The 127247-nt window shown below is 48.5% G+C and overlaps 1 protein-coding gene across 3 annotated transcripts; it reads left to right on the top strand.

The window, feature by feature from the left end:
- Positions 1-43197: 43197 nt before the first annotated feature.
- SMIM15 (small integral membrane protein 15) lies at positions 43198-110850 on the top strand. 3 transcript variants are annotated; one of them, XM_063962912.1, is made up of 2 exons: positions 43198-43310; positions 110177-110850. In XM_063962912.1, exon 2 carries the CDS (start codon positions 110195-110197, stop codon positions 110417-110419), a length of 225 nt encoding a protein of 74 aa, XP_063818982.1. In that variant the 5' UTR covers positions 43198-43310; positions 110177-110194; the 3' UTR covers positions 110420-110850. The 3 variants fall into 3 exon arrangements, with proteins under 3 accessions (XP_063818982.1, XP_063818972.1, XP_063818991.1); XM_063962902.1 differs by lacking the exon at positions 43198-43310 and adding an exon at positions 43333-43491; XM_063962921.1 differs by lacking the exon at positions 43198-43310 and adding an exon at positions 44064-44129.
- Positions 110851-127247: the final 16397 nt, after the last annotated feature.

Genomic DNA, 127247 nt, shown 5'->3' with positions numbered 1-127247 from the left:
GGGAGGTATCCATGCCTGACTCTCAAACTCTTTACGCTCCCTCCCTCTAGCCAAGCGTTGAGGAAGGGAAACATCCAGGCTCTAAAACCCTCTACCCATCGAGGAGGAGTCTCTAACTGAAGACTTTCCAGATGCAATTTAAGAAAGGTCAACAAAAAGAATAGCACCGGGTTGACCATACCCAGGCCTCCTTCCCTCCTCGATCTGTAGGTGATAGTCCTCTTAATCAGATTCAGCCTGTTTCCCCAGAGCATCTGGAAAAACAGAGCATAAATCTTGGTCCATCTAGACTCTGGCAAGAGGCACACGTAGCTGACATACAGAAAGACCGGAATCAGAAAGGTTTTGATCAAGTCAACCCTTTCCCTAAGAGACAGCTTCCATCTCTTCCATTGCTCTACCTTCCGGCCGGCCTCATCCAGTCTAAGATCCCAATTTCGAGTGGCATAATCGCCAGGGCCAAATCTGATGCCTAAAACTTTGATCTCCTGGCTCGCCTGGGGGAGGCCATCCTGAAGGTCAAACTCTTGACCCTCCTCCCCCATCCAGAAAACCTCACTCTGTTCCTGATTGACCAGGGAACCCAAAGCATCCGAGTATTCCTGGACAGACGACATCACAGCACTCACCTCAGATGGATCCGACAAGACAACTGTGACATCGTCCGCGTAAGCCACCACTTCCAGTGAAAAATTCTGGCTCAAACGGACTCCACTTACAATGCCGCCCTCCAGCCTTCTGATGAAGGGGTCGATTGCAAAGACATATAGGAGGGGGCTCAGAGGACAACCCTGCCTGACACCAGAATCCACCGTAAAAGCAGGGCCCACCCAACCATTTATCAGAGGGAGGCTCTCGGCTTGCCTATAGATAACTCACAGCCAATCAACCACCCTTACTGGGAGGCCATACCGTACTAGCAGAGCCCACAGGTACTCGTGGTTGACCCTATCAAAAGCCTTTGACTGATCCAGTGCCAACAAGTATTTTCCCCACCTCTCAGCACGGCACCGTTCCACAGCCTCCCGGATGCCAAGGACGGCACTAAAGGTGCTCCGGCCCTTCACAGTACAGTGCTGGGAGGGAGAAAGCAGAGACCCGGAAACTTCCATCAGTCTATTGAAGAGTACCTTTGCCAGAATCTTACGATCCGTATTAAGAAGGGCGATGGGGCGCCAATTCTCAATACGGGATGAATCCTTCCCCTTAGAAAGTAGGATAAGAGCAGACAATCTCATGGAAGGAGGGAGCAAACCCTCACCCAGGCTTTCATTAAAAACTTCCATAAGACGCGGGGCTAGGAGGTCACAAAAGATCTTATAAAACTCGGAGGTTAACCCATCCGGTCCTGGGGCCTTCTTCATAGACAGGGAGTCTATGGCCTTCCTAACCTCGTCCACCGTTATCAAATCCCCTAGGGAATCAAGAGAACTGCCAAAATTCTCAAGACCTGGAGTCTCCCTCAGAAACCGTTCCATCCTCTCTCTGATAAGCAGTTTCTCAGATAAAAGGTCGGAGTAAAAGGATCGCACAACTTCCAGAATGCCTTCCTTATCCTCACGAAGGACACCCCGGTCATCACACAACCCCCTCACCTCCTTACAGTTAACCGAGTTCCTACAGTTCTGGTAGGGATCAGGCGAGTGGTACTTACCATAATCCCTTTCCAGAACCAAGGACGCATACCGGTCATACTGATACTCTTTCATCTGGACCTTTACCCGGGAGATCTCCCCACTATCTCCCTGCTCAGAAATTAAGAAATCCAGTTTCTTTCTCAAGGCATGGTAGACATTCCTTTTTAACAAGTTTCTTTTGGCTACGAGGTTGCGGAAAAAGCTGCGAGCCCTCTTCTTGTATACCTCCCACCACTCAGACCTACTCCAACCTGCCTCCAAAAGTGACTCCTGAGATTGAAAGAAGTCCCTGAAAGACCGTCTAATCTCATCCTCCTTTAGAAGTTCAGAGTTCAGACGCCACAGGCCCCGACCCTTCTGAGGAGTTTCCGAGGCGTTCAAGGATGCACACAGGAAAACGTGATCGGAGAACTCTACTAACTTCAGCACCGGAGCCGAAGTTTTCGAACTCTCCTTAACGAAAAACCTATCTATCCTACTCCTACACCTACCTCTAAAATAAGTGAAACCCGTGAGGTCTGGGAAATGGCGAACATGCACATCCACCAGACCAGCCTGTCTAACCATACTAGCTAAAAAAAGGGAATCATAGCCCAGAGTAGTCTTTGAGCCTCCCCTATCTTTAGGCCTAAGGACGGTGTTAAAATCACCACCAAAGATTATCTGCCGGGCCGAAAAAAGATATGGCTTTATCTCCCTGAAAAGACACTTCCTATCCCATTTAGTCTGGGGACCATAGATGTTGATAAGCCTCAGGTCGTGCCCTCTCAGGTTGACATCCAAAACCATACATCTGCCTACTTGAATCTCAATAACCCGTTGGACAGTTATGATGCCGGTAAAAAGCACCGCCAACCCACCGTACGGCTCGGCCGCAAGAGACCAATAGGAGGGACCACGTCTCCACTCGGCTTTCGCTTTGTGGAGATCAGCGAGTCGACCTACCCTAGTCTCTTGCAAAAATAAAAAATCGACCTCAACCGTGTCGAAAAAATTATAAGCCATGTAACGAGCCCGTTCGGACATTATAGACGCCACATTAATGGTGGCAAATCTAATGGGCTGGGAAGCCATCCTTACAGGGTTATTGAAAGCAGGACCTCATCACTTCCTCTTCACTTGTCGGGGGGACACATCTTCCGACGATCCCCACCACTTCACACTGACTCCCGGAGGAACCACCTCGTCCTCTCCAAGAGTAACCTCCTCATCACTAACCTTACCGGGTGCAGCGGACAACCCCCCCCCCCCCCCATCTGGAGGCTCCGGGGCAGGACCCACCACAGGATTGGCCAATGGTATCTGACCCGGACCAGGCCCAGGGACACCCTCTTTAATCAAGGGCGATCCCTGTCCCAGAGATACAGGCCGATCCACAGGACCAATAATTTCCACAGGCTCCACCCCATCACCCACCTCAGGGCCTACCCGCGGAACTGGTTTTCGTACTTGGGAAACCATCTCCTCCTTCCCCTTACTAGTTACAGGCTGACCTACCACTGGCTCTACCCCCACCTTTCCAATATTTTCTCTGGGCCTGTTCTGATACGGGGATACACCAGCTGCCCTCCTCCTCTGTTTGAATTTTCTAGATCTTAGGACCAGGTCCCCTGATTCCTCCCTAAATACTTCCCCCTCCTCCCCCTCGTCGCTGGAAATAGCAAAGAATCGGTTGGTTATTACCACTCCACCACCATCTTTACCTTTTTTCTTTGCTTTCCCACCTTTGCCCTTCTCAACCAGTGTAAAGGGAGATTCCTCAGGTATGGCCAATGCATCTATCTGCACAGCACCCCCCACTGGGACCCCCGATGGACCTGCCACCTCCATGGGGGCCACAACAGGAGGCACCACCACAGTCTGCAACGGCACAACAGTCGGACCCAAAACCTCTCCCTCCACCCTCCTCACGACCTCAACCAACTCCTCATCCATGGCCATGTTATGGAAGGCTTCAGGGCATCTGCTGTATGGATGCCCTTCCATCCCACACAAGTTACAGGAGATGATATTACAATCCCGGGATATATGCCCTAGCTTGCCACACTTCGAACACTTCACCTCCGGGCAGTCCCGGCTAAAGTGCCTGAAATCTCCACACCTATGGCACGTCCGGGGCTGCCCGGGGTAGAAACATTGGATGCGGTCCCTCCCGATGTAAGCAGCAGAGGGTACATGGCCACCATTCGCCAGTTTGACTGTAGCTGACCATGCACCCCCCCACACGCCCATCGCCCCCGTGACCTTCACCACCGGGGAAATGATCTTCTCTACAAACCGCCTGATCCAGAAGTTCAGGTCCGCTTCGCTTAAAGACTCATTACGGACCAAAATAGTTATCTTGGTCCTTTCTTGTTTAGTAATGGCATAAGCTTTAAACTTAACCCAGGGCTCCTGTAACTTGGCTGTGCCCCACTTGGACCAAAAGGCCTGCAAACCGTTATAGGTGAAGAAGCTTAGGTCATACTCAGGGGTCCCAACAGGATGGATGCACGCAAATAAATAATCCGCGGAAAAACCTAAGGAAAACAAATCTTTCAAGAAGTCAGCCCTGCACGGAGGAGGGCCCTCCCCAAGCCATTTTAACTGCACCGCGTTGCGGCGCTTCACTGGCTGCCCAGCCGTCGGCCCCTGCTGAGGGAATCTCCTGGGCCCGCTTGCTACGCCAGCATATGATGCCGACCCTGGGACTACTGGGTTTGGTGGCACCTGTCTCCCCGAGACACCCTCCACCTCTCCATCCCCTCCTAAGGTCAGCCTGTGCTGCACAGCCTCCATGGCTGCCAGAGCGACCCCCACCCTTGCAGGAACAGCCAGCTTGTCACCGTATATTGACTCCACAACTTGCCTTTGACCTGGACTTAACTTGCTCCTGTCAAGGCTTGGGACACCCTGGGCTAGCACCGCCGGCTTGGCCACAAGCTCACCAACCCGAGAAACCAGGCCACCCAACACCTTCCCCACCTCTAAACCCTCACTCACAGCCCTATTCCCAGACCCTTCAGTGACTTTCTCCACAGCCACCTCGCCATCTGTCACCAAACCTACAGGACCAGGTTGCACCCCTAAATCCTCCGCACACCTTACACCTGCCACAGGAGACCCCGCCTCCCCCTCCAAATTACGGATGGAGGTATATAGGGGGTGCTCGACCTCAGCCAACACTGCAACTTCACCAGGCTTATTTGGAGGTAACTCCGCAGTTGATTCCACCTTAGCCTCTATAGCCACCGACTTAGACTGCCATTCCTCTAGTTCCGCTATTTTGGCACATAGCTCCCCCTCCAGGCTGGCCAACTCAGCGGACAGCACCAGTCTTTCCCGGCTATATGCCCGGTTCCTATTCTTCCTTTTAGCCGTAACTACCCTTTTGAGCCTGGCTATCTCACTTTCCAGGGTTGACAACACAGCATCCAGATCAGTACCCATAGGAGGGACCACCCCCACCTGAGCACCCTCCTGCCCTTCTGCCACCATAACTGCATCAATTGACACAGACGGCAGCAGTACGCTAATACAATTCTGCTGCTGCATATCCGCATCCTGCTCTACCCCATCTGACAACACCGACCCTCCCAACCGCTGCAAAACCACCTTCTCCTCCCCACTTGCAGCCACAGAAACCTCCATCTGCACATCTGGACCTTGCTGCATATATGAGTCCAGCACCACACTTTCCATCTCACCCTTTGCAGCTACAGACTGGGATTCCATTATATCCTGCCCAGCAGAAGATTCCAGCTCCGGGCTTTGCCCGCACCCCCTTGCTGCCATGCATTCTGATACTGACTCCCCCTCACTGGTTTTCAGCTCCGGGCTTTGCCCGCATCCCCTGATGCCTTATGATCTTTCCCTTTTATTACAAGCTCCGGCTCCCCCTCCCTGGACTTCAGCTCCGGGCTTTGCCCGCACCCCCCTCCCACCACACATACATTCCCCTGTTGTTTCGAGCTGGAGGACCGACTCCCAGCTAATTCGGGAGCCGAGCCTCCAGCCCCCCGTGACGTCACACGCTGCTGCCACTCCGGGACCCGCTCTCCTCCGTCCGCCGCCACCGCCAGCCGCTGATCAACGGCAACCGCCGGACCTCTTCCCGCAGCTGACAGCGACGGCCCTGCAATCACTTCACGCTGCACAGAGGCAGCCGGACAGTCCCTGCGCAGCAGCGCCGGGTCCCCGTCCTCCACTTCCGGTTGACGGAATCCACCGGCGGGCCGCAGCACTGAATCCAGCCGGCTCCCCTCTTCACACCCGGGCTGCAAGGAATCTTCAGCCTTCGCCCACTTCACCGGGCCTCCCGCCGCTGCCATACAGCCAGCTCCCCGCTGATCTTCCACCATAGACAGCACAGCCACTGCTCGTAGCTCCTCCACGCTGCACACAGGGACTGACTGCACGCCCAGCTCCACTACAGACACTCCAGGTAGGACAGGAGCTGATTGCTCCATTTTCTTTGCTTTCTCACCATCAGGCATTAATAAAGCACTACATTCCTCTGTATTTGTATTATGCTGCATTTCAGGTGTTTTAATGTGAGCACACAGTCCCCTGTTGTCTGCTGAGACTTGTAGTACAGGTGCAGCACACCCCATTAGGGAAACAGCAGAAGCATGTGGCCCCTCAGCAACCACTGGGTCTTTCAACTCCTCATGCTTCTTGGCCCCCCCAATCACATAGGGGACCAACACCACGCAGGGGTTCAGCTTGCTGGGTGTTATGAGTCTTCGGCCACTAGGTAACACAGGCCCAAACTCTCCTCCTGGGCCCCGAGCCCCTTCAGCTGCACCACTCTCCTCACCAGGGGATAAGGTCGCCCCTTGCTTGGCCTCAATTTTTGGGGGTACCCTGGCCGGGCCACCCCCTAAGGCTTTCCAATCCGCTCCACATCCATCCACCTCGACCCCCTGCCCGCCATGGCCCCCAGATGGATCAGGGGGAGGACCAGGGCCAGGCCCCGCAGGCAGGGGACTCTCCCGGGAGACAGCCCCAGGAGGCTCCATCATTGTGGGGAAGGCCCCACCAGGAAACACCGCAGGCTTCGGCCTTGTCTGGAAGTCAGAGAGCTCCACCAAACACAACTGCTTACCGCGGCTGCTGGCACCAGACTTGCCCGCCAATGGGTCCTCGTTAAAGGATTTAAAGTGTACTCATTCCAATTACAGGGCCTCGAAAGAGTCCTGTATTGTTATTTTTCGTCACTACCTCCCCGAGTCGGGAGTGGGTAATTTGCGCGCCTGCTGCCTTCCTTGGATGTGGTAGCCGTTTCTCAGGCTCCCTCTCCGGAATCGAACCCTGATTCCCCGTTACCCGTGGTCACCATGGTAGGCGCAGAAAGTACCATCGAAAGTTGATAGGGCAGACATCCGAATGCGTCGTCGCCGTCACGGGGACGTGCGATCGGCCCGAGGTTATCTAGAGTCGCCAGAGAGGCCGGGGGCGGCGGGAGGCCGGGGCCGACCCGCCGGGAACCCCCGGATTGGTCTTGGACTGATAAATGCACGCATCCCTGGGGGTCAGCGCTCGTCGGCATGTATTAGCTCTAGAATTACCACAGTTATCCAAGTAACGGGGTCGAGCGATCAAAGGAACCATAACTGATTTAATGAGCCATTCGCAGTTTCACTGTACCGGCCGTGTGTACTTACACGTGCATGGCTTAATCTTTGAGACAAGCATATGCTACTGGCAGGATCAACCAGGTAGCTCTCGGTATCGGCCGGCGCACGCCCGAACGTCGGGGGCCGCGGCGCGCGGCGTCTTGAAAGTGGCAGGTCCGCCGGACCGGGCTCCGTCCGCCGGCGCGGCGCGGCGGGGCGGACCGGGGCGGGTCTCGAGCCGAGCGGGCCCTCGGAAAAGGGCGACGGGAGGAGGAGGACGGCCGTCCCCGGTCGGGCCGATTGGGAAGCTCGGAGTCAGAGTGGACGGCGGGGCCAGGCCGTCCCGCGCCGTCGGGCGGACACCCCGGGGAGGGCGACGTCACCACGCTCGATTTCACCTGTTTTCGCCTCACCCAACAACCTGTTCGCTAGGAAACCGGTGCAAGCCGTCCTGGGGGGTGTTTTTTTTCACTGGGACGGCAGCAACTGCCCCCAGCCCCACCTCATCCCGATCTACACCTGACAGGTTTCATCTTGTCCCGGGAGGGTGAAAGGGTGTAAAGAGGTTCCATCTCGCGGGGCTCCATCGCCCTTCCAGGATGCCGCCGCCTGGCGCACGGGCGACCTCGGCTTCCTCCGGCTCCCTCCGAAAAGCGCCTCCCGCTCTCCCTGCGTCTCCTAGACGGTCTCCTGCCGGCCTCGCTCCGAGTCTGCGCTTCTCTCTCGCCCTGCCGCCAGACTCGGCTCCTTCTCCCGCGCTCTCTCTCTCTCTTTGGCTCTGACCTCCGCCCCGTCCGGCCCTCCCGTCCGCGGCGGGGGAGGCCCGGCGGGCAAACACTTCCGTGCGGCCGCCTCGCCGGAGCGGGGGCGGCACACAGGGCCCTCTCCTGGGGCTGCGAGGAGCGGCCGTCGGGGCTGGCCGCGTCCTCGGATCTCGATGCAACGCTCGTTCGGTTCCTGGGAAATCGTGTGCTCCGCCGGGGTCCGGGGGCGAGCGCCCTTCGCTGGGCAAGGGGGACGCTTCCCCGGCACCCCTGGCGGCGTCGGACGCCTGCGGGTGCCGGCGGACGGAGCAGACCGCGCCGCACGGAGCGCTCGGGCGGACGCCTGGGGACCGGACGCCCTCTCCGGGCGGAGGGGTTCCGGGCGCGCCGTGGGCAGAGGGAGGGTCGGGTTCGCCTGGAGCCGGCCGAGACCCCTGGGTTCCGGCCGAGCGATCGTCCCTCCCCGCCGGGGCGCGGGGTGCCACATCGATCGGGTTGAAGAAAGAAAAGAGTAATTTTCATTCGGTTCACTGTTTCCATACCGTAATCCATCCACCACCTGTAGATCTCGCTGAGGAGTTCTCTCGGACGTAGTGGGACAGGAGGCGCGCGCGACACTTTCGCGGTGCGCTCTGCAATTTTTCCCCGAGGCCTTGGAAGTGCCTCCCAGCCTGAGGAACACCAGTCCGCACTCATCAGCCAGACTTCCACAAATTGCAGTACCCGATTTGGCCCACTGGGGGGCGCTGCCTCCGGGGGAGAAGGAGACGTGCCCGGGCCGTACGTCGGGCTCCAACGGACGCCCGTCGCAGACCTTTTATAGGCCCCATCGGGGAGATGGTCCTGCCCATGCTGGTATCCGAGCTCCACGGCTATCCTGTCACAAGCTCTTTCGCCTGAGCTCCAAATATCATTCGGTTCACTGTTTCCATACCGTAATCCATCCACCACCTGTAAATCTCTCAGAGGAGTTCTCTCGGACGTAGTGGGACAGTAGGCGCGCGCGACACTTTCGCGGTGCGCTCTGCAATTTTTCCCCGAGGCCTTGGAAGTGCCTCCCAGCCTGAGGAACACCGGTCCGCACTCATCTGCCAGACTTCCACAAATTGCAGTACCCGATTTGGCCCACTGGGGGGTTCTGCCTCCGGGGGAGAAGGAGACGTGCCCGGGCCGTACGTCGGGCTCCAACAGACGCCCGTCGCGGACCCTTTATAGGCCTCATAGGTCCTGCCCATGCTGTTATACGAGCTCCACGGCTATCCTGTGACGAGCCCTTTCACCGGAGCTCCAAACGATTTTGCATTTTGGAACCCGGTTCCTGGAGCCCTGCCTGGGCAAAAACGGATGCAAGAAGGCCCTGTCCATGCCGATCTCTGAGCTCCGCGCATCTTCTGTCACGGGTCCTTTCGAAAAAGCTCCATGGAACCAGGCTTATCGGCCCCGGACAGAGTCCCGGCTCTCTCGCTCGCCTCGTTGGTACCTACTGATCCGGCGGAGGTGTGCTCCGGCGGGTAGCAACACGAGCGGCCGAGGGCGCGCTCGACCCAGGCTTCCCACTCTCCTCCCCGAACCCCTGGAAGCGCCGGCCAGCCACGGACGCCCCGGTCCACACTCATCCGCGACACTTCCATGCGGGAGGCCGACGCTCGCCGGCCGCGTCCCACGTCCCGCGGGGGCCCGGGGGGAGGCCCGACGCGTGCGGGGGGAGGCGGCGGGCGGCGGGGGCGCCCCCCGGTGGTCAGAGTTGGCTCGGACCACGCCGCTCGGGGGGGAACGGCGGCGCGCGACCCGCCCCGGCCCCCTTGGCCCAGCGGACGGGCAGGCGGCGCTCGGGCGCCCCCCCGGATCCCCGCAGCGGCGCCCCCGGTGGCCGCCTGACGCCACTGCGGGGGTGCAGATTCCGTGTGTCTTCTCGGATAAAAAAAACAAGGAACAATTCCCGTCGGGCGAAAGTAAGCGGGACGGAGGGCCCCGGGCCGCCAGGCCGCGTGCGCGGCACCCCCCGCTGGCCGGTTGAAGGAAAGAACGGAACAAGACTAAAAGAAAAAAAAAATGTCAAAAAAGCACTCGCCCCAAACAGATGAAAGGTACCCGGTCCGCCCGGATGAACCCTCCCCCCCCCCCCCCCCCGTGTCCCCGCCGCGGCACCACCCGCTGGCCAGCCGAGGGAATACACGATTGAGAGGGGAGAAGTGAAAAAAAAAGGCAAAAAAATCAAAAACACCCCACCCATTTGAATGCAAAGTCCCCGAGCGGCCAGGGGTGGCCGCCGGTCAGCGCGTGCGGCGCCCCCCGCTGGCCGGTTGAAGGAAAGAACGGAACGAGACTAAAAGAAAAAAAAATTTCAAAAAAGCACTCGCCCCAAACAGATGAAAGGTACCCGGTCCGCCCACATGAGCCCTCCCCTGTGTCCCCGCTGCGGCGCCCCCCGCTGGCCAGCCGAGGGAATACACGATTGAGAGAAGAAAAAAAAACAGGCAAAAGACAAAAACACCCCACCTATTTAAATGCAAAGTTCACGAGCGGCCGAGGGTGGCCGCCAGTCCGCGTGCGCTGCGCCCCCTGCTGGCCGCGTAAAAAAATAAAAATAAAATAATCCACCGTTGTGAATTTGCAATGTGTCCGGGCCGGCGGCGGCGGGGAGGCGTCTCCCCTCGTCGGCGCCCCCTGGTGGGGGGAAATAAAAAAAAAATATATAGGGGGGGAAAAAAGGGGGTAAAAGAATACCACAAAAACAATTCTAACAAATAAAAAATAAAAAAAAGCCAGGGAGAATGAACGGATGGATGGATGGATGGAAGAGAAGAACAGCCCGGGCTCTCGCCGGCTTCCGCAGCCCGGGCTCCATACATACAGATAGAAAATGAAATAATGGATGGATGGAAGAAAAGAACCAGCCCGGGCTCTCGCCGGCTTCCGCAGCCCGGGCACCCGCCGGCTTCCGCGGCCCGGGCTCCCTCCGGCTTCCGCGGCCCGGGCTCCGTACATACAGGCAGAAAATGAAATAACGGACGGATTGATGGAAGAGAAGAACCAGCCCGGGCTCTCGCCGGCATCCGCAGCCCGGGCTCCATACATACAGATAGAAAATGAAATAATGGATGGGTGGAAGAAAAGAACAGCCCGGGCTCTCGCCGGCTTCCGCAGCCTGGGCACCCGCCGGCTTCCGCGGCCCGGTCACCCGCCGGCTTCCGCGGCCCGGGCTCCCGCCGGCTTCCGAAGCTTGGGCTCTCGCCGGGTGAAGATCAGGCGAGAGGAGGGGTGTCCTCCGCTGGACGGGAAGCCCAGGCCGTGGAGCCGCCGGACGGACCGGGGGTTGACCCGGCCGGGACGAGGAGGCGAGGCCCGGACTCGATCCCCCCATCCGGACGGCCCGAGGCTTAAGCCCCGGGGAGGGAGGTTGCCTTCCGGCCCCTCCTCCCCTCCCGGTGGACCCGCCCCCGACTATTAAGCCCGGCCAGGGAGTCCACGTGGGCCCCCGGGCGGACCAGGGAAGGACCCCCCTTCCGCGCTCCGCCGCGCTCGGAGGCGCTGACGCGCCGGGCGGACGGGGTGCCTCCGGCCAAGTCCCCCGGCCGGGACTTGGCTGGAGATCGAGGGCGCCCGTTCCAAGTCCCCCGCCGGCGCGGAGCAAGCAGGCCGCCCTGCCCCCCCCCGGTGGCACCGCAGCACCGGAGATTATTCGGACACACACACACACACACACACACACATATATACACACACAGTGGTCGAAGTGGGCCGGTATGGTATACCGCCACTTCTTCCACTGACCTGGAAGTTTGTTTAAATGAAAAAGTGTCCAGCAGGAGGCGAGGTAAGTGGCCATCCTGCTGCACATGGTGCTCCCGTCCCTGCTCGGCGGCTGCGTAGAGCAATGGACTAGCTCACAGCCGCTCACCGCTGCCTGCCGCTCACAGCGCCCGCAACAAATGGCGGTCAGAGGGACGTCACCGCATCAAAGGCCTCCTTATCACCCTCCGCTGCCCATGGGTGCCTCCGCAGACCACAGTTAGAAAATGTTCCCCTGCTGTCACCCTCTCTCCGTCATTACTGTCCCTGCTGTCACTCTCTCTCTCCCTGCTGTCACTGTCGTCACTCTGTCTCTCCCTGTCGTCACTCTCTCTCTCTCCGTCGTCACTCTCTCTCTCCCTGTCGTCACTCTCTCTCTCTCCCTGTCGTCACTCTCTCTCTCTCCCTGTCGTCACTCTCTCTCTCTCCGTCGTCACTCTCTCTCTCCCTGTCGTCACTCTCTCTCTCCCTGTCGTCACTTTGTCTGTCCCTGTCCCTGAATTGTGGATCATACCATGTGCTATAATGTGAATTTTGGCTCATTCTGTGTGCTATGATGTGCATTTTGGCTCATACCGTGTGCTATGATGTGAATTTCGGCTCGTACCGTGTGCTAAAATGTGAATTTCAGCTCGTACCGTGTGCTATAATGTGAAAGGGGCACCAGTACTAGACAGTATAAGGGGTTCTACTACACTGGACATTAGAGATGAGCGCCGGAAATTTTTCGGGTTTTGTGTTTTGGTTTTGGGTTCGGTTCCGCGGCCGTGTTTTGGGTTCGACCGCGTTTTGGCAAAACCTCACCGAATTTTTTTTGTCGGATTCGGGTGTGTTTTGGATTCGGGTGTTTTTTTAAAAAAACCCTAAAAAACAGCTTAAATCATAGAATTTGGGGGTAATTTTGATCCCAAAGTATTATTAACCTCAAAAAACATAATTTACACTCATTTTCAGCCTATTCTGAACACATCACACCTCACAATATTATTTTTAGTCCTAAAATTTGCACCGAGGTCGCTGTGTGAGTAAGATAAGCGACCCTAGTGGCCGACACAAACACCGGGCCCATCTAGGAGTGGCACTGCAGTGTCACGCAGGATGGCCCTTCCAAAAAACCCTCCCCAAACAGCACATGACGCAAAGAAAAAAAGAGGCGCAATGAGGTAGCTGACTGTGTGAGTAAGATTAGCGACCCTAGTGGCCGACACAAACACCGGGCACATCTAGGAGTGGCAACTGCAGTGTCACGCAGGATGTCCCTTCCAAAAAACCCTCCCCAAACAGCACATGACGCAAAGAAAAAAAGAGGCGCAATGAGGTAGCTGTGTGAGTAAGATTAGTGACCCTAGTGGCCGACACAAACACCGGGCCCATCTAGGAGTGGCACTGCAGTGTCACGCAGGATGTCCCTTCCAAAAAACCCTCCCCAATCAGCACATGATGCAAAGAAAAAGAAAAGAAAAAAGAGGTGCAAGATGGAATTATCCTTGGGCCCTCCCACCCACCCTTATGTTGTATAAACAAAACAGGACATGCACACTTTAACCAACCCATCATTTCAGTGACAGGGTCTGCCACACGACTGTGACTGATATGACGGGTTGGTTTGGACCCCCCCCAAAAAAGAAGCAATTAATCTCTCCTTGCACAAACTGGCTCTACAGAGGCAAGATGTCCACCTCATCTTCACCCTCCGATATATCACCGTGTACATCCCCCTCCTCACAGATTATCAATTCGTCCCCACTGGAATCCACCATCTCAGCTCCCTGTGTACTTTGTGGAGGCAATTGCTGCTGGTCAATGTCTCCACGGAGGAATTGATTATAATTCATTTTAATGAACATCATCTTCTCCACATTTTCTGGATGTAACCTTACGCCGATTGCTGACAAGGTGAGCGGCGGCACTAAACACTCTTTCGGAGTACACACTTGTGGGAGGGCAACTTAGGTAGAATAAAGCCAGTTTGTGCAAGGGCCTCCAAATTGCCTCTTTTTCCTGCCAGTATAAGTACGGACTGTGTGACGTGCCTACTTGGATGCGGTCACTCATATAATCCTCCACCATTCTATCAATGTTGAGAGAATCATATGCAGTGACAGTAGACGACATGTCCGTAATCGTTGTCAGGTCCTTCAGTCCGGACCAGATGTCAGCATCAGCAGTCGCTCCAGACTGCCCTGCATCACCGCCAGCGGGTGGGCTCGGAATTCTGAGCCTTTTCCTCGCACCCCCAGTTGCGGGAGAATGTGAAGGAGGAGATGTTGACAGGTCGCGTTCCGCTTGACTTGACAATTTTGTCACCAGCAGGTCTTTCAACCCCAGCAGACCTGTGTCTGCCGGAAAGAGAGATCCAAGGTAGGCTTTAAATCTAGGATCGAGCACGGTGGCCAAAATGTAGTGCTCTGATTTCAACAGATTGACCACCCGTGAATCCTTGTTAAGCGAATTAAGGGCTGCATCCACAAGTCCCACATGCCTAGCGGAATCGCTCCGTGTTAGCTCCTTCTTCAATGCCTCCAGCTTCTTCTGCAAAAGCCTGATGAGGGGAATGACCTGACTCAGGCTGGCAGTGTCTGAACTGACTTCACGTGTGGCAAGTTCAAAGGGCATCAGAACCTTGCACAACGTTGAAATCATTCTCCACTGCACTTGAGACAGGTGCATTCCATCTCCTATATCGTGCTCAATTGTATAGGCTTGAATGGCCTTTTGCTGCTCCTCCAACCTCTGAAGCATATAGAGGGTTGAATTCCACCTCGTTACCACTTCTTGCTTCAGATGATGGCAGGGCAGGTTCAGTAGTTTTTGGTGGTGCTCCAGTCTTCTGTACGTGGTGCCTGTACGCCGAAAGTGTCCCGCAATTTTTCTGGCCACCGACAGCATCTCTTGCACGCCCCTGTCGTTTTTTAAAAAATTCTGCACCACCAAATTCAAGGTATGTGCAAAACATGGGACGTGCTGGAATTTGCCCATATTTAATGCACACACAATATTGCTGGCGTTGTCCGATGCCACAAATCCACAGGAGAGTCCAATTGGGGTAAGCCATTCCGCGATGATCTTCCTCAGTTGCCGTAAGAGGTTTTCAGCTGTGTGCGTATTCTGGAAAGCGGTGATACAAAGCGTAGCCTGCCTAGGAAAGAGTTGGCGTTTGCGAGATGCTGCTACTGGTGCCGCCGCTGCTGTTCTTGCGGCGGGAGTCCATACATCTACCCAGTGGGCTGTCACAGTCATATAGTCCTGACCCTGCCCTGCTCCACTTGTCCACATGTCCGTGGTTAAGTGGACATTGGGTACAACTGCATTTTTTAGGAGACTGGTGAGTCTTTTTCTGACGTCCGTGTACATTCTCGGTATCGCCTGCCTAGAGAAGTGGAACCTAGATGGTATTTGGTAACGGGGGCACACTGCCTCAATAAATTGTCTAGTTCCCTGTGAACTAACGGCGGATACCGGACGCACGTCTAACACCAACATAGTTGTCAAGGACTCAGTTATCCGCTTTGCAGTAGGATGACTGCTGTGATATTTCATCTTCCTCGCAAAGGACTGTTGAACAGTCAATTGCTTACTGGAAGTAGTACAAGTGGGCTTACGACTTCCCCTCTGGGATGACCATCGACTCCCAGCGGCAACAACAGCAGCGCCAGCAGCAGTAGGCGTTACACGCAAGGATGCATCGGAGGAATCCCAGGCAGGAGAGGACTCGTCAGACTTGCCAGTGACATGGCCTGCAGGACTATTGGCATTCCTGGGGAAGGAGGAAATTGACACTGAGGGAGTTGGTGGGGTGGTTTGCGTGAGCTTGGTTACAAGAGGAAGGGATTTACTGGTCAGTGGACTGCTTCCGCTGTCACCCAAAGTTTTTGAACTTGTCACTGACTTATTATGAATGCGCTGCAGGTGACGTATAAGGGAGGATGTTCCGAGGTGGTTAACGTCCTTACCCCTACTTATTACAGCTTGACAAAGGGAACACACGGCTTGACACCTGTTGTCCGCATTTCTGGTGAAATACCTCCACACCGAAGAGCTGATTTTTTTGGTATTTTCACCTGGCATGTCAACGGCCATATTCCTCCCACGGACAACAGGTGTCTCCCCGGGTGCCTGACTTAAACAAACCACCTCACCATCAGAATCCTCCTGGTCAATTTCCTCCCCAGCGCCAGCAACACCCATATCCTCCTCATCCTGGTGTACTTCAACACTGACATCTTCAATCTGACTATCAGGAACTGGACTGCGGGTGCTCCTTCCAGCACTTGCAGGGGGCATGCAAATAGTGGAAGGCGCATGCTCTTCACGTCCAGTGTTGGGAAGGTCAGGCATCGCAAACGACACAATTGGACTCTCCTTGTGGATTTGGGATTTCAAAGAACGCACAGTTCTTTGCGGTGCTTTTGCCAGCTTGAGTCTTTTCAGTTTTCTAGCGAGAGGCTGAGTGCTTCCATCCTCATGTGAAGCTGAACCACTAGCCATGAACATAGGCCAGGGCCTCAGCCGTTCCTTGCCACTCCGTGTGGTAAATGGCATATTGGCAAGTTTACGCTTCTCCTCCGACAATTTTATTTTAGGTTTTGGAGTCCTTTTTTTTCTGATATTTGGTGTTTTGGATTTGACATGCTCTGTACTATGACATTGGGCATCGGCCTTGGCAGACGACGTTGCTGGCATTTCATCGTCTCGGCCATGACTAGTGGCAGCAGCTTCAGCACGAGGTGGAAGTGGATCTTGATCTTTCCCTAATTTTGGAACCTCAACTTTTTTGTTCTCCATATTTTATAGGCAGAACTAAAAGGCACCTCAGGTAAACAATGGAGATGGATGGATTGGATACTAGTATACAATTATGGACGGACTGCCACGGTTAGGTGGTATAAAAAAACCACGGTTAGGTGGTATATATTATAATAATAATACAATTATGGATGGACGGACTGCCTGCCGACTGCCGACACAGAGGTAGCCACAGCCGTGAACTACCGCACTGTACACTGGTTGATAAAGAGATAGTAGTATACTCGTAACAACTAGTATGACACTATGACGACGGTATAAAGAATGAAAAAAAAACCACGGTTAGGTGGTATATATTATAATAATAATACAATTATGGATGGACGGACTGCCTGCCGACTGCCGACACAGAGGTAGCCACAGCCGTGAACTACCGCACTGTACACTGGTTGATAAAGAGATAGTAGTATACTCGTAACAACTAGTATGACACTATGACGACGGTATAAAGAATGAAAAAAAAACCACGGTTAGGTGGTATATATTATAATAATAATACAATTATGGATGGACGGACTGCCTGCCGACTGCCGACACAGAGGTAGCCACAGCCGTGAACTACCGCACTGTACACTGGTTGATAAAGAGATAGTAGTATACTCGTAACAACTAGTATGACACTATGACGACGGTATAAAGAATGAAAAAAAAACCACGGTTAGGTGGTATATATTATAATAATAATACAATTATGGATGGACGGACTGCCTGCCGACTGCCGACACAGAGGTAGCCACAGCCGTGAACTACCGCACTGTACACTGGTTGATAAAGAGATAGTAGTATACTCGTAACAACTAGTATGACACTATGACGACGGTATAAAGAATGCAAAAAAAAACCACAGTTAGGTGGTATATATTATAATAATAATACAATTATGGATGGACGGACTGCCTGCCGACTGCCGACACAGAGGTAGCCACAGCCGTGAACTACCGCACTGTACACTGGTTGATAAAGAGATAGTAGTATACTCGTAACAACTAGTATGACACTATGACGACGGTATAAAGAATGAAAAAAAAACCACGGTTAGGTGGTATATATTATAATAATAATACAATTATGGATGGACGGACTGCCTGCCGACTGCCGACACAGAGGTAGCCACAGCCGTGAACTACCGCACTGTACACTGGTTGATAAAGAGATAGTAGTATACTCGTAACAACTAGTATGACACTATGACGACGGTATAAAGAATGAAAAAAAAACCACGGTTAGGTGGTATATATTATAATAATAATACAATTATGGATGGACGGACTGCCTGCCGACTGCCGACACAGAGGTAGCCACAGCCGTGAACTACCGCACTGTACACTGGTTGATAAAGAGATAGTAGTATACTCGTAACAACTAGTATGACACTATGACGACGGTATAAAGAATGAAAAAAAAACCACGGTTAGGTGGTATATATTATAATAATAATACAATTATGGATGGACGGACTGCCTGCCGACTGCCGACACAGAGGTAGCCACAGCCGTGAACTACCGCACTGTACACTGGTTGATAAAGAGATAGTAGTATACTCGTAACAACTAGTATGACACTATGACGACGGTATAAAGAATGAAAAAAAAACCACGGTTAGGTGGTATATATTATAATAATAATACAATTATGGATGGACGGACTGCCTGCCGACTGCCGACACAGAGGTAGCCACAGCCGTGAACTACCGCACTGTACACTGGTTGATAAAGAGATAGTAGTATACTCGTAACAACTAGTATGACACTATGACGACGGTATAAAGAATGCAAAAAAAACCACAGTTAGGTGGTATATATTATAATAATAATACAATTATGGATGGACGGACTGCCTGCCGACTGCCGACACAGAGGTAGCCACAGCCGTGAACTACCGCACTGTACACTGGTTGATAAAGAGATAGTAGTATACTCGTAACAACTAGTATGACACTATGACGGTATAAAGAATGAAAAAAAAACCACGGTTAGGTGGTATATATTATAATAATAATACAATTATGGATGGACGGACTGCCTGCCGACTGCCGACACAGAGGTAGCCACAGCCGTGAACTACCGCACTGTACACTGGTTGATAAAGAGATAGTAGTATACTCGTAACAATTAGGATGACACTATGACGGTATAAAGAATGAAAAAAAAACCACGGTTAGGTGGTAGGTATATAATAATAAATAATACAATTCTGGTCGGACGGACTGCCTGCCGTGTGCCGACACAGAGGTAGCCACAGCCGTGAACTACCGCACTGTACACTGGTTGATAAAGAGATAGTAGTATACTCGTAACAATTAGGATGACACTATGACGGTATAAAGAATGAAAAAAAAACCACGGTTAGGTGGTAGGTATATAATAATAAATAATACAATTCTGGTCGGACGGACTGCCTGCCGTGTGCCGACACAGAGGTAGCCACAGCCGTGAACTACCGCACTGTACACTGGTTGATAAAGAGATAGTAGTATACTCGTAACAATTAGGATGACACTATGACGGTATAAAGAATGAAAAAAAAACCACGGTTAGGTGGTAGGTATATAATAATAAATAATACAATTCTGGTCGGACGGACTGCCTGCCGTGTGCCGACACAGAGGTAGCCACAGCCGTGAACTACCGCACTGTACTGTGTCTGCTGCTAATATAGACTGGTTGATATTTAAAGAGATATTAGTAGTATACAACAATACTATACTGGTGGTCAGGCACTGGTCACCACTCCTGCAGCAAAAGTGTGCACTGTTAATTAATATAATTGTACTCCTGGCTCCTGCTAACAACCTGCAGTGCTCCCCAGTCTCCCCCACAATTAATTATAAGCTTTTAATTTATACATTGATGACTGTGCAGCACACTGGGCTGAGCTGAGTGCACACAGACTGAGTCACACTGTGTGACTGACTGTGCTGTGTATCGTTTTTTTTTTCAGGCAGAGAACGGATATAGCAGAGAGAAGTGAACGGATATATTATATTAAATAAAAGTTAACTAGCAACTGCACTGGTCACTGACTGTGGTAAACTAACTCTGTCTGCGACTCTGCACAATCTCTCTCTATCTAATCTATCTATCTCTATTCTAATGGAGAGGACGCCAGACACGTCCTCTCCCTATCAATCTCAATGCACGAGTGAAAATGGCGGCGACGCGCGGCTCCTTATATAGAATCCGAGTCTCGCGATAGAATCCGAGCCTCGCGAGAATCCGACAGCGTCATGATGACGTTCGGGCGCGCTCGGGTTAACCGAGCAAGGCGGGAAGATCCGAGTCGCTCGGACCCGTGGAAAAAAAAGTGAAGTTCGTGCGGGTTCGGATTCAAAGAAACCGAACCCGCTCATCTCTACTGGACATGCCCCTTTTGAGTAACCACGCCCCTTTGGGTGACCACGCCTCTTTTATGGAGCCTTCGGTGCGCGCATAATTGCACCCTTGACTTTTCCATACCCCCACTTCAAAATTTCCACTCTGACCACTGTGTATATACACACACACACACACACACACACACACACACACACACACTATATTCATCACTGTTCACACCCCCATACCAGTAGCCACATCCCCCACCATGCTGGTCACACCCCTTGTGGCGGCACACAATAGGCCCTTCATAAATTTCAGCTCCAGGCCCATGAGGACCTTAATCTGGCACTGGTTCCCCGTCACCCTACCATCAGTCCTTCCAATGCAACCTCTCACCTGCCTCCTTCTCTTCGCCACTTGCAGACACTGATAAAAACATGTAATGTCTATGTGACCTTCAAGCCTTTTTCCTGTTGGTAGTAAAAACGTTGGATGGGAAAAACTTTCCCTTCCTCATTCTTCACTTTCCCTTCCTCTCGACCCCGCTTCATCATTGCTGTATGACCATATCATACAGCCCACCAAGAACCTTTGCAATAGATAGCACCTTTCCTTGTGTATGCATGCCTATTTCCCTATAGATTGTAAGCTTGCGAGCAGGGCCTTCCTACCTCCATGACTGTTTATTATTACCCAGTTTTGTTATATCAATGTTATTTCCATTTGTAAAGCGCAACGGAATTTGCTGCGCTATATAAGAAACTGTTAATAAATAATAAATAAATAAATAAAAAGCATATTAAGTCAAGTGTAAAATAAAATACAAGATTTATGAAAGATCCTTTTCATTTCCTCAAGAAAACGTAATGGCGTATTAGTATTGTATGAATAAAGGTGACTCAGTGCTTTAAAATCTTCTATCTGCTTTTGCTTAGGTCGCTGTACATCTGGTTGCCCTCTAGGTCAATTAGATGGATTTGAGTTGGATGAGTTTGAAATAGTTTGCCAAAACACAGGATGAAAGATCCATTCAAGTCATGCTGCCCGCAGTCTCCTACTTGTACTATCACACTAGACTGAGCATGATTAAAATGCTCTTGCTAACGTCCGTCCTTGAGCAAGTTACAGCAGATGTGCAGAGCAGCTAGCAATCAGCAGACTAGTGCCCTGATCAAGTGGAAGCAAACTTATTTCTGATGCTAAAAGAAAAATTGTGGATGATGCCTGTAGGAGACTTAGGGGTCTATTTACTAAGCTCTGGATGGAGATAAAGTCATTGGAAATAAAGTACCAGCCAATCGGCTCCTGTCATTTTTCAAACACAGCCTGTGACATGACAGTTAGGAGCCGATTGGCTGGTACTTTATCTCCATCCACTTTATCTCCATCCAAGGCTTCGTAGATAGACCTCTTTATGCTGAAATTCAGTACGGAACATCCAAATCATCACAGGTCACAAACTTAGTTAATAAAATTACAGCTGGCGCAGGAGTTTTACATAAGTACACTGCTTGCCTGGTTTATAAAGGGAGGCAGACAACTGACCGCATGTCGGGATCCAGGCGGTCAGGATACCGACGCCAGCTGAAATACCGGTGGTCCTGACTGCCGGCTGGTTACCCCTCTTGGGTGGTGGTCCACGCCACCACCCGGAAGGTAATAGAAACCTGTGGCGAGGGGACACGCTGCACTCGCTGCCGGGATCCCGGCTGTCGGTCTCCCGGCGTTGGTCTCCTGACCACTGGGATCTCGTACTGATCCCGTTTATAAATAGCAGGGGTTTTGTTAATGTTCCCTCTCTTGGGGCCCATTTTCAAAGTATATTTGCAGCTGTTTATGGGTTTTTTCGGGGTTAGCCACAAATATAAGGTATCTACTGAATGTATGCAGGAGGGACTACACCAGGTATCGGAGATACCTGCTGCGATCCCTCCATTGCCACCAGCAGCTGCAGACCCTATAGGTTTTTATGGGGGATGCGATGCTGCCACATTTACCAATATCCAGAATGGGAAGCATTAACGAAATTGGTCCCCGGGGCTACCGCCACGTGAAGATGGTGGTAACCCATTGTAGCCTATGGCTAGTCACTACACTTGTGGCAGGGCGGAAGGTTCCCCCGTTACCCTCCCCAGAAGTGGCCTCGGTGCAGCCACCCTCTGCACAGACCCCCCAGCAGCCGTCTGAGCACATTGCAAAGACCGGCTCCTTTCGGAGCCCCTGTCCCTGCAGGTGCTGGATGGTACATCCAGATGAAGAGATGGCATTTTGCAATGTGATCCTGGGTGGTAAGATGCCGCCCAGATCACATTCAATATGTGATAAATGTGCCCCGTAGTCTTCTTTACTGGGCAAAGGGCATCGCCAGCCAAGCTTCCTGTCTGAGACTGAGCTTATTTTAAGGACAGCAGGGTATATTTATTAAACCTTCTAAAGAGGCATATGGAAGTGTTGCCCATAGCAACTAATCAGATTTTATTATTTGTCTAATACATTATATAAAATAATAGCTACAATCTTATTAGTTACTATATGCAACACAACAACAACCTGTCCTCTTTTAGAAGGTTTGAAAAATGTCCCCCTCAGTTCCTTAGGTGCACTACTACAGGCTGTGTTATGCTGATTAAGGGGGAGATGTACTAAGCAGTGAAAAGAGTAGAGAAGTGAGCCAGTTGCCCATGGCAGCCAATCAGCATTGAAGTACCACTTATAATTTGAATACTATAAAATTATACAGAGCAGCTGATTGGTTGCCATGGGCAGCTTCTCCACTCCAGGCCTGGTCAGTACTTGGATGGGAGACCACCTGGGAATACTAGGTGCTGTGGGCAATTTTTCCAGGAGGCTATCACCTTATATTCAATACTTTGCAATCTATTCTCTGGCACCATTTTTTCAGTCTTCTTAAAAAAGACAATGGGGGTCATTCCGAGTTTATCGCTCGCTAGCTACTTTTTGCAGCCGTGCAAACACATATTCGCCGCCCACTGGGGAGTGTATTTTAGCTTTGCAAGTGTGCGAACTCCTGTGCAGCCGAGCACTACAAAAATAGTTTGTGCAGTTTCTGAGTAGGTCTGAACTTACTCAGCCGCTGCGATCACTTCAGCCTGTCCGGTCCCGGAATTGGTGTCAGACACCCACCCTGCAAACGCCTGCGTTTTCCAACCACTCCCTGAAAACGGTCAGTTGACACGCCTTCTTCCTGTCAATCTCCTTGCGATCAGCTGTGCGAAAGGATTCTTCGTTAAATCCAACCCCCAGCAACGATCCGCTTTGTACCCGTACAACGCGCCTGCGCATTGCGGTGCATACGCATGCGCAGTAGTGACCTGATCGCTGCGTTGCGAAAAATGGCAGCGTGCGATCAGGTTGGAATGACCCCCAATATCCCAATTGTTCTGTGATCATTTGGATATCCTTTTGATTTCTATATACAAGAAATCCTGAACACACGTTTTTGATATTTTCACCTTTACCCCATCTTGAACCTTATTTGCTAAAAAGGCAATCAAGATGTTTAAGATTAATCATGTTGTTTGTTATTAAGATTAATATTTTATCTATGAACTAAGTAAAGGTTAAGTTTAATATTAAATTCATACCTAACAATATTTTGTATTTTCTATTTATATAAGAGTGCTCCCAGAAAAAAGTTTTTTTGTCTTTCTCTTCTTCTAACTTTAATCTTTTGAATCCATACTGGTACCTAATAGGACTGGTAGTGATGATTTCCACAGCCTGGCAAAGGGGTATGGGGACATATTAGACAATCCATCGGAGGTCTGTAATCGTAACTCCTAAAGGTCTATACACACAGGGCGATATAGCTGAGCGATTTTGACTAGTCAAAATCGCTCAGACAATTAGTGTATATAGCTCTGTGTGTACACAGCCAGCAAGAGCAATGCACGTCCCCACCAGGTCGCTATCGCTGGGAAAAAATAAGATTTTACTCACCGGTAAATCTATTTCTCGTAGTCCGTAGTGGATGCTGGGACTCCGTAAGGACCATGGGGAATAGCGGCTCCGCAGGAGACTGGGCACAACTAAAGAAAGCTTTAGGACTACCTGGTGTGCACTGGCTCCTCCCACTATGACCCTCCTCCAGACCTCAGTTAGGATACTGTGCCCGGAAGAGCTGACACAATAAGGAAGGATTTTGAATCCCGGGTAAGACTCATACCAGCCACACCAATCACACCGTATAACTCGTGATACTATACCCAGTTAACAGTATGAAATATAACTGAGCCTCTCAACAGATGGCTCAACAATAACCCTTTAGTTAGGCAATAACTATATACAAGTATTGCAGACAATCCGCACTTGGGATGGGCACCCAGCATCCACTACGGACTACGAGAAATAGATTTACCAGTGAGTAAAATCTTATTTTCTCTGACGTCCTAAGTGGATGCTGGGACTCCGTAAGGACCATGGGGATTATACCAAAGCTCCCAAACGGGCGGGAGAGTGCGGATGACTCTGCAGCACCGAATGAGCAAACTCTAGGTCCTCCTCAGCCAGGGTATCAAACTTGTAGACTCTTGCAAAAGTGTTTGAACCCGACCAAGTAACAGCTCGGCAATTTTGTAAAGCCGAGACCCCTCGGGCAGCCGCCCAAGAAGAGCCCACCTTCCTCGTGGAATGGGCTTTTACAGATTTAGGGTGCGGCAGTCCAGCCGCAGAATGTGCAAGTTGAATCGTACTACAGATCCAGCGAGCAATAGTCTGCTTAAAAGCAGGAGCACCCAGCTTGTTGGGTGCATACAGGATAAATAGCGAGTCAGTTTTCCTGACTCCAGCCGTCCTGGAAACATATAGTTTTCAGGGCCCTGACTACGTCCAGTAACTTGGAATCCTCCAAGTCCCAAGTAGCCGCAGGCACCACAATAGGTTGGTTCACATGAAAAACTGATACCACCTTAGGAAGGAATTGGGACCGAGTCCTAAATTCCGCCCTATCCATATAAAAAAATTAGATAAGGGCTTTTGCATGATAAAGCCGCTAATTCTGATACACGCCTGGCCGACGCCAAGGCCAACAGCATGACCACTTTCCACGTGAGGTATTTTAGCTCCACGGATTTAAGTGGCTCAACCCAATGCGACTTCAGGAAATCCAACACCACGTTGAGATCCCACGGTGCCACTGGAGGCACAAACGGGGGTTGACTATGCAGCACTCCCTTAACAAAAGTCTGAACTTCAGGCAGTGAAGTCAGTTCTATTTTTGAAGAAAATCGATAGAGCCGAAATCTGGACCTTAATGGAACCCAATTTTAGGCCCATAGTCACCCCTGACTGTAGGAAGTGCAGAAATCGACTTAGCTGAAATTCCTCCGTTGGGGCCTTCCTGGCCTCACAGCACGCAACATATTTCCGCCATATGCGGTGATAATGGTTTGCGTTCACTTCTTTCCTAGCTTTAATTAGCGTAGGAATAACCCTGGGTATGAGAGGCAGAGAAGGGAACACATACACCGACTGGTACACCCACGGTGTTACCAGAGCGTCCACAGCTATCGCCCGAGGGTCCCTTGACCTGGCGCAATATCTTTGTAGCTTTTTGTTGAGGCGGGATGCCATCATGTCCACTTGTGGCCTTTCCCAACGGTGTACAATCATTTGGAAGACTTCTGGATGAAGTCCCCACTCTCCCGGGTGGAGGTCGTGTCTGCTGAGAAAGTCTGCTTCCCAGTTGTCCACTCCGGGAATGAACACTGCTGACAGTGCTAACACATGATTTTCCGCCCATCGGAGAATCCTTGTGGCTTCTGCCATCGCCATCCTGCTTCTTGTGCCGCCCTGTCGATTTACATGAGCGACCGCCGTGATGTTGTCTGACTGGATCAGCACCGGCCGGTGTTGAAGCAGGGGTCTAGCCTGACTTAAAGCATTGTAAATGGCCCTTAGTTCCAGAATATTTATGTGTAGGGAAGTCTCCTGACTTTTCCATAGTCCTTGGAAGTTTCTTCCCTGTGTGACTGCCCCCCAGGCTCGAAGGCTGGCATCCGTGGTCACCAGGACCCAGTCCTGTATGCCGAATCTGCGGCCCCCTAGAAGATGAGCACTCTGCAGCCACCACAACAGCGACACCCTGGCCCTTGGAGACAGGGTTATCCGCCGATGCATCTGAAGATGCGACCCGGACCACTTGTCCAACAGATCCCACTGGAAGATCCTTGCATGGGACCTGGCAATTGGAATTTCTTCGTAAGAAGCTACCATCTTTCCCAGGGCTCGCGTGCATTGATGCACCGACACCTGTATTTGTATTAGGAGGTCTATGTCTAGAGACGACAACTCCTTGGACTTCTCCTCCGGGAGAAACCCTTTTTTCCTGTTCTGTGTCCAGAACCATACCCAGGAACAGTAGACGCGTCGTAGGAACCAGCTGCGACTTTGGAATATTCAGAATCCAGCCGTGCTGTTGTAGCACTTCCCGAGATAGTGCTACTCTGACGAACAACTGCTCCCTGTACCTCGCCTTTATAAGGAGATCGTCCAAGTACGGGATAATTTTTTCGGCCATTACCTTGGTAAATACCCTCGGTGCCGGGGACAGACCAACGGCAACGTCTGGAATTGGTAATGACAATCCTGTACCACAATTTTGAGGTACTCCTGGTGAAGAGGGTAAATAGGGACATGCAGGTAAGCATCCTTGATGTCCAGTGATACCATAAAATTCTCCAGGCTTGCAATAATCGCCCTGAGCGATTCCATTTGAACTTGAACCTTCGTATATAAGTGTTCAAGGATTTCAATTTTAGAATGGGTCTCACCGTACCGTCTGGTTTCGGTACCACAACATTCTGGAATAGTAACCCCGGTCTTGTTGAAGGAGGAGTACCTTGATTTCACCTGCTGGAAGTACAGCTTGTGAATTGCCGCCAGTACTACCTCCCTTTCACCGAGGGCAGCAGGCAAGGCTGATGTGAGGTAACGGCGAGGGGGAGTCGCCTCGAACTCCAGCCTGTATCCCTGTGATACTACTTGCAGAACCTAGGGATCCACCTGTGGGCAAGCCCACTGGTCCCTGAAGTTCCCAAGACGCGCCCCCACCGCACCTGTCTCCACCTGTGGAGCCCCAGCGTCATGCGGTGGACTCAGAGGAAGCGGGGGAAGATTTTTGATCCTGGGAACTGGCTGTCTGGTGCAGCTTTTTCCTTCTTCCCTTGTCTCTGTGCAGAAAGGAAGCGCCTTTGACCCGCTTGCTTTTCTGAAGCCAAAAGGACTGTACCAGAAAATACGGTGCTTTCTTAGGCTGTGAGGAAACCTGAGGTAAAAAAATTTCTTCCCAGCTGCTGCTGTGGATACGAGGTCCCAGAGACCATCCCCAAACAATTCATCACCCTTATAAGGCAGAATCTCCATGTGCCTTTTAAAGGCAGCATCACCTGTCCACTGCCGGGTCTCTAATACCCTCCTGGCAGAATGGACATTGCATTAATTCTGGATGCCAGCCGGCAAATATCCCTCTGTGCATCCTACATATATAAGACGACGTCTTTAATATGCTCTATGTTAGCAAAATATTATCCCTGTCTAGGGTATTAATATTATCTGACAGGGTATCAGACCACGCTGCAGCAGCACTATTTATGCTGAGGCAAATGCAGGTCTCAGTATAGTACCTGAGTGTGTATATACAGACTTCAGGATAGCCTCCTGCTTTTTATCAGCAGGTTCCTTCAAAGTGGCTGTATCCCCAGACGGCAGTGCCACCTTTTTTGACAAACGTGTGAGCGCCTTATCCACCCTAGGGGATATCTCCCAACGTGACCAATCCTCTGGCGGGAAAGGGTACGCCAGCAGTAACTTTTTAGAAATTACCCGTTTCTTATCGGGGGGAACCCACGCTTCTTCACACACTTCATTCACTCATCTGATGGGGGAACAAAATACTGGCTGCTTTTACTCCCCAAACATAAAACCCCTTTTATGTGGTACTTGGGTTAATGTCAGAAATGTGTAACACATTTTTCATTGCCGAGATCATGCAACGGATGTTCCTAGTGGATTGTGTATATGTCTCACCTCGTCGACACTGGAGTCAGACTCCGTGTCGACATCTGTGTCTGCCATCTGAGGTAATGGGCGTTTTTTGAGCCCCTGATGGCCTTTGAGACGCCTGGGCAGGCGCGGGCTGAGAAGCCGGCTGTCCCACAGCTGTTACGTCATCCAGCCTTTTATGTAAGGAGTTGACATTGTCGGTTAATACCTTCCACCTATCCATCCACTCTGGTGTCGGCCCCACAGGGGGCGACATCCCATTTATCGGCCTCTGCTCCGCCTCCACGTAACCTTCCTCATCCAACATGTCGACACAGCCGTACCGACACACCGCACACACACAGGGAATGCTCTGACTGAGGACAGGACCCCACAAAGTCCTTTGGGGAGACAGAGAGAGAGTATGCCAGCACACACCAGAGCGCTATATAATGCAGGGATTAACACTATAACTGAGTGATTTTTCCCCCAATAGCTGCTTGTATACACATATTGCGCCTAAATTTAGTGCCCCCCCTCTCTTTTTAACCCTTTGAGCCTGAAAACTACAGGGGAGAGCTTGGGGAGCTGTCTTCCAGCTGCACTGTGAAGAAAAAATGGCGCCAGTGTGCTGAGGGAGATAGCCCCGCCCCTTTTTCGGCTGACTTTTCTCCCGCTTTTTTCATGGATTCTGGCAGGGGTAATTTATCACATATATAGCCCTGGGACTATATATTGTGATGATTTGCCAGCCAAGGTGTTTATATTGCCCTCAGGGCGCCCCCCCCCAGCGGCCTGCACCCATCAGTGACCGGAGTGTGAGGTGTGCATGAGGAGCAATGGCGCACAGCTGCAGTGCTGTGCGCTACCTTGTTGAAGACAGAAGTCTTCTGCCGCCGATTTTCCGGAACACTTCTTGCTTCTGGCTCTGTAAGGGGGCCGGCGGCGCGGCTCCGGGAACGAACACCAAGGTCGGTTCCTGCGGTCGATCCCTCTGGAGCTAATGGTGTCCAGTAGCCTAAGAAGCCCAAACTACCACCAGTTAGGTAGGTTCGCTTCTTCTTCCCTCGCTGCAGTGAGTCTGTTGCCAGCAGGTCTCACTGTAAAATAAAAAAACTAAAATATACTTTCTTTCTAGGAGCTCAGGAGAGCCCCTAGTGTGCATCCAGCTCAGCCGGGCACAAGATTCTAACTGAGGTCTGGAGGAGGGTCATAGTGGGAGGAGCCAGTGCACACCAGGTAGTCCTAAAGCTTTCTTTAGTTGTGCCCTGTCTCCTGCCGAGCCGCTATTCCCCATGGCCCTTTGCGGAGTCCCAGCATCCACTTAGGACGTCAGGGAAATAGACTGTGCAGGCAAGTCAGTTTTGACTAGGTCGCTATTAAAGTTAGTTAAAATCGCTCATTTTTTTGCCCCAGCGATAGCGATCTGATTCATTCTAGCCACTTCCCGCTGCCCATAGCTTAATTCCTGCTGCTCAAATCCTGTTCTCCTCTGCAAAGCTACTGGTCCGGGAGGTCAGGAGCGGGTGGAGATGCCGCTGTGAGGACAGAGGGCCGCCGTGCGCACGGGGGTGTGTGCGGCCGCTGAGTGTGTCCCAGCTGCCGAGTGTGTCCCTGCCACCGAGCACACGTGCAGTGCCACCATCATAAATTGTGGGGCCCGGGACTGACAAAATAGACAGGGCCCCTCCCTCTCAAAACAAGATTCTGCCGCACTGCTCCACCCTTATGTGATGTCATACATTTTGATGTTACATATAGGTAGAGTGTTGCGGACATGCAGGAACGGTTTACAGAGAGCCGATGTGCAGATAAGGCTTGTTTTAAGAAGTCCTCCCTGCGCATCAGACTGCTGTTGATTCACAGACTGATGCAGCTCTACAGTAATTGGTGGTAGGAGCCAGGGGTGGGCCCCCCTCTCCGTAAGGGCCCAGGATACCAGTCCCCTCAGACCCCCCCTGATGGCTGCCCTGCACATGTGTACCAGTTCCAGGGGACCAGGGTGTAGTGCAGTGTTCCTCCTGTCTTCTCTGGCCGTGATGCTGCACTGCAGCCTATCTGCTCCATCACCACTAGTCTGTCCCACCTCCTCTCCTGCCGGGAACGTGCTGCATATGCCCGACTAGTTGAGTCAGAGAAAAACCACTAACACCGCAAGAGAGACATCGATGGTTGGAAAATATCGACCATCGATGGTCTGCCAACCATCAATGTTTTTCTTGTGGTATTTGTGGTTTTACCATTCGATGGTGGCATTCCAATGTTTGTCACCATCAAATTGTATTGATTCAATGGCATTCCGATGGTTTACTGTTTCTTTTATTTCTGAGAGCTGCATTGTCCCTGGCTCTTTCCTGGTTGCTGTGGGTCGGCATCAGGGGCATCTTGGGTTCATTGGAGGTGGTCTCTGTAGCTCTATGTCTGACTCAGATGTGACTGCTCCGATCTGATCTGGCACGAAGTGTATAATGTGCTCTACCTGGCGCAAAGTGTATAATGTGCTCTACATGGCGAAAAGTGTATAATGTGCTCTACCTGGCGCAAAGTGTGTAAGTGCTCTACCTGGCGCAAAGTGTATAATGTGCTCTACCTGGCGCAAAGTGTATAATGTGCTTTACCTGGCGCAAAGTGTGTAATGTGCTCTACCTGGCGCAAAGTGTGTAAGTGCTCTACCTGGCGCAAAGTGTATAATGTGCTCTACCTGGCGCAAAGTGTATAATGTGCTCTACCTGGCGCAAAGTGTATAAAGTGCTTTACCTGGCACAAAGTGTATAATGTGCTTTACCTGGCGCAAACACTCCCCCACTCATCCCCCTATTTAAATAAGATGGTCAAAATCTCCCATAGCCCAAATTTCCCATAGCCAAAATCAAATCGCTGGTAAAGTTAGTCAAAATCTCCTACTGCCAGCTCAAGGGAAATCTCTCAGTCAAAATCTCTCATAGGCAAAATCTCTCCGTGTGTATGCACCTTATACACACTGGGAGTTTTTGCCCAGCGTGTATGCACAGCGATGATTGCTGTCATCGCTGGGCTGAAAAGCGCTCAGTGCTTTCCCCCCTGCCCAGCGATGTCAGCGGGGTTGAGCGGCTTTCCATAGCAGGACGCTATGGAAAGCCGCTCACCCCGCCGTTCATCTACTGGTTATACCAGTAGATGAACGGCGGCTGCCAGCGCTGAAGCAGGAGCGCGTATCAGCGCTCACCACTCATCGTTTGGGCATACACACCGGGCGGCTTTGAGCTGAAAGCAGCTCAACACACCAAAAGTGACCTGCTTTCAGCTCAAAATCACCAAGTGTGTATGGGCCTTTAAGATGCATGCCTAGTCTACACTTGTGAATCCACAAACCAGAAGCGAATGATAGATGATGAAGTCTGAAGACACTGGGGTTTATTTACTAATATTCCTTGGGGTACCTGTGAAAAAAATTATACTCACATAATCCAGTGAAGAATCCGACCTTTGAATAATCCACGTACTTGGCAAAAAAATAAAATGGAAACCCGACCACGCACTGAAAGGGGTCCCATGTTTACACATGGGACCCCTTTCCCCGACAGCCAGGACCCCCCCTGACTCCTGTCAAAGAGGGTCCCTTCAGTCAATCAGGGAGCGCCACGTCGTGGCACCCTCCTGATTGGCTGTGTGCTCCTGTAGTGTCTGTCAGGCAGCATACGGCACAGATACAATGTAGCGCCTATGCGCTCCATTGTAGCCAATGGTGGGAACTTTGCGGTCAGCGGTGAGGTTACTTTCGGTCAACCTCTGACCGCAAAGTTCCCATTGGCTACAATGGAGCGCATAGGCGCTACATTGTTTCTGTGCCGTGTGCTGCCTGACAGCCAATCAGGAGAGTGCCACGACGTGGCGCTTCCTGATTGGCTGAAGGGACCCTCTTTGACAGGAGTAAGGGGGGGTCCTGGCAGTCGGGGAAAGGGGTTCCATGTGTAAACATGGGACCCCTTTCAGTGCGTGGTCGGGTTTCCGTTTTATTTTTTTGCCAAGTACGTGGATTATTCAAAGGTCGGATTCTTCACTGGATTATGTGAGTATAATTTTTTTCACAGGTACCCCAAGGATTCTACATGGAGAAGAGGACCGAGCCTCGTGGGAACATAGGTAAGCATGTATGTATGTTGGTGTGCATGTATGTAATAAAGTTGTACTGTCACGGTGTGTGTCCTGTTTTTATTGGGGTATTTTTTTTAGTAGTAGTACTACAGGTACCAGCGGGCCCGGTTTTCCACCGCATGCTGGTACTTGTGGTTCTCCAAGTACCAGCTTGCGGGGGTGGCTTGCTGGGACTTGTAGTACTGCTACTAAAAACAATATTCACAATTTTTCACAAGGCTATCAGCCCCCCATCCGCCGCCCTTGGATGGGGGTGGACAGCCTCGGGCTTCACCCCTGGCCCTTGGGTGGCTGGAGGGGGGGGACCCCTTGATTGAAGGGGTCCCCACTCCTCCAGGGTACCCCGGCCAGGGGTGACTAGTTGGGTATGTAATGCCAGGGCCGCAGGGACCAGTATAAAAGTGTCCCCCGGCTGTGGCATTATGTACCTGGCTAGTGGAGCCCGGTGCTGGTTTTAAAAATACGGAGGACCCCTACGCTTTTTGTCCCCCGTATTTTTGGAACCAGGACCAGGCGCAGAGCCCAGTGCTGGTTGACTAAATATGGGGAAAGCCCTGTAATTTCCCCCCCCCATATTTTTCCAACCAGGACCGGCTCAAAGAGCCCGAGGCTGGTTATGCTTAGGAGGGGGGACCCCACGCAATTTTTTTTTTCAGTTTTTACACTAAACAGACCCTTTCCCATAGATAACCATGCACAGATCTCACTGATCCGTGCATGGTTATCCAAACTCGACTGGAAAAAGCAGGTCTATTTTTTTGCTGCTTTTTTTAACGAATCGAAAGAAAACAGACCCGCACTTGAGAACTCAGAAACTAACACCCAAATACGAATGAATAGTGAATGCCCATATTCTATGAAATAACAGCCGCGTTTGACCGATGGTCTATTCATTCGCATTTCGGAACGTTGTCATTCAAACCATTACGAATAGACCAGACACTGCCGAGATTGGTGCTTAGTGAATTCCCGGATTGGGACTTAGAAAAAAAAACACAAATCGGACAAACTCGAATTTTTAGTAAATACTGGCCACTGTCTTACATTCTACCTCTTAGGATTACCCACTCATTAAGTCAAACTTTTGTGTTTTTAGCATTATTGTTTGGTTTTAGTCTTTTACAGTATGTTTTAAATAAATTGTAAGAGTAGCTTCTCCGCAAAAGTGCACTGAGTAAAAATATTGGGACAAGATCCTATCACCACCATCAACAAGCTTGTGCAAAATACAAGTCCTTTTGCGGATAGGACATGGCAGAACTATTTCATGCAAAAAAAATAAATCAAAATAAAATATTGTTTATGCGCTGCTCCACAGAACTAGGCGCATTGGTGTGCCATATCAGCACTAAGCAAAAACAAGACTCTCTCCAACTCTCTGGTACAAATGTTCTTCTACAAGCAGATTTGCAATTGCATGTACTTTGGTGGAAACATAGGCACTCGTGCACAAATTGAGGCATGTGACGTCACCAGAGTGAATTCCCAGAGCTGGATTAACAACAGGGCAGCCCTGGGATCCCTCCATGTTCACTGGCTCACTTCTCTACACTTTTCACTGCTTCATGAATAGACTGACATAATAAATAGTCCCTTTTATGTAGTAACTATTGTAATGTGTGATAATAGGATTTTAATTACCTACCGGTAAATCTTTTTCTCGTAGTCCGTAGAGCAGGCATGTCCAAACTGTGGCCCTCCAGCTGTTGTGAAACTACATATCCCAGCATGCCCTGACACAGTTTTGCTGTCAGATAATGCTAAAGCTGTGTCAGGGCATGCTGGGATGTTTAGTTTCTCAACAGCTGGAGGGCCGCAGTTTGGACATGCCTGCCGTAGAGGATGCTGGGGTCCATATTAGTACCATGGGGTATAGACGGGTCCACCAGGAGCCATGGGCACTTTAAGAGTCTGAGAGTGTGGGCTGGCTCCTCCCTCTATGCCCCTCCTACCAGACTCAGTCTAGAAACTGTGCCCGAGGAGATGGACAACTTCGAGAGAAGGATTATACACAGATAGTGGCGAGATTCACACCAGCTCTCACATAAAAGGCAAACCTAGCTAACCAGCTTGAAAACTCAGCAACGGCAGAACAAAATTACTTAACCAAGTAACAAAAAACAGTACGCAACTAAGAACAAAGCAGTACTGAACAAAGTAACCACTGCAGAATCACGAAGCGATGGGCGGGCGCCCAGCATCCTCTACGGACTACGAGAAAAGGATTTACCAGTAGGTAATTAAAATCCTATTTTCTCTTACGTCCTTGAGGATGCTGAGGTCCATATTAGTACCATGGGGATGTACCAAAGCTCCCAGAACGGGAGGGAGAGCGCAGAGGTTCCAGCAGAACTGATTGACCAAACTTTAGGTCCTCAGTGGCCAAAGTATCGAACTTGTAGAACTTAGCAAAACGTGTTCAACCCAGACCAAAGTAGCCGCTCAGCAAAGCTGTAAAGCCGAAACACCCCGGGCAGCCGCCCAGGAAGAACCCACCTTACGAGTAGAATGGGCCTGAACAGATTTTGGACATGGCAATCCTGCCGTAGAATAAGCATGGTGGATAGTTACCCTGATCCAGCAAGAGATCGTCTGCTTAGAAGCAGGACACCCAATTTTCTTGGGATCATACAGGACAAACAGAGAGTCCGATTTTCTGTGACGAGCAGTCCGCTTCACATAGATTTTCAGAGCCCTTACAAAATCCAAGGACTTGGACGTAAGTAGCAACTGGCACCACAATAGGTTGGCTGATATGAAGAGCTGACACAACCTTTGGAAGAAACTGCTGACGCATCCGGAGCTCAGCTTTATCTTCATGGAAGATCAAGAAGGGGCTTTTACAAGACAAAGCCCCCAACTCTGACAAACGTCTAGCAGAAGCTAAGGCCAACAAAGTGACAGCCTTCCACGTGAGAAACTTGACCTCAACCTCCTGTAGAGGCTCGACCCAATCTGATTGGAGAAACTGTAGCACCACGTTAAGATCCCAGGGTGCCGTAGGCGGCACAAAGGGAGGCTGGATGTGCAGAACCCCTTTCAAGAAAGTCTGAACCTCAGGGAGGGAAGCCAATGGTTTCTGGAAGAAAATGGATAAAGCCGAAATCGGGACCTTCATGGATCCCAACTTCAGGCTCATATCCACACCTGCTTGAAGGAAGAGGAGAAACCATCCCAGTTGAAACTCCACCGTAGGAAACTTCTTGGATTCACACCAAGATACATACTTTTTCCAAATGCGATGGTAATGTTTAGACGTTACCCCTTTCCTAGCCTGTATCAGGGTAGGAATAACCTTGTTCTGAATGCCCTTCCGAGCTAATATCTGGCGTTAAACCTCCATGCCATCAAATGTAGCCGTGGTAAGTCTTGATAAGCGAACGGCCCCTGTTGTAGTAGGTTCTCCCGAAGAGGCCTCGGATCTTCCAGCAGTAGATCCAGGAGATCCACGTACCAAGCCCTTCTTGTCCAGTCCAGAGAAATGAGGATCACCTGAACTCTTGTTCTCTATATGAGCTTTAGAATCCTTGGAATGAGTGGAAGTGGAGGAAACACGTACACTGACCGGAACACCCACGGAGACACCAGGGCGTCCACCGCCACTGCTTGTGGGTCTCTTGACCTGGAACAGTACCTCCGAAGTTTCTAGTTGAGACGGGAGGCCATCCTGTCTATTTGAGGTACACTCCAAAGATTTGTCACCTCCGTGAACACCTCCGGATGGAGGCCCCACTCTTCTGGATGGATGGCGATCGCATCTGCTGAGGAAGTCCGCTTCCCAGTTGTCCACTCCCGGAATGAAGCTTGCTGACAACGCCAACGCGTGCCTTTCTGCCCAGAGGATGATTCTTGATACTTCTGACATTGCAGCTCTGCTCTTCGTTCCGCCCTGTCGGTTTATGTAGGCCATCGTCGTTACATTGTCCAATTGGAGTTCTACGATTTTGCTGAGGTGCGCTCCCTGGGTTACTCGGGGTAGTGTTCTTTGTCCCAAAACAAGGTAAAAGTTTCCTTCTACAGATAGCTTATTCAGCAATACTTCTTCATTCCAAGTAATATAAGCGATGTCCCCAGAAAGAAAAGAGAAAACTGTATATAGTGAAGTACCGTAGGGTTCAATTAGGTTCAAAGCTTAAAGTAGATGAAAATATGGTATGGTGTGGGATATAACACTCGAATCCACCTTAATGCAGCAGATCTACGTACCAGAAATAGTGGGGTGTTTCGACTGGCCACCCAAATGCGCTTGTAATAACACTCCTTTTGTTCCTGCAGGTTTTGGTAATATTTTTCTCCCAATCCTTCCCCTCTCCGTTTAGATATGGTGTGTCCGGAAATAGGAGGAGATAGCAATATATAGTGAAGTACTGCTTATTGTAAAGTGCAAAAATTGGTTTATTTTCAAAGTGCAATATAAAACACTTGGTATCTTAATAACAAAGTGCAAATTCACATAAGTATAAAAACTGAAATCCATCACAGATCAGTGGACCCACGTACCAGAGTTGGTGGGGTGTCACAATGGCCCACCCAAAAACGCTTCCAGAATTGCTCCCCGGGGTGTGCAGCAACAGACAGCATGTTTCCTCTGGCTTCTGCAGGTATCTCCAATCAGTCACCAACGCGTTTCTGCCCTATAGGGGCCTTTCTCAAGGTGAGAAAGGCCCCTATAGGGCAGAAACGCGTTGTGACACCCCACCAACACCATTGTGACACCCCACCAACTCTGGTACGTGGGTCCACTGATCTGTGGTGGATTTCAGTTTTTATACTTATGTGAATTTGCACTTTGTTATTAAGATACCAAGTGTTTTATATTGCACTTTGAAAATAAACCAATTTTTGCACTTTACAATAAGCAGTACTTCACTATATATTGCTATCTCCTCCTATTTCCGGACACACTATATCTAAACGGAGAGGGGAAGGATTGGGAGAAAAATATTACCAAAACCTGCAGGAACAAAAGGAGTGTTATTACAAGCGCATTTGGGTGGCCAGTCGAAACACCCCACTATTTCTGGTACGTAGATCTGCTGCATTAAGGTGGATTCGAGTGTTATATCCCACACCATACCATATTTTCATCTACTTTAAGCTTTGAACCTAATTGAACCCTACGGTAATTCACTATATACAGTTTTCTCTTTTCTTTCTGGGGACATCGCTTATATTACTTGGAATGAAGAAGTATTGCTGAATAAGCTATCTGTAGAAGGAAACTTTTACCTTGTTTTGGGACAAAGAACACTACCCCGAGTAACCCAGGAAGCGCACCTCAGCAAAATCGTAGAACTCCAATTGAACTTTTTTGGGAAACTGGTGACAATCCCAGCTGGGGGACTGCAGCACCTTTGAACTGAAGCGCCATCTGTACATTTTTGTTTACGGTCGTTACATTGTCCGACTGCACTTGAATGGCCCAATCTTGTAGAAGATGCGCTGCTTGTAGAAGACCGTTGTATACGGCCCTTAGTTCCAGAATGTTGATTGGAAGACTGGATTCTAGACCTGACCACCTTCCTTGGAAGATTTCCCCTTTGGTGACTGCGCCCCAACCTCTGAGACTTGCATCCATGGTTAGAAGGATCCAGTCCTGAATCCCAAAGCTGCGGCCATCTAGAAAGTGAGGCAGTTGTAGCCACCACAGGAGTGAAATCCTGGCTTTCGGCGACAGACGTATCCTCTGGTGCATGTGCAGATGAGATCCCGACCACTTGTCCAGGAGGTCCAGTTGGAAGGACCGTGCATGAAATCTTCCGTACTGAAGAGCCTTGTAGGAGGCAACCATCTTCCCCAGAAGGCGAATGCACTGATGAACCGATACCTGGGTAGGCTTCAAGACATCACGGACCATACTTTGGATCACCAACGCCTTTTCCACTGGTAGAAATACCCTCTGCACTTCCGTGTTGAGGATCATCCCCAGGAAAGACAATCTCCTTGTCGGCTCCAAATGTGATTTTGGAAGATTCAGGATCCATCCATGTTCCCTGAGCAGTCGAGTCGTGAAAGCAATGGACTGCAAAAACCTCTCCCTGGAAGATGCCTTTATCAGCAGATCGTCCAGATAAGGGATTATATTCACCCCCTGCCTGCGGAGGAGGATCATCATCTCTTGCCATTACCTTGGTGAACACCCTCGATGCTGTGGAGAGGCCGAACGGCAGTGCCTGGAACTGATAGGGACAGTCCAACAGCGCAAATGTGAGATAAGCCTGGTGTGGTGGCCAAATCGGAATGTGGAGGTATGCATCCTTGGTGTCCAAGGATACCAGAAACCCTCCCTCCTCCAGCCCTGAGATCACTGCTCTCAGAGACTCCATTTTGAACTTGAATTCCCTTAGATAAGTGTTTAGCGACTTCAGGTTCAAAATTGGCCTGACCGAACCATCAGGTTTCGGTACCACAAAGAGGTCTCAATAGTAACCCTGGTTTACCAGATGAGGTGGAACTGGAACAATTACATCTGCCCTTTCCAATTTGTGAATGGCTTCCTGAAGGATAGCCCTGTTTGACAGCAAAGCTGGCAGACATGATTTGAAGAACCTGTGGGGTGGGAGCTCTTGAAACTCCAGTTTGTACCCCTGGGACACAATATCCTGTACCCAGGGATCCAGACCGGTTGACACCCAGATGTGACAGAAACGTCGGAGCCTCGCTCCCACCTGCCCGTTCTCCAGGCAGGGAGGTCCACCATCATGCTGAGGATTTTGAGGACACAGAGGCAGGTTTCTGGTCTTGGGAACCTGCAGGTGCCGTTTTTTTGGATTTAGCTAGGCCACCCCTGAAGAAAGTGGTAGGAGTCTTGGACTTTTTACCTTTTGCAGACCGAAAGGACTTTCTTTCTAGACCTCTCAGACGACGAAGAAACCCTAGAAAAGGGTTTCTTCGTCGTCTGAGAGGCTGAGGGAAGAAAGATTGACTTACCAGTGGTTGCCGTGGAGATCCACTCATCCAATGCTTCCCCAAATAGAGCCTAACCTGTGAAGGGTAGGTTCTCCACACTTCTCCTGGATTCCACGTCTGCAGACCATTGGCATAGCCAGAGTCCCCTGAGTGCTGAGACAGCCATGGACGACGTCCTTGCAGTCAGATTACCCAGGTCCTTCATGGCCTCCACCATTAAACCCGCAGAATCCTGTATGTTACGTAAAAACAATTCAATGTCACTTCTATCCATAGAATCTAAGTCCTCTAGTAATGTGCCTGACCACTTTACTATGGCTTTAGAAATCCATGCACAGGCAATAGTGGGCCTTAACGCCACTCCTGAAGCAGTGTATATGGATTTGAGCGTAGTTTCAATCTTGTGGTCTGCCGGTTCTTTCAAAGCGGTAGACCCCGGGACAGGTAACACCACCTTTTTAGACAGTCTAGATACAGAAGCGTCTACTATAGGTGGGTTTTCCCACTTTTTCCTATCATCCTCAGGGAAAGGAAAAGCAACAAGAACCCTCTTTGGGATCTGGAATTTTTTCTCTGGATTTTTAAAATAATGCGTTTTATTCCTTAGACGCAGGGAAGGTCAGGGAGGCTTTCTTATTGTCCGTATAGTAAGTCTCCTCTACCTGTTGAGGTGGTTTGTCAGTAATATGTAACACATCCCTAATAGACTCAATCATGCACCCCTCTTGCCAGGGAAGCCTCACCCCCCCGCAAATCCGCAGCACCCTCTGCCGTGTCAGAGTTGGTGTCTGTGTGGACCTGCATAATCTAAGCAAGCGCTCGTTTCTTGGACAGACCAGGTGATTTTGAGGTAGTGGGGACAGAACCAGACAAAACCTCCACAGATTGTTTTAAAATCTGTGATTCAGTCTCATAATGTGCAATCCTAGTAGAAATCTGGGATATAATTCCCGTAATAGAAGGCACCCACTGGGGCTCGGATTCGGAAGACTGAGACAAAATATTACATTCCTGGGTACAAGGAATGGATTCCTCTGGAGAAGATACATATGCTGCCGCACAAGACACAGAGTCCCTGGACATGGCTATGTGATTATCAGCATACACACACACAGGAAAATGCCAGACAGTTTTCCCCAAGTTCCTTCAGAGAAACTTGAAATTACAGCCTCCCCCCCATTCTACAACTCCCTGGTACCGCACAGGATAGCTGGAGGCGTGTGGAGGGTCAGCGCTCCCTGTCAGTGTCTCTCAGTGATGAACTGCAGGAAGAAAATTGCGCTGGTGAGCTGCTGGGTCCGCTCTGAGAAGCTCCGCCCCCAAACATGGCTCGGCTTCCCGCACTTACAGGATTATACTGGCCTGAGGTCATTTATACTAGCAGCAGAACAACGTCCCTGATAGGTTTAGTGACCAGTTTTTTAGGGTATATGTGCTGGACCAGGGCGCCCCTCACAGCGCTGCACCATATGTACCGCCGAGCCTCCGGAGAGCAGGGTCAGTGCTGCGCTCCCACCCTGATGCCGCCATTCACCATGGACACCCGCTTGTTGGGTCACCGGGGACACACTCACAACCGCGATCTTCTGGCTCTGTTAGGGGGTGGCGGCATGCTGCGGGAGTGAGCGGTCACCCTCAGGAGCTTAATGTCCAGTCAGCGTAGATAGTGGCCATTAACCTCTGAGGGTTGGACACTACTCCCCCCGTAAGTCCCACGAAGCAGGGAGGCTGTTACCAGCAGCCTCCCTGTGCCTAACATCTTAAAAAAACAATAAAACCAGAAAAGCTCAAAGAGCTCCCCTAGCTGTGACTGGCTCCATCGGTCAAATTTTCTAAACAGAGTCTGGTAGGAGGGGCACAGTGGGAGGGGCCAACCCACACTATCAAAGTCTCAAAGTGCCCACACTATCAAAGTCTTAAAGTGCCCATGGCTCCTGGTGGACCCGTCTATACCCCATGGTACTAATATGGGCCCCAGCATCTTCTAGGACATAAGAGAAAGGTTGGTTCTATATCGGAGGGGCTGAAGGGACCTTGTGACGTATTGAGGGGAGGAGCTACGTCACCAGGGGGAGGAGCTACGGGCGAACAGGGTACCCGAAAAGTACCCTCGCGGGCTCTCTTCGCTCGCCACGCTTCGGGCACGGTGGCTCGCTCCGCTCCGCTCACCACCTAATTACTAGGGATGGACATCGATGGTCGATGTTTCCGAACCATCGATGTTTTCGTTTCGATGGTAGTGTTTTTAGCATTTAATGGTGGCCTCCCGATGTTTTTCACCATCGAATGATAGTCATTCGATGGTCTTCCGATGGTGGCTTGTTTTTTTCTAATTCCAAATAGCTATGCCTCCCCTTGCTGCTGTGTCTATCAGGGAAACTTCCTAAATCCGTTGGAGGCTGTCTGTTTCAGACATGAGCCTGCTCAGCCAGTCCCCTCACCCCCTCCCCTCTCTAGGCTGCTGCTAGGCAACAGGGCCCACTGCAAGCTCTGATTGGCTCTCACTGACTCAGAGAGCCAATCAGATCCCAGACCTTACCCTGCAGCAGCAGAAGCCACAGACACTCGGAGCTCAGGAGGATTCAGAGGAGACAGAGTGACCTCACTGATCTTTATATCACCCCAGCTGTACACCACCACTGATCAGGGGGAATAATTTAGGAGGGCTATGGACAAAGTCTTTGCTTGAGTATGTTTTGGACTGTGGGAAAAACCCAAGAGAAAACACAAAAACCATGGAAAGAACATACAAACTCCACACCATAATCATCGGAATTGGTCCCATGTGAGACAGCAAAGCAAACCGTGCACTGAGCAAGTTGCCATCCACATTATTGTAAGAAATTCCCAGCCGGTACGCCGTACCGCCGGGCCGTTCACAATACTGCATTCCGCTGGCTTCGTTCTGTTTGAGGGGAGGAGAGCGCAGCGCCTCTCCTGCCCCTCAATTCTCTTGGATGCCCAGTCTAACTCTCCATCGGTGGCGGCGCGGTCAATCTGAATAAGGCACCGGTTTACTAGCCAATCAGAGCTCATGGACCAGCAGCCGCGGCTCCTGATTGGCTGCCGGTCCGCGAGCTCTGATTGGCTAACGAACCGGCGCATCATTTCAGATTGACCCCGTCGCCGTTGTTGAGTGAGACCGGGCATCAAAGAGAATTGAGGGGCAAGAGAGACGCTATGCTGCGCTCTCCGCCCCTCACATAGAAGAAACAGAGCCAGCGGTAAGGGGTGGGGGGCAATGAGCGCACAGTGGGACAATGTATATCTGCCACAGGGGGGCATTGTATATCTGGCACTGTGGGGGAGTTGTATACCTGGCACAGTGGGGGCATTGTATATCTGACACAGTGGGGGCATTGTATATCTGGCACTGTGGGGGCAATGTATATCTGGCACTGTGGGGGCAATGTATATCTGACACAGTGGGGGCATTGCATATCTGGCACTGTGGGGGCATTGCATATCTGGCACTGTGGGGGCATTGCGTATCTGGCACTGTGGGGGCATTGCGTATCTGGCACTGTGGGGGCATTGCATATCTGGCACTGTGGGGGCATTGTATATCTGGCACAATGGGGGCAATGTATCTCTGGCACTGTGGGGGCATTGTATATCTGACACAGTGGGGGCATTGTATATCTGGCACTGTGTGGGCATTGCATATCTGGCACTGTGGGGGCATTGCATATCTGGCACAGTGGGGGCAATGTATCTCTGGCACTGTGGGGGCATTGTATATCTAGCACAGTGGGGGCATTGTATATTTGGCACTGAGGGGGCAATGTTACTTCATCATTGGGCATTGTGTATGTATATTATATATGTATATTATACACACAATGTCCAGTGATAAAGTAATATGTTGCTCAGAGTCTGGCCCTGCCCCCGATCCCAATTCCCACATTGTAAACAAAAATGCAGGCTTTTGCGCATGAACTAGTCATATAAATAGTTTTCGCCATCGAATACTTTTGATGTGATGGTTAGTAACCATTGCATCGAAAGTTTCAATGGTGGAGCATTGCCATCATATGATGTTTTACTTTCGATGTCCATCCCTACTAATTACTAAAGGTAATAGTTGGTGGCGTGGATAGTAGAGGAACTATCCCGCTGGCCTAGCTCCTCCCCCTTGCGTCGTAACTCCTCCCCCTTACGGAAAAGGTCCCTTAGCCCACTTGATTCTAGCATCTACCCACCACGGTTGGTCCCTTAGCCCACTTGATTTTAGCATCTACCCACCACTCATACCCCACAAGCAGCACGTGCATAGGAATTACAGCTGACGTCATGCCAGTAAGGGAAGAGGCGTCAAACCCGACGAAGCGCTTACACAATCTGACCAATCAGGTGAGGTATCTTATCCTACCCAACGAGCGGCAGCAGAGAGCGTCCAATCACGCTACCTCTTTCATGCTCACTCCAGGAAGTGCTTGTGAATGAGAGTTACTGGCAGGAAGAGAGTGGGTGAGCGTGCTGCGAGTTCCTACTTCCACCTGGCTGAGTGTGAGCAGCATCTATGAGCTGGCTGGTATGTACTCCCACACTGGCCGCCTTAATGGGCCACAGGGGCGTCAGAGTTGATGCCTGGATCTTATACGGCAGAGATGGGCAAAGGACTTATACTGCTGCTGTGAAGCTCCCGTCCCAGTTATCCTGGGAGGGGAGCACTGCTGCTTGCCAGTACAGGGGGTTTCATTATTATTCCTATTATTACATTCCACTGATGGGATTACTTTGTTGATACAGCACCGCTGTGTACAATGCATGTCTCACATCCCAGAGTGATGTTTAAATGGTATCAGTGTAAAAATGGACCGGTTTAAAACTAGCCCACAAAATATATTCATAGTCGTGCATTTTTTATTTTGAGATTATACATACTATAAAGACTGTGATGACTCACTGGCAGATTGTTGTTATCAACTTGTATATAATAAATTGCTTGGCCCCATTCTGTAGACTAGTTTTAATCAATTATTAAGACCGAAAAAGGGAATGACAGAAATAGCTTTTAAACTAGACATACCATACTATCTCTTTAAATGGGACGCTTAAGGATTACACAGGTTCTGTGGCTTGCTGACTTCAAGCATGAGTTTCACCTGGTTTTAATCAGCCACAGAACCTGTGTAATTCACGAGTGTCCCAGTATACAGGGATAGTATGGTAAGCCTATCTACAGTGGTCACCACTGGAATCTCTCACGAGCAGGGCCCTCTCCCCTCTTGTGCTTTTCCTTCCTTGATTTACACAGTCGTCTTCCTTCTGCCAACAACGGCACCAAACCTTTCGGCTCTGCTGTCATGCTGCTCATTTGGGCCTTATAACTGCTTATGTTTATAAACCTTGCCCATGTCCTGCAGTGTTTTGTACTGTAAAGGTGCATACACACGGAGAGATTTTGACTGAGAGATTTTGACTGAGAGATTTCCCTTGAACTGGCAGTAGGAGATTTTGACTAACTTTACTAGAGATTTTGTCTAACTATGCAAGAGATTTTGGCTATGGGAGATTTTGGCTATGGGAGATTTTGACTATCTCATTTAAATAAGGGGATGAGTGGGGGAGTGTCATATATAGGACGATTTTACAGGGTGGCCGGTATTTAAATAGCTAAAAGTTTTTTTAAAAAATTGCGTGGGGTACCTCCCCCTATGTATAACCAGCCTCGGGCTCTTTGAGCCAGTCCTGGTTGTTAAAATACAGAGGAAAAAATGAGTAGAGTTCCCCCATATTTAGACAACCAGCACCGGGCTCTGCGTCCGGTCCTGGTTTAAAAAATACGGGGGACAAAAGACATAGGGGTCCCCCGTATTTTTAAAACCAGCACCGGGCTCCACTAGCCAGGGAGATAATGCCACAGCGGGGGGACACTTTTATATTGGTCCCTGCGGCCGTGTCATTACCCCCCCAACTAGTCACCCCTGGCCGGGGGAAAACTGGAGGAGTGAGGACCCCTTAAATCAAGGGGTCCCCCCCTCCAGCCACCCAAGGGCCAGGGGTGAAGCCCGAGGCTGTCGTCGTGTGTCCCCCCCCCCCCCCCCCCCCCATCCGTGGGCGGTGGATGTGAGGCTGATAGCCTTTCAAAATGACCTAAAAAGAATATTGTCTTTTGCTGTGGAACTACAAGTCCCAGCAAGCCTCCCCCGCATGCTGGTACTTGGAAAACCACAAGTACCAGCATGCGGGGAAATAACGGACCCGCTGGTTCCTGTAGTTCCACAACAAAAGAAATACCCAAATTAAAACACAACGCACACACCGTGAAAGTAAAACTTTATTTAAACACACTTACACACTCACACATACTTACCTACATCCCACGCCGCCAATCACGTCCCCTTGTCCAGTAGAATCCAATAGGGGTACCTGTAAAAAAAAAAAAAAAAAAGCATCCCCTTTTTACACATTACGGCAGACAGCGTCCCCTTTTTACACATTACGGCAAACGGCGCACCCATTTTACACATTATGGCAGACAGCGCACCCATTTTACACATTACGGCAGACAGCGCACCCATTTTACACATTACGGCAGACAGCGTCGCCTTTTTACACATTACGGCAAACAGCGAACCCATTTTACACATTACGGCAGACAGCGCACCCATTTTACACATTACGGCAGACAGCGCACCCATTTTACACATTACGGCAGACAGCGCACCCATTTTACACATTACGGCAGACAGCGCACCCATTGTACACATTACGACAGCCAGCACTTCATACCCAGCCAATTCTACACACACACACACACACACACACACACACACACACACACACACACACACACACACACTTTAAACAACAGCTCTGCACATTCTGTCTAAAATATTCCCCCCACACGCAGCGGCTCCCAGCAGACTTGCCTGGCACCCCCTCACTGTGCAGCCACGGACCTGATACTAATGTGCGCCGCCCGCCCGGCTACAGGGACGCACCCGGCGCCATCTCCCACTGTGCAGCCATCTTTCCCCCACGGACCTGACACTAATGTGTGCCCCCCGCCCGGCTACAGGTACGCACCCGGGCCATCTTTCCCCCACGGACCTCACACTAAAATGTGCGCCGCCCGCCCGGCTACAGGGACCCTCCCCGGTGCTGACACTACAGAGCAGCATCTTCCCCCTCTCCCCACCTCCCGGACAGACTGGAGCCGTGTTCATACTTAACGTATTTAGGAGTGTCTGGAGCTCCGGAACGCTGCTGTGCTGCTGGCTCTTCCCTCGTCTCCGCGCACTGTGACTGAGGTAACTAAATGGGTGGCGGGGAGTGGCTATGCTTAATGAGATCACTATCGCTGGGAAAAATCGCTTGTGCAAACAAAATATGAGCGATTTTAACTAACTTTTACAGCGACATAGTCTAAATTGACTTGCTTGCACAGTCTATTTTTACCAGCGATAGCGACCTGGCGGGGACGCGCATCGCTATCGCTGCCTGTGTACACACGGAGCGATATGCACTTACTTTCTGAGCGATTTTGACTATATAGTCAAAATCGCTCTGCTGTATCGCTCCGTGTGTATGCACCTTAAGTCACTTTTTTTCTTCTTGTTGTGTTCCTAGTGCTCCTGTTTATGTACTTTGTAAGGTGATGCACACCACTTGTGACTCCATACAAAGGATTATATTTAAATATAATTATACACAAGTATTTTGGACCCATCAGTTGCTAGTTATTGACCAGGTGCTGCAGGGTTGTTTCATCTATTTCCCCTTCTTTCCCATCTCCCTCCCGCCTTTCTGCCTACCCCTTTTCCTCTGCCGTCTGTTTGTGTCACCTTTTTCCCTGTGTATCTCTCTCTCCCCCTTTCTCTTGTTTTCCCTTGTCTTTCTGAAACCTGCCCTTTTTTCTTCTCTTTCCTTCTTACACTCTCTGGGTGCCCCCGTGCTTCTGTCTTGAAGGGTATACTTATCACCAGCAGAAGGTTGCTGTCTACATTGTCCAGCGTATTTTTTCCAGATACATAGATTCAATTTACTATAATATGTATATAACACTAGTATATTTGACTCGGTATATGCTTGCTTACATCGGTCTGCCACCCACATCGTCCCATTCCCTTCCTCCTGCCGCTCCATTTTTACTCCTTCCCAGTGGGTCCGCCTATCCTCTCCCACTACGCTAGGACCTGTACCATTGCTCCCTGCTGGGGAGCCATTAGAGGAGTTGCACGTATGCGTTTGTGGGATTGTTTTATAGCTGTGTGTCTAAAAAATGGGAGTGCTTTCAGTCTCTGTAATGTTTTGTCCTTAATGGCAGCTACTACTTATACAATCCTCAAGTCGCATTTTCCAGAGATATATTACCTAAACAAAGAACAAGGGAGCGCACATAGTGAAGCATGTATCAATAGGACGCTGATATTAACACTTTTTTTTTTCTTGATATTTATGCTTATCTGATATCGTCCAGGTGCCTCACAAGTTTCTTTCCCAAATCGCTAACCTACTAATAGTGTGCAGTCTTGAAAATTATTGTTCCAGTAGTGCATTAACTTTATGCAAGTGACCTTTTATTAAAAAACACTAAAATATGTTCACAAGAAACAAAGTGAACAAGCTTATCTGATCAACAATAGCAGGTGCAAAAGTTCCTAGCAATATGGATCAGGACAATCCAAAATCATCAAATTCCAGGTTGCTGCAATCGATACTTATAATAAAGTTGTAATGGTTGTGTCTGTACATAGAATTTTTTTTGGGAGAAATGTACTCCTTGGGTCTAATAATGGAATTTCTAGTTAAACAATGTGGTCACAAACCATGTTGCGACCCAAATCTAGGAATAACTTAATTATAGCTTGTGCCAGCTGTTCTCCTAAGTGCTTTACAACAAATGTGTTGGTAACTGTCATACCTATTTAAGCAAAGTTGCTGTTATCTGTAGACCAGATAGCATACCCAAAGTTTATCACTAATGTGATAGCTATTTTCATGATTAATTTGAGCAATAGAGTAGGACCTGCAGTATAGTGGGATGGATATAGATATATATATATAAAATATATTCTCTCAAGGATGGACGTGGCACTCGCGGCATAGCAAACTAATATCACACACTAAATGTGGTTTGCAAACCACATTTAGTGTGTGATATTAGTTTGCTATGCCGCGAGTGCCACGTCCTTCCTTGCTGCACATACTTTAAAACGGGGGCACTGGCTAATGTGCAATCAGCTTTGTGGAGTGCCCTACCTGCATCCGGAGAAAAAAATAAATATATAATATTTATTTTTATTTGGCAGGAAAATCCAACTACAGATTAAACTATATATTAATCACTACTCAGGCAGCTTATCTTGACTCTTGAAGTTTTAGTATACATGTCAACCCAGTAGATAGCGCACCAGGATAAATACTACATATCATAGAATCACGGGTCATGTTACTTGCAACCTTTCGGTGTTACTGTAGATTAATAGCACGTACACACTATGCAATATCGCATACAATCCGGCTGATATCGTCCGGTTCGTTGCGATATTGTATAGTGTGTACGCATGATGCAGGATATGATGTGCGCTCCCGCAAATCGTCTCCTGCATTGCACGTCAGACCTGCGATATTGCTTACAGGGGTCATGCTGCGGAGTGCAGCATGGCCTCGCTCCTCCCCGCCAAAATACCCCCCGCCGCAGCCAACATCGGCAAGTGTGTATGCACTTGCCAATGTCGGATCCCATTGCGGACGACATTGCATGGTTTGCGATGTCGTCCTACTGTGTACGGAGCTTAAGTAGCAATGGATTTGTGATCTACAAGATAATATTTGTTTGACTAAGGTGAACTTTGACTGGACTGTGAGATTGATTGCTCCTTGAATTGGATTTTGTTGTTTACATAAGCAATAATCCACAGTTTTCTATAATTTTTTTTTTTTTATGTGTACTGTTGCAGGGACATATGCTCTGGGCAGGTGTAGATCTCAGGACCAGCTGCTTTTCCCATGGGATGCTGTATGTGGCTTGCTCACAAGTTATTAGCCCCAAGCAGAAGGAAAAACTGCAAATATTGTTTACAAAGACATTTTGTGATCAATAGGGTCAATTCTATTCAGCGACAGTTGAATAGCGCCGGGAGTTAGTTCTGGGCACTATTCAATACAGCGCCAAGTGACAACAATTGTCGGTAATTCTACTCTCACCCCCGGGGGATGAGAGAAGAAACCCAACAAAAGTGCTGCTGCGCAGCCGGCGCAAGGCTGATTCTGTCGGGAATCAACTCCCCGCCGCGATGGTAAGTTGGAGAATGCCCGTTCTCCCGACAAAACAACCTGTTAAGTCGGCGAGAACGGGCATTCGCCGACTTAACATGAGCTGAATTGAATAGCGACGGGAGCTAACTCGCTGCCAGCGTCAAACAATGAAATAGCTTGACGGGAGCTGCGGCTGCAATAAAAGAGTTGAATTCCCCCGTCAGAGAGGCATTACCTCGACACATGGCCATAATATGCATCTATTCAACGACAGTTGAATAGAATTGACCCCAATGTGTACAATAAAAACTATAAATCACAATATTGGATGCCACTACCGTCTTTATAAAATTAGTTCTGCTGAGCAGTAAAATACATTCACGCGAGCGAAGCCACGGGCAAACACTAGTAGTAAATTAAGTGGAAGGGTCAGAAAGTGACCATTTTGTAGCATCTATTTATGTAAACATTAAGGGCTTTATGTGTTTTTTTTTTTTAAATAAGTGGTTAAATACTGTAAATATGTGTGGATCAACTAAACGCTGGGCATGGCGTAAGTATACATGGAAGAAAAATTACAGGAGCACACCCTAGGCACGCACCAAGCACTGCTAATAATAGTAAACTCTGCAATTTAACATAGAGCTAAAATGAGGCCAACATATATGGGCCCACCCACAGCGTCCAGGTGACCTTATTATCAGGTGGGTCCCTAATATTAAGATGCATATTATGGCCATGTGTCGATGTAATGCCTCTCTGACGGGGGAATTCAACTCTTTTATTGCAGCCGCAGCTCCCGTCAAGCTATTTAATTGTTTGACGCTGGCAGCGAGTGCCATGGGCACCCATTATTTCTGCTCTCACCTTTTGGGTGCCCACACACAGCATGCCTAGTAGTTTGCACGAGTTTACTGCTGCATTTGAGCATGACATGTGCTATAAGTAATGGGCGCTCAGTAACTTGTGCCCAGTGGCACAAACAACTGAATATCGCCCTACATTTTAGATGGCAGCTGTAGGCGCAAGAAAACATTTGAAGCTTCAAGCAGATCGTGGCCCAACCTATGAAGATGCCAGCCCAAATCATTTAATTTGGGACCACCAACCTATGTGTGCTGTGGCACCCAGCTTGGGAACAACTTCAGTAAGGGCCCTTTGCTTGATATGTTCTAGTAAAATTTCACAGTGTGCTCCCAAACACCCATGTTCTTCTTGCCTTTTGTCGATAATTGTGCAGTAGGCTGAGGAATCAGCCCTATACCCTTTACAGTGGTACTTAAATTTAATATTTTAATTACAATTTTGCATGAATCTCTATGCAATCATATAGGTATTTAATATGAAAAAACCTCAAACATCTTTGGGGTGGTGGATTAGTATCCCAGTACCATTCATCTATGGGTTTGCGTGCCTCAAGATCTATACTGCTTACAAAAATACAACATTTAATGTAAATGTAGATAGTGATAAATAAAAAAAAAAAAAAAAAAGTTGGTTCCCGCTTGGACTGGCCAATAGCAATGTTCACTTCAAAGGCACACTTTCTTTTCATCTTGGAATCTAGTTTTAATATAGAAATGTTTTTAATGGGGTTGAGCACGCAGTAATCCATAATACAGGTGCTGGTGATGTTAATATTAACAACCACAAAAGTTAAATGAAAGCGAGCGTCTCTTCAGAATTTATAAAAAGGGATTACAGGATTAAAGAAATGAGGAGTCTTCATGTAATTAGAAAAGTAAGCTAATATTTTTGTATGACACGTTACGTTGTGTACGGAAAGAGATGGGACAGTATGCAGCGCACAGAGTCAGCAATGTGAAGTTATCTTTGGCAGTTGTTTCTTATCTTCATTGGCTCAGTCCTTCTAAACCAAACAGAAAATATTAGATTTTGTAGGAGACCGGGTTTAAGGCTGAGAGTGCATTAACCTTTTCTCCCAGGGCGGTTATTTAAAACATGTGCATCTTCTTGCTCCCATGGTCTGAATTGGTGATTTCTTTAATGGTGGATAATATTTCAGTATGCATAATACAAAAACTAATATAAGTTTGTGCCAGGTTCTGTGTATGAGAGGCACGTTTTTACCTTCTCCGCGTGGTTGGCCATGATGCGGTCATGTGACCGGCACACAGGATCCCGGCGGTCACCATGCCGACGCGGGATCCCGAGTGCTCAAACCCAACCTATTTGGCCAATCTCTGATCTATTATTCTACTAATGCAACACAATGGAATGGAATAACGATGACTAACTCATATAGGAAATGCTACACATGAGTATGCAAACATAAAGGAAAATCTACGCTATAGTCAAATGTCCCTTTACCTTAATTGTGGTGCTTTCTATTCTGTGCTGCTGGGGCCAATGGCAAAATGGGGGCCCCATAGAGGTAAACCCAATTTCTCTAACATCCTAAGTGGATGCTGGGGACTCCGTCAGGACCATGGGGATTAGCGGCTCCGCAGGAGACAGGGCACAAAAATAAAGCTTTAGGACTAGGTGGTGTGCACTGGCTCCTCCCCCTATGACCCTCCTCCAAGCCTCAGTTAGGTTTTTGTGCCCGTCCGAGCAGGGTGCAATCTAGGTGGCTCTCCTAAAGAGCTGCTTAGAAAAAGTTTTTAGGTTTTTTATTTTCAGTGAGTCCTGCTGGCAACAGGCTCACTGCATCGAGGGACTTAGGGGAGAGAATTTCAACTCACTTGCGTGCAGGATGGATTGGATTCTTAGGCTACTGGACACCATTAGCTCCAGAGGGTGTCGGAACACAGGTCTCACCCTGGGGTTCGTCCCGGAGCCGCGCCGCCGACCCCCCTTACAGATGCTGAAGATTGAAGGTCCGGAAACAGGCGGCAGAAGGCTCTTCAGTCTTCATGAAGGTAGCGCACAGCACTGCAGCTGTGCGCCATTGTTGTCACACACTTAACACCAAGCGGTCACGGAGGGTGCAGGGCGCTGCTGGGGGCGCCCTGGGCAGCAATATTTAATACCTTTATGGCAAAAGAATACATCACATATAGCCATTGAGGCTATATGTATGTATTTAACCCATGCCAGATATCTAAAACTCCGGGAGAAAAGCCCGCCGAAATAGGGGGCGGGGCTTATTCTCCTCAGCACACAGCGCCATTTTCCTGCTCCGCTCCGCTGTGAGGAAGGCTCCCAGGACTCTCCCCTGCACTGCACTATAGAAACAGGGTAAAACAGAGAGGGGGGGCATTTTTTGGCGATATTTTGATATATTTAAGCTGCTATAAGGAACAACACTTATATAAGGTTGTTCCCATATATATTATAGCGCTTGGGTGTGTGCTGGCAAACTCTCCCTCTGTCTCCCCAAAGGGCTAGTGGGGTCCTGTCTTCGATAAGAGCATTCCCTGTGTGTCTGCTGTGTGTCGGTACGTGTGTGTCGACATGTATGAGGACGATGTTGGTGTGGAGGCAGAGCAATTGCCGATAATGGTGATGTCACCCCCCAGGGAGTCGACACCGGAATGGATGGCTTTGTTTATGGAATTACGTGATAATGTCAGCACATTACAAAAATCAGTTGACGACATGAGACGGCCGGCAAACCAGTTAGTACCTGCCCAGGCGTCTCAGACACCGTCAGGGGCTGTAAAGCGCCCTTTACCTCAGTCGGTCGACCCAGACACAGACACTGAATCTAGTGTCGACGGTGATGAAACAAACGTATTTTCAAGTAGGGCCACACGTTATATGATCACGGCAATGAAGGAGGCTTTGCATATCTCTGATACTGCAAGTACCACAAAAAGGGGTATTATGTGGGGGGTGAAAAAACTACCTGTAGTTTTTCCTGAATCAGAGGAATTAAATGATGTATGTGATGAAGCGTGGGTTAACCCAGATAGAAAAATGCTAATTTCAAAAAAGTTATTAGCATTATACCCTTTCCCGCCAGAGGTTAGGGCGCGCTGGGAAACACCCCCTAGGGTGGATAAGGCGCTCACACGCTTATCAAAACAAGTGGCGTTACCGTCTCCTGATACGGCCGCCCTCAGGGATCCAGCTGATAGGAGACTGGAAACTACCCTAAAAAGTATATACACACATACTGGTGTTATACTGCGACCAGCCATCGCCTCAGCCTGGATGTGCAGTGCTGGGGTCGTCTGGTTGGATTCCCTGACTGAAAATATTGATACCCTGGATAGGGACAGTATTTTATTGACTATAGAGCAATTAAAGGATGCTTTCCTTTATATGCGAGATGCTCAGAGAGATATTTGCACTCTGGCATCGAGAGTAAATGCGATGTCCATATCTGCCAGAAGGAGTTTATGGACGCGACAGTGGTCAGGTGATGCGGATTCCAAACGACATATGGAAGTATTGCCGTATAAAGGGGAGGAATTATTTGGCGTCGGTCTATCGGATCTGGTGGCCACGGCAACTGCCGGAAAATCCACCTTTTTACCTCAGACCCCCTCCCAACAGAAAAAGACACCGTCTTTTCAGCCGCAGTCCTTTCGGTCCTATAAGAACAAGCGGACAAAAGGACAGTCATATCTGCCTCGGGGCAGAGGAAGGGGTAAGAGAGGGCAGCAAGCAGCCCCTGCCCAGGAACAGAAGCCCTCTCAGGGTTCTGCAAAGCCCTCAGCATGACGCTGGGGCCTTACAAGCGCACTCAGGAGCGGTGGGGGGTCGACTCAAGAATTTCAGCGCACAGTGGGCTTGCTCACAGGTGGACCCCTGGATCCTGCAGGTAGTATCTCAGGGTTACAGGTTGGAATTCGAGAAGTCTCCCCCTCGCAGGTTCCTAAAGTCTGCTTTGCCAACGTCTCCCTCAGACAGGGCGACGGTATTGGAAGCCATTCACAAGCTGTTTTCTCAGCAGGTGATAGTCAAGGTACCCCTCCTACAACAGGGAAAGGGGTATTACTCCACGCTATTTGTGGTACCGAAGCCGGACGGCTCGGTAAGACCTATTCTAAATCTGAAATCTTTGAACCTGTACATACAAAAATTCAAGTTCAAGATGGAGTCACTCAGAGCAGTGATAGCGAATCTGGAAGAAGGGGACTTTATGGTGTCCCTGGACATAAAGGATGCTTACCTGCATGTCCCAATTTGCCCTTCACATCAAGGGTACCTCAGGTTCGTGGTGCAAAACTGTCATTATCAGTTTCAGACGCTGCCGTTTGGATTGTCCACGGCACCTCGGGTCTTTACCAAGGTAATGGCCGAAATGATGATTCTTCTGCGAAGAAGAGGCGTATTAATTATCCCTTACTTGGACGATCTCCTGATAAGGGCAAGGTCCAGAGAACAGCTGGAGGACGGAGTAGCACTAACCCGACTAGTGCTGCAACAACACGGGTGGATTCTGAATTTTCCAAAATCTCAGTTGACCCCGACAACACGTCTGCTGTTCCTGGGAATGATTCTGGACACGGTTCAGAAAAAGGTGTTTCTTCCGGAGGAGAAAGCCAGGGAGTTATCCGAACTTGTCAGGAACCTCCTAAAACCAGGGAAAGTGTCTGTGCATCAATGCACAAGAGTCCTGGGAAAGATGGTGGCTTCTTACGAAGCGATTCCATTCGGCAGATTCCACGCACAAACTTTTCAGTGGGATCTGCTGGACAAATGGTCCGGATCACATCTGCAGATGCATCAGCGGATAACCTTAATCGCCACGGACAAGGGTATCTCTTCTGTGGTGGTTGCAGAGTGCTCATCTGTTAGAGGGCCGCAGATTCGGCATACAGGACTGGGTCCTGGTGACCACGGATGCCAGTCTGAGAGGCTGGGGAGCGGTCACACAGGGAAGAAACTTCCAGGGAGTATGGTCAAGCCTGGAGATGTCTCTTCACATAAATATACTGGAGCTAAGAGCGATTTACAATGCTCTAAGTCTGGCAAAACCCCTGCTTCAGGGTCAGCCGGTGTTGATCCAGTCGGACAACATCACGGCAGTCGCCCATGTAAACAGACAGGGCGGCACAAGAAGCAGGACAGCAATGGCAGAAGCTGCAAGGATTCTTCGCTGGGCGGAAGATCATGTGATAGCACTGTCAGCAGTATTCATTCCGGGAGTGGACAACTGGGAAGCAGACTTCCTCAGCAGACACGATCTACACCCGGGAGAGTGGGGACTTCATCCAGAAGTCTTCCACATGATTGTGAACCGTTGGGAAAAACCAATGGTGGATATGATGGCGTCCCGCCTCAACAAAAAACTGGACAGGTATTGCGCCAGGTCAAGAGACCCTCAGGCAATAGCTGTGGACGCTCTGGTAACACCGTGGGTGTTCCAGTCAGTGTATGTGTTCCCTCCTCTGCCTCTCATACCAAAAGTACTGAGAATTATACGGCAAAAGGGAGTAAGAACGATACTAGTGGCTCCGGATTGGCCAAGAAGAACTTGGTACCCGGAACTTCAAGAGATGCTCACGGAGGATCCGTGGCCTCTACCTCTAAGACGGGACCTGCTTCAACAGGGACCGTGTCTATTCCAAGACTTACCGTGGCTGCGTTTGACGGCATGGCGGTTGAACGCCGAATTCTAAGGGAAAAAGGCATTCCGGAAGAGGTCATTCCTACACTGGTAAAAGCCAGGAAGGAGGTGACTGCACAACATTATCACCGCATTTGGAGAAAATATGTTGCGTGGTGTGAGGCCAGGAAGGCCCCCACGGAGGAATTTCAACTGGGTCGATTCCTACATTTCCTGCAAACAGGATTGTCTATGGGCCTCAAATTGAAGTCCATTAAGGTTCAAATTTCGGCCCTGTCGATTTTCTTCCAGAAAGAATTGGCTTCAGTTCCTGAAGTCCAGACTTTTGTAAAAGGAGTACTACATATACAGCCCCCGGTTGTGCCCCCAGTGGCACCGTGGGATCTTAATGTAGTCTTGGATTTTCTCAAATCCCATTGGTTTGAGCCGCTCAAATCGGTGGAGTTGAAGTATCTTACATGGAAAGTAACCATGCTACTGGCCCTGGCTTCAGCCAGGAGAGTATCAGAATTGGCGGCTTTATCATATAAGAGCCCATATCTGATTTTCCATACGGACAGGGCAGAACTGCGGACGCGTCCTCATTTTCTGCCTAAGGTGGTGTCAGCGTTTCACCTGAACCAGCCTATTGTGGTGCCTGCGGCTACTAACGATTTGGAGGATTCCAAGTTGTTGGACGTGGTCCGGGCATTGAAAATATATATTTCAAGAACGGCGGGAGTCAGAAAGTCTGACTCACTGTTTATATTGTATGCACCCAACAAGATGGGTGCTCCTGCTTCTAAGCAGACGATTGCTCGTTGGATTTGTAGCACAATTCAACTTGCACATTCTGTGGCAGGCTTGCCACAACCTAAATCTGTCAAGGCCCATTCCACAAGGAAAGTGGGCTCATCCTGGGCGGCTGCCCGGGGGGTCTCGGCATTACAACTCTGCCGAGCTGCTACTTGGTCAGGGGCAAACACGTTTGCAAAATTCTACAAATTTGATACCCTGGCTGAGGAGGACCTTGAGTTCTCTCATTCGGTGCTGCAGAGTCATCCGCACTCTCCCGCCCGTTTGGGAGCTTTGGTATAATCCCCATGGTCCTGACGGAGTCCCCAGCATCCACTTAGGACGTTAGAGAAAATAAGAATTTACTTACCGATAATTCTATTTCTCATAGTCCGTAGTGGATGCTGGGCGCCCATCCCAAGTGCGGATTGTCTGCAATACTTGTACATAGTTATTGTTACAAACAAATTCGGGTTGTTATTGTTGTGAGCCGTCTGTTCAGAGGCTCCTACGTTTGTCATACTGTTAACTGGATTCAGATCACAAGTTATACGGTGTGATTGGTGTGGCTGGTATGAGTCTTACCCGGGATTCAATATCCTTCCTTATTGTGTACACTCGTCCGGGCACAGTATCCTAACTGAGGCTTGGAGGAGGGTCATAGGAGGAGGAGCCAGTACACACCACCTAATCCTAAAGCTTTATTTTTGTGCCCTGTCTCCTGCGGAGCCGCTATTCCCCATGGTCCTGACGGAGTCCCCAGCATCCACTACGGACTATGAGAAATAGAATTATCGGTAAGTAAATTCTTATTTTGCACTTTGCGCTACTTTGGTCGCCGCCTCCTGTCTCATTAATCGCTGTGCTTTGTGCTACTAGCACAGTGTTCCCAGCCTGATAGTGATCGATTGGCGGTGGGGCATTTAATGACAGCAGCTGGATGAACTGATATGAGGAGCATTGCTGAGAGCTCTGGTTGGACTTGTTTTTACTATAGACCTCAACAGGCTCATACTTCAGTGATATCACTAGTTCCTAGTAAGTGAATAGGCTCGATATTATCCTATTAAAATGTCTTCTCTGTGTGTAGGTGAAAGTCCAATTGGAGTCACTGGGCCTGGTTCAGAGTGGTAGCAAAATGAAAAAAGCAAGTAACTGCACCTAGATAACACTGCAGTGGGCAGATACAAAATATGTGTACAGAGAGTTAAGCTGGTACACACTGGCAGATATATCTGTAGTTCAATCCATCTGTAGATATATCTGCCGATGGTGGTTCATACACTAGAAAGATGCACCAATATATCTGCAAATCCCAATGCCGGAATCCCAACACTGATTGGAATGCTGGCATCCTGACACCCGTTAACCAGACCGATACACTGCCGGTCTACCAGGGAAGGGATGGTGGGGGAAGGTTAGGTTTAGGCTGCTGGATTTTAGTTGGGGTTAGGTTCAGGCACTGGAAGGGAGGGTTAGGGATAGGCTATGATGAGGGGGGTTAGGTTTAGGCTGTGGAGAGGGGGGGGGGGGGTGGCGTGTTGGTTTAGGCACAACCGGGAGGGTTAAGCTGCTTGGGTAGGTTCAGGGGGTGTGTATACCTAACTACCCCTGTCTGGCTTCTCATCATCGGGATGCCGCGGTCGGTACTCTGACTGCTGGCATCCCGCCAGCCGCCATTTCAATCCCAACCCATATTGGCCATCTGCTGTGCTATACAGCTGATGCACTATATCGGTAAAAGATGTTCAGACATATTGCTTGTATACACCTGCGGGTCAGCAAAAGATATATTGGGCGATCAAATGATTGGCCAATATATCTTGCAGTATGTAGACATGAGAGGGGCGTGTCCAAACTGAAATCTAAATTGCAGTGTAAAAATAAGGCTGACCAGCATGTGTGGGCTACATGCAGAAGCAGCTAGTATTTACCCTGTATGCAAAAGTAAAAATAAGATTTTACTCACCGGTAAATTTATTTCTCGTAGTCCGTAGTGGATGCTGGGGACTCCGTAAGGACCATGGGGAATAGCGGCTCCGCAGGAGACTGGGCACAGCTAAGAAAGATTTAGGACTACCTGGTGTGCACTGGCTCCTCCCACTATGACCCTCCTCCAGACTTCAGTAAGGATACTGTGCCCGGAAGAGCTGACACAATAAGGAAGGATTTTGAATCCTGGGTAAGACTCATACCAGCCACACCAATCACACCATATAACTCGTGATAATATACCCAGTTAACAGTATGAACTAACAGAGCCTCTCAAAAGATGGCTCAACAATAACCCTTTTAGTTAACAATAACTATATACAAGTATTGCAGACAGTCCGCACTTGGGACGGGCGCCCAGCATCCACTACGGACTACGAGAAATAGATTTACCGGTGAGTAAAATCTTATTTTCTCTGACGTCCTAGTGGATGCTGGGGACTCCGTAAGGACCATGGGGATTATACCAAAGCTCCCAAACGGGCGGGAGAGTGCGGATGACTCTGCAGCACCGAATGAGAGAACTCAAGGTCCTCCTCAGCCAGGGTATCAAATTTGTAGAATTTTGCAAACGTGTTTGCCCCTGACCAAGTAGCAGCTCGGCAAAGTTGTAAAGCCGAGACCCCTCGGGCAGCCGCCCAAGAAGAGCCCACTTTCCTCGTGGAATGGGCTTTTACAGATTTAGGCTGCGGCAGGCCAGCCACAGAATGCGCAAGCTGAATTGTGCTACAAATCCAGCGAGCAATAGTCTGCTTTGAAGCAGGAGCACCCAGCTTGTTGGGTGCATACAGGATAAATAGCGAGTCAGTCTTCCTGACTCCAGCCGTCCTGGAAACATAAATTTTCAAGGCCCTGACTACGTCCAGTAACTTGGAGTCCTCCAAGTCCCTAGTAGCCGCAGGCACCACAATAGGTTGGTTCAAGTGAAAAGCTGATACCACCTTAGGAAGAAACTGGGGACGAGTCCTCAATTCTGCCCTATCCATATGGAAAATCAAATAGGGGCTTTTACATGACAAAGCCGCCAATTCTGACACACGCCTTGCCGAAGCCAAGGCCAAAAGCATGACCACTTTCCACGTGAGATATTTTAAATCCACGGTTTTGAGTGGCTCAAACCAATGTGACTTTAGGAAACCCAACACCACGTTGAGGTGCCACTGGAGGCACAAAAGGAGGCTGAATATGCAGCACTCCCTTGACAAATGTCTGAACTTCAGGCAGTGAAGCCAGTTCTTTTTGGAAGAAAATCTACAGAGCCGAAATCTGGACCTTAATGGAACCCAGTTTTAGGCCCATAGTCACCCCTGACTGTAGGAAGTGCAGAAATCGACCTAGCTGGAATTCCTCCGTTGGGGCCTTCCTGGCCTCACACCACGCAACATATTTTCGCCATATGCGGTGATAATGTTGTACGGTTACATCTTTTCTAGCTTTAATGAGCGTAGGAATGACTTCCTCCGGAATACCCTTTTCTCTGACGTCCTAGTGGATGCTGGGGACTCCGTCAGGACCATGGGGAATAGCGGCTCCGCAGGAGACAGGGCACAAAATTTAAAAGTTTGACCACTAGGTGGTGTGTACTGGCTCCTCCCCCTATGACCCTCCTCCAAGCCTCAGTTAGGTTTTTGTGCCCGTCCGAGCAGGGTGCAATCTAGGTGGCTCTCATAAAGAGCTGCTTAGAGTAAAAGTTTTGATAGTTTTATTATTTTCAGTGAGTCCTGCTGGCAACAGGCTCACTGCAACGAGGGACCTAGGGGAGGAGAAGTGAACTCACCTGCGTGCAGGATGGATTTGCTTCTTAGGCTACTGGACACTAGCTCCAGAGGGACGATCACAGGTACAGCCTGGATGGGTCACCGGAGCCGCGCCGCCGACCCCCTTGCAGATGCCGAAGTAAGAAGAGGTCCAGAAACGGGCGGCTGAAGGCTTTTCAGTCTTCATGAGGTAGCGCACAGCACTGCAGCTGTGCGCCATTGCGCTCAGGCACACTTCACACCGGTGGTCACTGAGGGTGCAGGGCGCTGGGGGGGGGCGCCCTGGGCAGCAATGTTAATACCTTTCTGGCTAAAAAGAATACATCACATATAGTCCATGAGGCTATATGGATGTATTTCACCCCTGCCAGGTCTCAGAAAAACCGGGAGAAGAGCCCGCCGGAATAGGGGGCGGGGCCTATCTCCTCAGCACACAGCGCCATTTTCCTACACAGCTCCGCTGCTATGAAGGCTCCCAGGCTCTCCCCTGCACTGCACTACAGAAACAGGGTAAAAAACAGAGAGGGGGGGCATTTTTTGGCGATATTATATATATTTAAGCAGCTATAAGGAAACAACACTTATATAAGGTTGTTCCTATTGTAACACTGTAGGGGTGCAAGGTGCCTTTTCCTGGGGAATATGGCAGCCCGCAGCAGCTGAGGAACAACACAAGTCCAGTTTCTGGTACAACTGACCCCGGCCAGTTTTATTGAAACAGAAAATAAAACAAACCCCAAAATAAAAATACCTTGCCTGTCCGGCACTAACTAAACATAAGATGTTCCTAACTGTCACTAAACAAAACACAGAGTTCTTCAGTACATACTGTATAGCTTACTTGCATCAGAAAGCGTGTCTCTCACACACAGATCCTGCAGCCTTCCCAGGCAGTCTGCCCATACTAATCAGGTTAGAAGCACTATATCACTCTTACACAGCTGAAACCCTGATTAGCCCTCTGTGAGGCCAAAGACCCGAACTGGGCCCAATGTCTAGAACTCGCCTTATCTCTCTCTCAGAGCCTTTTCCCAGCTTTTACAGCAAACTGAAAAGGTTCAGACAAAACAAAAAGCATTTTTCCTAGAAGTTAACATTTTCTAAAACATGTAAGACAAGAACCTGGGACAAATATACCTGCCCTCAAACACTATCCCAGTGTTCTTGTCACACTATATAATTATAGCGCTTTGGTGTGTGCTGGCAAACTCTCCCTCTGTCTCCCCAAAGGGCTAGTGGGGTCCTGTCTTCTATCAGAGCATTCCCTGTGTGTCTGCTGTGTGTCGGTACGTGTGTGTCGACATGTATGAGGACGATGTTGGTGTGGAGGCGGAGCAATTGCCGGTAATGGTGATGTCACCCCCTAGGGAGTCGACACCGGAATGGATGGCTTTGTTTATGGAATTACGTGATAATGTCAGCACGCTGCAAAAGTCGGTTGACGACATGAGACGACCGGCAAACCAGTTAGTACCTGTACAGGCGTCTCAAACACCGTCAGGGGCTGTAAAACGCCCTTTGCCTCAGTCGGTCGACACAGACACGGACACCTAATCTAGTGTCGACGGTGAAGAAACGAACGTATTTTCCAGTAGGGCCACACGTTATATGATCACGGCAATGAAGGAGGCTTTGCATATCTCTGATACTGCAAGTACCACAAAAAGGGGTATTATGTGGGGTCTGAAAAAACTACCTGTAGTTTTTCCTGAATCAGAGGAATTGAATGACGTGTGTGATGAAGCGTGGGTTACCCCTGATAAAAAACTGCTAATTTCAAAGAAGTTATTGGCGTTATACCCTTTCCCGCCAGAGGTTAGGGCGCGCTGGGAAACACCCCCTAGGGTGGACAAGGCGCTCACACGTTTATCCAAACAAGTGGCGTTACCGTCTCCTGATACGGCCGCCCTCAAGGATCCAGCTGATAGGAGGCTGGAAAATACTCTAAAAAGTATATACACACATACTGGTGTTATACTGCGACCAGCAATCGCCTCAGCCTGGATGTGCAGTGCTGGGGTGGCTTGGTCGGATTCCCTGACTGAAAATATTGATACCCTGGATAGGGACAGTATTTTATTGAAAAGGCCTCAGCATGACGCTGGGACCTTACAAGCGGACTCAGGGGCGGTGGGGGGTCGCCTCAAGAATTTCAGCGCACAGTGGGCTCACTCGCAGGTGGACCCCTGGATCCTGCAGGTAGTATCTCAGGGTTACAGGTTGGAATTCGATAAGTCTCCCCCTCGCCGGTTCCTAAAATCTGCTTTGCCAACGTCTCCCTCAGACAGGGCGACGGTATTGGAAGCAATTCACAAGCTGTATTCTCAGCAGGTGATAATCAAGGTACCCCTTCTACAACAGGGAAAGGGGTATTACTCCACGCTATTTGTGGTACCGAAGCCGGACGGCTCGGTAAGACCTATTCTAAATCTGAAATCTCTGAACCTGTACATACAAAAATTCAAGTTCAAGATGGAGTCACTCAGAGCAGTGATAGCGAATCTGGAAGAAGGGGATTTTATGGTGTCCTTGGACATCAAGGATACTTACCTTCATGTCCCAATTTGCCCTTCACACCAAGGGTACCTCAGGTTCGTGGTACAAAACTGTCATTATCAGTTTCAGACGCTGCCGTTTGGATTGTCCACGGCACCCAGGGTCTTTACCAAGGTAATGGCCGAAATGATGATCCTTCTTCGAAGAGAAGGCGTATTAATTATCCCTTACTTGGACGATCTCCTGATAAGGGCAAGATCCAGAGAACAGCTGGAGGTCGGAGTAGCACTATCTCAAGTAGTGCTCCAACAGCACGGGTGGATTCTGAATTTTCCAAAATCCCAACTGATCCCGACGACACGTCTGCTGTTCCTAGGGATGATTCTGGACACTGTTCAGAAAAAGGTATTTCTTCCGGATGAGAAAGCCAGGGAGTTATCCGAACTCGTCAGGAACCTCCTAAAACCAGGGACAGTGTCTGTGCATCAATGCACAAGAGTCCTGGGAAAAATGGTGGCTTCTTACGAAGCGATTCCATTCGGCAGATTCCACGCACGAATTTTTCAGTGGGATCTGCTAGACAAATGGTCCGGTTCGCATCTGCAGATGCATCAGCGGATAAAATTGTCGACAAGGACAAGGGTCTCTCTGCTATGGTGGTTGCAGAGTGCTCATCTGTTAGAGGGCCGCAGATTCGGCATACAGAACTGGGTCCTAGTGACCACGGATGCCAGCCTGAGAGGCTGGGGAGCGGTCACACAAGGAAGAAACTTCCAGGGCGTGTGGTCAAGCCTGGAAACGTCTCTTCACATAAATATACTGGAACTAAGAGCAATCTACAATGCTCGAAGCCTGGCAAAACCTCTGCTTCAGGGTCAGCCGGTGTTGATCCAGTCGGACAACATCACGGCAGTCGCCCATGTAAACAGACAGGGCGGCACAAGAAGCAGGAGGGCAATGGCAGAAGCTGCAAGGATTCTTCGCAGGGCGGAAAATCATGTGATAGCACTGTCAGCAGTGTTCATCCCGGGAGTGGACAACTGGGAAGCAGACTTCCTCAGCAGACACGATCTTCACCCGGGAGAGTGGGGACTTCATCCAGAAGTCTTCCACATGATTGTAGTCCATTGGGAAAGACCAATGGTGGACATGATGGCGTCCCGCCTCAACAAAAAACTGGACAGGTATTGCGCCAGGTCAAGAGACCCTCAGGCAATAGCTGTGGACGCTCTGGTAACACCATGGGTGTACCAGTCAGTGTATGTGTTCCCTCCTCTGCCTCTCATACCCAAGGTACTGAGAATTATACGGCAAAGGGGAGTAAGAACGATACTAGTGGCTCCGGACTGGCCAAGAAGGACTTGGTACCCGGAACTTCAGGAGATGCTCACGGAAGATCCGTGGCCTCTACCTCTAAGAAGGGATCTGCTTCAGCAGGGACCGTGTCTATTCCAAGACTTACCGCGGCTGCGTTTGACGGCATGGCGATTGAACGCCGGATCCTAAGGGAAAAAGGCATTCCGGAAGAGGTCATCCCTACCCTGGTCAAAGCCAGGAAGGAGGTGACTGCACAACATTATCACCGCATTTGGAGAAAATATGTTGCATGGTGTGAGGCCAGGAAGGCCCCGACAGAGGAATTTCAACTGGGTCGATTCCTACATTTCCTGCAAACAGGATTATCTATGGGCCTCAAATTAGGGTCCATTAAGGTTCAAATTTCGGCCCTGTCGATTTTCTTCCAGAAAGAATTGGCTTCAGTTCCTGAAGTCCAGACTTTTGTAAAAGGAGTACTACATATACAGCCCCCGGTTGTGCCCCCAGTGGCACCGTGGGATCTCAATGTAGTTTTGGATTTTCTCAAATCCCATTGGTTTGAGCCACTCAAATCGGTAGATTTGAAATATCTTACATGGAAAGTAACCATGCTACTGGCCCTGGCTTCAGCCAGGAGAGTGTCGGAATTGGCGGCTTTATCGTATAAAAGCCCATATCTGATTTTCCATTCGGACAGGGCAGAATTGAGGACGCGTCCTCATTTTCTGCCTAAGGTGGTATCAGCGTTTCACCTGAACCAGCCTATTGTGGTGCCTGCGGCTACTAGCGATTTGGAGGATTCCAAGTTGCTGGACGTTGTCAGAGCATTGAAAATATATATTTCAAGGACGGCTGGAGTCAGAAAATCTGACTCGCTGTTTATACTGTATGCACCCAACAAGCTGGGTGCTCCTGCTTCTAAGCAGACGATTGCTCGTTGGATTTGTAGCACAATTCAACTGGCACATTCTGTGGCAGGCCTGCCACAGCCTAAATCTGTCAATGCCCACTCCACAAGGAAGGTGGGCTCATCTTGGGCGGCTGCCCGAGGGGTCTCGGCATTACAACTCTGCCGAGCAGCTACGTGGTCAGGGGAGAACACGTTTGTAAAATTCTACAAATTTGATACCCTGGCTAAGGAGGACCTGGAGTTCTCTCATTCGGTGCTGCAGAGTCATCCGCACTCTCCCGCCCGTTTGGGAGCTTTGGTATAATCCCCATGGTCCTGACGGAGTCCCCAGCATCCACTAGGACGTCAGAGAAAATAAGAATTTACTCACCGGTAATTCTATTTCTCGTAGTCCGTAGTGGATGCTGGGCGCCCATCCCAAGTGCGGATTGTCTGCAATACTTGTACATAGTTATTGTTACAAAAAAATCGGGTTGTTTATTGTTGTGAGCCATCTTTTCAGAGGCTCCTACGTTATCATACTGTTAACTGGGTTCAGATCACAAGTTGTACGGTGTGATTGGTGTGGCTGGTATGAGTCTTACCCGGGATTCAAAATCCTTCCTTATTGTGTACGCTCGTCCGGGCACAGTATCCTAACTGAGGCTTGGAGGAGGGTCATAGGGGGAGGAGCCAGTACACACCACCTAGTGGTCAAACTTTTAAATTTTGTGCCCTGTCTCCTGCGGAGCCGCTATTCCCCATGGTCCTGACGGAGTCCCCAGCATCCACTACGGACTACGAGAAATAGAATTACCGGTGAGTAAATTCTTATTTTCTTTTAGGATCCGGCGTTCAACCGCCATGCCGTCAAACGCAGCCGCGGTAAGTCTTGGAACAGACAGGGCCCCTGCAGCAGCAGGTCCTGTCTGAGCGGCAGAGGCCATGGGTCCTCTGAGATTAATTCTTGAAGTTCCGGGTACCAAGACCTTCTTGGCCAATCTAGAACAATGAGAATAGTTCTTACTCCTCTTTTCCTTATTATCCTCAGTACCTTGGGTATGAGAGGAAGAGGAGGGAACACATAAACCGACCGGTACACCCACGGTGTCACTAGAGCGTCCACAGCTATCGCCTGAGGGTCTCTTGACCTGGCGCAATATTTTTCTAGCTTTTTGTTTAAGCGGGACGCCATCATGTCCACCTGTGGCCTTTCCCAACGGTTTACAATCAGTTGGAAGACTTCTGGATGAAGTCCCCACTCTCCCGGTTGGAGGTCGTGCCTGTTGAGGAAGTCTGCTTCCCAGTTGTCCACTCCCGGAATGAACACTGCTGACAGTGCTAACACGTGAATTTTCCGCCCATCGGAGAATCCTTGTGGCTTCTGCCATTGCCGTCCTGCTTCTTGTGCCGCCCTGTCGATTTACTTGGGCGACTGCCGTGATGTTGTCTGACTGGATCAGAACCGGCTGGTTTTGAAGCAGGGGCTTTGCCTGACTTAGGGCATTGTAAATGGCCCTCAGTTCCAGAATGTTTGTGTAGGGAAGTCTCCTGACTTGACCAAAGTCCTTGGAAGTTTCTTCCCCGTGTGACTGCTCCCCAGCCCCGAAGGCTGGCATCCGTGGTCACCAGGACCCAGTCCTGTATGCCGAATCTGCGGCCCTCTCTGAGATGAGCACTCTGCAGCCACCACAGCAGAGACACCCTGGTCCTTGGAGACAGGGTTATCAACCGATGCATTTGAAGATGCGATCCGGACCATTGGTCCAACAGGTCCCACTGAAAGGTTCTGGCATGGAACCTGCCGAATGGAATTGCTTCGTAGGAAGCTACCATCTTTCCCAGGACTCGCGTGCAGTGATGCACCGACACCTGTTTTGGTTTCAGGAGGCCTCTGACTAGAGATGACAGCTCCTTGGCTTTCTCCTCTGGGAGAAACACTTTTTTTTCTGGACTGTGTCCAGAATCATCCCCAGGAACAGTAGACTTGTCGCCGTAACCAGCTGAGACTTTGGAATATTCAGAATCCAACCGTGCTGGTGTAGCACCTCCTGAGATAATGCTACGCCGACCAACAAATGCTCTCTGGTCCTCGCCCTTATCAGGAGTTCGTCCAAGTATGGGATAATTAAAACTCCCTTTTTCCGAAGGAGTATCATCATTTCGGCCATTACCTTGGTAAATACCCTCGGTGCCGTGGACAGGCCGAACGGCAACGTCTGGAATTGGTAATGACAATCCTGTACCACAAATCTGAGGTACTCCTGGTGAGGATGGTAAATGGGGACATGCAGGTAAGCATCCTTGATGTCCAGAGATACCATGTAATCCCCCTCTTCCAGGCTTGCAATAACCGCCCTGAGCGATTCCATCTTGAACTTGAATTTTCTTAAATATGTGTTCAAGGATTTCAAATTTTAAAATGGGTCTCACCGAACCGTCCGGTTTCGGTACCACAAACATTGTGAAATAGTAACCCCGTCCTTGTTGAAGTAGGGGCATCTTGACTATCACCTGCTGGGAATACAGCTTGTGAATTGCCTCTAACACAGCCTCCCTTTCTGAGGGAGTCGTTGGTAAGGCAGATTTGAGGAAACGGTGGGGGGGGGGGGGGGGATGTCTCGAATTCCAGCCTGTACCCCTGAGATACCACTTGAAGGATCCAGGGATCTACTTGTGAGCGAGCCCACTGATTGCTGAAGTTTTTGAGACTGGCCCCCACCGTACCTGGCTCCGCCTGTTGAGCCCCAGCGTCATGCGGCGGACTTAGCAGAAGAAGCGGGGGAGGACTTTTGTTCCTGGGAAGTGGCTGTATGCTGCAGCTTTTTTCCCCTACCTCTGGGCAGAAAGGACGCGCCTCTACCCCGTCTGCTCTTTTGGGGGCGAAAGGACTGTACCTGATAATACGGTGCTCTCTTTGGTTGTGAGGGGACATGTGGCAAAAATGCTGACTTCCCAGCAGTTGCTGTGGACACTAGGTCCGAAAGACCATCCCCGAACAACTCCTCACCCTTATAAGGCAAAACTTCCATGTGCCTTTTAGAATTTGCATCACCTGTCCACTGCCGGGTCCATAACCCTCTCCTGGCAGAAATGGACAGTGCACTTATTTTAGATGCCAGCCGGCAAATATCCCTCTGTGCATCTCTTATGTAGAAGACAGCGTCTTTAATATGCTCTACGTTTAGCAATATAGTGTCCCTGTCTAGGGTGTCAATGTTTTCTGACAGGGAGTCTGACCATGCAGCTGCAGCACTGCACATCCATGCTGAGGCAATAGCTGGTCTCAGTATAATACCAGTGTGTGTATATAAAGCTATCAGGAGAGCCTCCTGCTTTCTGTCAGCAGGTTCCTTTAGGGCGGCCGTATCCTGGGACGGCAGTGCCACCTTTTTAGATAAGCGCGTAAGTGCTTTATCCACCCTAGGGGGTGTTTCCCAACGTGACCTATCCTCTGGCGGGAAAGGGTACGCCATTAGTAATTTTTTTGAAATTACCAATTTTTTATCGGGGGAAGCCCACGCTAGTTCACACACCATTTAATTCTTCAGAAGGGGGAAAAACTACTGGTAGTTTTTTCTCCCCAAACATAATACCCTTTTTTGTGGTACCTGGGGTCACCTCAGAAATGTGTAAAACCTTTTTCATTGCCTCAATCATATAACGAGTGGCCCTATTGGACATTACATTAGTCTCATCGTCGTCGACACTGGTATCGGTATCCGTGTCGACATCTGTGTCTGCCATCTGAGAAGCGGGCGTTTTTAGAGCCCCTGATGACCTTTGAGACGTCTGGGCAGGCACGGGCTGAGAAGCCGGCTGCCCCGCATTTGGCATGTCGTCAAATTTTTTATGTAGGAGTCGACACTTTCGCGTAATTCCTTCCACAAGTCCATCCACTCCGGTGTCTGCCCCGCAGGGGGTGACAACACATTTATAGGCACCTGCTCCTCCTCCACATAAGTCTCCTCATCAAACATGTCGACACAGCCGTACCGACACACCGCACACACAGGGAATGCTCTGACAGAAGACAGGACCCCACAAAGCCCTTTGGGGAGACAGAGAGAGAGTATGCCAGCACACACCAGAGCGCTATATAATCCAGGGATTAACTAAATTATATCCCCTTATAGCTGCTATATGTATATTGCGCCTAAATTTAGTGCCCCCCCTCTCTTTTTTACCCTTTCTGTAGTGTAGACTGCAGGGGAGAGCCAGGGAGCTTCCTTCCAGCGGAGCTGTGAGGGAGAAATGGCGCCAGTGTACTGAGGGAGATAGCTCCGCCCCTTTTTCGGCTGACTTTTCTCCCGCTTTTTTCTGGATTCTGGCAGGGGTATTTATCACATATATAGCCTCTGGGGCTATATATTGTGATATATTTGCCAGCCAAGGTGTATTTATTGCTTCTCAGGGCGCCCACCCCCCCAGCGCCCTGCACCCTCAGTGACCGAAGTGTGTATGAGGAGCAATGGCGCACAGCTGCAGTGCTGTGCGCTTCCTTGGTGAAGACTGATGTCTTCTGCCGCTGATTTTCCGGATTCTTCTTGCTTCTGGCTCTGTAAGGGGGCCGGCGGCGCGGCTCCGGGACCGAACATCAATGGCCGGTTCCATGCGGTCGATCCCTCTGGAGCTAATGGTGTCCAGTAGCCTAAGAAGCCCAAGCTACCACCAGTTAGGTAGGTTCGCTTCTTCTCCCCTTAGTCCCTCGCTGCAGTGAGTCTGTTGCCAGCAGACCTCACTGTAAAATAAAAAACCTAAAATATACTTTCTCTCTAGGAGCTCAGGAGAGCCCCTAGTGTGCATCCAGCTCAGCCGGGCACAGAATTCTAACTGAAGTCTGGAGGAGGGTCATAGTGGGAGGAGCCAGTGCACACCAGGTAGTCCTAAATCTTTCTTAGCTGTGCCCAGTCTCCTGCGGAGCCGCTATTCCCCATGGTCCTTACGGAGTCCCCAGCATCCACTAGGACGTCAGAGAAATAAGCATTTGTGAAAGCGCTGCATAGTAAATGTAGGCCACAGTAGCGTTCTGCTATACATCTCAGTTTTGAAATTTTTACTGTTTATACTGTGCACATTTACTGGGATATCCACCAACCTGCAAATTAGGTGCACATTGACTTTATGTGGGTGCTCCCAAAGATGATGGAGACAGGTCTTTGAAGAGTAGTTGGCTGACACATACAAGGAAACATTGTAAGGTGTCCTGTATAGGACAGAATATGAGAGGGACAACTTGCATTTTGCATAGGCTGGGATAAGGGCTGTTGTCCAGGAGCAGATGGAAGGAGAAATGCACATAGCCCATATACGATTCGATGTGTAAGTGCTGAGTGTGGAAATGTTTGTGTATCAGCATGGTATGTCGTTTCTATGTAAAAGTCATTACATAGTAGTGAAGGAGGGATGATCTCTTATTAAGTCCGCTGTCTTGCCGCAATAACATTACACTGCGTGGGATCATGTTGTCTTGTATGAGGACAGAGCAGTATTTATGTTGGAAAAAGTCTCTGCTTACAGTAATCTAACTCCAGGCTGTGTTTTGGATAGACTCTGCAGATCTCCTAATGTTTCATTTATCATTATTCTAATTATTATTACTATTATTATTGTCGAGGATTGTCATTAACATCTGGCTTCTGCATGCCGTTCTTTTTACGGAAAGTTTCCTTTGTGCCTTTTTCCCATATTTGGATGGCAAACACTCTTCTTTCCTTTATGGTAATGCAGTCTCTATAGTTGTTCTTCATACTAAATAGGACTTCATCTGCCTGTCCCAATCACCTTTTTGTAGCTACCGCCATTTTTTTTTATACCCGTAATGACATATTGGGCCAGATTCAAATGCCCTCCCACTCCCGCGCGATCACGCCACCCGCAGTTATTCTAATGTTGCTGCCGATGGCTGCGAGAAGTTCATTTCAGCTCGCAAGCTGAAATGCGCGTAAAGAGACCCATTTGGGCACCCAAACGGGTATTTTCACGCTCGCACCCATGGCTTTACTCGGGTTTAAGTGCTTTGCGCGTCTAAACCCGAGTGTAATGTAATACCTTCCGGCTGGCTGTGCAGCACAACTAACCAGATGTTGCATGTGACCCACGGGAGCGCGCAATCACGGGTACACATTTGGCTATCAGCACTATTTGTCGTTCCGATACAGCAAATCATGCCGATCCAAGTGTGTACCCAGCCTTAGAGGTGTGAGGTTTCCGAGCCCCAATGTGGTAGTCGCTGTGCCAGTACAATAGTGTGATGGGTCTGTGTTTCAGTAGCATCATATTACTTCTCTTAGCACCCCTACTATTAGTGTCTGGGGAAACTTGCATTCATTTCTGAGGTGGCATTTACTACTTTCTACCCCTTCTCATCCTAGCCTGGATGCCCTATTTCTGCTTTCAGCACACATGATGTTACTAATATAAGATATGCCATCCATCAGTTCAGCAACTAAAGCTGCTCCTCATATCCCTGTCACCTGAGGATAGCGGTCACTTCTCGTGTTTCTTCTGCTAACCTGGCTGCTAGCCTGTGGGATCCCATTCCCTCTCTACTGCTCCAAACACATTCTGCCAATGGTATTACACGTACCTCCAGTTAAGTCTTTCTCCTGAACCCTTTCTCAGGTTGGACGTGGTGACCATGCCCTACTGCCACCAGCTCTCCTCTCCTGGCCCAATCTTCTCTCCTGTTCTGTTCTCCAGCACCATAATTAATCAGCTGTTCCTCTCTTGGCAGCCATCCATCCTTCTGTGGTTAGCATTTCACCTATGTGCAGATGGGTGCACGTTGTCATTCTGCTTCTTTTCTTGGCTAGTCCAGGCATTTTGATTTTAAGCAATCAAAACCTAATAGGGTAAGCAAAACATTGCATAAAACCCTATAAACCTCCCACCACTTTGCACCTTTCAGATGTTTTTAATTAAAACCCAAATATTAAGAGTTGGTTTTGTCATTTGCACTGAATTTTTTTCCCCTCTCTCTTACTCCGCCTGTACACGGACACCTGTCTGCCTCCCTCGTCCTATCCAACCATTGACTTCATAGCTTTTTAGTGTTCCCTCTGCCATCTGCTCCGGTTACTAGTTGTCTGAATGTGTGTGTGAGTTAGAGGAGCTTCCAGTTAGTGTCTGGCACATTATAAATCATTAGCTTTTGATGCTGACATTTGGGTAGATTAGGACCAGTACGATGTTTTGTGTGAAGTGACAAATACAATTTGAAATTGTTGACAATAGAACATGGATAAATGTGTTGTGTATACCACCTACTTTACAGAGTATTATTACTGGCATGGGATCTCCTGTTTCTTATTGTAGAGTTCTAACACTTACCACTTAGACATGAATAGCTATTTAATTAGGGGAAGTGGGGTGATCTCTTGTTACACCTGATGGCCCAGCTATAATCACTCAGTATGGAGCAGCAAATAGAAAAGCCCCTGCTACAACATACTGAGTGTTTGCTAGGTGTCACACCATTTTAGAAATACACGAAACCCAGGGCGCTAATTGAGTCACATGAATAATATCAACGTCTCCAGCAGCCGTTTATAATAAACCTCTGTGTAGGTTTATAAGTGTAGAAAACAAAAAGGCTTAAGCGATAATAAACGGCACATTGCGTAATGATATAACGCAGACTGGCTCCATAGATATACAAAGTATTTTCTCTTACGTCCTAGAGGATGCTGGGGTCCACCTTAGTACCATGGGGTATAGACTGGTCCACTAGGAGCCATGGGCACTTTAAGAGTTTAATAGTTTGGGCTGGCTCCTCCCTCTATGCCCCTCCTACCAGACCAAGTTTAGAAAATGTGCCCGGAGGAGCTGGTCACAGCTAGGGGAGCTCCTAGAGCAGGCATGTCCAAACTGCGACCCTCCAGCTGTTGTGAAACTACATATCCCAGCATGCCTTAACACAGTTTTGCTGTCAGAGAATACTAAAGCTGTGTCAGGGCATGCTGGGATGTGTAGTTTCTCAACAGCTGGAGGGCTGCAGTTTGGACATGCCTGTCCTAGAGCTTCTTTAGTTTTATTTCTCTGACGTCCTAAGTGGATGCTGGGACTCCGTAAGGACCATGGGGACTGGGCACAACTAAAAGAAAGCTTTAGACTAACTGGTGTGCACTGGCTCCTCCCACTATGACCCTCCTCCAGACTTCAGTTAGAATCTTGTGCCCGGCTGAGCTGGATGCACACTAGGGGCTCTCCTGAGCTCCTAGAAAGAAAGTATATTTTAGGTTTTTTATTTTACAGTGATATCTGCTGGCAACAGACTCACTGCAGCGAGGGACTAAGGGGAGAAGAAGCGAACCTACCTGACTGGAGATAGCTTGGGCTTCTTAGGCTACTGGACACCATTAGCTCCAGAGGAATCGAACACAGGACCCGACCTCGATCGTTCGGTCCCGGAGCCGCGCCGCCGGCCCCCTTACAGAGCCAGAAGCAAGAAGTGTTCCGGAAAATCGGCGGCAGAAGACTTCTGTCTTCAACAAGGTAGCGCACAGCACTGCAGCTGTGCGCCATTGCTCCTCATGCACACCTCACACTCCGGTCACTGATGGGTGCAGGGCGCTGGGGGGGGGGGCGCCCTGAGGGCAATATAATACACCTTGGCTGGCAAATCTACACCATATATAGTCAGGAAGGCTATATAGGTGTAAAAATACCCCTGCCAGAATTCCAGAAAAAGCGGGAGAAGTCTGACGGAAAAGGGGCGGGGCTATCTCCCTCAGCACACTGGCGCCATTTTTCCCTCACAGCTCCGCTGGAAGGACGCTCCCTGGCTCTCCCCTGCAGTGTCAAGCTACATAAGGGTAAAAAAGAGAGGGGGGGCACTAAATTTAGGCGCAGTATATGTAATATAAGCAGCTATAAGGGAAAAAACACTCATTAATAGTGGGATCCCTGTATTATATAGCGCTCTGGTGTGTGCTGGCATACTCTCTCTGTCTCCCCAAAGGGCTTTGTGGGGTCCTGTCCTCTGTCAGAGCATTCCCTGTGTGTATGCGGTGTGTCTGTACGGCTGTGTCGACATGTTTGATGAGGAGGCTTATGTGGAGGCGGAGCAGATGCCTATAAATGTGATGTCACCCCCTGCGGGGCCGACACCTGAGTGGATGGTTATGTGGAAGGAATTACGGGACAGTGTCGACTCCTTAAATAAAAGGTTTGACGACATACCAAATATGGGACAGCCGGCTTCTCAGCCTGTGCCTGCCCAGGCGTCTCAAAAGCCATCAGGGGCTCTAAAACGCCCGCTACCTCAGATGTCAGACACAGACGTCGACACGAATACTGACTCCAGTGTCGACGACGATGAGACTAATGTAACTTCCAATAGGGCCACACGTTACATGATTGAGGCAATGAAAAATGTGTTGCATATTTCTGATGTTACCCCAGGTACCACAAAAAAGGGTATTATGTTTGGAGAGAAAAAAATAAGAATTTACTCACCGGTAATTCTATTTCTCGTAGTCCGTAGTGGATGCTGGGGACTCCGTAAGGACCATGGGGAATAGACGGCTCCGCAGGAGACTGGGCACATCTAAAGAAAGATTTAGGACTATCTGGTGTGCACTGGCTCCTCCCCCTATGACCCTCCTCCAAGCCTCAGTTAGGACACAGTGTCCGGAAGAGCTGACACAATAAGGAAGGATTTTGAATCCCGGGTAAGACTCATACCAGCCACACCAATCACACCGTATAACTCGTGATAGGAACCCCGGTTAACAGTATGATAACAACGGAGCCTCTGAACAGATAGCTCGCAATAACAACCCGATTTGTGTAACAATAACTATTTACAAGTATTGCAGACAATCCGCACTTGGGATGGGCGCCCAGCATCCACTACGGACTACGAGAAATAGAATTACCGGTGAGTAAATTCTTTTCTCTGACGTCCTAGTGGATGCTGGGACTCCGTAAGGACCATGGGGAATAGCGGCTCCGCAGGAGACAGGGCACAAGAATAAAAGCTTTAGGATCAGGTGGTGTGCACTGGCTCCTCCCCCTATGACCCTCCTCCAAGCCTCAGTTAGATTTTTGTGCCCGAACGAGAAGGGTGCAGGCTAGGTGGCTCTCCTGAGCTGCTTAGAATAAAAGTATATTTTAGGTTTTTTATTTTCAGTGAGTCCTGCTGGCAACAGGTTCACTGCATCGTGGGACTAAGGGGAGAAGAAACGGACTCACCTGCGTGCAGAGTGGATCGGGTTTCTTAGGCTACTGGATATTAGCTCCAGAGGGACGATCACAGGTTCAGCCTGGATGGGTCCCGGAGCCGCGCCGCCGGCCCCCTTACAGAGCCAGAAGAGCGAAGAGGTCCGGTGAAATCGGCGGCAGAAGACGATCCTGTCTTCAGACTAAGGTAGCGCACAGCACCGCAGCTGTGCGCCATTGCTCTCAGCACACTTCACACTCCGGTCACTGAGGGTGCAGGGCGCTGGGGGGGAGCGCCCTGAGACGCAATATAACAGATAATACCTTAGGTTGGCTAAAGAATACATCACATATAGCTCTTGGGCTATATGGATGTATTTTAACCCCTGCCATTTTTTACAGAAAAAGCGGGAGATAAGGACGTTGTGAAGGGGCGGAGCCTATCTCCTCAGCACACAAGCGCCATTTTCCCTCACAGCTCCGCTGGAAGGACGGCTCCCTGACTCTCCCCTGCAGACTTGCTACTGAATCAGGGTAAAAAAGAGAAGGGGGGGCACTATTGGCAGCTAAAAACTATATAAACAGCAGCTATAAGGGAATAACACTTATATAAGGTTATCCCTGTGTGTATATATATATATATATATATATATATATATATATATAGCGCTTGGTGTGTGCTGGCAGACTCTCCCTCTGTCTCTCCAAAGGGCTTGTGGGGTCCTGTCCTCTATCAGAGCATTCCCGGTGTGTGTGCTGTGTGTCGGTACGTGTGTGTCGACATGTATGAGGAGGAAAATGATGTGGAGGCGGAGCAATTGCCTGGGTTAGTGATGTCACCTCCTAAGGAGTCGACACCTGACTGGATGATCGTATTTAAAGAATTAAGTGATAATGTCAGCACTTTGCAAAAAACGGTTGATGACATGAGACAGCCGGCAAATCAATTAGTGCCTGTCCAGGCTTCTCAGACACCGTCAGTGGCCCTAAAACGCCCGTTACCTCAGTGGGTCGACACAGACCCAGACACAGATACTGAGTCTAGTGTCGACGGTGAGGAGACAAACGTAATGTCCAGTAGGGCCACACGTTACATGATCACGGCAATGAAGGAAGCATTGAACATTTCTGACACTACAAGTACCACAAAGAAGGGTATTATGTGGGGTGTGAAAAAACTACCAATAGTTTTCCCTGAGTCAGATGAGTTAAATGAGGTGTGTGATAAAGCGTGGGTTTCCCCCGACAAAAAACTGCTAATTTCTAAAAAATTATTGGCACTATATCCTTTTCCGTTAGAGGTTAGGACACGTTGGGAAACACCCCCTAGGGTAGATAAGGCGCTCACACGTTTATCTAAACAAGTAGCGTTACCGTCTCCTGATACGGCCACCCTCAAAGAACCAGCAGATAGAAGGCTGGAAAATATTCTTAAAAGTATATACACACATACTGGTGTTATACTGCGACCAGCAATCGCTTCAGCCTGGATGTGCAGTGCTGGCGTCGCGTGGTCGGATTCCCTGACTGAAAATATTGATACCCTGGATAGGGACAATATACTGTTAACTATAGAGCATTTGAAGGATGCATTACTATATATGCGTGATGCACAGAGGGATATTTGCACCCTGGCATCAAGAGTAAGTGCTATGTCCATTTCTGCCAGAAGAGCGTTATGGACGCGACAGTGGTCAGGCGATGCGGATTCCAAACGACATATGGAAGTATTGCCGTATAAAGGGGAGGAGTTATTTGGGGCTGGTCTATCGGACCTGGTGGCCACGGCAACGGCTGGAAAATCCACCTTTTTACCCCAGGTCACTTCACATCAGCAGAAAAAGACACCGTCTTTTCAAACTCAGTCCTTTCGTTCCCATAAGTACAAGCGAGCTAAAGGCCATTCCTTCCTGCCCCGGGGCAGAGGAAGGGGAAAAAGACTGCACCATGCAGCCGCTTCCCAGGAGCAGAAGCCCTCCCCTGCTTCTGCCAAGTCTTCAGCATGACGCTGGGGCTTTACAAGCAGACTCAGACATGGTGGGGGCCCGTCTCAAGAATTTCAACGCGCAGTGGGCTCACTCGCAAGTGGACCCCTGGATTCTACAGGTGGTATCGCAGGGGTACAAACTGGAATTCGAGGCGTTTCCCCCTCGCCGGTTCCTGAAGTCTGCTCTACCAAAGTCTCCCTCCGACAGGGAGGCAGTTTTGGAAGCCATTCACAAGCTGTATTCCCAGCAGGTGATAATCAAGGTACCCCTCCTACAACAGGGAAAGGGGTATTATTCCACGCTGTTTGTGGTACCGAAGCCGGACGGCTCGGTGAGACCAATTTTAAATCTGAAATCCCTGAACACTTACATAAAGAGGTTCAAATTCAAGATGGAATCACTCAGAGCGGTGATAGCAAACCTGGAAGAAGGGGACTATTTGGTGTCTCTGGACATCAAGGATGCTTATCTCCACGTCCCAATCTACCCGTCTCACCAAGGGTACCTCAGGTTTGTAGTACAAAACTGTCATTATCAGTTTCAGACGCTGCCGTTTGGGTTGTCCACGGCACCTCGGGTCTTTACCAAGGTAATGGCCGAAATGATGATTCTTCTTCGAAGAAAAGGCATCTTAATTATCCCTTACTTGGACGATCTCCTGATAAGGGCAAGGTCCAGGGAACAGTTAGAAGTCGAAGTAGCACTATCTCAGGTAGTGTTACGTCAGCACGGGTGGATCCTAAATATTCCAAAATCGCAGCTGATTCCAACGACACGTCTACTGTTCCTAGGAATGATTCTGGACACAGTCCAGAAAAAGGTGTTTCTCCCGGAGGAGAAGGCCAGGGAGTTATCCGAGCTAGTCAGGAACCTCCTAAAACCAGGCCAGGTGTCAGTGCATCAGTGCACGAGGGTCCTGGGAAAAATGGTGGCTTCTTACGAAGCAATTCCATTCGGAAGATTCCATGCAAGAACGTTTCAGTGGGATCTACTGGACAAATGGTCCGGATCGCATCTTCAGATGCATCAGCGGATAACCCTGTCGACAAGGACAAGGGTGTCTCTTCTGTGGTGGCTGCAGAGTGCTCATCTACTAGAGGGCCGCAGATTTGGCATTCAGGATTGGGTCCTGGTGACCACGGACGCCAGCCTGAGAGGCTGGGGGGCAGTCACACAGGGAAAAAATTTCCAGGGCTTGTGGTCAAGCATGGAAACATCTCTTCATATAAACATTCTGGAACTAAGGGCCATTTACAATGCCCTAAGTCAAGCGAAACCCCTGCTTCAGGGTCAGGCGGTATTGATCCAATCGGACAACATCACGTCAGTCGCCCACGTAAACAGACAGGGCGGCACGAGAAGCAGGAGGGCAATGGCAGAAGCTGCAAGGATTCTTCGCTGGGCGGAAAATCATGTGATAGCTCTGTCAGCAGTGTTCATTCCGGGAGTGGACAACTGGGAAGCAGACTTCCTCAGCAGACACGACCTTCACCCGGGAGAGTGGGGACTTCACCCAGAAGTCTTCCACCTGATTGTAAACCGTTGGGAAAAACCAAAGGTGGACATGATGGCGTCACGTCTAAACAAAAACTAGACAGATATTGCGCCAGGTCAAGGGATTCTCAGGCAATAGCGGTGGACGCTCTGGTGACACCGTGGGTGTACCAGTCAGTGTATGTGTTCCCTCCTCTGCCTCTCATACCAAAAGTACTGAGAATCATAAGAAGGAGAGGAGTAAGAACAATACTCGTGGTTCCGGATTGGCCAAGAAGGACTTGGTACCCGGAACTTCAAGAGATGCTCACGGAAGACCCGTGGCCTCTACCTCTAAGAAAGGACCTGCTCCAGCAGGGGCCTTGTCTGTTCCAAGACTTACCGCGGCTGCGTTTGACGGCATGGCGGTTGAACGCCGGATCCTGAAGGAAAAAGGCATTCCAGATGAAGTCATCCCTACCCTGGTCAAAGCCAGGAAGGATGTAACCGCAAAACATTATCACCGCATTTGGCGAAAATATGTTGCGTGGCGTGAGGCCAAGAAGGCCCATACAGAGGAATTTCAACTGGGTCGTTTCCTCCATTTCCTGCAAACAGGACTGTCTATGGGCCTAAAATTAGGGTCCATTAAGGTTCAAATTTCGGCCCTGTCGATTTTCTTCCAAAAAGAACTGGCTTCAGTACCTGAAGTTCAGACATTTGTAAAAGGGGTACTGCATATACAACCTCCTTTTGTGCCTCCAGTGGCACCTTGGGATCTCAATGTTGTTTTGAGGTTCCTTAAGTCACATTGGTTTGAACCACTCACCACTGTGGACTTAAAATATCTCACATGGAAGGTGACGATGCTGTTAGCCCTGGCTTCAGCCAGGCGTGTGTCAGAATTGGCGGCTTTATCATATAAAAGCCCTTACTTAATTTTTCATTCTGACAGGGCAGAATTGAGGACTCGTCCTCAATTTCTCCCTAAGGTGGTTTCTGCTTTTCACATGAACCAACCTATTGTGGTGCCTGCGGCTACTAGGGACTTGGAGGACTCCAAGTTACTTGACGTTGTCAGGGCCCTGAAAATATGTTTCCAGGACGGCTGGAGTCAGAAAGTCTGACTCGCTGTTTATCCTGTATGCACCCAACAAGCTGGGTGCTCCTGCTTCTAAGCAGACTATTGCTCGTTGGATTTGTAGTACAATTCAGCTTGCACATTCTGTGGCAGGCCTGCCACAGCCAAAATCTGTAAAAGCCCATTCCACAAGGAAAGTGGGCTCATCTTGGGCGGCTGCCCGAGGGGTCTCGGCTTTACAACTTTGCCGAGCAGCTACTTGGTCAGGGGCAAACACGTTTGCTAAATTCTACAAATTTGATACCCTGGCTGAGGAGGACCTGGAGTTCTCTCATTCGGTGCTGCAGAGTCATCCGCACTCTCCCGCCCGTTTGGGAGCTTTGGTATAATCCCCATGGTCCTTACGGAGTCCCAGCATCCACTAGGACGTCAGAGAAAATAAGATTTTACTTACCGATAAATCTATTTCTCGTAGTCCGTAGTGGATGCTGGGCGCCCATCCCAAGTGCGGATTGTCTGCAATACTTGTACATAGTTATTGTTAACTAAATCGGGTTATTGTTGTTGTGAGCCATCTTTTCAGAGGCTCCTTCGTTGTTATCATACTGTTAACTGGGTTCAGATCACAAGTTGTACGGTGTGATTGGTGTGGCTGGTATGAGTCTTACCCGGGATTCAATATCCTTCCTTATTATGTACGCTCGTCCGGGCACAGTATCCTAACTGAGGCTTGGAGGAGGGTCATAGGGGGAGGAGCCAGTGCACACCACCTGATCCTAAAGCTTTTATTCTTGTGCCCTGTCTCCTGCGGAGCCGCTATTCCCCATGGTCCTTACGGAGTCCCAGCATCCACTACGGACTACGAGAAATAGATTTATCGGTAAGTAAAATCTTATTATTTTCTCTGACGTCCTAGTGGATGCTGGGGACTCCGTAAGGACCATGGGGATTATACCAAAGCTCCCAAACGGGCGGGAGAGTGTGGATGACTCTGCAACACCGAATGAGAGAACTCCAGGTCCTCCTCAGCCAGGGTATCAAATTTGTAGAATTTTGCAAACGTGTTTGCCCCTGACCAAGTAGCAGCTCGGCAAAGTTGTAAAGCCGAGACCCCTCGGGCAGCCGCCCAAGATGAGCCCACCTTCCTTGTGGAATGGGCTTTTATAGATTTAGGCTGCGGTAGTCCCACCGCAGAATGCGCCAGCTGAATAGTGCTACAAATCCAGCGTGCGATAGTCTGCTTAGAAGCAGGAGCACCCAGTTTGTTGGGTGCATACAGGATAAACAGCGAGTCAGTTTTCCTGACTCCAGCCGTCCTGGAAACATAAATTTTCAGGGCCCTGACTACGTCCAGTAACTTGGAATCCTCCAAGTTCCTAGTAGCCGCAGGCACCACAATAGGCTGGTTCAAGTGAAACGCTGATACCACCTTCGGGAGAAACTGAGGACGAGTCCTCAATTCTGCCCTATCCATATGGAAAATCAGATAAGGGCTTTTATATGACAAAGCCGCCAATTCTGACACACGCCTGGCCGAAGCCAGGGCCAACAGCATGACCACTTTCCACGTGAGATATTTCAAATCCACAGTCTTAAGTGGTTCAAACCAATGTGATTTCAGGAACTCCAAAACCACATTGAGATCCCAAGGTGCCACTGGGGGCACAAAAGGAGGCTGAATATGCAGAACTCCTTTGACAAAAGTCTGAACTTCAGGCAGTGAAGCCAGTTCTTTCTGGAAGAAAATCGACAGGGCCGAAATCTGGACCTTAATGGACCCCAATTTGAGGCCCAACGTCACCCCTGCTTGCAGGAAATGCAGGAATCGACCCAGTTGAAATTCCTCCGTTGGGGCCTTCCTGGCCTCACACCAAGCAACATATTTCCGCCAAATGCGGTGATAATGTTTTGCGGTGACATCCTTCCTGGCTTTGATCAGGGTAGGGATGACTTCCTCCGGAATGCCCTTTTCCTTCAGGATCCGGTGTTCAACCGCCATGCCGTCAAACGTAGCCGCGGTAAGTCTTGGAACAGACAGGGCCCCTGCTGCAGCAGGTCTTGTCTGAGCGGCAGAGGCCAAGGGTCCTCTGAAAGCATCTCTTGAAGTTCCGGGTACCAAGCTCTTCTTGGCCAGTCCGGAACCACGAGTATAGTTTTCACTCCTCGCCTTCGTATTATTCTCAGTACCTTGGGAATGAGAGGCAGAGGAGGAAACACATAAACCGACTGGTACACCCACGGTGTTACTAGAGTGTCCACAGCGATCGCCTGAGGGTCCCTTGACCTGGCGCAATATCTTTTTAGCTTTTTGTTGAGGCGGGACGCCATCATGTCCACCTGTGGTCTTTCCCAACGGTTTACCAGCATTTGGAAGACTTCTGGATGAAGTCCCCATTCTCCCGGGTGGAGGTCGTTCCGAATCTGCGGCCCTCTAGTAGATGAGCCCTCTGCAGCCACCACAGCAGCGACACCCTGGTCCTTGCCGACAGGGTTATCCGCTGTTGCATCTGGAGATGGGACCCGGACCATTTGTCCAACAGGTCCCACTGGAAAGTCCTTGCGTGGAACCTTCCGAATGGAATTGCTTCGTACGAAGCTACCATTTTTCCCAGGACTCGTGTGCATTGATGTACCGACACCTGTCCCGGTTTTAGGAGGTCTCTGACTAGAGATGACAACTCCTCGGCTTTTTCCACTGGAAGAAACACTTTTTTCTGGTCTGTGTCCAGAATCATTCCCAGGAACAGAAGACGTGTCGTCGGGACCAGCTGTGACTTTGGAATATTGAGAATCCAGCCGTGCTGTTGTAGCACTTCCCGAGAAAGTGCTACCCCCACTACCAACTGTTCCTTGGACCTCGCCTTTATCAGGAGATTGTCCAAGTACGGGATAATTAAAACTCCCTTCGAAGGAGTATCATCATTTCGGCCATTACCTTGGTAAAGACCCTCGGTGCCGTGGATAACCCAAACGGCAGCGTCTGGAACTGATAGTGACAGTCCTGTACCACAAATCTGAGGTACTCCTGGTGAGGAGGGTAAATGGGGACATGCAGGTAGGCATCCTTGATGTCCAGAGAGACCATGTAATCCCCCTCGTCCAGGCTCGCAATAACCGCCCTGAGCGATTCCATCTTGAACTTGAACTTTCTGATATACGTGTTCAAGGATTTTAAATTTAAGATGGGTCTCACCGAACCGTCCGGTTTCGGTACGACAAACATTGTGGAATAGTAACCCTTTCCTTGCTGAAGGAGGGGTACCTTGACAATCGCTTGCTGTGAATACAGTTTTTGGATAGCCACCAACACTGCCTCCCTGGCAGAGGGAGTTGCTGGTAAGGCAGATTTTAGAAAACGGCGGGGGGGGCGGGACGTCTCGAATTCCAGCCTGTACCCCTGAGATACTACTTGAAGAATCCAGGGATCCACCTGTGAGAGAGCCCACTGTGTGCTGAAATTTCTGAGAGGTGCCCCCACTGTACCCGGGTCCGCCTTTGAAGCCCCAGCGTCATGCTGTGGACTTACCTGACGCGGGGGAGGACTTTTGCTCTTGGGAACTGGCTGTATTCTGCAGCTTTTTCCCTCTACCTTTGCCTCTCGGCAGAAAGGATGCGCCTCGAGCCCTCTTGTGTTTATGGAGCCGAAAGGACTGTACTTGATAATACGGTGCTTTCTTTTGCTGTGGGGTAGCCTGTGGCAAAAATTTCGATTTCCCAGCCGTAGCTGTGGAAACGAGGTCTTAAAGACCATCCCCAAACAGTTCCACCCCCCTATAAGGCAAAACTTCCATGTGCCTTTTTGAATCGGCATCACCTGACCACGGCCGAGTCCATAACCCCCTTCTGGCGGCAATGGACATTGCGCTTTTATTTTTGATGCCAGCCGGCAAATATCCCTCTGTGCATCGCGCATGTATAAGACAGCGTCTTTTATATGCTCTACTGTCAGCAAAATATTGTCCCTATCCAGGATATCAATATTATCCGACAGGGAATCTGACCACGCAGCAGCAGCACTGCACATCCATGCTGATGCAATCGCTGGTCGCAATATATTGCCCGTGTGTGTATATATAGCTTTTAGGGTAGCCTCCTGCTTTCTATCAGCAGGATCCTTTAGGGCGGCCGTATTCTGAGACTGTAGTGCCACCTGTTTTGATAAACGTGTAAGCGCTTTATCTACCCTAGGGGATGTTTCCCAACGTGACCTATCCTCTGGCGGGAAAGGGTACGCTGCCAATAACCGTTTAGAAATTATCAATTTCTTATCGGGGGAAGTCCAGGCTTCCTCACACACCTCATTTAATTCCTCAGATGCAGGAAAAACTACTGGTAGTTTTTTCTCACCGAACATAATACCCTTTTTTGTGGTACCTGGGGTACTATCAGAAATGTGTAATACATTTTTCAATGCCTCAATCATGTAACGGGTGGACCTATTGGAGGGTACACTAGTCTCATCGTCGTCGACACTGGAGTCGGTATCCGTGTCGACATCTGTCTGCCATCTGAGGTAGCGGGCGTTTTAAAGCCCCTGATGACATTTGAGACGCTGGAACAGTCACAAGCTGAGTAGCCGGCTGTCCTATGTCGTCAAACCTTTTATGTAAGGAGCTGACACTGTCACGTAATTCCTTCCATAAGTCCATCCACACAGGTGTCGACCCCTCAGGGGGTGACAACAAATTTACAGGCATTTGCTCTGCCTCCACATCATTTTCCTCATCATACATGTCGACACAGCGGTACCGACACACAGCACGCACACAGGGAATGCTCTGACAGAGGACAGGACCTCACAAAGCCCTTTGGGGAGACAGAGGGTGGATAAAGCGCTCACACGCTTGTCAAAGAAGGTGGCACTACCGTCTCCGGATACGGCCGCCCTAAAGGAACCTGCTGATAGAAAGCAGGAGGCTATCCTGAAGTCTGTATATACACACACAGGTATTATACTGAGACCAGCTATTGCTTCAGCATGGATGTGCAGTGCTGCAGCTGCGTGGTCAGATTCCCTGTCTGAAAATATTGATACCCTAGACAGGGACACTATATTGCTAACCGTAGAGCATATTAAAGACGCGGTCTTATACATGAGAGATGCACAGAGGGATATTTGCCGGCTGGCATCTAAAATAAGTGCAATGTCCATTTCTGCCAGGAGAGGGTTATGGACTCGGCAGTGGACAGGTGATGCAGATTCTAAAAGGCACATGGAAGTTTTGCCTTATAAGGGTGAGGAGTTGTTCGGGGATGGTCTCTCGGACCTCGTTTCCACAGCAACAGCTGGGAAGTCTGCATTTTTACCCCATGTTCCCTCACAGCCAAAGAAAGCACCGTATTATCAGGTACAGTCCTTTCGGCCCCATAAGGGCAAGCGGGTTAGAGGCGCATCCTTTCTGCCCAGAGGCAGAGGTAGAGGGAAAAAGCTGCAGCATACAGCCAGTTCCCAGGAGCAAAAGTCCTCCCCCGCTTCCTCTAAGTCCACCTCATGACGCTGGGGCTCCACAGGCGGAGCCAGGTACGGTGGGGGCCCGTCTCAAAAATTTCAGCGATCAGTGGGCTCGCTCACGGGTGGATCCCTGGATCTTTCAAGTAGTATCTCAGGGGTACAAGCTGGAATTCGAGACGTCTTCCCGCCCGCCGTTTCCTCAAATCTGCCTTGCAAACAACTCCCTCAGGCAGGGAGGCAGTGATAGAGGCAATTCACAAGCTGTATTCCCAGCAGGTGATAGTAAAGGTGCCCCTACTTCAACAAGGACGGGGTTACTATTCCACAATGTTTGTGGTACCGAAACCGGACGGTTCGGTGAGACCCATTTTAAATTTGAAATCCTTGAACACACATATAAAAAAATTCAAGTTCAAGATGGAATCGCTCAGGGCGGTTATTGCAAGCCTGGACGAGGGGGATTACATGGTATCACTGGACATCAAGGATGCTTACCTGCATGTCCCCATTTACCATCCTCACCAGGAGTATCTCAGATTTGTGGTACAGGATTGTCATTACCAATTCCAGACGTTGCCGTTCGGTCTATCCACGGCTCCGAGGGTCTTTACCAAGGTAATGGCCGAAATGATGATACTCCTTCGGAAGAAGGGAGTTTTAATTATCCCGTACTTGGACGATCTCCTGATAAATGCGAGGTCCAAGGAGCAGTTGTTAGTCGGGGTAGCACTATCTCGGAAGGTGCTACAACAGCACGGCTGGATTCTAAATATTCCAAAGTCACAGCTGGTCCCTACGACACGTCTACTGTTCCTGGGGATGGTTCTGGACACAGAACAGAAAAAGTGTTTCTCCCGGAGGAGAAGGCCAAGGAGTTGTCATCTCTAGTCAGAGGCCTCCTAAAACCAAAACAGGTGTCGGTGCATCACTGCACGCGGATCCTGGGAAAGATGGTAGCTTCCTACGAAGCAATTCCATTCGGCAGGTTCCATGCAAGAACATTTCAGTGGGACCTGTTGGACAAGTGGTCCGGATCGCATCTTCAGATGCATCGGCTGATAACCCTGTCTCCAAGGACCAGGGTGTCTCTGCTGTGGTGGCTGCAAAGTGCTCATCTTCAAGAGGGCCGCAGATTCGGCATACAGGACTCGGTCCTGGTGACCACGGAGGCCAGCCTTCGAGGCTGGGGGGCAGTCACACAGGGAAGAAACTTCCAAGGACTATGGTCAAGTCAGGAGACTTCCCTACTCATAAATATTCTGGAACTGAGGGCCATTTACAATGCCCTAAGTCAGGCAAAACCCCCGCTTCAAAACCAGCCGGTACTGATCCAGTCAGACAACATCACGGCAGTCGCCCATGTAAACCGACAGGGCGGCACGAGAAGCAGGACGGCGATGGCAGAAGCCACAAGGATTCTCCGATGGGTGGAAAATCACGTGTTAGCACTGTCAGCAGTGTTCTTTCCGGGAGTGGACAACTGGGAAGCAGACTTCCTCAGCAGGCACGACCTCCACCCGGGAGAGTGGGGACTTCATCCAGAAGTCTTCCAACTGATTGTAAACCGTTGGGAAAGGCCACAGGTGGACATGATGGCATCCCGCCTAAACAAAAAGCTAGAAAGATATTGCGCCAGGTCAAGAGACCCGCAGGCGATAGCTGTGGACGCTCTAGTGACACCGTGGGTGTACCGGTCGGTTTATGTGTTCCCTCCTCTTCCTCTCATACCAAAGGTACTGAGGATAATAAGTAGAAGAGGAGTAAGAACTATACTCATTGTTCCGGATTGGCCAAGAAGAGCTTGGTACCCGGATCTTCAAGAAATTATCTCAGAGGACCCATGGCCTCTGCCGCTCAGACAGGACCTGCTGCAGCAGGGGCCCTGTCTGTTCCAAGACTTACCGCGGCTGCGTTTGACGGCATGGCGGTTGAACACCGGATCCTGAAGGAAAAGGGTATTCCGGAGGAAGTCATTCCTACGCTGATTAAAGCTAGTAAGGAAGTAACCGCGAACCATTATCACCGCATATGGCGAAAATATGTTGCGTGGTGTGAGGCCAGGAAGGCCCCAACGGAGGAATTTCAGCTGGGCCGTTTCCTGCACTTCTTACAGTCAGGGGTGACTATGGGCCTAAAATTGGGTTCCATTAAGGTCCAGATTTTGGCTCTATCGATTTTCTTCCAGAGAGAACTGGCTTCACTACCTGAAGTTCAGACTTTTGTTAAGGGAGTGCTGCATATTCAGCCCCCTTTTGTGCCTCCAGTGGCACCTTGGGATCTCAACGTGGTGTTGGATTTCCTAAAGTCACATTGGTTTGAGCCACTTAAAACCGTGGAATTGAGGTATGTCACGTGGAAAGTGGTCATGTTGTTGGCCTTGGCTTCGGCCAGGCGTGTATCAGAATTGGCGGCTTTGTCATGTAAAAGCCCTTATCTAATTTTCCATATGGATAGGGCAGAATTGAGGACTCGTCCCCAATTTCTCCCTAAGGTGGTATCAGCCTTTCATCTGAACCAGCCTATCGTGGTGCCTGCGGCTACTAAAGACTTGGAGGCTTCCAAGTTGTTGGACGTAGTCAGGGCCCTGAAAATTTATGTTTCCAGGACAGCTGGAGTCGGAAAGACTGACTCGCTAGTTATCCTGTATGCACCCAACAAGCTGGGTGCTCCTGCTTCAAAGCAGACTATTGCTCGCTGGATTTGTAGCACAATTCAGCTTGCGCATTCTGTGGCTGGCCTGCCGCATCCTAAATCGGTAAAAGCCCATTCCACAAGGAAAGTGAGCTCTTCTTGGGCGGCTGCCCGAGGGGTCTCGGCTTTACAACTTTGCCGAGCTGCTACTTGGTCAGGGGCAAACACGTTTGCAAAATTCTACAAATTTGATACCCTGGCTGAGGAGGACCTTGAGTTCTCTCATTCGGTGCTGCAGAGTCATCCGCACTCTCCCGCCCGTTTGGGAGCTTTGGTATAATCCCCATGGTCCTTACGGAGTCCCAGCATCCACTGAGGACGTCAGAGAAAATTAAGAATTTACTCACCGGTAATTCTATTTCTCGTAGTCCGTAGTGGATGCTGGGCGCCCATCCCAAGTGCGGATTGTCTGCAATACTTGTATATAGTTATTATTTAACTAAAGGGTTATTGTTGAGCCATCTGTTGAGAGGCTCAGTTGTTATCATACTGTTAACTGGGTATTGTATCACGAGTTATACGGTGTGATTGGTGTGGCTGGTATGAGTCTTACCCGGGATTCAAAATCCTTCCTTATTGTGTCAGCTCTTCCGGGCACAGTATCCTAACTGAAGTCTGGAGGAGGGTCATAGTGGGAGGAGCCAGTGCACACCAGTTAGTCTAAAGCTTTCTTTTAGTTGTGCCCAGTCTCCTGCGGAGCCGCTATTCCCCATGGTCCTTACGGAGTCCCAGCATCCACTACGGACTACGAGAAATAGAATTACCGGTGAGAAAATTCTTATTTTTTTCTAAGAGTAATTTAGGCACAGCCTGTTTCGTGGGACTTGGGGGGGGGGGTGTCCAACCCTGAAAGGTTAATGGCCACTATCTCTGCTGACAGGACACTGAGCTCCTGAGGGTGATTATTGTTAGCTGCCGCCACCCCTCAACTGAGCCAGAAGATTCCGGTGGTGAGTGTGTCACCGACGAGCCGGTGTGGATGGCGGCAACAGGATGGGAGCGCAGTACTGATACTGCGCTCTGGAAGGCTCAGCGGTACAGCAGGTGCGGTGCTATGAGGGGCGCCCTGGGCCAGCGCAACTACCCTTACACTCAGGCTATCAGGGACTCCGGTAAACGCTGCTAGCATAATACCTCCGGCTAGTATAACATTTCAAATAGTGCGGGAAGATGTGCTATGTTTGGGGGCGGAGCTTCTCCTTAGAGCGAACCCAGCAGCTCACCAGTGTTATTTTCTCCCTGCAGATCCAGCGACGCTGACAGGGAGCGCTGTCCCTTGACACGACTCTAGCTATCCTGTGCGGTACCAAGGGGTTGTAGAAGGGGGGAGGGACTGTAATTTTGCTGTGTAGTCTATTAAGGGTACACAGTCAGCGCCAGGCAGTTCTTGTATAAGGGCAATTCCATTTGTGACAGACACGACAAATGATTCACTGCAAGAATAATGATGATTCTTTTTTTCATTAATAAAATATCAGAAGTTCTGCAAACTATGCTAGTTATAAACTATAATCATTCAGTTAACTGTTAAAGTAACAGGGAAGTTTAATTCTGTAATTATCAGAATTATACAGGTACAAATATTGTGTGACAGACACAACACTGAACGGGAACACAAATTCAGGATGAGTGTAACTTCCTTCCAAATCTTCCAAAATATGAAACCTACAGTTCCATGACTTAACACTGAGAATGATAGAGTTGTTGGCTTGGTTGGGTAAAGAACATAAGAAATTTCAAGTATTTGTAAATATTTTATTAAACATTATTCATGTGACAGACACGACATAGGAATTGTGACAGACACGACATGTTCCAAAATAGTTGCAAAAACCATTTAAATCTGTCAATTAAACTACATCATTATCAAAGCTAACATCTTGAAAATGGTATCCGTTCACATGGTCGACCATGTTATGGTCGACAGTCATTAGGTCGACCACTATTGGTTGACATGGTCGACATGGACACATGGTCGACACGTGAAAATGGTCGACACATGAAAGGTCGACACATGAAAAGGTCGACATGAGTTTTTTTACTTTTTTCTTTTCTTTTGGGGAACTTTTCGATACTTTACGATCCACATGGACTACGATTGGAACGGTAATCTGCGCCGAGCGAAGCGGTAGCGGAGCGAAGGCACCATGCCCGAAGCATGGTGAGCGAAGCGAGCCATGCGAGCGGACGCGGTGCACTAATTGGGGTTCCCAGTCACTTTACGCAAAAAATGACACCCAAAAAAGTAAAAAAAAAAAACCCTCATGTCGACCTTTTCATGTGTCGACCATTTTCACGTGTCGACCATGTGTCCATGTCGACCATGTCAATGTCGACCAATAGTGGTCGACCATTCATACCGGAACCCTTGAAAATACAGTTTAAGCCTATTACCATTATTATCAGACTTATATTATTAGTTATCTCCAACATTATTTAATATAAGGACAATTACATACCTGTAAACAGTTGTTAAATAAGGCACAAAATCACCACAGCTTTTCAGACTGCCATCTTGAATAAACAATGCTGCCAACTTATGATTTATGAAAAACAGGTATTTATCATATTTGGTTTTACAATATATTAACTTCAGAGAATATACATTTTCACTACAAGATTAATTGTGGCCACTTTCAGGAAAAGATGTTCTGGTTGACATAATCATGGAATTACCCATAACTGTCTCTGGGGCGCTGTGTGTGCTGGCTCCAAACTGTCTCTCTCTGAAGGTACTTGGGGGAAACTGTGTCTGACATTTTCCTGTGTGTGTGTGTGTGTGTGTGTGTGTGTGTGTGTGTATGCAAATTCTCACATAACCATGTCCAGGGACTCTGTGTCTTATGCTGCAGAGGAGGTGTCTTCTCCAGAGGAATCCATTTCATGTACCCAGGAATGTAATATCATGTCTCAGGCTTCTGAATCTGAGCCACATTGGCTGGCTTCCATTAAGGGAATGTTATCTCCGATTTCTACTAGGGTAGCCCATACTGAGACTGAAACTCAGGTTTTATGGAAGTTTGGTCGGGTTCTGTTCCCTTTACTTCAAAATCCCCTAGCATATCACAAAGAAACGTGCACTTGCCCAGATTATGCAAGCCGACACGGATACCGACTTTGACACGGTAGACGGTGATGGGGTTGTGCTGAGGGAGGCGGCATCCCTTGCAAAGGGGGTGCAGCTCATGATTAAGGCCATTAGGGATGTGTTACACATTACTGACACACCACCTGAGAAGGTTGAGGAGGCTTTCTTCACAGACAATAAGAAACCCTCGCTAACCTTCCCTGCGTCTAAAGAATTAAACGCATTATTTGAAAAGTCCTGTCCCCAGACTGTCTAAAAAGGTGGTTTTACCTGTCCCTGGATCTACCGCGTTAAAAGAACTAACTTGATAGTAAGATTGACACTACGCTCAAATCCATATACACTGCTTCAGGAGTGGCGTTAAGGCCCACTATTGCCTGTGCATGGATTTCTAAAGCCATAGTAAAGTGGTCAGGCTCATTACTAGAGGACTTGGGTACGATGGATAGAAGTGACATTGAACTGTTTTTACGTAACATACCGGATCTGCAGGTTTCATGGTTGAGTACATGAAGGACCTGGGTACTCTGAATGTAAGGATATCTTCCATGGCTGTCTCAGCACGCAGGGGACTCTGGTTACGCCAGTTGTCGGCAGACGCGGAATCCAGAAGTGTGGAGAACTTACCCTTCACAGGTCAGGCTCTATTTGGGGATGCGTGGATTTCCACGGCAACCGCGGGTAAGTCGACTTTTCTTCCCTCAGCTGCTCCGTCTACGAAGAAATAGTTTTCTTCATCAACATCGCAGTCCTTTTGGACCGCTAAGACAAAAAAGTCCAAGCCTCCTACCACCTTCTTCAGAGGTGGTTGGGCAAAATTCAAGAAGCCTGCGCCTGCAGGTTCCCAGGACCAGAAGCCTGCTTCTAGTTCCTCAAAATCCTCAGCATGACTTGGGAGGGAGAGTTTCTGGTATCAAGGATGCGTACCTCCACATTCCGATTTGGCCACCGCATCAGGCTTATCTCAGATTTGCACTGTTAGACAGTCACTATCAGTTCCAGGCACTGCCATTCTGTCTTTCCACGGCACCGAGGGTGTTCACCATGATGATGGCAGAGATGATGGTTCTCCGCAGACAGGGAGTGAACATAATTCCATATCTGGATGATCTGATGATAAAGGCATCATCCAGGGAGAGAGAGAGCCGACGTGAGAAAAAGATTTTTACATTTATTAAAATTATCCCTACTTAATCTTTCCATGAAGATAGGGCTGAGCTCAGGACGCGTCAGCAGTTCCTTCCAAAGGTTGTGTTGGCTTTTCATATCAACCAGCCTATTGTGGTGCCAGTAGCTTCAGACTCTTCGATTACATCAAAGTCCTTGGGTGTTGTGAGGGCATTGAAGATCTATGTGAAGAGGACTGCTCGTCACAGGAAATTGGACTCTCTGTTTGTCCTTTATGAGCCCAAGAAAATTGGGTCTCCTGCTTCTAAGCAGACGATTTCTTGCTGGATCAGGTTCACTATTCAGCATGCATATTCTATGCCAAAATCTGTTAAGGCCCACTCTACTCGTGAGGTGGGATCTTCGTGGGCGGCTGACCGGGGGGTCTCGGCTTTACAACTTTGCAGAGTGGCTACTTGGTCAGGGTCGAACATGTTTGCTAAGTTCTACAAGTTCAATACAGCTCCAGTTAAGTCGGCGATGGCCCGCTCTCGCCGACTAAACAGGTTGAATTGTCGGAAGAACCGGCATTCTCCAACTTAACTCCCCGGCGCGAGGCTGATTCCCGACAGAATCAGCCTCGCGCCGGCCGCGAGGCAGCACTTTTGTCGGGTTTCTTCTCTCATGCCCCGGGGATGAGAGAAGAATTCCCGACAATTGCGGGTAACTAGCAGCTGAATTGAATAGCGTCAGGAGCTAATTCCCGGCGCTATTCATAAGTTGCCGAATTGAATCGACCCCAATCAGTTCTGCAGGAGCCTCCGCGCTCTCCCTCTCATACTGGGAGCTTTGGTACATCCCCATGGTACTAATGTGGACCCCAGCATCCTCTAGGACGTAAGAGAAAATAGGATTTTAATTACCTACCGGTAAAATCTCTTCTCGTAGTCCGTAGAGGATGCCGGGCGCTCGCCCAGCGCTTTGTTATCCTACAGTGGTTACTTGGTTCGGTACTGCTTTGTTCTTAGTTACGTACTGCTTTGTTACTTGGTTCAGTAATGTTATTCAGCTTTTGCTGAGTTTTCAAGCTAGTTAGCTTGGTTTGCCTTGTTTGTGTGAGCTTGTGTGAATCTCGCCACTGTCTGTGTAAAATCCTTCTCTCGAAGTTGTCCGTCTCCTCGGGCACAGTTTCTTGACTGGGTCTGGTAGGAGGGGCATAGAGGGAGGAGCCAGCCCACACTATTAAACTCTTAAAGTGCCCATTGCTCCTACTGAACCTGTCTATACCCCATGGTACTAATGTGGACCCCAGCATCCTCTACGGACTACGAGAAAAGGATTTAACTGTAGGTAATTAAAATCCTATTTCTCTTACGTCCTAGAGGATGCTGGGGACTCCGTAAGGACCATGGGGTATAGACGGGCTCCGCAGGAGACATGGGCACCTATAAAGAACTTTTAGTATGGGTGTGCACTGGCTCCTCCCTCTATGCACCTTCTCCAGACCTCAGTTAGATCTTGTGCCCAGAGGAGATAGGGTGTATTACAGGGAGCTCTCCTGAGTTTCTCTGTTTAAAGAATTTTGTTAGGTTTTTTATTTTCAGGGAGCACTGCTGGCAACAGGCTCCCTGCATCGTGGGACTGAGGAGAGAGAAGCAGACCTACTTAACTGATAGGCTCTGCTTCTTAGGCTACTAAACACCATTAGCTTCAGGGGGAGTCGGAACGCAGGTCTCACCCTGCTGTTCGTCCCAGAGCTGCGCCGCCGTCCTCCTCGCAGAGCCGGAAGATAGAAACCGGGTGAGTATGAGAAGAAAGAAGGCGGCAGAAGACTTATGATCTTCACAGAGGTAAGCCATTGCTCCCGGGACACATACACACAGCAGGCACAGATGGGTGCAGGGCGCAGGGGGGGCGCCCTGGGCAGCAATAAACCTCAGAACTGGCATATTGGGAGATATTAGGCTGCAGAGGCAGTAAATATGTGAACCCCCGCCATTTTTTGTAATTTCTAGCGGGACCGCTGGAGGGGGCGGAGCTTGTTCCTCAGCACTAACCAGCGCCATTTTCTCCACAGAGGCTGCAGAGACGCTGGCTCCCCGGACTCTCCCCTGCTGAATTCAGGACAGAGGGCTTAAAAAGAGGAGGGGGGGGGGCACAATTCTTGGCGCAGTGAGTTATATTATATCAAAAAGCGTTGTCTGGTATTTCTCCAGTGTCAGTGTGTGCTGGCATACTCTCCCTCTCTCTCTCCCTCTCCCTCTCCAAAGGGCCTTATTAGGGAATTGTCCCCTTATAGCTATATCCCGTTGTGTGTGGGGTGTCGGTACGTGCATGTCGGCATGTTTGAAGCGGAAGGCTCTTCCAAGGAGGAGGTGGAGCAGATGAGTGGTGAGTCCCCGTCATTGGTGCCGACTCAAGAGTGGATGGATATGTGGCATATGTTAAATGCAAGTGTGGCATCACTACATAAGAGACTGGACAAAGCAGAGTCCAGGGAGACAACGGGGGGTCAATCCACGGATTGGACCGACTCACAGGGCCCTTCAGGGTCTCAGAAACGTCCCAAATAGTGGACACAGATACCGACACAGAGTCTGACTCCAGTGTCGACTACGATGAAGCTAGATTGCACCCTAGGGTGACAAAAAGTATTCAGTGTATGATTATCGCAATAAAAGATGTTTTACATATCGCTGATGAACCCTCTGTTCCCGACACGAGGGTACACATGTTTAAGGGGAAGAAGCAAGTAGAAACCTTTCCCCCATCTCATGAACTTAACCAGTTATTTGAAAAAGCTTGGGAAACTCCAGATAAGAAACTGCAGATTCCCAAAAGGATTCTTATGGCGTACCCTTTCCCTACGCAGGACAGGGTACGTTGGGAGTCTTCTCCCACAGTGGACAAGGCTTTAACACGCTTGTCCAAAAAGGTGGCGCTGCCGTCTCCAGACACGGCAGCCCTCAAAGATCCTGCGGACCGCAGGCAGGAGACTACTTTAAAGTCTATGTATACACATACTGGTGCTTTGCTCAGGCCGGCAATTGCGTCGGCATGGGTATGTAGCGCAGTTGCAGCTTGGACAGATACCTTGTCAGCTGACCTTGATACCCTAGACAGGGATACCATTTTATTAACATTAGCCCATATTAAGGACGCAGTCTTATATATGAGGGATGCTCAGAGAGACATTGGACTGCTGGGTTCCAGAGCCAATGCCATGGCTATTTCTGCGAGGCGAGCCTTATGGACCCGTCAATGGACAGGTGATGCGGACTCGAAAAAGCATATGGAGGTTTTACCTTACAAGGGTGACGTGTTGTTTGGGGAGGGGCTCGCGGATCTGGTTTCCATAGCTACCGCGGGTAAATCTACCCCAACAGCAAAAGAAAACTCCACAGTATCAGATGCAGTCCTTTCGGTCGCATAAGCCCAGAAGAGGTCGGGGCTCCTCCTTCCTTGCCAGAGGTAAGGGCAGAGGAAAAAGAACACCTGTTTTGGCTAGTTCCCAGCAGCAGAAGTCCTCCCCGGCTTATGCAAAATCCACCGCATGACGCTGGGGCTCCCCTAAGGGAGTCCGCACCGGTGGGGGCGCGCCTTCGATTATTCAGCCAGGTCTGGGTTCGGTCAGACGTGGATCCTTGGGTGATGGAAATTATTTCCCAAGGCTACAGACTGGATTTCGAAGAGGTGCCCCCTCGCCGATTTTTCAAGTCGGCCTTACCAGCTTCTACCCAAGGGAGGGAAGTAGTGTAAGCTGCAATTCAAACGCTGTACCAGCAGCAAGTGATTGTCAAGGTCCCCCTGGCCCAACAGGGAAAAGGGTATTATTCGACCCTGTTTGTGGTTCCGAAGCTGGATGGTTCGGTCAGAGCCATTTTGAATCTAAAATCCCTGAACCTGTACATAAAAAAAATTCAAATTCAAGATGGAATCGCTCCGAGCTGTAATATCCAGCCTAGAAGGGGGGGATTTTATGGTTTCGCTAGACATAAAGGATGCTTACCTTCATGTCCCCATACATCCCTCTCATCAGGAGTACCTGAGATTCGCTGTACAGGACTGTCATTACCAGTTTCAGACGTTGCCGTTTGGGCTTTCCACGGCCCCAAGGATTTTCACCAAGGTGATAGCGGAAATGATGGTGCTCCTGCGCAAACAAGGAGTCACAATTATCCCATACTTGGACGATCTCCTGATAAAGGCGAGATCAAGAGATCAGTTGCTGAAGAACGTGGCGCTCTCCCTGAGAGTGCTCCAACAGCACGGTTGGATTCTAAATCTGCCAAAGTCTCAATTGGTTCCAACGACTCGACTATTGTTCCTAGGCATGATTCTGGACACGGAACGAGAGAAGGTTTTTCTCCCGTCGGAAAAAGCCCAGGATCTCCAGACCATGGTCAGAGACCTGTTAAAGCCAAAAAGAGTGTCAGTTCATCAATGCACTCGAGTTCTGGGAAAAATGGTGGCAGCCTACGAGGCCATCCCCTTCGGCAGGTTTCATGCAAGGACTTTTCAGTGGGACCTTCTGGACAAGTGGTCTGGGTCCCATCTACAAATACATCAGACGATAACACTGTCCCCCAGGGCCAGAGTATCTCTCATGTGGTGGCTGCACAGTGCTCACCTTCTAGAGGGTCGCAGGTTCGGCATTCAGGACTGGGTTCTGGTGACCACGGACGCGAGCCTCCGAGGGTGGGGAGCAGTCACACAAGAAAGAAACTTTCAGGGACTGTGATCAAGCCAGGAGGCTTGTCTGCACATCAACGTCCTGTAATTAAGAGCCATATACAACGGCCTACAACAAGCGGAGGCTCTTCTTCGCGACCTACCAGTTCTGATTCAATCAGACAATGTCACAGCAGTGGCTCATGTGAACCGCCAAGGCGGGACAAGGAGCAGAGTCGCGATGGCAGAGGCCACCAGGATTCTTTGCTGGGCGGAAAATCACGTACGCGCTCCGTCAGCTGTCTTTATTCCGGGAGTGGACAACTGGGAAGCAGACTTCCTCAGCAGACACGATCTCCATCCAGGGAGAGTGCGGACTTCATCAAGAAGTCTTTGCAGAGATAACAGGTCTCTGGGGAATTCCACAAATAGACATGATGGCGTCACGCCTCAACAAGAAGCTTCGGAGGTACTGTGCCAGGTCCAGGGACCCTCAGGCAGTAGCGGTAGACGCCCTGGAGACACCGTGGGTGTTTCAGTCGGTCTATGTGTTTCCTCCTCTTCCTCTCATCGCAAAAGTTTTGAGGATCATAAGTCAAAAAAAAGAGTACAGACAATACTCATTGTTCCAGACTGGCCTCGAAGGGCCTGGTACTCAGATCTTCAGGAAATGATCACAGAAGATCCTTGGCCCCTTCCTCTCAGGGAGGACCTGTTGCAGCAGGGGCCCTGCGTGTTCCAAGACTTACCGCGGTTGCGTTTGACGGCATGGCGGTTGAAAGCCGAATCCTAGCTGGGAAAGGTATTCCGGAGGAGGTCATACCTTCTCTGATAAAGGCTAGGAAGGAGGTGACGGCGAAACATTATCACCGTATCTGGCGGAAGTATGTCTCTTGGTGTGAAACCATGCTCCTACGGAAGATTTCCAACTGGGCCGTTTTCTCCACTTCCTACAGACAGGAGTGGATATGGGCCTGAAGTTAGGGCCGAAATCTATACTTTAATAGAGCCTATCTATATTCTTTCAGAAGGAATTGGCTTCTCTACCAGAAGTCCAGACTTTTGTAAAGGGAGTGCTGCACATCCAGCCTCCTTTTGTGCCCCCAGTGGCACCCTGGGACCTTAACGTGGTGTTACAGTTCCTTAAATCTCACTGGTTTGAGCCCCTTCAAACGGTTGAATTGAAATTTCTCACCTGGAAGGTGGTCATGATATTGGCCTTGGCATCTGCAAGGCGTGTGTCAGAATTGGCGGCCTTGTCTCACAAGAGCCCCTACTTGATTTTTCATGTGGATAGAGCGGAATTGAGGACTCTTCTTCAATTTCTGCCTAAGGTGGTGTCTTCATTTCATATGAATCAACCTATTGTGGTGCCTGTGGCTACGAGTGACTTGGAGGACTCCAAGTACTTGGATGTAGTCAGGGCCTTAAAAATTTATGTAGCTAGGACAGCTAGAGTGAGGAAAACAGAAGCCCTGTTTGTCCTGTATGCGGCCGACAAGTTTGGCGCTCCTGCTTCTAAGCAGACTATTGCTCGCTGGATCTGTAACACGATTCAGCAGGCTCATTCTACGGCTGGATTGCCGTTACCAAATTCGGTAAAGGCCCATTCCACTAGGAAGGTGGGCTTTTCTTGGGCGGCTGCTCGAGGCGTCTCGGCATTACAGTTTTGCCGAGCAGCTACTTGGTCGGGTTCAAACACTTTTACTAAATTCTACAAGTTTGATACCCTGGCTGACGAGGACCTCGCATTTGCTCAGTCGGTGCTGCAGAGTTATCCGCACTCTCCCGCCCGGTCTGGAGCTTTGGTATAAACCCCATGGTCCTTACGGAGTCCCCAGCATCCTCTAGGACGTAAGAGAAAATAAGATTTTAAACCTACCGGTAAATCTATTTCTCCTAGTCCGTAGAGGATGCTGGGCGCCCGTCCCAGTGCGGACTACCTCTGCAAGACTTGTATAGAGTTGTTGCTTACATAAGGGTTATGTTACAGTTGGAATCGGTCTTTGACTGATACTGTTTTTTGTTCATACTGTTAACTGGTTATGTGTACTCCAGGTTATATGGTATGATTGGTGTGGGCTGGTATGAATCTTGCCCTTAGGTTAACAAAATCCTTTCCTCATATTGCCCATCTCCTCTGGGCACAGTTCTCTAACTGAGGTCTGGAGGAGGGGCATAGAGGGAGGAGCCAGTGCACACCCATACTAAAAGTTCTTTATAGGTGCCCATGTCTCCTGCGGAGCCAGTCTATACCCCATGGTCCTTACGGAGTCCCCAGCATCCTCTACGGACTAGGAGAAAAAGATTTACCGGTAGGTTTAAAATCTTATTTTTCTCTTATGTCCTAGAGGATACTGGGGTATAGACGGGTCCACTAGGAGCCATGAGCACTTTAAGAATTTGATAGTGTGGGCTGGCTCCTCGGGCTATGCCCTTCCTACCAGACTCAGTTTAGAAAATTTGCCGGTTACGCTGAAGGAAGCTCCTGAAGAGTTTTCTGCATTTATTTTCTCTGTTTGTTGTTTTCAGGCAGGGCTGGTTGGCACCAGCGTGCCTGCTTCATGGGACTTAGGAAGTGGGGACGGCCCACCCTCTTGAAGGGTTAATGGTCCCGTTTCCCGCTGACAGGACACTGAGCTCCTGAGGGAACAAGTCGCAAACCACACCACGGTGAGCGTACATTTCCGCAGCACGCCGCCACCCCTAACAGAGCCAGAAGAATGAAGAGTGGTGAGTACTGAGCCGGTGTATCGGTTAGCGGGGCGCCAGACATTATGGTGGCACGAGGGTACGGAGACGCACGGCTTCTAAATGGGGCGGAATGCGTCTCCAGACACAGTACACAACTGTGTCTTAGTACACTGTACAGAGTACCCAGACTGGCAACACAGCCTTAAAATGGTTTCTCTCCATTTTAAGCACCAGATTCCTCAGCCAGTATAAAAAAAGCGAGAAGACTGCGCACCATTGAAGGGGCGGGGCTTCACTATGAGAGGATTCAGCAGCTCACCAGTGCCATTTTCCTTCTGCAGTGTACACAGACAGGACAGGGACGCGCAGCTCCTCCGGTGTGACTCCAGATTACCTCAGCGGAACCAGGGGGTCATAGCAGGGGGGGGTGAGCGACTATTAGTGTACTAAGTCCCCTATCAGGGTACTTAGTCTGTGACCCGGCTAAGCTTGGCATTAACGATAAGGGCGTGGTGGGGGCTGCCTCAAAACAACTGTCTCCCTGAAGGGCTGTTTGTGCGTTAATTGTGCTTAACCTTTTCCTGTGTGTGTGTGTGTGTGCTGTCACATTTACATTATGTCAGGCAAAGAGTGTGTTTCTTGTACAGCGGAGTGTTCCTCTTCACCAGGGGGGCTCACTACTGGGTACTCAGGGTTCACAAGCTAGCAGAGCTGAACCGGAGTGGGTTAATTCTCTCAAAGGAATGATTTCCACTCTTTCTACAAAATTGGCCCGCAATGAGAAATAGACGCAATACTTAAAACAAACTGTGGATGAGTTTATGAACAGAGACTCAGTCCCCTCCCATTTGTCTGCAAAAGCGATCTCTGGTCCAAATCATGCAATCTGACGCTGATGGGTCAGACTTGGAGGAGGGTGAGGTAGACTTGGAGGAGGGGGGGGGGGGTGGCTCTGTCACAAGGCTATCAGAGATGTTCTGCATATTCCTGATGAGGTGTCAGATGAGAGTGAGGAATCTTATTTTAATGTAAAGAAGAAGTCCTCAGTTACTTTTCCTGTGTCAAAGGAATATAATACCCTGTTTGAAGAACCATGGATTAATCCTGATAAGAAGTTTCAGATCCCTGAAAGGTTGCTCTTATCTTTTCCTTTTCCTCTGGAGGATAGGAAGACTTATTCAGCTTCTAAGTTACAGGCCTTTCGGACGGCCAAGTTCAAGGGCAAATCCAGAGGTGCTTTTAAGTCCTCCAGCGGCGCAAAAGGTAAACCATGCAAACCAGCAACTGCAGGTGCTTAGGAACAGAGCTCGGGCTCTCTTTCCTCAAAGACTTCAGCATGACGGTGGACCGCAATGCCTGGAAGGCTGTCAGGTGGGAGTCCGACTACAATTCTTTAGTCAGATCTGGTCAAATTCGTTCCAGGATCCATGGGTCATAGATCTTTTTTTCCATGACTACAGACTGGAGTTCCAAGAGCTCCCACCTCACAAATTCTTCAAATCAGGCTTGCCAGTTTCACAAGAGGCAAGTATAACTTTACAGCATGACATCCAAAAACTGGTACAGACTCTGGTCATTGTTCCAGTTCCACCTCATCTACGAAACAAGGGGTACTATTCCAACTTGTTCGTAGTACCGAAGCCGAACGGTTCCGTAAGACCGATTCTGAACCTCAAGTCTTTGAACCCGTACTTATGAGTGTTCAAATTCAAGATGGAGTCTCTGAGAGCGGTGATCTCGGGTCTGGAGGAGGGGGAATTCCTAGTGTCTCTGGATATCAAGGATGCGTTCCTTCACATTCTGATCTGGCCGCCTCATCAGGCTTATCTACGGTTTGCACTGCAGGACTGTCACTACAAGTTCTAGGCCCTGCCATTTGGTCTCTCCACAGTACCGAGGGTGTTCACCAAGGTGATGGCAGAGATGATGTTTCTACTCTGCAAACGGGGAGTGAACATAATTCCGTACCTGGACGATCTCCTGATAAATTCCTGGGTCGAAGTCCTGGGAATTTCAACCCCTGGTTGACCCCTTCACACAGTAAAAGGACCAGTGTTTTTCAGCGAATTACCGGGTAGAACTTCTTCACCCGGGAATTTGCCTTTCTGTGTGAAAGGGGTATTACTTAAATACTTGTAACAGCCACTGTCTCTTATAAATATAGGCCGATCAGTCGCCACAATGAAACTCCCAAGGCCCGGGGGATTGTCACCAAATGAGGGCAGGCTTCGTCTCCCAGTTTACACAGGTTGCGCTCTGTAAACTACAGACAGATGGCATGGAGTTGACCTCTGATCAAACGAGCTGCCATGGAGAGAAGCACTCTTGATGGTCAAGGCGACTGGAGGCAGTATAGTAAAGGTGCTGTTGGTAACCCAAAGCCACTGGGAACCATCAAGGCTGTTAATCTCTGCGGCTAACCTGAGGCACGTGGCCACAATTAGATCAGTACTTGAATGACGTAGGAAGACCAATGCGTTTAGTCACAAACAAGTGACTTTTTTTCAAAGGTCGCACCATTCTACATTATGTAAGTCCTGCTCTTATAAACAACTCCTTGATTCATCTTTCTGTATAGAGCAGAACATGAATAGATGCTGTGGTAATGCGTATTCATGTTGCGGCAGGGCGCATTTAGCAGGTTGACTTAAAAGAGCAGGGCGCATTTTATAATTTCAAATTGGGTAGGGTGCTGCACCTTGCTAAAATGGCCTGGCCTGAAGACGCTAAATGTGAACTAATGATTTACCAAATCACATAACCCAAACCCTGGTTCCTGTTCTTGAACAAAACATAGACTAGTAGGGATTGCTATTGTTACATTATTTGTACTTTTTATTACTTTGGGTTCAATTCCCCGACATCGATGCAATGGGGTGTGGTTCATCAAATCGACAATGTTTAGGTTGACCACTATAGGTCGACAGCCACTAGGTCGACATGTGCTAGGTCGACAGGTCTAAAGGTCGACATGACGATTTTTATTTTTTTTGGTGTCGTTTTCTTCGTAGAGTGACCGGGATCCCAAATTAGTGCACCGCGTCCCCTCGCATGGCTCGCTTCGCTCGCCATGCTTCGGGCATGGTGCCTTCGCTCCTCTACCGCTTCGCTCGGCACACTTTACCGTTCCAATCGTAGTCCACGTGGATCGTTAAGTATGAAAAAATTCAAAAAAAGAAAAAAAATTTGAAAAACTCATGTCGACCTTTAGACCTGTCGACCTAGCACATGTCGACCTAGAAACCCTGTCGACCTTCCATCCATGTCGACCTAGTGACTGTTGACCTATAGTGGTCGACCTAAACATTGTCGACCTAGACACTGTCGATCTTCAGACCGGATCCCGATGCAATGTGCTGTTCCTGAACAGCACATATGCCGGAATAGCAAGTTTTCACTAGCACCAAATAGTGGTGTATGGGAAAACCTGCAAAGTCAGCACTACAATGATTGGCTGAAATGTGAAGTGATGCCAGGCAGCACATCACAAAGAATTGAATTCCCCATTTGTGATTTACTATAAACACATAAGCAGGGGAATGCTACACTCTGATGGGTAATTTTACTAAGGTGGAAGTTCTTTTTTTAGAACTGGTGATGTTGCCCATAGCAACCAATCAGATTCTATCTATCTATCTATCTATCTATCTTCCTTCTAGAAGCAGCTAGATCAATGTTAAGTAGAATTGGAGTTCTAAAAAACTCCCACTGGATGTGCCAGTTACTCACTGCACCCTGTTTTTACTGATGCGTTAATGGGGTTATGTTGTAGAGCACAGCTAAAGCTCTCTGGGGCCAGACTTTTTGGGGTTCATTAATTAGTCTACTTATTTATACACCTATGAATATTCTGAACATTAATAATAAAAAAATAAAACTAAAATGGCCATTGGAGCTCAACAACTGTGTTACGGAGGAGGCAAAACTTTAATCCTAAAGAACTTGGTACGAGTAGTAACATTTATGAGAATGATGTCATGCTTAAGGGGGACCTTGTGTGTTGGTTATTCAGCAAAATGACCAAACCATATCTCTGACCAGTCTGACACCTGAGATAGAGGGCCCGATTCCACAAATTTGATAAGTAACACTTTCTCCAGCAGGGGCCACAGGTTATCCACAGGATATACATTGGGATATGAGGTAGCAATAGCAGATTGGCACCAAAGATCAAAGCTCTCGGCCTCCCTGAATGCAACGGGCCAGTCCCCTATATCCCCGCCTCCTGGCTCAGGCAATTCAGTTTTTTGTTTCGTGTGACAGGAGCCGGACCATGGTCAATGGGCTGCTGGTTTTTAGCAGCCATAAGCTTTTTATTTTTATAGTGTGTTTTTTATATATTTTTTTTGAGCGATCTTTCTAAAAAGTGTCTTATAAATATGTACCTTAGAGTTGCTCAACAACTCCCCACCGGGTCGTGACAACACTTACCCACGTGTACAGTGCTGTTTCGGCGGGCGTTTGTGTATGGTGTACTAGTAAGTCCAGCAGACGTTACCAGGCTGTGGCCGTAGCATAGGGAGAAGGTAAGGCATCTGTTCCGCTTAGCAGGGGAAACGCAAGCTACAGCCACACTGTTTCGGGATGGAGACAACCGAACAGTCGCTGACGCGTTTGCCACCTTGGGTGCATCAGCACTAGGCCTCGGATCATAGGCTCCAGGGGTAGTATGAGGCCGCGATCCCTGGAGTTGATGTCAGCAGTGGGGAGTAAGAAGCTCCCCTGGTCGCCCCTCCCCCCGGTTCATGACCAGTTTCCTCCGAGTTTCCCACCTTGAACTGATTTCCTGCTTCCGTCGGGAGATGCTGTGAATCTAAAAGGAGCCAGTCGCAGCATAGGTGGCTGGATGACTGGTGCTTCGGTGTTCACTTGGGTGTCTGTGTTCACTGTAGGTTCACGGGGCGGTTGTGTACACTAATAGTGTCTAGATCCACTCAGCGGTCACTAACGATTTGATCGATCCTGGAAGCGGGATGAAGTCTCCCTGTATCCCACTCTCATGAGCTGGGTGATACAGCACGAAGTCTCTATCTACCATTGAGTACGAATAGTTGGATAAGTGCTTGATGCATATGAGTCTAAACCAGAGGTTCCCAAACGCGGTCCTCAAGGCACACCAACAGTCCAGGGTTTAGGTATATCCATGGCTCAGCACAGATGGTTAAATCAAATTGACTAAGGTGCTAATTAAGTCACCTGTGGCCAAGCATGGATACATATAAAACCAGGACTGTTGGGGTGCCTTTAGGACCGCATTTGGGAACCTCTGGTCTAAACTATTGCTGCTGTTTCTCTTGCTGTGCAACTGAATACGTCTAAACTCTTGTATAAGGTAATGCAGTAATGTTTCTCCTACATACTTGAAATGTATCTGTAGTTGAATATGTGCTCATATTGCTTATCATACTAATGTATAACCTGTGACTGATTGCTAGTGTGATGGCTGACTTTACTATTTTCTGTCAGTCTCTGTGTATTCCGATCCTCAATGCAGGTGCAAAGCAGGGAGGGATCGGATTGTATGTCACTTTAACAAATTTTAAAGTGATTTTAGTCGCAAATTGTGTAGTTAACACTGTACAGGTATGTGATTTGTTTATCATGTCTAAGAAAGGCAAGGTGAGGAGCACTCTCCACAACAGCACCAACTCTCATTTCATGTTTGTCTTGCAAAGCTAGGTTAACCTCTCAGGATCTGGTTCAATGGATTATGTGCAAATTGTTTTTGTTTTTACCAAAACATCTTGAATAATCCAATGCAGGCTCAGGTTCAAGTGGAACCCCCATGGGCTACGTTTGCACAGACATTATCCAGTATAGCTGAGCGAATAATGCCAGCTCCTATACCAGGGATTGGTTACCCTATTAACCCTTACATGCAACATTCCACCTGGAGTTTATCGCATCCAGTACAGGAATCTGCAGCCAATCAACAAAAACAGGCTGTAAGGCCGATGGACATTAAATCACATAGACATGAAACAACCTCTTCACAGTCTACACACGTTTTAGATGAGGACTCATCGCACTCCGGGTCTGCATACAGAGATGAGGGTGAAGGTCTCGGCTCAGTGGACATACCTGAGCTAATTAGTGCTATGAAAGCCATTCTATTCAAAGAGGAAGCAGCAGAGCCTTTGTTAAAATCTAAGGCACCTGTGTTTAAACGTCCCTAAACAGTTAGGCCTGAATTTCCTGGGTCAGAACAGCTGACGGAGATTATGCTAGAGGCTTGGGTAACACCCAGTAAGAAGTCAAGAATTCCATAGAAATGGAATTCCCATTCTCCTCTTCTGGCTGGGGACTGTTTAAAAAGGGAGGTGGCTCCCAAAGTAGATACGCATGTCATTCGATTGGTGCGAAAATCTACATTACCTCTGCCTTCAACATCCTTAAATGATGTCACGGATAGGAAAATAGATGGTTTTCTTAAACCATTTTCTCCTTGTCTGGGGCAATCATAAGACCAGCCTGGATGGCAAAAGCAGTGGCAGCCTGGGCTGATGCACTGCAGGATGATCTTTCATTGGCATCTAGAGAGCAAAAATCCTATATTGCACATATGAAACAGGTGGCTATTTTTATGGAAGAAGCAGATTTGGCTATGGGTACAATTGCCTCTTAGGCATCCGCTTCAGCAGTAGCAGCTCGCACAGCGCTTTGGCTATGTACTGTACATGGAAAGCTGACTCAGAATCCGAGAAGGTTCTGGAGACTTTGCCTTTTACTGGAGATTTTCTTTTTGGTAAAAGATTAAACAGTATTTGGAGTCAAAAGAAAGTGAAGTTTCCTTCCACACACAAATCCAAGCCTAGATTTCCAGCTTTTTCGGCCCTTTTGAACTCAAGGAAAGGGTTATGGCAAACAGTCTCAATCTGACAAGTCTGGTAAGACTAAAAAGCATTGGGCTACCAGAGGGCCGGCTTCCAAGTCAGAAGATAAGCCATCAGCCTGATGGTGTGGGCCTCCACCTGCGGAACCCCAGGATGGGAGGCCGACTTCTTCATTTGGCACAGATCTGGCAGCAGTCCACCACAGATGCCTGGGCGCGAGAAGCGGTTTCTCACGGTTATGCGTTTGCTTTCAAGAAACATCCTCCTCAAAGGTTTCTTTGTACCAGACCATCTTCAGTGGAAACGAAGGCCAGGGCTTTGCAAGAGGCAGTTCAGAAGTTGCTTCAATCAGGAGTGATAATTCCAGTTCCTCCTGCACAACGAGGACAAGGTTTTTATTCGAACCTGTTTCTAGTCCCAGAAGCCGAATGGGTCATTCTGGCCCATTCTCAATCTCCAAAGTGCTGAACAAGTACATTTGGGTGCCTCTGTTTCATATAGAGACTTAACATTCCATTATTTTGGCCATGGAGCCAGAGGATTTTATGGTATCCCTGGATATCTAGGATGCTTACCTACATGTTCCTATAGCACTGTCCCATCAGTGCTATCTCAGGTTTGCTATCCTCCAGCAACATTTCCAGTTTCAGGCCCTACCATTTGGACTGGCCACAGCTCCCACAGTATTCACCAAAATTATAGTAGTAATGGCAGCTTATTTCTGTCAGCAGGGGATACGGATTTTTCCATACCTTGATTTATTAATCCTGGCACAATCTCATGAATTGCTTCAGTGTCATCTGCAACAGACAATGGGGTTCATTCCGAGTTGATCGCTCGCTGGCTAGTTTTAGCAGTTGTGCAAACGCTATGCCGCCGCCCACTGGGGAGTGTACTTTAGCTTGGCAGAAGTGTGAATGCATGTGCAGCCGAGCTCTGCAAAAACAGTTTGTGCAGTTTCTGAGTAGCTCTGAACCTACTCAGCGCTTGCGATCACTTCAGTCTATTCGTGTCCGGATTTGACGTCATACACCCACCCAGCCACGCCTGCGTTTTTTGCAAACCCTCCCTGAAAATGGTAATTTGACACCCAGAAACGCCCCTTTCTGTCAATCTTCTTGTGGCCGTCAGTGCGACTGAAAACTTCACTCGAACCTGTGCACAGCCACAACGGGTTTTATACCCATACGTCGCGCGTGCTCATTGTAGGGCATGTGCAGAAATGCCGATTTTTAGCCTGATCGCTGCGAACAACGGCAGCTAGCGATCAACTCGGAATGACCCCCAATAGCTTGTTTGCAGAGACACGGTTGGCTCATAAATTGGGCAAAGTCGTCCCTGATTCCGTCAAAACGGATGACTCACTTGGGGGCTGTGTTGGATTTGGGTCTTCAGAGAGTAATTGTATCTCTGAACAAAATATCCAAAATTTAGTCAAGGATTCTGGAGCTGCTACAGTCAAAGGGTATCCATTCACGCAGCAATGCGTGTGATGGGATGGATTGTGTCAACATTCGACATGGTGGAGTATGCTCAGTTCCACTCGAGGCCTCTGCAATGTTTGATCCTTTACAAGTGGAATGGTTTTAATCAGACAATAAAAACGCAGACTATGGTCCTTCCTCTGGAAGTAAGGAGGCCATTAGCCTGGTGGCTGCAGACATCCTATCTGGACAAAGGTAGACCCTTTTGGATATCAGATTAGGAAATTCTGACAACAGATGCCAGTCAGGGCTGGGGAGCAGTGTCAGTGCTTCCAAGGGTAGAGGACCAAGGAAGAAAGTTGCCTGCCAATAAATATATTGGAACTTCAGGCCATTTATATGGCAATTATTCAGGCAAAGGACATTCTTCAGGGGAAACCAGTTCAAATTCACTCCGACAATGCAACAGTAGTAGCGTACCTCAGTCATCGGGGAGGAATTCGCAGCCAAAATGCAATGAAGGAGGTTAGCCACACGTTAAGGTGGGCAGAACTTCATCATCCAGGCTTGTCCGCAGTGCTTATTCCAGGAGTCCTAAACTGGGAAGCGGATTTTCTCATTCGACACACCATTCATGAAAACTAATGGGCTTTGTACACAAGGTCTTCCAGATTCTGATAGACAAGTGGGGGTTACTGGAGATAGATCTCATGGCGTCCCGTCATAACAACAAAGTTCCCGCATACGGGTCAAGAACAAAGGATCCCAGAGTGACCTTTGTGGATGCCCTGTCAGTGAGATGGGACTTTCGATTGGCCTATGCGTTTCCACCGATCGCCCTGTTGCCCAGGGTGATGCGAAAAGTAAAACAAGGAAAGGGCGCCGTGATACTAAACTCCGGCTTGGCCCAGAAGACATTGGTACACAGATCTGCAGAGGCTGTCGATAGATGCTCCATTCCTACTCCCTCAACATCCAGATTTACGGTCACATTGTCCTTACTATTACAAGCACCTGTGTCGACTGTCTTTGACAGCGTGGCTCTTGAGACTTACATTATGAAGCCACAAGGATTCTCACAACATGTAATTCAAACAATGCTCAGAGCAAGGAAACCATCCTCCACTCCCATTTATCACCGAATAAGCCTATATTCAATCGTGCAGTGACCGGAAATTTGACCCTAGGTCTTTCAGAGTTTCAAGAGTCCTAGCATTCCTTCAGGCAGGAATGGACAAAGGTCTACAGGTGGCTTCCTCGAGAGTGCAGGTGTCAGCATTGACTGTATCGTTCCAAAAGAAAATTGCTAACTTACATGATGATCGCACTTCCAGGGAATGCTTCACATCCAACCTCCTTTTGTTCCTCCTGCAGTGCCTTGGGATTTAAGTTTAGTCCTAAAGGTGTTTAAAGTTGCTCCATTTGAACACTAAAGCAAGTTGCTCTTAAATGGCTGACAGATAAAGCTCTCTTTCTACTGAATATTGTTTCAGATTTAGGGGCATTATTATGTTGCCCTTTTCTGATTTTTTTTTTTCCATACAGATAGAGTGGTTCTTAGAACCAATTCTGGTTACCTTCTTCTATAGGGCACTGAAAATCTAAATTGCTATACATACCAGTATCCGGAGGTCTCGATAACCAACACGAACGCTCCAGCAGGTTGTAGTTGGAACTCTTCACCTTTCTTATGATCCCCCAGAGATGACTGCACGATAAAGGTTGAAAGCACCAGCAGCCGGGGAGGACATTCTGGGTGAAATAATCCATACATAGGAGTGGTGAGACCGCATTGCATAAATGTCTGGCCAGACACGCTTTTAGAGGGAACATTGGCTCACATTATTAACAGGCTGTGGCTATATAAATGGGACCGCGCATAAACCTACATTTTATGTGAGGAATAACTTTATTTCATCATTTTTTCACCAAAGTGAATGTTATATAGCCCCACAGAAAAGAACATTGTGTGTACTATTCAGCCTCAGTAAATATCGGATAAGTTACATTTTAACCATTACAATAGGTGTTGTTAAGAAATTCTAAGTGGATACAGAGTAACTTGTTATAATATATGTTACATCCAGTTCATATGTGAAGTAATCATTGTAAAGGTATATTGACCGGCCAGTGGTATAAATTGCATATATTATATATATATATATATATATATATATATATATATATATATATATATATATATATATATATTTTTTTTAATAAAAAGACCCTTATAAATTCTAATCCATATGCGCTGTAACACTAGTTTTTTTTGTTGCTTGTTTGATTTTTTTGAATCTAATAGGGGTGAGTAGTCCTATGTTACTGGCAGCATATTGATTGGAGTGACAGAGCGCTAGATTCAGTATTGGTTGTTTGATATAGGGCACTGGCCCATTGCATTCTGGGAGGGCCGGAAGCTTTGATCGTTGGTGGCAATCTGCTGTCGATACCTCATATACCAATGTTTATCCTGTGGATACTGTGGACTTAGGAGAAAGTTATCAACGATAAGTCTACCATTACTATTATTTTGCTTAATGATACCACAGGATCTGTGCTGACGTTCTGTGTATATATAAAAAGATATGCTTTAAACCATCAGTTAATTATGGTGTTTGTTTTCCCCCCTCAGTGACAAGTTATTGAAGACATGATTGATATAAAGGCCTGGGCCGAGTACGTAGTAGAATGGGCTGCCAAGGACCCATATGGTTTTCTAACGACTGTGATCCTGGCCCTCACTCCCCTGTTTATTGCAAGTGCTGTACTCTCGTGGAAATTGGCAAAAATGATTGAGGCCAAAGAACGGGAACAGAAAAAGAAGCAGAAACGACAGGAAAACATTGCAAAGGCTAAGAGAGCAAAGAAGGACTGAGCGAAGGAAAGTTAACTTCTAACTACTAAAGACGCTCTTTATATGCTTCATATTTTCTAAACATTCTAAAATGTTTGACCTAACTGGATATAATTATCAGTGCTTTAAACACTTGTCACTACAATGATATGTTCTTCTGTATACCGACTACTTGTGAATTGATTTTCTAGGTTTTTTTTTTTTTCATTAAATGTTTGATCATTTCAGAAGTCAGAATTAAGCTGTATGTGTAATGCTCAGCCATGGCCATTTTCTATATTTTGAACATGTAAGAGTTTTTTAAGCATGGGTAGCCATGGGCACCCCACTGTATGATCTTTTAAAATTAAATCAGTCCTGAAAAATGACAGTTGCTCATTGTCTGCTGTCATATGTCTATGCCAGTCCGTCCCATGTCACTGGCCGGATCAATAAATAAATGGTCTACTGTAGCATGGAGTTTTGGGTTTCTTTCTTCTTCTTCTTCTTCTTCTTATTATTATTATTATTATTATTATTATTATTATTATTATTTTTTTTTTTTAATTTAAGAAATTCATTGATCTTTGTTAAAGTAATTCCAAAACAAATGTGAAAATACAACTACATTTGAAGGTGCCATTTTTAAAAAGTGGAAGGGTTCTCATCTTGAAACCAATGTAAGGCTATTGCAGCATTGCTCAAAGTAAAGTTTCAGGACTATGGCCTTTGTCTATGTAAGTAGGTTCTTGTGGTTTACAGAAGGTACAGTCATTCTTGGTACGCTTAACATAGAGGAAAACACTGTTTTACCTGTGGTGGTTGTAGCAATACAGCCCACAATTTGAGTTTGGGTGTATGGTGGACTTGACTGTAGATCAAACTATAACGAGCATTTGTTTTGTGAAGGTGTAAAAATAAATCCCCCTCTAGACAATAACTCTTTGAGAAAGGCAGCAGTGCAGTTAGATCCTTGGTGAGATATTACAATGACAATAGAAGATGGTTGCCAGGTCTCTTCTTGTGTGCAGCAACTGTTTCTATTCGCGGTCCAAGCCTTATACAGCTCGTGCGATTAGGCAGTATTCTACAGCACTGCAGAATATCGGTTTTGGGAAAGCATTACTGATCTGCAGCAAAAGTGAGGACACAAGCTTGTAAGAAGAGATAACCTAGCTACAGCCCATTTAATTTTATTTAGAGCCTATTTTAATGAAACATTTCCAGCAGTTTGGGTAATTCAAACAAATATTGTATTAGTTGCTATGAGACACAGAACATTTGTGTATAGAACTATGCTTTTAAATATTAATTTGCCACCCTGTAAGTCTTATAGGGTCTTCTTATTTCCATAGTTAATGAAAGGTAAATCGTTTTTTATGTACTTAATACAATTACAAGGTTTGTCCATACAAGTATTTACTTTGATTTGCCGTTATGATGTGCTATGATTAAACTGCTCTGAATGTGTTTGATCAGGGCGGCTGTTTCTGCAGAGGTGCTCTTAGTATCTACGTGAAGTAAGAGTAGAGTAAGATATTACAGATCCATGTTCCCCCTGATTGTACTATGTTACATTATTCTGTTAGTTTGAAAAACTGTCCCCAACTTTAGGACATATTTTTTTGTGAAGCTTTTCTTGGAAAACAATTAGCAGTGTAGCCGGTGTCTCACCCTTCCTAAATATTCCCAACTGTCCTGCAATAGTCATGAACTCCAAAGACGACATTCGAGCATTCATTGGGACAGATAGGAAGGAGTACATTGGTGTGTAATGGATATGTTTTTTGGTTTTTTTTCCTCCCAAAAATACACTGTTGATGATCTAGTTAGCTTTCTATGTATAGTTATCCTTACAGAAATTCCCAGTACAAGTGACATTGTTTTTTTAATTCAGTGTCTGAATGTGTTTTTTTTTCTTTTTAAAATATAACTTGTTTTATGTACTCCTTACACTAGCAAAGTGTGTTAATTGCACTATGTGCCTTTTCCTCTTGTAATAAAGATATAATAGTTGCTTCTAATTAGCCACTTTTCTCTAGGACATAAGTACTAAAACAAACAAACAAACAAAAAACCCCAAATTTGTTCTCTTTATATTTATTTTTTATTTTTTTTCTGTTTAGCTAATTTTGTGTTCTTAACTGCAAATGTAAAGCACTGTGGGGCACGTCACCTGCTGGTCGTTTGAAGGAATGGGTGTCTATCGGCGCTACTCAATTGTTTCTCTGATAGACGCCCATTCCTTCAGAAGCCTATCTGAACTATTCAGTTGTTTCTCTGATGGATGGGCGCCCAAACCTGGACTTTGCGCAGCGAAACCTGGAGCTGTCAGGCACCTTAATTTGTAATGGACCTCTAATCAGAGCAACAATTAGAGGCCCCTTTGAGTCCTATTGGGATAAAATTACTATATAAATAACTATTCCTTTATCAACTGCTTGGTCGTGTGTGTGTATGTATATGTATATATATATATATATATATATATATATATATATATATATATATATATATATAAATATAAGAGTGAAGGAGCAGGGGTTTGACCCAATTAGACTTACTGTAATCTTTGGTCAATCACTAAGGAGTATATTTACTAAAGTGCAGGTTTTATAGAAGTGGAAATGCTGCCTACAGCAACCAGTCAGATTCTAGCTATTATCTTCTAGGTGCTAGATCACAGGCTCTCAAACTCTGGGGCAGATGTATTAACCTGGAGAAGGCATAAGGAAGTGATAAACCAGTGATATGTGCAAGGTGATAAAGGCACCAGCCAATCAGATCCTAACTGTTAATTTACATATTGGAGCTGATTCGCTGGTGCCTTTATCACCTTGCACATATCACTGGTGTATTAACCTGGAGGAGGCATAAGGAAGTGATAAACCAGTGATATGTGCAAGGTGATAAAGGCACCAGCCAATCAGATCCTAACTGTTAATTTACATATTGGAGCTGATTCGCTGGTGCCTTTATCACCTTGCACATATCACTGGTTTATCACTTCCTTATGCCTCCTCCAGGTTAATACATCTGCCCCTCTGTCCTCAGGACACCACACAGTGCATGTTTTCCCGGTCTCACAGAATCACAAGTTAAATAATTAGCCCAACCTGTGAATTTTTTTAAAAATGTGTTGGTGACTAATTAATACCCCTGTGCACCTGCTGGGTGACCTGCAAAACATGCACTGTGTGGGGTACTGAGAACAGAGGGGCAGATGTATTAACCTGGAGAAAGCATAAGGAAGTGATAAACCAGTGATATGCGCAAGGTGATAGCAGCCAATCCGCTCCAATATGTAAATTAACAGTTAGGATCTGATTGGCTGGTTCCTTTATCACCTTGCATTTATCACTGGTTTATCACTTTCTTATGCTTTCTCCAGGTTAATACATCTGCCCCAGAGTTTGAGAACCTGTGTGCTAGATAGATCATAAGTAGAATCAGCATTTTAGTAAATATACTCCTAGATGTCTGGAAGCACAAGGGTTGTCCGAACTTCTTTATTTTGCCCCCTCCAATACATTCTGCTTCCTACGCAGAAGAGCGATTTATGCATGTAGAAAATAATTTTATTGTTATGGTTTCCAAGACATTCTCCTGCAGGGTCCACAGGTTATCCACAGGATAACATTGGGATACGAGGTAGCGAAAGCGAATTGGCACCAATCAAACCTTTTGGCCTCCAAGAATGCAACGGACCCATCACTATATCCCTGGCTCAGGCAATTCAGTCAATGGGCTGCTGGTTTTTAGCAGTCATAAGCTTTTTTTCATTTTTTCATTTTCATTTCAACACATTTTTCATTGCCGTAATCATGCAACGGATGGCCCTAGTGGAATGTACATTAGTCTCGTCCTCGTCGACACTGGAGTCAGACTCCGTGTCGACATCTGTGTCTGCCATCTGAGGTAGCGGGCGTTTTTGAGCCCCTGATGGCCTTTGAGACGCCTGGGCAGGCACTGGCTGAGAAGCCGGCTGTCCCACAGCTGTTATGTCATCGAACCTTTTATGTAAGGAGTTGACACTGTCGTGTAAAACCTTCCACATATCCATCCACTCTGGTGTCGACCCCGCAGGGGGTGACATCACATTTATCGGCACCTGCTCCGCCTCCACATAAGCCTCCTCATCAAACATGTTGACACAGCCGTACCGACACACCGCACACACACAGGGAATGCTCTGACTGAGGACAGGACCCCACAAAGTCCTTTGGGGAGACAGAGAGAGAGTATGCCAGCACACACCACAGCGCTATATAAACAGGGATTTACACTACACAAAGTGATTTTCCCTATAGCAGCTATATAAATACAGTTTTGCGCCTAAATTTAGTGCCCCCCCCCCTCTCTTTTTTTTACCCTTTGAGCCTGGAAACTGCAGGGGAGAGCCTGGGGAGCTGTCTACCAGCGGAGCTGTGAAGAGGAAATGGCGCCAGTGTGCTGAGGGAGGTAGCCCCGCCCCCTTCACGGCGGGCTTCTCCCGCTCTTTTATTAATATTATGGCAGGGGATTTTTGCACATATATAGTTTATTAGACTATATTATGTGCTTTTTGCCAATTTAAGGTACTCTAATTGCAGCCCAGGGCGCCCCCCCCAGCGCCCTGCACCCATCAGTGACCGGAGTATGTGGTGTGCATAGGGAGCAATGGCGCACAGCTGCAGTGCTGTGCGCTACCTTAATGAAGACCGGAGTCTTCAGCCGCCGATTTTCAGGACGTTCTTCTTGCTTCTGGCTCTGCAAGGGGGACGGCGGCGCGGCTCCGGACGACCGAGGCTGGGCCTGTGTTCGATCCCTCTGGAGCTAATTGTGTCCAGTAGCCTAGAAGCCCCAGCTAGCTGCAAGCAGGTAGGTTCGCTTCTCTCCCCTAAGTCCCTCGTAGCAGTGAGTCTGTTGCCAGCAGATCTCGCTGAAAATAAAAAACCTAATAAATACTTTCTTTACTAGAAGCTCAGGAGAGCCCCTAGTGTGCAACCAGCTCGAGCCGGGCACAGATTCTAACTGAGGTCTGGAGGAGGGGCATAGAGGGAGGAGCCAGTGCACACCAGTAGTCCTAATTCTTTCTTAGAGTGCCCAGTCTCCTGCGGAGCCCGTCTATTCCCCATGGTCCTTACGGAGTTCCCAGCATCCACTACGGACTACGAGAAATAGAATTACCGGTGAGTAAATTCTTATTTCTCTGACGTCCTAGTGGATGCTGGGAACTCCGTAAGGACCATGGAGGAATAGCGGCTCCGCAGGAGTCTGGGCACATCTAAAGAAAGCTTTAGGTTCACCTGGTGTGCACTGGCTCCTCCCCCTATGACCCTCCTCCAAGCCTCAGTTAGATTTCTGTGCCCGACGAGAAGGGTGCACACTAGGGGCTCTCCTGAGCTCTTTGTGAAAGTTTTAGTTTAGGTTTATTATTTTCAGTGAGACCTGCTGGCAACAGGCTCACTGCATCGTGGGACTAAGGGGAGAAGAAACGGACTCACCTGCGTGCAGAGTGGATCGGGTTTCTTAGGCTACTGGACATTAGCTCCAGAGGGACGATCACAGGTTCAGCCTGGATGGGTCCCGGAGCCGCGCCGCCGGCCCCCTTACAGAGCCAGAAGAGCGAAGAGGTCCGGTGAAATCGGCGGCAGAAGACGATCCTGTCTTCAGATAAGGTAGCGCACAGCACCGCAGCTGTGCGCCATTGCTCTCAGCACACTTCACACTCCGGTCACTGAGGGTGCAGGGCGCTGGGGGGGCAGCGCCCTGAGACGCAATAAATCGATAAAAACCTTATATGGCTAAAATAAATGCATCACATATAACTCCTGGGCTATATGGATGCATTTAACCCCTGCCAAAACATACAGAAAAACGGATGATAAGGATGCCGAGAAAGGGGCGGAGCCTATCTCCTCAGCACACTGGCGCCATTTTCCCTCACAGCTCAGTTGGAGGGAAGCTCCCTGGCTCTCCCCTGCAGTCACTACACTACAGAAAGGGGTTAAAAAAGAGAGGGGGGCACAAATTAGGCGCAGTATAAACAATACAGCAGCTATAAAGGGAAAAACACTTATATAAGGTTATCCCTATATATATATATATATATATATATATATATATATATATATATATATATATATAGCTAGCGCTCTGGTGTGTGCTGGCAAACTCTCCCTCTGTCTCCCCAAAGGGCTAGTGGGTCCTGTCCTCTATCAGAGCATTCCCTGTGTGTGTGCTGTGTGTCGGTACGTTTGTGTCGACATGTATGAGGAGAAAAATGATGTGGAGACGGAGTAGAGTGTAATAGTGTTGTCACCCCCTAGGGGGTCGACACCTGAGTGGATGTACTGTTGAAATTGCGTGACAGTGTCAGCTTTGTATAAAAGACAGTGGTTGACATGAGACAGCCGGCTACTCAGCTTGTGCATGTCCAGACGTCTCATACAGGGGCTCTAAAGCGCCCGTTACCTCAGATACAGACGCCGACACGGATACTGACTCCTGTGTCGACGGTGAAGAGACAACCGTGATTTCCAATAGGGCCACTCATTGCATGATTGATGCAATGGAAAATGTTTACACTTTTCTGATAATATGAATACCACCAAAAAAAGGGGTATTATGTTTGGTGAGGAAAAACTTCCTGTAGTTTTCCTAAATCTGAAAAATAAAATGAGGTGTGTGAGGATGCGTGGGTTTCCCCCCGATAACAATTGATAATTCTAAAAAGTTATTGGCAGTATACCTTTTCCCGCCAGAGGTTAGGGTGCGTTGGGAAACACCCCCTACAGGGGATAAGGCGCTCACACGCTTGTAAGAACAAGGGCTCTACCCTCTCTTGAGATGGCCGCCCTTAAGGATCCTGCTGATAAAAAGCAGGAGGGTATCCTAAAATGTATTTACACACATACTAGTGTTATACTGCGACCAGCAATCGCCTCAGCCTGGATGTGCAGTGCTGGGTTGGCGTGGTCGGATTCCCTGACTGGAAATATTGATATCCTAGATAAGGACAGTATATTATTGCCTATAGAGCAATTAAAAGATGCATTTCTATATATGCATGATGCACAGCGGAATATTTGCCGACTGGCATCAAGTATAAGTGCGTTGTATTCTACCAGTAAAGTGGTCAGGGATTCCAAACGGCATTTGGAAGTATTGCCTTAAAAAAAGGGGATGTACCCTAGGTCGCCTCTCAAAATAAGACGCCGTATTATCAGGCGCAGTCCTGGTTGGCAAGCGGACAAAAGGGTTCCTCTTTTCTGCTCGTGACAGAGGGAGAAGAAAATGGCTGCAGAGATCAGCCAGTTCCCAGGAACAGAAACCCTTTTCCGCCTCTGCCAAGCCCTCAGTATGACGCTAGGGCTTTACAAGTTCAGGCACGGTGGGGGCCCGTTCTCAGTGAATTTCAGTGCGCAGTGGGCTCACTCGCAAGTAGACCCCGGGATCCTTCAGGTGTTATCTCAGGGGTACAAAATTGGAATTCGAGACGTATTCCCCTCGCCGTTTCCAAAAAGTCTGTTTTACCGACGTCTCCCGCTGACAGGGAGGCAGTTTTGGAAGCCATTCACAAGCTGTATTCCCAGCAGGTGATAATTAAGGTACCCCTCCTGCAACAGGGAACGGGGTATTATTCCACACTATTGTGGTACCGAAGCCAGACGGCTCGGTGAGACCGATTTTAAAATCTAAAATCTTTGAACACTTACATACAGAGGTTCAAATTCAAAATTGAGTCACTCAGAGCAGTGATTGCAAACCTGGAAGAAGGGGACTACATGATGTCTCGGGACATCAAGGATGCTTACCTTCATGTAAAAATTTACCCTTCTCACCAAGGGTATCTCAGGTTATGGTACAGAACTGTCACTATCAGTTCAGACGCTGCCGTAGGGAGGGTCCACGGCACCCCGGGTCTTTACTGAAGTAATGACCGAAATGATGATATTCCTTCAAAGGAAGGGAATTTTTAGTTATCCTTTACTTGGACGATTCCCTGATAAGGGTAAGATCCAGGGAACAGTTGGAGATCGGTGTAGCACTATCTCAGGTAGTGTTGCGGCAGCACGATTGGATTCCAAATATTCCAGATTCGCAACTGGTTCCGACGACTTATCTTCTGTTCCTAGGGATGATCCTGGACACAGTCCAGAAAGAAGGTGTTTCTCCCGGAGGAAAAAGCCAGGGAGTTATCCGAGCTAGTCAGGAACCTCCTAAAACCAAACCAAGTCTCAGTGCATCAATGCACAAGGGTTCTGGGTAAAAATGGTGGCTTCCTACGAAGCAATCCCATTCGGCAGATTCCACGCAAGACTTTCCAGTGGAACCTACTGGACAAATGGTCCGGGTCGCATCTTCAGATGCATCAGCGGATAACCCTGTCACCAGGGACAAGGGTATCCCTCCTGTGGTGGTTGCAGAGTGCTCATCTTCTAGAGGGCCGCAGATTCGGCATTCAGGACTGGATCCTGGTGACCACGGATGCCAGCCTGCGAGGCTGGGGAGCAGTCACACAGGGAAGGAATATCCAGGGCTTATGGTCAAGCCTGGAGACATCACTTCACATAAATATCCTGAAGCTAAGGGCCATTTACAATGCTCTAAGCTTAGCAAGACCTCTGCTTCAAGGTCAGCCGGTGTTGTTCCAGTCGGACAACATTACGGCAGTCACCCACGTAAACAGACAGGGTGCCACAAGAAGCAGGAGGGCAATGGCAGAAGCTGCAAGGATTCTTCGCTGGGCGAAAAACCATGTGATAGCACTGTCAGCAGTTTTCATTCCGGGAGTGGACAACTGGGAAGCAGATTTCCTCAGCACGACCTCCACCCGGGAGAGTAGGGACTTCACCCAGAAGTCTTCCACATGATTATAAACCGTTGGGAAGAACTCGACAGGTATTGCGCCAGGTCAAGGGACCCTCAGGCAATAGCTGTAGATGCTCTGGTAACACCGTGGGTGTACCAATCAGTGTATGGGTTCCCTCCTCTGCCTCTCATACCCAAGGTACTGAGATTGATAAGATGGAGAGGAGTAAGCACTATATTAGTGGCTCCGGATTGGCCAAGAAGGACTTGGTAACCGGAACTTCAGGAGATGCTCACGGAGGATCCGTGGCCTCTACCTCTAAGAAGGGACCTGCTTCAGCGGGGACCTTGTCTGTTCCAAGACTTGCCGCGGCTGCGTTGACGGCATGGCGGTTGAACGCCGGATCCTGAAGAAAAAAGGCATTCCGGATGAAGTCATCCCTATCCTGATCAAGGCCGGGAAGGATGTAACCGAAAAACATTATCACCGCCTTTGGCGAAAATATGTTGCGTGGTGCGAGGCCAGTAAGGCTCGACGGAGGAAATTCAACTGGGTCGATTCCTACATTTCCTGCAAACAGGAGTATCTATGGGCCTGAAATTGGGGTCCATTAAGGTTCAAATTTCGGCTCTGTCGATTTTCTTCCAAAAAAGAACTAGCTTCAGTCCCTGAAGTTCAGACGTTTGTTAAAGGGGTACTGCATATACAGACTCCTTTTGTGCCTTCAGTGGCACTTTGGGATCTCAAGGTGGTTTTTGGGTTCCAAAAGTCACATTGGTTTGACCCACTTAAATCTGTGGAGTTAAAATATCTCACAGAAAAAGTGGTCATGCTGTTGGCTATGGCCTGGGCCAGGCGCGTGTCAGAATTGGTGGCTTTATCCTGTAAAAGCCCTTATCTGAGTTTCCATTCGGACAGGGCGGAATTGAGGACTCGTCCTCAGTTTCTCCCTAAGGTGGTTTCAGCTTTCACCTGAACCAAACCTATTGTGGTGCCTGCGGCTACTAGGGACTTGGGGGACTCCAAGTTGCTAGACGTTGTCAGGACCCGGAAAATATGTTTCCAGGACGGCTGGAGTCAGGAAATCTGACTTGCTGTTTATCCTGTATGCACCCAACTAGCTGGGTGCTCCTGCTTCTAAGCAGACTATTGCTCGTTGGATTTGTAGTACAATTCAGCTTGCACATTCTGTGGCAGGCCTGCCATAGCCAAAAATCTGTAAATGCCCACTCCACAAGGAAGGTGGGCTCATCTTGGGCAGCTGCCAAGGGGTCTCGGCTTTACAACTTTGCCGAGCAGTTACTTGGTCAGGAGCAAATACGTTTGTAAAATTCTACAAATTTGATACCCTGGCTGAGGAGGACCGGGAGTTCTCTCATTGGGTGCTGCAGAGTCATCCACACTCTCCCGCCCGTTTTGGGAGCTTTGGTATAATCCCCATGGTCCTTACGGAGTTCCCAGCATCCACTAGGACGTCAGAGAAAATAAGAATTTACTTACCGATAATTCTATTTCTCGTAGTCCGTAGTGGATGCTGGGCGCCCATCCCAAGTGCGGATTGTCTGCAATACTTGTACATAGTTATTGTTACAAAAATCGGGTTATTATTGTTGTGAGCCATCTTTTCAGAGGCTCCTCTGTTATCATGCTGTTAACTGGGTTCAGATCACAAGTTGTACAGTGTGATTGGTGTGGCTGGTATGAGTCTTACCCGGGATTCAAAATCCTTCCTTATTGTGTACGCTCGTCCGGGCACAGTATCCTAACTGAGGCTTGGAGGAGGGTCATAGGGGGAGGAGCCAGTGCACACCAGGTGATCCTAAAGCTTTCTTTAGATGTGCCCAGACTCCTGCGGAGCCGCTATTCCCCCATGGTCCTTACGGAGTTCCCAGCATCCACTACGGACTACGAGAAATAGAATTATCGGTAAGTAAATTCTTATTTTTTTCTTACTACACTGCTCAAAAAAATAAAGGGAACACTAAAATAACACATCCTCGATCTGAAGAAATGAAATATTCTTATTAAATACTTTGTTCTTTACATAGTTGAATGTGCTGACAACAAAATCACAAACAAATTATCAATGGATAGAAACCAACAATTTGAAACACTGTTATACACCACAAGCGCTAAATAGAGGAGATATCACCATAACATTCCTTTTAGATTGACTGTGGAATTCTTTTCTCTGGGGTATATCTTCAACTCGGATCAGTAGGATGTAGACTCACCCGATGTAAATGTCATAAAAAAACAGAAAAAAACAGGGGCGACCAATGTGTAGTAAATTTTACCGCAACTTATTATAGTTCATAACAGTGACTCTAAATGACTGAAGTGGATTCAAAGCGTACCCCATTCACACTTAGAATAGGGATATTAAGCACATCAAGGTATCTTTATGGGGTTGACCTCTTAACACCCGGTGTAACCTATAGGAATCTCAGTCAGACAGAAGAGTGACTTGCAACAAATTCCTGGAGGGGACAGGTGATGCGTACCCCAACACTCACACTCAATAGACTGGTGGTAAGCATATAAAGGTATCTTTTTCTCCTTCAGGGAAAATAGTAATCCAACAATGGCGTACCACAACTCACAATTGGAGATGCTGTATAACTCCTATCAAGGTATCCTTCAATTTTCCAATGAAGATTTCAACTTGTGGTTATGATGCACTCTCCAGACATGGATCATAGAAATATAATAAGAAAACAGCCAATGTGTAGTAATTTAGCTAGTATTTGATATAGTGAACAAAATGTTAATATCAAACTAAAGTGAATTAATAGCGTACCCCACTCACGTATGAATGGAGAATTTTAAACATATCAAGGTTTCTTTTGTGCTGGAACATAAGTGGGGCTCAAAATTGGCTTCCACAAATAAAACAGCCGGTGCGTACCCCAACACTCACACTCGGAAGGCAGGTTGAAAACTCATAAAGGTATCTTTATCCCCTCAAGGTGGAAAAGGTAATACAATATGGCGTACCCAACTCACAGATTATTATGTCGTGTCTCTCCTATCAAGGTATCTTTGGACTTCAAGTAGAGGGTGCAGCTTTTGGGTTACACCATGTGTTGTTCCATGTACCCCAAAATAAAAAATTGCAATACTCATACCGCAGTAGAATAAAAAAGGGGGGTACAGATGTTTATTTAACAATACATGGAAAAAACACGAAAGGTAAACGCATGGAAAACCATGCACAGCAGTATATCAAGGGATATAAAAATAACAAGGAGATGGTAGTCTCTTGCAAAAGACAACAAAGAAAAAATGTTTTAAAATTTAGTAAATAAAAATCCGGATAAAAATTGCTACTCACACTCCTGTTTGTCGACGCGTTTCAGCCCAAAGCTGGGCCTTTATCAAGACATGCTGGAGTGTGTTTGTAGCTTGATATTTAAATGGTAAAGCGCCAATGAACAGTGCACGGGAAGTGATGTCATGTTTAAAATTAATTATCAAATCTCTTTGCTATTTTCATGTAAAAGACATATCATAATTAAACTAGCATGATCTATAATTCCTAGCTTGGAATAAAGTGCCAATTTTGAGAGAGAGAGAGGATAAAAGATTACAACTTTAAATGCAATGTATGCAGCTTTCCGGCGGAAGTGACACTCCGGTATGAGGTTTGTGGGGAATGTAGTCTTTCTTCCCCTGCACGAGTAGCTGTTACTGGCTCGAAGACCGGGCCGGAAGTGACGCTCAGACGCGAGGTTTATGGGAAATGTAGTCCTTATTCTTGTACACATGGCCCTTAATTACTCAGAGATCGGACCAGCCGGAAGTCGTGAAATGCTGATGGGAAATGTAGTTTTTTGGGCCCGTGGTGTCCGGCCGTCACCGGAAGTTGTCGTCTTGTAATATCCCCGTAGTATATATACGGGGATATTACAAGAATGTATACAAGAATAAGGACTACATTTCCCATAAACCTTGCGTCTGAGCGTCACTTCCGGCCCGGTCTTCGAGCCAGTAACAGCTACTCGTGCAGGGGAAGAAAGACTACATTCCCCACAAACCTCATACCGGAGTGTCACTTCCGCCGGAAACCTGCATACATTGCATTTAAAGTTGTAATCTTTTATCCTCTCTCTCTCAAAATTGGCACTTTATTCCAAGCTAAGAATTATAGATCATGCTAGTTTAATTATGATATGTCTTTTACATGAAAATGGCAAAGAGATTTGATAATTAATTTTAAACATGACATCACTTCCTGTGCACTGTTCATTGGCGCTTTACCATTTAAATATCAAGCTACAAACACACTCCAGCATGTCTTGATAAAGGCCCAGCTTTGGGCTGAAACGCGTCGACAAACAGGAGTGTGAGTAGCAATTTTTATCCGGATTTTTATTCACTAAATTTTAAAACATTTTTTCTTTGTTGTCTTTTGCAAGAGACTACCATCTCTCCTTGCCATTTTTATATCCCTTGATATACTGCTGTGCATGGTTTTCCATGCGTTTACCTTTCGTGTTTTTTCCATGTATTGTTAAATAAACATCTGTACCCCCCTTTTTTATTCTACTGCGGTATGAGTATTGCAATTTCTTTTATTTTGGGGTACACGGAACAACACATGGTGTAACCCAAAAGCTGCACCCGCTACTTGAAGTCCAAAGATACCTTGATAGGAGAGACACGACATAATAATCTGTGAGTCGGGTACGCCATATTGTATTACCTTTTCCACCTTGATGGGATAAAGATACCTTTATGAGTTTTCAACCTGCCTTCCGAGTGTGAGTGTTGGGGTACGCACCGGCTGTTTTATTTGTGGAAGCCAATTTTGAGCCCCACTTATGTTCCAGCACAAAAGAAACCTTGATATGTTTAAAATTCTCCATTCATACGTGAGTGGGGTATGCTGTTTATTCACTTTAGTTCGATATTAACATTTTGTTCACTATATCAAATACTAGCTAAATTACTACACATTGGCTGTTTTCTTATTATATTTCTATGATCCATGTCTGGAGAGTGCATCATAACCACAAGTTGAAATCTTCATTGGAAAATTGAAAGATACCTTGATAGGAGTTATACAGCATCTCCAATTGTGAGTTGTGGTACGCCATTGTTGGATTACTATTTTCCCTGAAGGAGAAAAAGATACCTTTATATGCTTACCACCAGTCTATTGAGTGTGAGTGTTGGGGTACGCATCACCTGTGCCCTCCAGGAATTTGTTGCAAGTCACTCTTCTGTCTGACTGAGATTCCTATAGGTTACACCGGGTGTTAAGAGGTCAACCCCATAAAGATACCTTGATGTGCTTAATATCCCTATTCTAAGTGTGAGTGGGGTACGCTTTGAATCCACTTCAGTCATTTAGAGTCACTGCTATGAACTATAATAAGTTGCGGTAAAATTTACTACACATTGGTCGCCCCTGTTTTTTTCTGTTTTTTTATGACATTTACATCGGGTGAGTCTACATCCTACTGATCCGAGTTGAAGATATACCCCAGAGAAAAGAATTCCACCGTCAATCTAAAAGGAATGTTATGGTGATATCTCCTCTATTTAGCGCTTGTGGTGTATAACAGTGTTTCAAATTGTTGGTTTCTATTTCTTGTTTTAAATGTGGTGACATTTACTCTGAAATCTGTTACATCATAGCTGCTTTGCGCCCGTTGGACCACTCCCTACACATTTTTGTCCGAAATTATCAATGGAAATAAAATTTATTAATCCATGGAGGTCTGGATTTGGAGTCGCACTCAAAATGAAAGTGGAAAAAACACACTACAGGCTGATCCAACTTTGTTGTAATGTCCTTTAAAACAAGTCAAAATGAGGCTCAGTAGTGTGTGGCCTCCACGTGCCTGTATGACCTCTCTACAACCCCTGGGCATGCTCCTGATGAGGTGGCGGATGGTCTCCTGAGGGATCTCCTCCCAGACCCTGGACTAAAGCATCCGCCAACTCCTGGACAGTCTGTGGTGCAGCGTGGCGTTGGTGGATGGAGCGAGACATGATGTCCCAGATGTGCTCAATTGGATTCAGGTTTGAGGAACGGGCGGGCCAGTCCATAGCATCAATGCCTTCGTCTTGCAGGAACTGCTGACACACTCCAGCCACATGAGGTCTAGCATTGTCTTGCATTAGGAGGAACCCAGGGCCAACCGCACCAGCATATGGTCTCACAAGGGGACTGAGGATCTCATCTCGGTACCTAATGGTAGTCAGGCTACCTCTGGCGAGCACATGGAGGGCTGTGCGGCCCCCCAAAGAAATGCCACCCCACACCATTACTGACCCACTGCCAAACCGGTCATGCTGGAGGATGTTGCAGGCAGCAGAACGTTCTCCTTAGCGTCTCCAGACTCTGTCACGTCTGTCACATGTGCTCAGTGGGAACCTGCTTTCATCTGTGAAGAGCACAGGGCGCCAGTGGCGAATTTGCCAATCTTGGTGTTCTCTGGCAAATGCCAAACGTCCTGCACGGTGTTGGGCTGTAAGCACAACCCCCACCTGTGGACGTTGGGCCCTCATACCACCTTCATGGAGTCTGTTTCTGATCGTTTGAGTAGACACATGCACATTTGTGGCTTGCTGGAGGTCATTTTGCAGGGCTCTGGCAGTGCTCCTCCTGTTCCTCCTTGCACAAAGGCGGAGGTAGCAGTCCTGCTGCTGGTTTGTTGCCCTCCTACGGCCTCCTCCACGTCTCCTGATGTACCTGGCCTGTCTCCTGGTAGCGTCTCCATGCTTTGGACACTACGCTGACAGACACAGCAAACCTTCTTGCCACAGCTCGCATTGATGTGCCATCCTGGATGAGCTGCACTACCTGAGCCACTTGTGTGGGTTGTAGACTCCGTCTCATGCTACCACTAGAGTGAAAGCACCGCCAGCTTTCAAAAGTGACCAAAACATCAGCCAAAAAGCATAGGAGCTGAAAAAGTGGTCTGTGGTTACCACCTGCAGAACAACTCCTTTATTGGGAGTGTCTTGCTAATTCCCTATAATTTCCACCTGTTGTCTATTCCATTTGCACAACAGCATGTGAAATTGTCAATCAGTGTTGCTTCCTAAATGGACGGTTTGATTTCACAGAAGTGTGATTGACATGGAGTTACATTGTGTTGTTTAAGTGTTCCCTTTATTTTTTTGAGCAGTGTATATTTTTTGAGCGATCTTTCTTTCTAAAAATCGTCTTATACATACTTTTAGAAAGAGTCGCTCCAACAACTCCCCGCAGGGTTGTGACAACGCTTGCCCATGTGTGCAGTGCTGTTTCGGCGGACGTCTGCGTAGGATGTACTAGCAAGTCCAGCAGATGTTACCAGCTGTGACCGGAGCATGGGGAGAAGGTAAGGCATCGGTTCCAGTTAGTAGGGGAAACATGAAACACAGCCGCACTGTTACGAGATGGAGATTACCAAACAGTTGCTGATGTGGCTGCCACCTCGGGTGCACCAGCGCTAGGCCTCGGATCATAGGCTCCAGGAGTAGTATGAGGCCGCTATCCCTAGGGTTGATGTCAGGAACTGGGAGCAAGACACTCCCTTGGTCGGCCCTTCCCCCAGTTCATGACCAGTTTCCTCTGAGTTTCCCGCCATGGTCTGATTTTCCGCTTCCTTCTGAGACGCTGTGTATCTAAAAGGACCCAGTCGCAGCATAGGCAGCTGTATGACTGGTGCATCTGTATTCACTGTAGCAATTGTGTACACTAATAGCGTCTGGATCCACTCAGCGTTCACTAACGTATTGATTGATCCTGGAAGCGGGGTGAAGTCTCCTTGTATCCCACTCTCCTGAGCCAGGTGATACAGCACTAAGCTGGTCATTCCGAGTTGTATTTTTTGTAGCGCCGCGATCAGATAGTCGCCACCTATGGGGGAGTGTTTTATCGCTTTGCAAGTGTGCAAACGCTGTTGCAGCAGACAGCACAAAAAAGTTTTTTGCAGTTTGAGTAGCTCTGGACTCACTCAGCCGCTGCAATCACTTCAGTCTTTTTGGTCCCGGAATTGGCGTCAGACACCTACCCTGCAAACGCTTGGACACGCCTGCGTTTTTGCAAACACTCCCAGAAAACGGTCAGTTGAC

This window comes from Pseudophryne corroboree, chromosome 1 (assembly GCF_028390025.1).
Source record: "Pseudophryne corroboree isolate aPseCor3 chromosome 1, aPseCor3.hap2, whole genome shotgun sequence".
Classification (NCBI taxonomy): domain Eukaryota; kingdom Metazoa; phylum Chordata; class Amphibia; order Anura; family Myobatrachidae; genus Pseudophryne; species Pseudophryne corroboree.
The sequence above is the reverse complement of the archived record's forward strand: the minus strand, read 5'-3'. Positions and strand labels throughout refer to the sequence as shown.

Coding starts and splice junctions, on each gene's coding strand:
- SMIM15 (XM_063962912.1), top strand. CDS start 110,195: ATGATTGATATAAAGGCCTGGGCCGAGTACGTAGTAGAATGGGCTGCC.